We start from the raw sequence: 144,179 nt of genomic DNA, 5'->3' as shown, positions 1-144,179 counted from the left end.
TACAGGCAAACATACCCGAACAAGCAATGAAAACATGACAACTTTGAAAATTAACAGGCATCGTTTGCACCTGGTGCTTTGAGACTTGGGGCACCTTAGAGTCAAATACTCAAGAAACTTGATGTTCTAATTTACATTTAGCTAACCAATATGGTGTAAGCACTGGGTAGGTTAACAGAATGTTGGTTTTCGACCAGTCTAATAGTGCTGCTTCTGGAATATAGACAAAACTCACTGATATTAAACTCCAAGATGTGTTTTCTCTCACTGTTATGTTTTTCTCTGAGCGTAAATGGTCTACAAACGGTATGAATTACTTTGATATTTCTTCGCCAGAGAGCACTCTGCGTTTGATGTGATAAATCTATCAGCAGCATTTGTGCAATGTTCAGTAATGATATTAGTCTGTATTTCACATGCTTTCGAAACTAGTGCATTCAAAACTCGCTCCCTTTGCACGAGTTCTCTAAATAGAATTTGACAAGTTGGTATGTTAGGGCTTTCAGTTATCTTTTGTTAGGGCTTTCATTAAACTTATAGTAAAAAGGGTTATTTACTGTAAACTGGTCATGTAGGCTGACTAACATTTTTTATGCCCCAGCCATATATGGTGGGGGCATAAATATGTATTGAGGGTTACCCTCCGTGTCCGTCCGTCCGTCCGTCCGTACAAAACAGGGAATGTACTCTATCCACTTCTCCGCATAAAACGCTCTGTAGAATTCAATGAACTTATACATAGGCTTTCTTGGGACTCTAATGGTGTGCATCTCATATTTTGTTGTTGTATTTGATTGGGTTTTTTCGTAAGTTTAGAGACATTTGAACTTAGGTACATTTTGCTGAATTTCTCTTTGATGATAGTGTAATAGGGGATGAAGTCTATCCACTTCTAAAAAAATCTGCTCAACAGAATTGAATGAACTTCTACATGTCTTTCGTAGGGACTCTAAATGTGTGCATTTCATAATTTTTTATGCAATTTCTTATTTTGTCACTTTTACAGATAGTGGACTTAGTTGAATTTTGTTCCATTCAGCCTGTTCGTTCCATCCAACAGGGGGTGTACGTTATCCACTTCTCCTAAATAACTACTTTATTGAATTCATTTAGATTACACATGTGCTTTATAGGGACTCTAAAGGCGTGCATCTCATATTTTGATTTTTCCCATTTTTAAGCCGTTTGAACTTACATAAATTTTGTTGAATTTCTCTCTGAATATAGTATTATAGGGGAGGAAGTCTATCCACTTCTCCACAAAAGTTGCTCAACAGAACTGATTGAGCTTCTACGTGTGTTTCATTGGAACTATAAAGGTGTGCATCTCATACCTTGTTCATCCAATTTCTTAATTTTGTCACTTCAACAGATGTTTGAACTTAGTTGAATTTGGGTCTATTCATCCTGTTTGTCCCATACAACAGGGGGTGTACTTTATCCACTTCTCAAAAAACCCTGCACAAAACTCATTTAGCTTACATATGTCTTTTATAGAGACTCTAAAGGTGTGCATCTCATATTTTGTTTTTGTATTTTATATCTTTTTTGTATGTTTAGAGACATTTGAACTTAGATAAATTTTGTTTAATATCTCTCTCTTATTATAGTGAAAAAGGGGATTAGGTCTCCACAAAAACTACTCTACAGAATTGATAAAGCTTATACGTGTGTGCATCTCATCGTTGCATAGATGTTTATTGAACTTGTTCGTGAATTTTGTTCAATTATTGATCTTTATATGATAATAGGTTGTGTTATCTAACCCCTCAACACATTGTTTATTAGTGTTTGTACTTCAGTGGGACCCTGAATGTGTGAACTCTTCCTACAGCAGCGGGGGCATCCGTGTCCCTGGACAAAAACATTTCTGTTTCATTTCTGCAGGTAGTTAAAAATGTATTGTGTATAAGTTCAAATAAGTAAATAGTGTAAAGTATAATGAGGCTTATTGTGCAGAACAGTAAAACGGTTGCTGATAAGCTAATAAGGAGTCTACTAAATAGATGGAAAGGGGTTAAATCAAAGATCAAATGTTTAAAAGAAGGGCTTGGGAAGCAGGGCACGGTGTTTATGTTTTGGTTGTGAAACGTGCGGTGTGTGGCCTTGACATTGTGTGTTAGTCTGGATAATCGAGTTTATACTGTAATGTGTGGCTGGATAGAGATGTTTTAAAGGGTTTATTCTGAATTTAAGGGTGCCTCTTTGGTGTTTTGATATTTTGTTTTCAATCCCAATCTGATAGTTAAGAGTAATTTGGTTTCTTCTAGTAGGTACTTGACTTTGCGCCTATGGTTTGTATCATAAGGAGTTTAGTTTATCATAATTGGTAGGGTATAGAGGATGGGAGCGACTCATTCCAGCGTGAACATGATAAATGTTTTGTAGATGTGTAGGAGGGTTTATTTGTCTGCATCCCAGTGAATGTCGCCTATTGCTCTCATTAGATTTCAATCGTTTTGACATCCGAGTTGACCAAAGTATAAACACGATCATACAGGTAAATAATTCCATATATTGAACGAGTTTCAAGTCCTCCTTTTGAAACGAAAATGTTATAAAAGATTAATTGGATACACGTGTCACCAATCAGCTTATCAAAACCTATGCGATCACGTGCAGCTGTAGCCTTTGAGGTGTATATATGCTGCGACGTTTAGAGATAGGTAAATCACATACAACGCCATTCATGGGCAGGAACATTAATGAAAACCATTTAATACTATTCAGAAACTACGAATGGCGACTGATCTCCCGTTTGTAGTCGATCATGCGCAGACAGGACTGAATTGTGGGTAATATTGCTTTCCCGCTTTATCGCTTTCTTGCTTTATCGCTTTTTCGCTCTATCCCTTTCTCGTGCAATGATGTTGCTTTCTCGTCTCGTGCTATCGCTTTCTCGTCTCGCGTTATCGCTTTCTCGTTTCGCGTTGTCACTTTCTCATCTCGTAATATCGCTTTCTCGTCTCGTATTATCGCTTTCTCATGTCATAATATCGCTTTCTCGTCTCGTGATATGGTTTTCTCGCTTATTCGACTTCGAATTTTAAGGCGACAAAGCGATGGCCCTAATCAGCCACCATAGGTAAGAGGTGTAGTTTGGTTGTCCGTTGGGTGTATAATTTACCTCCTGATGTCAAGAGTACTATCAACGACTGATTTTAAAGACATCAGTATGATTTCGCACATCACTAATTTCTTTGGCAAATGTAGATCGTGATATAACTACAGAACGCGTCCTAAAATCTGAATTTGCTCCGTCTTTATTAAGATTTGAGTTGATTAAATTAATCATTTTGACATCCTTAAGGTCCTCTCTTCACTAACATCCCTAAGCCAAGTAAAGAGATGTTTGGGTAACTCCTTCCAAGCCTCAGGAGCCCCTTGTATAGTAGGGGCCACACATGGGGACGTATGTCAAGGACTCAAAAGTAAAGTCAGCAGAAATCATGTAAATAAAGATGTGTTAGACAAGGATAAGAAAATATATATTGTACAAGTTTTCGCCTCGGGAACTATTTTTCATAGTTAAATGACAAACGAAAATGATGCGTATCAGTTTTACTGGCTAAACATTGTTTCAGTGTATATATGTTTAACATCGATCATTAGTAATCAGTCTGAGATGGATCTAGGGTTTTTCAAGCGAAAAAGCTGTTACAGACATAGGCGTACATTCTTTAGATAAAATCTAATGTGATAGATATGTTTAAGATTAATATTATCAGTTAATTACAATCATTTAAATTATTGTTCTGTTCGTTCTGTATTGTTGTTTCTTTCTTCGTTTATGTTTTGCTTGTGTGTGAAGTCAGTGATATAATGATGGATGTTTGGGCAATCCAATTCTGTTTTTTTCTGGCTACAGTGCATGATATCGCCCTATTTGGAAAGCAAGATATCGTAATCGTGAAGTATACGCTCTCAAATAGCAGCAGGTGGTTTCCAGTTCGGCCTTGCAGGTGGTTTCCAGTTCGGCCTTGAAACAGCTATGGTCATGCTCGTGTTTACTCTTCTTCAAATGAGCTATATTGATTCTACAGTTATGACAAAAATGTTCGATTAACAAACGGGACTGACTTACATTACATTACATTTATCTTAACTTTACGTGACGTTTTACTAAGGTAGTTTTGTGGACTGCTTACGAGTTTTGTCATAAAGTTACTATAAGGTTTACAATGCGAACACTGTGGATCGGGCATCAGATGATATAACTTTAACAAACCCAGTCTTCATCTTTTTGCCGTTGAAATAATGAGCGAGTGAGTGAGTGAGTTGGGTTTTACGCCACTGTTAGCAATATTCCAGCAATATCACCGCGGGGAACACCAGAAATGGGCTTCACACATAGTACCCATGTAGGGAATCGAACCCGGGTCTTCGGTGTGACGAGCAAACGCTTTAACCACTGAGCTACCCCACCGTCCGTTGGCATAATGGAGATACACAGCGCATGTAACTTGATATATAGCGAGAGGTAACTTGATATATAGCGAGAGGTAACTTGATATATAGCGAGAGGTAACTTGATATATAGCGAGAGGTAACTTGATATAGCACGCGATGGGATACTATGTAGGTGATGATTTAAAGTCAATCACGTTCGAATTTATATAGAACAAAATCTCATTTGAATACAATTAACTGATCTCTCCAGAAGAATGTACATCTTCCTTCATATTAAATATACATGCATATTAATGATTACAATGATACCCCGTTGAAGAGAACTGTTTTACTGTAACTCAATAGTTTAAATCGTCTATACACATTTACAGAACGAACATGAGACAGCCAGCAATCTCCTCTTATCGTGCCTTCGTATGAGAATATAAAATGCCCACGCTCAAAAGCTTTTGTAGACAACATGAAGCCACTTTTAATAGGGTAATAATATTATTACCTGATACGATCAAAACAAGAGGCCGATGATTGTTTAATACTCCAAGAGTAACGGGACAGGCAAACTGATATGGCCTCCGTCCATAAACCGAGAAACATTTCAAAAGAAACACAAAGGTCGTACAAACATCAAAGATCTCCTTGTGTTATAGTTTTTCAAAATCATACATAATACACTATAAAGATAATGTGATAAGAAATGTTCATTGTAGACTTTAACATATACAAGCAAGGAGAGTGTAAAAGTAACAAATTAACATAACATGGAATTAGCCAGACTCCTCTGTCGGAATAGGCTGATGAATATACGCTTAGTGAATTTTCTTTTGAATAATTCTCACAATCTACATTCGTTGTTGTTTTAATAGACAAGCTCTAATCTAACGTAACTGTTCCGAGCTTTCTATCAGTTACCAGAGAAAAAAGTACAAATTATATCATGGTTATGATTCAGTTTGTTTAATTGTTTAAACTACGTATAATTTAGTAAACTCACATACATGTTGGATAATGAATAAGACAAAACACTTCAGTTACTAATAGGACCATATGTGCAGTAAAATATCGCTGAGGAAGTTCAGTTTTTGTGTTCAGTCAAATCGCCATCTCTATCACCTGTAACTTCCCAGAAAATTTCTCTTGAAATTACATTCAAATGAAAACGTCGAATTAGTACAATGCGAGAATGTATGCCATTTGTTAAGCGTATATGGCCCATTAGCATATTCCCAAGGTAAAATAAGCTCCCAACCTAACAACTACAATGATCCAAGAGGATGCCCCTTTACAGTGTGGACGCGGTCCTTCAGGTGCGCTCGCTCTGGTCCTGAGGTAGCCGATGTTTATTGGTGATTCAGTTATTACTATTACTAAATGCTAATTATAAAGGCGACCTCTGGACTACTGAAGGTTTAAGTTTTGTATCCTTTTAATTGACTTCATATTTGAGCGACGACAAGGAAAGAATGAAGAGAGGAGTAAGATATATATACATGTATATATCATTGTCAAGGATCAACACCCTTTAATTCATTTATCATGAAGTTGTTACACTTGACCACTTATCCAGACGGCCACTTCTCAGACTTACGTTAGTGTTAAATTGCGTTAGTGGGTAAATTGCTGACGTTCTTATACTTTGCCTCAGTCCATCTCTCTTACTACAACTTCAACACAAGACAGGGTGGAATCTTCAAATGGTGGGAAACTGAGTCCCGTTTCACAAAGTCTATCTTACAGTATAGAAGTTACGACAGTCGCAGCGCTACGATAGCTTTGTGAAACGGGGCCCTGAGTGATTTGTGTTAAACATATCTTTTGAAATGGTTCGAGCCTAACATGATCTTGATCCCATGCTACAACACATCGTTTTGATTCGTTAACAACTGCATCTGATCTTGAACTCATGTGTGTCGGGATTGGAAAATTAATCTGTTCTGTTCTTTCCTTATAACTCAAGTCTATTTCAATGTCAAATGTTCTCGTAACGATATGGCTGAAATATTGCCGATGTGACGTTAAATAATAACTCACTCACTATAACTCAAGTCATTCTGTCACCATTGTTTTCCCAACCCAAGAGACTAAACGCAAATCTAAATATGGAATCTGATGTGATTTTCTAATGGTTTAGGGAGGCATTTTTATCTTATAACAATATGTTATATATTGTGTTTTCATAGATTTGATTAACTATGGTTATGTTTACCGGGAATGAAATAGTCACATTTTACATTAGGTTTCTCCAGGCCTCCACATAGGGAACTATTCCAAGTTAATTCATATTTTGTTTACTTTACAAAATTATGTGTGTTGTTAAATGATATGTATAACTAATTATCAGCTGACAAAGGTCAGTCCCATCCGGGTGCCAAATTGACGTTTTGTCATGTGTTCTGACTCAGGCAGTGGATGTGTTGGATAAGGAGTCTGATCTACGAGCAAGTAATTACACTATCAACATCAGCACCATTAGCTCTGCATCTTGTGTAGGTAGATGATAACTGTTTACAAGGAGTCCTTGACATGCGTCCCCTACTGTACAAGGGGCTCCTGGAGCTTGTAAGGAGTACCAATGATAGCAAGCTCTTCAGTGGGTGAGATAGAACACCCTTCATTAAGTTGGGGATCCCCCTAAATATTACCTATTCGTTGCATGAAAAACACATATATAAGGGCACCTACAATCTCGTTTACAAGATAAATGGAAAGTCTAGAAATCAAAGTAAAGCTTGAAAGTGTTGAAATTCAGCTTTTTTTGGACTTAGTAGATCTGGAAGAAATTATGATTAATTATGGTGATAATTAAATTTCATCTCTTGTATGCAGAAACATAGAGTGAACTCGTACTCGAATAGAAATGATAATATTTAATGAGACTTTTTAATATGTATTTGTTCGATTTACCATACTTACAGAACAAAATATAACTTGGGGATTCCCCTAAATATTACCTATGATTCATTGCATCATCTAGAAGAAATTATATTTAATTTAAGTGATAATTAAATTTCATATCTTGTATCCAGAATAATAGAGTGAACTCGATTTACTATACTTACAGAACAAAATATAACTTGGGGATTCCCCTAAATATTACGTATGATTCATTACATGAAAAACACATAGATAAGGGCAACTACAATCTCGTTTACAAGATAAATGGAAAGAATAGAAATCAAAGTAAAGATCTTGAAAGCGGTGAAATTCAGCTTTTGATGGATCCAGAAGAAATTAATATAATCGATATTTCATCGATCATCACGTTATAATAGTTAATGAAGTTTTTGAAAATTCATTTATTCAACGAGGAGATAAAAATGTTCCTCAGAGTTTGAAAGTCTGCCAAAAAAGCAATAAGACATGTGCTAAAAATACTTTCATATTTGTTTTTTTAATGAAAATCATGACTTGAACTCCCATTAATCGTCATCTCACAAAGTGAAAATTCCCATTTTAAATAAACAGGAGTTTATCAAGTTAGCCTTGACAATGACAGAAAAGAGCAATGTTTTGAATGAAAAGGATAGAATAGGTAAGAATTGAATTCATCTCTTTTGTAGATCTAAAGAATATGTGTATTGCAACAAATATGTCTATTCATTACCGATAAATTGATAATATAAACTAACAAAATTCTTCTTTAAAGTCATCAAACCTGTGTACTCTTGTTTTTTGTACTCTGTTTTCAATTTTGCGGTTCTATATCGTTGATTTAAGACCGTAATTTTTTTTTAGAACCGAACGCGGGACGGAAGCGGACGTGTGTTGTCGACGTAATGCCCTCTAGATCAGGACCCAATCAAGTATGGCGGAATACTGCTGCTTTTGCGCTGCTGAGGACAGACTCTGGCAGAGTTGCTACCGAGGTAGAAATCGCCTATGTCCGACATGTTTGTTTACAAACAAACTTGTCAACGAGTTCATTGTATTCATACACAGTCAATCGGTCACTTTAATCAGGGCTCTGAAACTGCCATGTAAGTAAGGTTTTGATGAGATCTGAGCCAATCAGAATCGATTATCACACAATGTTAAGCTGGAATGCTTGTTCTGGTATGTTTGCCTGTGGTGGCGCGTGGTCCTGTGCTTAAAGCTCAGGTCACAAATCGGTGAAGTTAAGCAGCGTCGAGCTCGGAGAGTCCTTGGATGGGTGACCGTGTTTGGCAGCTTGACTCCTGAGAGTTTCTAGGACTTGAGTCCTGCCCCACAACGAAGCACATGTGACACATGTGGTCTCACCTTAGGCAAGTGAGTTTGTTCAAAATTGTCTCTGTTCACCCAGCAGGAAAATGGACACCCGGTGGAAAAAAGTCATAAAGTCATAACCTTCTAGCGCCTAACAGGCAGCTTGGGTTATCCGGGGTAATAATGGCCTTGATTGTTAGCGCTATGAGCATACCTAGTGTGGAGTTTGGCGCTATATAAATGGACACATTATTATTATTATTATTATTATTATTAGATTTACAGCTTTTTGGGATGCGTATGTAGGTGGAGTAGTCCACAAAATGAACAACACAAAATACAAAACAATCAGCCATAAGACTGGGATGTACAGGGATATTGCAGACATACATTTCAGTATGACTGACTGACTGAGTTTAGTTTTACGCCGCTTTTAGCAATATTCCAGCAACATCACGGCGGGGAAAACCAGAAATTTCAGTTTTTCGAACCCGGGTCTTCGGCGTGACGCCAACGCTTTAACCACTAGCAATATTCTTGATACTGATATAATGACTAACTGGATCACGAACGATTTCAGATACTTTTAAGTGGTGAGTTTGGTTTTACGCCGCTTTTATCAATATTCCAGCAACATCACGGCGGGGAAAACCAGAAATGGGCTTCACACATTGTACCCATGTGGGGATTCGAACCCGGGTCTTCGGCGTGACGAGCCAACGCTTTAACCACTAGGCTACCCCACCGCCCCCATTTCAGTATGTACTTGATACTGATATAATGACTAGTTGTGATCTGGACATATATATATAGCCTACATTGGTGAACGATTTCAGATACTTTTAAGTGAGTGAGTTTGGTTTTACGCCGCTTTTATCAATATTCCAACAATATCACAGCGGGGGACACCAGAAATGGGCTTCACACATTGTACCCATGTGGGGAATCGAACCCGGGTCTTCGGCGTGACGAGCGAACGCCTTAACCACTAGGCTACCCCACCGCCCCCAGATACTTTTAAGATTACTTGAATCCAAATCTGAAAGTCCAAATGGTTAAGTTCATTATGTTCCCCACTTATAAAGTTCGTGATCTGTTCATCACTCTGGTCACAGATGTAACAAAATCATGCACTGATAGCATGGATGCAAGTGCCTCAAAGACGCTTTTTCTGTCTTCATTGAGTGTTGCACAGTTTAAGAGTACATGTTTTGCGCAGTTTTGTACATACTTGTCACATAGGGCACAATGTCTCGCAAAGATTTTCATGCTAGCTGTGTCTCACAACAGATGCTTGCTTTACTTGGAACTGGTAATGAACATAAGCTATTTTCCATAGTATGTGGGTAGTTAATTCTGGATGGATAAGAGAGCAGTCAAACAGTTCAGGTATTGTAGTCAGAGTAGATCGATACATATAGTTTTCGTAGGATGAAAGTGTCTGTGTTACTGTCAATCTCCACCGGATTTTGTCAATGGGTTCTCCATATGACACATAGGTTTTCATCACTTCGTGAATAATGTCAAACAGTTCTGAGACAAAGTTTTTTGGATAGCTTCTTAATCCTGCAAGATATTTACCAAGTTTCCATAAGAATATTTTCTTTGATATGAATTCTACTTTCTGTCTACACAATCGTCCAGCAAACAACAGTTTACATTCATCGATGTAAGTCCTCATTGACAACAGAACAGCTTTTGTTGGTATTATAAACGAGGTGCCATTTTGGGGCATATTCGTAGAGTGATTCAACTAGAGATTGCATACCGTGAGTGGTAAAGCTTACGAGAATCGTGTCATCAGCTTGTAGAAGTCCAGCTATGTTTACATTGGCCATGTTTATACCATTGTAACGGGAACGGCCTTAACGACATATGACCATGATGCTTTGCGTTGTGTTTTGTGTGTTCTGAATCAAAGCCATCCTGTTCCCAGTTCGTGGATGCAGAGGAGCAATTAAAAACCAACAAATATCTCAAATAAAGACATAATTTGTTAATAAATTATAACTCAACAAAAACAACATAAACAATAAGTCAAATCTAACAAATTCCTGAGAACAAAAGATATACAAACACAATTACTTAAAATATTTTATTAATAACCTAACCTACTTTCTCCCAACCCTCTCAAACTACACTTTAACCACCCTCTTAAAATAACACTAAATCCTACCTACAATCTACTGCATCTACACTAATATACGAAATTCCTACTGACTGGCATGTTCCATTATGCTGAAATCCACCCAGCCGTCACCACTAACAAAGTTACCCCAAAATATACAACCTTTCTATTCAATTTCTCTTTATTGGCCGAAAAATAAACTAAAACCTAAAAGGGAGTGGAGTCGGGACTCATTGTTCCGTCACGGAACATCTTGTTGTCCCATCACGGGACATATTGCGGTGGATAACCTCACCTGTGACCGGTCGCCGATCATACAGACACTGAACAATTTGTGTTACGCGCTTAAATACCCTGCAGCTGCCCTACGTCTTACGTAACAACCTCGACACGATTGGCCAGCCAATCTGCCCACCACCAATCAGAATTGCTCATACCAAACAACCTGACTGCAACAGAAAATGGCGGTGAAAACAATTCAACCACCGAAGGAACAGAATCAAAGTATGATACCCAAACCTCGCAGGAAATACATTTCCTGCACCCACGACTAACGAAAGGTACAGTTACTAACGCAAGTTAACGACCAACACCCGGAAGTAAAATGTCTGCACGAAACGAAACACGTGCTCCCCGTTACACTATCAAAACCAATGACGTCACGCTATGCCGTCCTGACCTGGCGATCAGACCTCGACGGCCAGCCTGAAGTATGCCAATTGCACGTTCACGTTCAACTTTTGACAGGCGCGGCATGAGAATTGTTTATCTCTCAATGGTGGTCAACATGTTTGTTTTCTAATCACCAGCAAATTCTGCACACAAGTTGGTGGTTAGGCACACGTGAAGGGTCGCATTTACACGTGCGTGCTGCATGCACCCAACTTGGCTCACCAAAGTTGAAATGGGCAGATGCATCAGATTAAACCTGGCCATTATGATATTTGCCACTGTTAGCTACCTTGTACTACCTTTTCAATGTAAATCATTTCTCTAAATGAGATGTATATTCTTTTCAGTATGGGCATGCCGAGCTGTGCAGATTTGTGTTTTAACCAATCACTTCATCTCCACTTACTGCTTGTTAATTTTTAATTCCGTAATCTGTAAAAGCCTTCATTCAGACAACGATGAAGCTGACAGGTGGCACGTTTCTTCTTTCTCTCGTTGTTGTTGTGTATTCAGTACACAGGGGTCGTATGGTGTGCAGCCTTAAGGGTAAGATGGAACCAAAGGATGTCTCGTATTTGCGTGAGACACACATACCACTGTCATGTATTCTCCAGTGTTCCTTACGTTCGAGCTGTGTCTCAGTTCTTTTTGATGCCAAAGAATACATATGCTCAAATGTAAGCAAGACACCGGGAGCTGCTGCACTACGTTTGGACACAACACTGTCCACTCTTCAATGCAGAGGTAAGCTTCAAATTGCTTTATGTGATACTGTGTTCCACTAATTCGTGCGTGCGTGCGTGCGTGCGTGCGTGCGTGCGTGCGTGTGCGTGTGTGTGTGTGTGTGTGAACCACAAAAGAAATGTCGCACCGATAGGGGTTTATTAAAGCACACACTTTAATTCACCCTAATTAACAATCAAAACGGAGAATTGAGTTCAAACTTGACAATTATGGTTCACACATTTTCGGGAATCACATTTACAATTAGCCGGTTGATGAAGGCCACTTGGGTCCATACTCTAAGAAAGCCTGATCGAGTCTAGCCGTAGTTGTCAGCCTTGGTTGGAGGTCATTCAGTCTTCTTTAAATCTCGTCTGAAAGGTGTGCTATTGGACTTAAATCCGAACTGAGTGCAGGCTATTGTAAGATTTGGATGCCATGTTGTCTTAGAAAGTCCAATGTTGCTCTGGCAGTGTGGGTACGAGCGTTGTCTTGCTGAAAGATGTGATTTCTGTAACGTAAAATATGTGGTACAACGTGGGGTGTTATGACTTGGTCAATATAGCGAGCAGCTGTCACGTCATTTCCTCGCCCTTGCCCAAGATTCTGGAACACCATGGTGTCAACTAACTGGTTCAGACCAATTGCACCCCACACCATGATGCTTGGACCACACCATGAGTCTCTTTCAACAATACACTCATTCGTAAACAGTCCCCAACGCCTTCACCATACTCTCACTCTGCCATCGACTGTCGAAGCACAATATCGGCTTTAATGAGGTAAAAGCACAGTTCTCCATTGTCGATGACGCCAATTTCGATGCTGAGTTGCCCATTGCCATTGTGGCGGTGATGAGCGGTGAGGACAGGACCACGATATGGTCTGTGACAGCAGAGGTTTCTTCCGCGCAAACATCGACGCACTGTAACGGCACTGATGGGTCAGTTGTGAGTCCCAATGGTCTGTCGTGCTGTTTCCGTCGGTCTGGGGAAGCGATCCTGCAGATGGTTGCGCACAATCTGTCGGTCTTGACGTTGTGATGTTACTGAAGGTCGTCCACTGCGTGGACGGTCTTGGATGCTGTTATTGACCTGATACCACTCGTTTCGTTTGCATTAGGACTAGAGGGTTCCGCTTCCTTTGCTTTAGAACTTGGCAGGACCACGCATTTTCTTTTCGATCTCTGATGCAGCCTCCAATAACACTCATTTACTAACTGTGTATGATCAGAAAATGAATGACATTTGTTAAATTCTGTTTTGGCGGCACAGTCAAAAAATACGTTACCAATGATTCCAATATGGCTAAGGAACCAACAAAAGGCGATGTCGTATTCAACAGTGACAATTAACTGTTACTGAATTTCGACATGTGTTTGTTTTTGGGGATTTTTTGTTTGTGTAATGACGCAGTCAGCAATAAGTCGACAACGGCGGTCTGTAAATAGATCGAGTCTGGACAATCCAGTGATTTACGTCATGGGATACGAGAGACGGTGTGTTTATGAATCACTATGAAGTAGTGATGATACCAGCTGCTCTCGGAAAGGTGTATGTATCCTGTTTAACGGTGGAACGCAGTATGCAGTATAATGTCACACTTTTCGTCAATCTTTACGAATAATTTTTTGTTTGTTTGTTGTTTTGACGCCGTACTCAGCAGAAATATTCCACCTATATGGCGGCGGTCTGTAAATATTCTAGTCTGGACCAGAAAATCCAGTGATCAACAGCATGAGCATCGATCTACGCAATTGGGATACGATGACATATGTCACCCAAGTCAGCGAGCCTGACCCCCATATCCCGTCAGTCGCCTTTTACGACGAGCATGGATTGCTGAAGACCAGTTCTAACACGGACTTTAGGAATAGATCTAAACAGGAAACACACGAAGCGGTCTCACTTGTTTCCGACCACCTCCGTGGTGTAGTGGTTAGAGCATCCGCCCGGAGAGCGGAAGGTCGCGGTTTCTATCCCCGGACGCGTCATACCAAAAGACGTTAAAATATGGTACTTGTTGGTCCCTGCCTGGCGCTCGGTATTAATGGGTACAACAAGGGCTGGTCGGCTCGGAGTCAGTATAATGTGTCAGAGTGGGGTATTCATGCTTCACTGCGGCATGGTATCTCAGTGGGCATCCACTATAAAACCAGCTTAAGTCTGAGCTAGTACAAGCAGCCGCACATACACACACACGCATGCACGTCGTCATATGAGCGAAATATTCTCAAGTACGACGTTAAACCCCATTTCACCTCACCTCACTTGTTTCCCATTAATACATGTTCGTGTGTCGAAATCCGTGTAAGGGTGTTGGCTGTTTGACGGTAATTTAACGTTATAAGATTTTCACTATGCCCGATGTTAAAACTTCTTGGCCAAATCACTTTGTTTTAATGTTGTCAGCCCGAGCAGAAATTCTTATTCACGTGCATAAAGAAACTGACCTGCAAGGAGGGGAGCACAGTTGGTGCCCATGGGGATACCTACTTGTTTCCCCTAAGTGGATGTCCTCAACGTGTCCTAAGTCCGGCTAGAATGCACTTTACCGGGCGCAGCCCTCGCTGCTGGCTGCGTGGCAATTATCGCCCCATAGCGCTACTGTGCTGTCTCCAGCATTGTCTCGCTATATCGCGGTAATTGCTCTGTCTCCCTTCACTTACCAGTCAACCATCTTTAGGGTTCCGATCCTCAGGGAGCTGACGCATGTTTAGAGTCAAACAACCCTTTACGATCCTTAGGGTTAGGGTTTAGAGTTAGGGTTACGGTTGGGGAACCTTTACGATCCTTAGGGTTTAGGGTTTGCACCCTTTCCGGTCCTTGGGGTTATGGTTTAGGGTTACGGTATGGTACCCTTTCCGATCCTTAGTGTTAGGGCGTCCGTATTTAATTCCGTGTTTTTCATCTCCCGCCGCCCGTAAAAATCCCACCCGCCAATACAATAAAAAAAACTATTTTTATTTCTAAACTTTGCGCCGACCATTCTCAATTGTACACCGCCCATTGAAAAAAAATGTTTCACCACAAGAAAAAAAAATTGAGAAAAATTGAATTTCATTGGAAAACGAAAAATGAATCTTCAGGAGGTATTTAAAAGGAAGCAACTCTTGCATCTCTACTCCTTGTCACGATTTAGGATTCGCATCCACTAATATTTACGATCCGGCAATGTTAGAAGTTCGCGATTATCATGCGCAAATATGGCGGTCAACTCCACAATATCGTGTATCACTGGTAGGGAACTTGGTTACAGTGAGAGTGGAGTCTTTGTGAGTTTTGCGACAGAAACTTTATGATTTGTGACAGAGTCTTTGTGATCTTAGCATCTGTAAGGCGAGGGAAAGGTACAATAAATGTCCTGTAGGCATAGTTTTCTCTATGCTTAGATTCACTTCAATATTCCGGAAATATATAGTTCAATAAAAAACCACATTCTCTTCCCACAGAGGTTACTCCTGTCATATCTTTCTACGTGACCTCTGTTCTAATACGGCCCTTTCATGGTGTGAGCGTTCAAGACTCGTGATTGGAGGCAATCAGATTTAGTTGTGCAATCAGCGACGTTGTTTCAAAAGTGATCATTCGCAAGGCCTCGGTAATTTCCGTATGCTTCGAGAAAACTAAACTTCTTCCCCTGCGCAAAGCGCAAACTTTTCTTCTAGAGAGAACTCAGTCATGTTATGGCGGATCAGTGGCGTCTCCATCGCCCTCGTTGACAACGGACAAGCTAGCCATTAAACGTCTTGTGTGTAACATCAACACAAGTCCCCGGCAGATGGGGGGATATTTGTGGCCCCACATTTGCTTGTGTTAGTCAGGTTGAATCTAAGTCGATGTCCTGATTGGACAGAAAGATGGGAGATAATTCGTGTTGCGATCTTTTGCCGCTAGGGGATTTTACGAGAACCCGGAAATATGGCCGTATTAGAATAGAGGTTCGTAGGAAATGACAGGAGTAACCTCTGTGGGAAGAGAATGTAAAAACCAATGTAATGAATCCACTTATGGGATTAAAGTAGCCATAAATCGCCACTTGAACAGCGATGTAACACTACAGTCTATTTCTCAAGCCTGTAGTGTTTATTCACACATTGCGTTACATGAGACAACACTTCTATTTATGATTGACAGATAGTCATCATTTATCTACAACAATGTGTAGATCACAATCATCATCAAAATCATCATGAACATTGACTAAATTTTCTTCTTCCTCAAATAATTGTTTCTGTACAGACTATGTGAGTTAAGCATTGTGAATGGGGCTTTGTACTATCTATACTAAACAGCAAAAGAAATGCAAGTTTCGAAAAAAATGAAATCTCATAAAACTAAGCGTTCATGTTTATGGAACATTCATGGTAAAGTGACGTAATGCTCCCAGATGAGATGATGTCATGCAATTTGAAACATTCGCACAAACACACCCACAGTGGAGCAAAACCATAATTTTAGCACGTGCATCGACGGTTCTTGATGGGAAGCATGTATTTCACTCTGGGGTATCCTTAATAAAGGTTTGTGTCAATAAAAAGTTGAGTATTGACGCTAGAAGGTGTACACGCCACACAAACGGTGCCTCTAACTACTGAGCAGAGGGAATGGCCATTGGAAAGTTGCACGGAGATAGCTCTGCAACCGCTGTAGCTAGACAATTGGGCAGTCATCTTACCACCATTACATGGCTTGTCGATGTCATCAGCTGGGGCTGCTGCTAATCGTCTCCGTACCGCACGGCCACTAGTGACAACTCATGCGTAGGATCGGTTCATCCAGGTCACTCATCTAAGGAACCGAACTCAAGCAGCAACAGTAACAGCAGCTTTATTTTATTGGTCAAGTGGAGCAGTGTCCAGCGACACGATTAGGCGTGGTCTTCGGGCTGCTGGAATCCACTGCCAACAGCATAAGCGGGACCAATTTTGACGTTTACAGCCCTTACAAAGCAAGGACGTCGATGGATTATCTGGCTCAGGCATTCTTTCAGACTAGCGAACTCAATGAGGCGGCGTTGCACGGCCTGTGTGCAAGCTCAAGCTGGCTATTTAAGCTCCAATAAAGAGATTGTCATTTTTCGCGTTCAGGGGTATCTCCATTTGACGGCCTGTGATCAATTTGAACTTACTGCAATTCAATGTCAACAGCAACTTTCAGCTGTTACATTGATAGTGCTGTCTATAGAATAAATGATTAGACATAATTTGGGTTGTCTATTTAAAAACTTGAAAACAAGCCAGACTTGCGTTTCTTTTGCTGTTCAGTATATTTGTATGGGTTCCATTTCGAGGGGTAATGATATTGTGATTTGCAATCACTTGCGGGTAATATAGAATGGAGAACTGTACATGATGCACACAACATTTCCCTTGAGATAATAAAGAAATCATCTTATCTAATTATGACTTGTTCAATTGGGCGACTGACATAATTCGTTATGAATATGCAGTTCTTCAAGGGTTGTTAATCTTGATGTTTTACTCATATTTATCATCAAAATGACTTTCATTGCTAGTTATGATAAAACTTATATCTATGCTATTGATATATATTTTTAAGTAAATTATAAAGTTGCAAGATGATATTATGTGTTGTTTAGGAAAATTATAGTCTTTAATACCACAAACTAAAGCTATAATTACCATTTTATCTTATTATAGCACATATCTCTGTGACAAATCACAAAGACTCTGTCAGAAATCATAAAGTTTCTGTCGCAAATAAAGAAACCACTCTTACTGTGGCCAAGATCCCTACCAGTGAACATACACACTGGTAGGTAACTTTGGGGCAAACTGTATTGTCTTTACCATGATTTTCAATGCAAAAGGTGAGTATACATTCATACATGAAAATTGAACAGTATTTTTTGGGGGGGTCTTTTTTTCGCCCGCCCGTCCGCCCCAATCTTGGAACAGTCAGGCGATGAGGAACACAGAATTAAGTACGGACGCCCTTAGGGTTGGGAGTGGGGTAGGGTTTGGGAAACTTTCTGATTCCTTAGGGATAGGGACGCTTTCCAATCCGTATTTTGGGTTAGACCTTACCTTAGGGCAGTGTAATACTATTATATCCAATTGAAACACATTTCGATCCATCCGGTATTCTTCAGCACAGACCAAAAATAATGGCGCAAAAAAAATATGAATGGGAAGGGCGTGGCACAGAAGTGAGGCGGAAGCGCGAGAAATGTAAACAAACCCTTGCGCAAGCGCACCGGTTTGTTTACATTTCTCGCGCTTCCGCCTCACTTCTGTGCACATGACTGTGATGGTGCTCGTGGTCCCGAGGTAGAGCGTCCGCTCATTACATCACTTATTAACGAAGTCAGCGCTCAGCGCTAAATAATCTGAAAAAGTGCGCCCTGTAAAGTGCACTACATCCCCAAAGTACAAAAGTTCACATATTGTTTTCTAATTAAACTTAAAATGTCATGCGCTTTCATTTTGACAAGTCTCCTGAACCTTTGAAAACCGATACCCATGGATCCAGGAAAGACGTTTTACCTTAAATATGTTATGTGGGACTGTGGTGTACAACGTTAAAATCACATGTTTTGACACAACGTAACTAACTCCGTTTCTGAGACTGTAAGAATTCCATCTAAATCCTTTGAGTTTTTGACATCCACATGTTATTATTTCCGCTTGTCTCAAATACGTTCTGAAAATACAGATAAAATACAATGGCAATCAACAATACCATTTGTTCTTATGGTCTTTTTACTTCATAGTTATCATGAAGGACGGGACTAACGTTACCTCGGACAGTGAGTGGTATGAACAGATGAAAAACTCAACCTACATTGAGGCCCCCTTTCAATGTGATCCCACGCTGAGGTATTCGCCATCAAAGGCGATGTGTGTTGAGACATGTGAGTTGATACATCACAATCCTTTAATGTCATAACCTTTTGTCCCTATTGTCACTCTGTGCACTCAATCGTTCTGTCATATACGCTGGTTCCACCTTGCCCGTTGTCACACTGTGCACTCAATCGTTCTGTCATAGACTGAGGTTGCACATTGCCTGTTGTCACACTGTGCACTCAATCGTCCTGTCATATAGTGCGGTTGCACCTTGCCTGTTGTCACACTGTGCACTCAATCGTTCTGTCATAGACTGCTGTTGCACCTTGCCTGTTGTCACACTGTGCACTCAATCGTTCTGTCATAGACTGCGGTTGCACCTTGCCTGTTGTCACACAGTGCACTCAATCGTTCTGTCATAGACTGAGGTTGCACCTTGCCTGTTGTCACACTGTGCACTTAATCGTTCTGTCATAGACTGAGGTTGCACCTTGGCTGTTGTCACACTGAGCTCTCAATCGTTCTGTAATATAGTGAGGTTTCACCTTGCCCGTTGTCACACTGTGCACTCAATTGTTCTGTCATAGACTGCAGTTTCACCTTGCCTGTTGCCACACTGTGCACTCAATCGTTCTGTAATATAGTGAGGTTGCACCTTGCCTGTTGTCACACTGTGCACTCAATCGTTCTGTCATAGACTGCGGTTGCACCTTGCCTGTTTTCACACTGTGCACTCAATCGTTCTGTCATATAGTGAGGTTGCACCTTGCCTGTTGTCACACTGTGCACTCAATCGTTCTGTCATATACTGCGGTTGCACCTTGCCTGTTGTCACACTGAGCACTCAATCGTTCTGTCATAGACTGAGGTTGCACATTGCTTGTTGTCACACTGTGCACTCAATCGTTCTGTAATATAGTGAGGTTTCACCTTGCCCGTTGTCACACTGTGCACTCAATCGTTCTGTCATAGACTGCGGTTGCACCTTGCCTGTTGTCACACTGAGCACTCAATCGTTCTGTCATAGACTGAGGTTGCACATTGCTTGTTGTCACACTGTGCACTCAATCGTTCTGTAATATAGTGAGGTTTCACCTTGCCCGTTGTCACACTGTGCACTCAATCGTTCTGTCATAGACTGCGGTTGCACCTTGCCTGTTTTCACACTGTGCACTCAATCGTTCTGTAATATAGTGAGGTTGCACCTTGCCTGTTGTCACACTGTGAACTCAATCGTTCTGTCATAGACTGAGGTTGCACATTGCCTGTTGTCACACTGTGCACTCAATCGTTCTGTCATAGACTGAGGTTGCACCGTGCATGTCACGCTGAGCACTCAATCGTTCTGTAATATAGTGAGGTTTCACCTTGCCCGTTGTCACACTGTGCACTCAATCGTTCTGTCATAGACTGCAGTTGCACCTTGCCTGTTGTCACACTGTGCACTCAATCGTTCTGTAATATAGTGAGGTTGCACCTTGCCTGTTGTCACACTGTGCACTCAATCGTTCTGTCATAGACTGCGGTTGCACCTTGCCTGTTGTCACACTGAGCACTCAATCGTTCTGTCATAGACTGAGGTTGCACATTGCTTGTTGTCACACTGTGCACTCAATCGTTCTGTAATATAGTGAGGTTTCACCTTGCCCGTTGTCACACTGTGCACTCAATCGTTCTGTCATAGACTGCAGTTGCACCTTGCCTGTTTTCACACTGTGCACTCAATCGTTCTGTAATATAGTGAGGTTTCACCTTGCCCGTTGTCACACTGTGCACTCAATCGTTCTGTCATAGACTGCGGTTGCACCTTGCCTGTTGTCACACTGTGCACTCAATCGTTCTGTCATAGACTGAGGTTGCACATTGCTTGTTGTCACACTGTGCACTCAATCGTTCACTCAATCGTTCTGTAATATAGTGAGGTTTCACCTTGCCCGTTGTCACACTGTGCACTCGATCGTTCTGTCATAGACTGCGGTTGCACCTTGCCTGTTTTCACACTGTGCACTCAATCGTTCTGTCATATAGTGAGGTTTCACCTTGCCTGTTGTCACACTGTGCACTCAATCGTTCTGTAATATAGTGAGGTTGCACCTTGCCTGTTGTCACACTGTGAACTCAATCGTTCTGTCATAGACTGAGGTTGCACCTTGCCTGTTGTCACACTGTGCACTCAATCGTTCTGTCATAGACTGAGGTTGCACCGTGCATGTCACGCTGAGCACTCAATCGTTCTGTAATATAGTGAGGTTTCACCTTGCCCGTTGTCACACTGTGCACTCAATCGTTCTGTCATAGACTGCAGTTGCACCTTGCCTGTTGTCACACTGTGCACTCAATCGTTCTGTAATATAGTGAGGTTGCACCTTGCCTGTTGTCACACTGTGCACTCAATCGTTCTGTCATAGACTGCGGTTGCACCTTGCCTGTTTTCACACTGTGCACTCAATCGTTCTGTCATATAGTGAGGTTGCACCTTGCCTGTTTTCACACTGTGCACTCAATCGTTCTGTCATATAGTGAGGTTTCACCTTGCCCGTTGTCACACTGTGCACTCAATCGTTCTGTCATAGACTGCGGTTGCACCTTGCCTGTTGTCACACTGTGCACTCAATCGTTCTGTAATATAGTGAGGTTGCACCTTGCCTGCTGTTACACTGTGCACTCAATCGTTCTGTCATATAGTGAGGTTGCACCTTGCCTGTTGTCACACTGTGCACTCAATCGTTCTGTCATATACTGCGGTTTCACATTGCCTGTTGTCACACTGTGCACTCAATCGTTCTGTCATGTACTGTGGTTGCACCTTGCCTGTTGTCACACTGTGCACTCAATCGTTCTGTAATATACTGAGGTTGCACATTGCTTGTTGTCACACTGTGCACTCAGTCGTTGTCATATAGTGCGGTTGCAATTTTATCCTCGTTCAAGGCAAACTGACGTGCTGTTCTACTGACGTGTCTTCCCCCGAAACTTTAAGACGCACATTACCAGAAAAGTAAATGATAATCAGTTTGAAGACTGTTTGCGTCTGGGTGAGATATCTTCTGTATATTAGTTTAGTTACATATTCTGACATGCTTAAATAAAACAGCATTAAATAACACTGATATCCAGTTTAAGTCTGAATACTCTATGAACCCACAGTTTCTGGGTGTAAATGATATGAAATTTACTTTTGAAACCTTCAACAAATGTTGTTACCTTCGTTACCATTGATAGCGTATATATCAGTAACTTTAGCATGCCTTGATCGAAGCCTGGACCACCAAATGATGCACCAGCATCGCTTTCCTGTTCGTTTTGATGGTAGTTAAAACACACAATGAAAATTTGAAAGAATTACACTTTGAAACATGTTTAACATGATGTCTTTAATTATGCATGCTATCAACTGAATTTGAAGCAACATTACCTCATAAAACTGACATGGTTTCCCTGCAAAAATGTTTCTGCTGTTCGACGACTGTCGCCTCAAGAAGTAGGTATAGCCAAAAGCTGATCATATAGTTTCGAACTCTTAGTTCTCTTATGTATCGGTTACGTATGTATATTTTCAATTGTTTTCATTTTCATTTTGTAACCTTCAGTGGTTGGCGATCTATAGCCTGTTTTTATTTTGTATTGTCCAAATAGTGCTATTAGTTTTAACTTTCCACATTAGTTTTAGTTGTAATTGTGATATTCTAGTTGTTTTCCTGTCCTTAATCGACAGGTTTTTATAATATACATATATTCAATTTCAATGTTAAATATGTTCTCGTCACGATATGGCTGAAATATTGCCGATGTGACGTTAAATATTAACTCACTCAATCATTCATTTTTGTAAATCTGTACACACTACTGATCGTGATATGAGCTGTTTTACAATACTAGAAATGTGTGTTGTTCGTATAATGTTTTGCATGAAGTGGTATAAAATTATCAAAATTAATGACATGATAACGTAAGTATTTCTTGATTTCTACGCATCTTGTTCATGGTGTTGAATAGTAGTTTTTCCAATATTGAACTAAACGTATAGTAAAAACCTGTCGTAATTAAATTGGTAAAGGTTTTGAGTACAAATAATTGATATTGTACTTACCTCAAGCCAGAAACGTACGCTGCAACACTGTCATCAAGAAAAAAACAACGTTTCAACACTCTATATCTATTCCGATTTGGATAGTTTGCCTTCTTATTCTCATTTGAATAATGCGTAATATTGTTCTTTAAATACTTAATCTGAAACTCAAACTGCAATATCAAAATGACAGTATTAACTTAAGTGAATCGTCTACAACATGGCAACAGTACGTATCGTTTTGCCCACTTTGACTGCCTGCATTGCCAATATAAGGACAGAAGGCCTGAACTCAGTGTTTATTGGGTAGGTCGAGTATGTGACTTTGTGAATAATGCAAATACTGGGCACAATATTTGTTGGATTTTGAACAAATGGCTGGCGACATCATCATTCCTTTAGTATGACTCCTACGTTTCTCAGGTCAAACAGATGGAGACACGTTCAGTTATTATCCTGGACTGGGAATTGAGCATAATAACGAAGTCACTTACATTGTGGACGACAGAAACGCTTGTGAAAGACATTGCCTTCAAGAGGAAGCGTTCACGTGCAGATCAGCAGACTATGAAATTGACGGTTTCATGGGCTTACCACAAAATTGCCATCTCTCCAAGGTCACGTTCGGCGAAGTCTCTCTTCGGGAGAGAACTGAAGGAGACGACAGTTGGGTACTATTGATGCGTAACTGTGTATAATCTGTAGTTCTCATACAGAATCAGTGCTGCTTAACTATATAAATAGAGATTATTAACAGAGTGTGTCTCCGTTAAGGTCATTCTTGACAGTGGCATATGGTTGTGACTAGTGGCTAATATAGTGCAAACATAACTCTTGCTTAAAATAAGATCTTTCTGTCTAACAAGAACACCACCCCCCCTAACCTCACGACGACGTCATCAGTGAAATGTTAATGTTTTCAGGATTCGCATGGCGTGTATGGCGTTTTGTAGAAGTAGTTCGTGCATTGACCTAATTTGCACGTAGGTATGATTTACGAGCTAAAACATAAATAAATAACACATTTTCCAGCTGAGATCTGACCAACGTTTGATTGAGTTGAGTGTGTCTCTGATGATTGAGTGTGTCTCTGACACCGCCCGAGTGATCATTGGACACGACTTTAAGATATGAATCGCATTTGAACATATTCCTTTAAGACTTTTCATAAGGGGCATTAAAGACGGTTTGTCATCAAATGTGATGCCTAAAAACTTTGTTTCCTTAACTACTTTGATAGGTGTATCATGCAAGAACAGATCAGGGTCGTTATGTGTTTTTCTCTTTTTACAAAAATGAGACAACATGTTTTGGACTGTAAAAATTTGAAACCATTTTCCCGACCCCTCTTATGAAATTTATTGAGACACAACTGAAGCTGTCTCAAAATAGTGTGCATGTTAGTTCCACGACGTGGCACATTAAAATCATCGACAATCAAAGAACCGGCAATATTATCATTCAGTACTTTAGCAAGACTATTTATCTTAATGCTAAACAGGGTTGACGACAGAATACTCCCTGAGGTACACCCATTTCTTGATCAAACATATATGATAGTGTAGTTCAAACCCTCTCAAAAGATCGAGAAATGAATTCAGGCCTTCGTCCACGAAATCCCGTAGAATGAAGGTCATTTAATATGCCAGATTCCCATATGGCGTCATGGGCCTTCTCTCAATCAAAGAATATGGAAACTGCATGTTAGTTGTTTATGAAGGCATTACAAACGATAGATTCTAGGCATACAAAGTGATCAACTGTACTTCTTGGCGTCTGTATCCACACTGTATACCTGTAAATAAATGAGTCTATTCGAGATGTAAAACGAGTCTGTTGTTAATCATTCTTTCCACCGTTTTACAAACGCATCTAGTCAACGCAATTGGACGATAATATATAGGGTTTGTATTATCCTTACCTGGTTTAGGAATTGGGATTATAATTGCTGTGTGCCAGGAATCTGAGAATGTACTATGCTCCCATATGTTGTTAAATACATCAAGAAGCACTAGTAGTGAATCATGAGGTAGATGCTTCTGGTAATGGACCTCATCTGGTCCAGTTGCAGTGTCATGAGATTTGTCAAGGGCTGCAAAGAGTTCATCAATAGAGAAGGATTCATTATAATCTTCTGAATTATCGAAGGAGAAATTAACATGCTTTCTCTCCTGCTTAGCTTTATACCTCTGAAATTCTGGAGAGTAATTAGAACTAGAAGAACTTTTTGCTATTGTTTCCCTTAATTGATTTGCAGTATCTAATGTACTTGTAAGAATATCGTCATGAACCTTGAGATGTCGGACATTGTGTCGAGATCCCTTACCCTTAACTTTCTGGATCATGTTCAACACTTTATTTACAGGTGTTCGAGTGTTTATTTTAGAAACAGATACACGCCATGAAAACGTTTGTCCCTGTCCTAGTTCTACGAGCTTTAGCTCTGACTATTTTAAGGTTCTTTAGAAGTGTGGATGAAGGATTAGCATTAAAACGTTTTTCTCCTCTTTATCGCTTGTTTTATGGCTTCTCTGCAAGCCTTGTGCACTCAATCGTTCTGTCATATAGTGCGGTCGCACCTTGCCTGTGGTCACACTGTGCACTCAATCGTTCTGTCATATAGTGCGGTTGCACCTTGCCTGCTGTCCGTGTTCTCACACAGCGCAATTTTACCCTCGTTCAAGGCAAACTGACGCGCTGTCCTATTGAGGTGTCTCCCACCCTACGTTAAGACGCACATCGCCAAATGATGAACAGTTTGGAGACTGTTTGCGTCTTGGTGAGATATCTTCTGTATATTAGTTTAGTTACATCTGTGATTATCGTAAACCACATTGGGCAATATGAAAGTCGCACATCTACTACCAACATAAGTTTAGAACAGTAAATCCAGATGAAACTGACCAATCATACGACATTCCAAGGATGTATTATGGGGCTCTGGACATTAGTTTAGTCAGAGATTATTGCCGTGTCCCTATTTAATTGTGATTCGAGCTGAGACCTTTTTTCCGTCGCGACCGTGTTTACACCAGTGATGTTAGCCAATTGAAGCAACTGCAGACCAAGAAACGGGGTGCTAGAGGGTAGTATGCTGTTGGAGACTGTACGAGGCGATGAAAAACTGACATGCATTGTGACGTCGGTTACCAAGGGTACGTTTCATTACGAGGAAGCAGACGAGAATGGCGTAGTGACATCAAGACAGTGTGACGTAATGCAAAAAAAGTAAACTTAAGCGCCTGATAAAATAACTGTCGGCGCTGAACGACCCGTGAACATCCGGGTTAGAAATGATCTTCAGTAACCCATGCTTGTCGTAAGAGGAGACTAACGGGATTGGATGGTCAGGGTCGCTGACTTGGTTGACACATGTCATCGTATTCAAATTGCGTAGATCGATTCTCACGTTGTTGATCACTGGATTGTCTGTTCCAGACACGATTATTTACATATCGCCGCCATATAGCTGGAATATTGCTGACTGCGGTGTAAAACTAAATTCACTCAACCACTTGTCGCTAAACCCAAGGATTTATAAATTGCAGGGAATTTGAAGCAGATGAATCTATTGCGTCGTGCTGTTAATGTGCGAAGACGTTCATATCTCAACGTTGTTTTAGGACAGCCACGTTTGACTGTTAGAGGCTGATGGCACATCTTCAGCATTTGTGAAGCAATTATCTGAATATAAAACAAACTGTAATCGATTTGTTAATTTTCACATTTTGATTTACACTTGTCATGTGATACCAAAAGTAATCTACCCAACCTCAGCCAGTTTACAGTTTCTTTGGTGGGACAGTAGAGTGGTTAAAGTCTTTGCTCATCACTCTGAAGAGACTCAGGTTCGATTCCCTGTGTTGGTACAGCATTTGTTGAGCATTTTCGGTTGCCTCCACCGTGATATTGTTACAATATTGCTAAACGCGGCGTAACACAACATTCACTCATTCACCCAGTTACAGCTACACATAAGGGGTAGATTATGCATTCTATTCACAGGACTCCTACGTTTTCAGGTCAAACAGATGGAGACACGTTCAGTTATTATCCTGGACTGGGAATTACTTTTAATAACGAAGTCACTTACAATGTGGACGACAGCAACGCTTGTGAAAGACATTGCCTTCAAGAGGAAGCGTTCACGTGCAGATCAGCTGACTATGAAATTGACGGTTTCATGGGCTTACCACAAAATTGCCATCTCTCCAAGGTCACGTTCGGCGAAGTCTCTCTTCGGGAGAGAAGTGAAGGAGACGACAGTTGGGTACTATTGATGCGTAACTGTGTATAATCTGTAGTTCTCATACAGAATCAGTGCTGCTTAACTATATAAGAGAGATTATTAACAGTGTTTCCGTATCATTAATGTCACATATTAGGAATAAAAATTGTTTTTATCGAGGTGAAGGTTGTTCATGACGGTGGCATATGGTTGTGACTAGTCCCTAATACAGTGCAGACATCACTCTTGCTGAAAATAAGATGTCTAAAAGGATTAAGAAAACCCTGTAAACTCGCAACGACGTCATCAATGAAATGTTTACACGTTTTAGGATTCGCGATGACTTGTACGGAGTTTTGTGAAAGTAGTTCGTGTATTGACTTAATTTGCCTATTTATCCGATTGCTTTTATTGCACCAATGACACCCTCTGTAGTCTCATACAGAATCACTGTTGCCTAACTGTGTATAATCTATAGTCTCATACAGAATCACTGTTGCCTAACTGTGTATAATCTGTAGTCTCATACAGAATCACTGTTGCCTATATGTGTATAATCTATAGTCTCATACAGAATCACTGTTGCCTAACTGTGTATAATCTGTAGTCTCATACAGAATCACTGTTGCCTATATGTGTACAATCTGTAGTCGCTTACAGAATCACTGTTGACTGTGTATAATCAGTAGTCTCATACAGAATCACTGTTGCCTATATGTGTACAATCTGTAGCCTCATGCAGAATCACTGTTGCCTATATGTGTACAATCTGTAGACTCATACAGAATCACTGTTGCCTAACTGTGTATAATCTATAGTCTCATACAGAATCACTGTTGCCTATATGTGTACAATCTGTAGTCTCATACAGAATCACTGTTGCCTATATGTGTACAATCTGTAGTCTCATACAGAATCACTGTTGCCTATATGTGTATAATCTGTAGTCTCATACAGAATCACTGTTGCCTAACTGTATAATCTATAGTCTCATACAGAATCACTGTTGCCTAACTGTATAATCTGTAGTCTCATACAGAATCACTGTTGCCTACTCATACAGAATCACTGTCTACAATCTGTAGTAGTCTCATACAGAATCACTGTTGCCTATATGTGTACAATCTGTAGTCTCATACAGAATCACTGTTGCCTAACTGTATAATGTATAGTCTCATACAGAATCACTGTTGCCTAACTGTGTATAATCTGTAGTCTCATACAGAATCACTGTTGCCTATATGTGTACAATCTGTAGACTCATACAGAATCACTGTTGCCTATATGTGTACAATCTGTAGACTCATACAGAATCACTGTTGCCTATATGTGTACAATCTGTAGTCTCATACAGAATCACTGTTGCCTATATGTGTACAATCTGTAGTCTCATACAGAATCACTGTTGCCTATATGTGTACAATCTGTAGTCTCATACAGAATCACTGTTGCCTAACTGTATAATATATAGTCTCATACAGAATCACTGTTGCCTATATGTGTATAATCTGTAGTCTCATACAGAATCACTGTTGCCTATATGTGTACAATCTGTAGACTCATACAGAATCACTGTTGCCTATATGTGTACAATCTGTAGACTCATACAGAATCACTGTTGCCTAACTGTATAATGTATAGTCTCATACAGAATCACTGTTGCCTATATGTGTACAATCTGTAGTCTCATACAGAATCACTGTTGCCTATATGTGTACAATCTGTAGACTCATACAGAATCACTGTTGCCTATATGTGTACAATCTGTAGTCTCATACAGAATCACTGTTGCCTAACTGTATAATGTATAGTCTCATACAGAATCACTGTTGCCTAACTGTGTATAATCTGTAGTCTCATACAGAATCACTGTTGCCTATATGTATATGTGTACAATCTGTAGTCTCATACAGAATCACTGTTGCCTAACTGTGTACAATCTGTAGTCTCATACAGAATCACTGTTGCCTATAATGTGTAGTCTCATACAGAATCACTGTTGCCTAACTGTGTACAATCTGTAGTCTCATACAGAATCACTGTTGCCTATATGTGTACAATCTGTAGACTCATACAGAATCACTGTTGCCTATATGTGTACAATCTGTAGTCTCATACAGAATCACTGTTGCCTATATGTGTACTGTCTGTAGACTCATACAGAATCACTGTTGCCTATATGTGTACTCTGTAGACTCATACAGAATCACTGTTGCCTATATGTGTATAATCTGTAGTCTCATACAGAATCACTGTTGCCTATATGTGTATAATCTGTAGTCTCATACAGAATCACTGTTGCCTATATGTGTACAATCTGTAGACTCATACAGAATCACTGTTGCCTATATGTGTACAATCTGTAGACTCATACAGAATCACTGTTGCCTAACTGTATAATCTGTATAGTCTCATACAGAATCACTGTTGCCTATATGTGTACAATCTGTAGTCTCATACAGAATCACTGTTGCCTATATGTGTACAATCTGTAGACTCATACAGAATCACTGTTGCCTATATGTGTACACTGTAGACCTCATACAGAATCACTGTTGCCTATATGTGTACAATCTGTAGTCTCATACAGAATCACTGTTGCCTATATGTGTACAATCTGTAGACTCATACAGAATCACTGTTGCCTAACTGTGTATAATCTATAGTCTCATACAGAATCACTGTTGCCTATATGTGTACAATCTGTAGCCTCATACAGAATCACTGTTGCCTATATGTGTACAATCTGTAGACTCATACAGAATCACTGTTGCCTAACTGTGTATAATCTATAGTCTCATACATAATCACTGTTGCCTAACTGTATAATGTATAGTCTCATACAGAATCACTGTTGCCTAACTGTGTATAATCTGTAGTCTCATACAGAATCACTGTTGCCTATATGTGTACAATCTGTAGACTCATACAGAATCACTGTTGCCTATATGTGTACATTCTGTAGACTCATACAGAATCACTGTTGCCTATATGTGTATAATCTATAGTCTCATACAGAATCACTGTTGCCTATATGTGTACAATCTGTAGCCTCATACAGAATCACTGTTGCCTATATGTGTACAATCTGTAGACTCATACAGAATCACTGTTGCCTAACTGTGTATAATCTATAGTCTCATACATAATCACTGTTGCCTAACTGTATAATGTATAGTCTCATACAGAATCACTGTTGCCTAACTGTGTATAATCTGTAGTCTCATACAGAATCACTGTTGCCTATATGTGTACAATCTGTAGACTCATACAGAATCACTGTTGCCTATATGTGTACAATCTGTAGACTCATACAGAATCACTGTTGCCTAACTGTATAATATATAGTCTCATACAGAATCACTGTTGCCTATATGTGTATAATCTGTAGTCTCATACAGAATCACTGTTGCCTATATGTGTACAATCTGTAGACTCATACAGAATCACTGTTGCCTAACTGTATAATGTATAGTCTCATACAGAATCACTGTTGCCTATATGTGTACAATCTGAATCAGTCTCATACAGAATCACTGTTGCCTATATGTGTACAATCTGTAGACTCATACAGAATCACTGTTGTTGCCTATATGTGTACAATCTGTACTCTCATACAGAATCACTGTTGCCTATATGTGTACAATCTGTAGACTCATACAGAATCACTGTTGCCTAACTGTGTATAATCTATAGTCTCATACAGAATCACTGTTGCCTATATGTGTATAATCTGTAGTCTCATACAGAATCACTGTTGCCTATATGTGTACAATCTGTAGACTCATACAGAATCACTGTTGCCTATGTGTATAATCTATAGTCTCATACAGAATCACTGTTGCCTAACTGTATAATGTATAGTCTCATACAGAATCACTGTTGCCTAACTGTGTATAATCTATAGTCTCATACAGAATCACTGTTGCCTATATGTATAATCTGTCTCATACAGAATCACTGTTGCCTATATGTGTACAATCTGTAGACTCATACAGAATCACTGTTGCCTATATGTGTGTACAATCTGTAGACTCATACAGAATCACTGTTGCCTCTCATACAGAATCACTGTTGCCTATATGTGTACAATCTGTAGTCTCATACAGAATCACTGATGCCTATATGTGTACAATCTGTAGTCTCATACAGAATCACTGTTGCCTAACTGTATAATGTATAGTCTCATACAGAATCACTGTTGCCTAACTGTGTATAATCTGTAGTCTCATACAGAATCACTGTTGCCTATATGTGTACAATCTGTAGACTCATACAGAATCACTGTTGCCTATATGTGTACAATCTGTAGACTCATACAGAATCACTGTTGCCTATATGTGTACAATCTGTAGTCTCATACAGAATCACTGTTGCCTAACTGTATAATATATAGTCTCATACAGAATCACTGTTGCCTATATGTGTATAATCTGTAGTCTCATACAGAATCACTGTTGCCTATATGTGTACAATCTGTAGACTCATACAGAATCACTGTTGCCTATATGTGTACAATCTGTAGACTCATACAGAATCACTGTTGCCTAACTGTATAATGTATAGTCTCATACAGAATCACTGTTGCCTATATGTGTACAATCTGTAGTCTCATACAGAATCACTGTTGCCTATATGTGTACAATCTGTAGACTCATACAGAATCACTGTTGCCTATATGTGTACAATCTGTAGACTCATACAGAATCACTGTTGCCTATATGTGTACAATCTGTAGACTCATACAGAATCACTGTTGCCTAACTGTGTATAATCTATAGTCTCATACAGAATCACTGTTGCCTATATGTGTACAATCTGTAGACTCATACAGAATCACTGTTGCCTATATGTGTACAATCTGTAGACTCATACAGAATCACTGTTGCCTAACTGTGTATAATCTATAGTCTCATACATAATCACTGTTGCCTAACTGTATAATGTATAGTCTCATACAGAATCACTGTTGCCTAACTGTGTATAATCTGTAGTCTCATACAGAATCACTGTTGCCTATATGTGTACAATCTGTAGACTCATACAGAATCACTGTTGCCTATATGTGTACAATCTGTAGACTCATACAGAATCACTGTTGCCTATATGTGTACAATCTGTAGTCTCATACAGAATCACTGATGCATATATGTGTACAATCTGTAGTCTCATACAGAATCACTGTTGCCTAACTGTATAATGTATAGTCTCATACAGAATCACTGTTGCCTAACTGTATAATATATAGTCTCATACAGAATCACTGTTGCCTATATGTGTACAATCTGTAGTCTCATACAGAATCACTGTTGCCTATATGTGTACAATCTGTAGACTCATACAGAATCACTGTTGCCTATATGTGTACAATCTGTAGTCTCATACAGAATCACTGTTGCCTAACTGTATAATATATAGTCTCATACAGAATCACTGTTGCCTATATGTGTATAATCTGTAGTCTCATACAGAATCACTGTTGCCTATATGTGTACAATCTGTAGACTCATACAGAATCACTGTTGCCTATATGTGTACAATCTGTAGACTCATACAGAATCACTGTTGCCTAACTGTATAATGTATAGTCTCATACAGAATCACTGTTGCCTATATGTGTACAATCTGTAGTCTCATACAGAATCACTGTTGCCTATATGTGTACAATCTGTAGACTCATACAGAATCACTGTTGCCTATATGTGTACAATCTGTAGTCTCATACAGAATCACTGTTGCCTATATGTGTACAATCTGTAGTCTCATACAGAATCACTGTTGCCTATATGTGTACAATCTGTAGACTCATACAGAATCACTGTTGCCTATATGTGTACAATCTGTAGACTCATACAGAATCACTGTTGCCTATATGTGTACAATCTGTAGTCTCATACAGAATCACTGTTGCCTAACTGTATAATATATAGTCTCATACAGAATCACTGTTGCCTATATGTGTACAATCTGTAGTCTCATACAGAATCACTGTTGCCTATATGTGTACAATCTGTAGACTCATACAGAATCACTGTTGCCTATATGTGTACAATCTGTAGTCTCATACAGAATCACTGTTGCCTATATGTGTACAATCTGTAGACTCATACAGAATCACTGTTGCCTGTGTATAATCAGTAGTCTCATACAGAATCACTGTTGCCTATATGTGTACAATCTGTAGTCTCATACAGAATCATTGTTGCTGTGTACAATCAGTAGTCTCTGAAAACGCTCATCTAGTCTACGCCATTCTCTGTTGCGTAAGACAAAAAAGACCCAAGTACACCTTGATTTATCCAAAAGGTTACCGGCCAACCAATACTGCCGGTTTTGAAATCAACGACGTCGTGCAGTAATGTCTTAGGTTGAAAGGAATTGTATGTATTCTCAAAATGGACACATACTTCCGAAAATGCTGTTTTCAATTAATTTGACAAAACACTTTGTGGAACAGAATATGATTTAACCCAGAGAGTTCTTCGTGGTATGATAAATTTAGTTCAAACTGTAAATATGGCATCATTCATTCAAGAGAAATTACTTGAATTATTATCAGTTTATGAAACTGTGCGTTTATTAAGTGGTGGTGACTTTAACGCCAGAACTGGGACTAAATCTGATTTTGTTGAGGATGACATGATTGAGTATATTGAGAATGATAGTCACTTCATGTCTGATTTCATATCCGACTATTTTAATCTTGAAAAGGTTTTCTCTTGGTAAAATTGTCCACAACTTTGGAAGATGTTTATTTGATTTATGTTCAGTTCCGAATGTTCATATATTGAATATTCATATACTGATGATGATACACGTTAGTGATTTCACTTTTATTGATGTAAATGGTACAAGTGTAAATGACTATGTTGTAGCTTCTTACATAATATTTGACAATGTTGTATATTTTGGAGGTGAATTCCACTACTCACCTCCCAGTTACACTAAAATTGCGAGCACCCAAAATATCGCTCCGGGGATATGAATGATCAAGGCAATACACCATTTGAGTTTGTAAGGGATAATGGCAATTTACAAGATTTTAGAGATCAACTTTTTTCTCACCCAGTTCAAGGTTCACTTGATAATTCAGTTGATATCGCATTGTCAAATATAGATGTGAGTATTAATCACTTAGTAGATGCTTTGAATTTAGCTGGTTCAGATATGAAAAGACCTGTTGGAAAACCGAAATCAAAACAATTGTGTCAATGGTATGATGCTGAATGTGATCTTTTAAAGATGTAGGGCACTTAATCATTTTAGAAGACGCAAAGATATGACTCTCTCAGATATTATCACAACATTAGAAACAAATATACTGGTACTTGCAAAGCCAAAAGTACTTTCATTAGAAAAATCAACTATTGCAAAACAGTATTCACATTCCAAAAACATTTGGTCAGAACCTAACAGTGTAGGTAAAGATCAGAAGGTGAATAATATGAACATTAATGACTGGTACCGTTATTTCAAAAATGTATTTTCATTCGCTGATACAGAAATGTCCTGTGATAACCAGACCCAAGAGACACAAGGTGATACTCAACCACATCCAGACACTCAGTTTGTTAATTATGTACTATAGTACTGTCGGATAAGAAAAAAAATGTTTTTAGGCTGTTACTCTGTAACCCTAAAATTGACACAATTGCAAATAGCATGTGTCGAAATAACCCACTTCGGCCTAACTGGGCGTTCAGTGGGATGCGTAATACGATATCCAGAAAAGCATGTTTACTCGTAAAATCGGGCAAAACTTAGAAAAAATACGAATAGCTGCTGAAAACAATAGATCAGACTATAGATGGCAATTAGGTCGCTCAGCGAGACCGTCGACTCACCTGGCATGCACGTGCTGCCTACAGGCACAAGGGGTCATCTCAAAGATAGTTTGTGCTTTTTCATGTGTGTTGACTATGTCTCATCTACTGATTAACATCTTACGTGTCATTCTTTCATAAAGTTTATGTTGAGATATGTAAGAGAGTATGATACCCGAAAACCATAGAAACGCATCGTAGTATATAGGTGGCATGACCACCCGAAGATCGACAGGACTGGATATTATTTGTAAATTTTTATGACGTGCCGTGTACCTCCCCAGTATAATTGCCCTAAAGGATTATCTTATCTTAGCTGATATCTCTATCCCCAAGCCCGACCCCAAGTTTTGCTTTTGAGGCGACCCCTCCTATCTGTTTCTTTTTATAGTGACAGTGAGACTGCATGGTAGCTACATCCTTAATAGTTTCGGCATAAAAGTTATTATTTTTTACGTCAGCCATCGTTTATAATGAATCTACGTCTAATTTCAAATTGGGCATTTAAAAAGTGTCCTTTGTAATACAATATTGTCGCACACTAATTTGCATAAAGCCATGGTCTGTTCATTTCTGCATTAATTTCCCCTCACTAAAGTCCTTTTTCTCCGTTTCCTATCTCTCTACCACTGAGACTGTAGTTAGGCCGAACTTAGTTTAACAGATATTTCACACTTTCACATATAATCTACATACATTGTAGAGATAAATGAGAAAATACAAAGGGGGGCGTTATTTCCGACCAGTGCTATACGGTACTTGATTCCCAAATTAGTAGAGGGAAATTTTACACACACTTCGTTGACTTTGCCAAGGCATTTGACTCAGTTCAGAAGCGTAAGCTATGGAATGTTTTAAAAACTCACGGGCTTATTATCAATATGAAAAAAAAACATTTTATGTAGAATTTATGATAATGTAAATGCGTGTGTTCGTAACAACAATAATATTTCAAAAACATTTATCATTCAGTTAGGAGTGAGACAAGGGTGCATTTTAAGTCCTTTTCTATTTACCTCTTTTATAAATGAATTATCGATTCAAATTAATGAGAACTGCAATCACGGTGTCCAGGTTCATCCCGATATAACTCAACTATTCCTACTGTTGTTTGAAGATGATATTATTCTGTTTTCATCCACGGTCAAAGGTTTACAGAGACAAATGAAACTTACTGTGATGAATGGAACTTAACACTTAACAGAAATAAAACAAAAGTTCTTGTATTTAAGAATAGAGGGCAGCTATTACATAATGAGTACTGGTCCTTTAAAGGTGAAAAGTCAAAATCTACAGGATTTTATAAATATCTAAGTGTTTACTTCAGTAGGAATGTGTTATGGAAGAAATAGTCAAATCAGGCAGCAATATAAGCAAAATGGCTTTTGTAAGTATTTCCAAACACTTGAGTTTGTTGGGATTATTTCATACTAATCATTTTTCAAAATATTTGATTTTGGAATACTCCCAATTTTATTATATGGTTCAGAAGTGTGGGGTTTACAACAGTTTGATGTGATAGGAAAGATTCATTTATATGCTTGTAAAAGTTCTTCGGTGTGAAAATATGTACATCTAGCCTGATGGTACACTGAAATATAAAGGTCATCAAATACTGGTTATGACTTCTTTATATTCCTTCATACCGACTACTCAGTTATAATATGATGTTACATTAGGACAATAATGGAAAGAGAAACTGGGTTACTGGAGTTAGAGAGTTATGTTTCAGTAGTGGTTATGGACAGGTTTGGCAAGATCAGAATGTGTATTCAAAATTAAATTTTGTATTGTCATCAACACAAAGTCCGAAAGATTTTTATATACAGACATGGACTGATTCATTGGCGTTGTCAAATAAGTGTTTGTATTACAAACTGTTTAAACCACAAATAATTCAGGAAGGTTACCACTTTATAAGATTACTGTTAAAAAGTTCCGAACAGCTCTTTCACGTTCAGATGTTCTTCTCGTGATCGTTTTGTTGAAACGGAATGTTATATAAATATTAACCGGGACCAAAGAATTTGCAATGTTTGTAACTTAAATTTAGTTGAAGATGAGTATCATTTTCTACATGTATGCCCTGTTTACTCGCAACTTAGAGAAAGATATCTGCAATCCTTTTTACTTTACATACCTACATTTAACTAAATTCTATTCACTGTTACAAAATACGAAAAGTAAGGTTCTGCAAGATTTAGCATTGTCCATTTATCATGCCTCCATGTACAGAAATAACATAAATACAAAATGAAAGCCTACAATTCACCTATGTGACCTTTAACAATTATATTTATATTTTATATATTATGTCTGATTGTTTGTGTTGTATTGTAATGTACTATAGGCTTGTGGCCTTATTAAGTACTGAAATAAAGAACACAGGCATGTGACGTCCGTCAGTCGTGGGGTAACACGTGGACGTCGGGCATGCAGGTTACATCTGTGTTGCCGATTATGAATCGTCTGTCCAATCACTCTGACACCTGTAGCTCTGTGACACCCTTCTCCAAATTCATAGGTACGGTTTCATAACCCAGTCGTTCTAACGAAACGTTCTTGTGCACCAGTTGTCGCCCTTGGTCGACCAGAGCGACGTCTGTCATCAACCTTATATGTCTGTCGATACAGTACCTGTAATCTGCTAACTGCTGACTGTGAGACGGCTCGTGCCACAGTGCTCTGTCTTCTTCCATCTTCCATCATCCCACATGCCCGGAGCCATTGCTGGCGAGACAGACGCCAAAATATCAACAACAGATGTAACAATATCAGGACAACTTTTAGTTTGTTTTCTATCACTGAAAACTTTGCAAACCGTTGATATGTTTCACCATAAATTTCAATTTCTTTCCCAGCCAGGTTCACGTGCATATCATGTAAATCGCTTGGCCTAAATCGGCGTGTTTGCTCGTAATTCATAACACGTTGAGAATGGAATAATCATTTTCTTTTAGATCCATATACATTCATACAACTTGATTCCAAAAATACTATCACCCCAAAAACTACTACTTAGATATTATTTCCACTGTTTGGCAAGAATAACTAAACTCACGTCTATTTCATAATCATGCTGTATTTCAGGGCTATATATTTCATTATACATCGCAAAATCATTGTTGCCTTACTCTGTTTCCAAGCAAACAAACATTAAATTCATTCTTTGCTGTGTTTCATTGATATTATAGTCATTAAAAAAAAGATCATTTATAGAAATAAATATGACGTAATCTCGACTTACAAAGTTATTGCTTTTGATTTGTTTTTATTCGATTGGAAATAATGCGTTAACTTTTACTGTAATGTATTCTAGACAAAACGCATATTTAGGATGGATGGATGTAATAGGTGATTTTTTCATATATTCTTCCTTAGGATGTCACAATCTGTACTTTTACCTAAGCAAACTCACATTATGGAATCAGCAAAATCTGTCAGAATAAGAACGGTGATATATATTGCCCTTGTCCATCGACGTAGATACGGCGGAAGGGTCTATAGGCTGGAGAACCCGCTCAGTGGATATGCCGTAGCACAGTGTCTCGACGTTGGTATAGGCTGGAGAACACGCTCCGTGGATATGCTGTTGCAGTTTGTCTACGTTGGTAAGGCGGAAGGGTCTATAAGCTGGAGAACCCGCCCCGTGGATGTGCCGTAGCACAGTGTGTCGACGTTGATACGGCTGAAGGGTCTATAGTCTGGAGAACCCGCTCCGTGGATGTGTCGTGTGTTGACGTGGATGTGTCGTGGATGTGCCGCATTCATTGGTACTTTTCCGTTTCCATCTTCAGTCTCGATTATATAGCAGTACATTTGTGGTGTAGTTTCTCTTTTTCAGTATTTTGATTCAGTTTAAATGAAGGTACAACTCACTCAAAATCGAATGTCCAAAACTTCTAACATTGAATGAACTATTTACGTGTTTTGTGCCAGGAAATCTCTATTGCTATTACGTCTACCGAAAAATTTCCATGATAAGTTTCATTATTTCAAATCAAATGAAATACGCATATTTAATTAAACGCGATACAAAAAGTGTACTGAAGTTGTAAGATATACAAAACATGTATACTTTATGTATCATATAAATATTAAACATATCATAATTCATTGTTCTTATCTGACACAAGTCATTGTCAGTGACCGAGGTTCATCATAGCACACACGACACAATCGATCGTCACGGTGAAGGTCCTCTGTTCTCAATGTCTTTTATAGCCCCCTCAAAGACCAGAACTGCCGTCATCGTCGCTCCCTGGAACCAATCAGATTACTAGTTGTTGCCAAGGGAATGATCACACTCTTCCTGCAATGCTTGTGGAATGATCACCAGCTCTTCCTGCAGTGCTTGTGCCAACTGTTGGAGGTTCTGTGGCTGTTGATGACGTGATCATAGACGTTTATCATTGACATCCCATTATGAGATTTAAATCTGGAGACCTTGAGGACCTTGGCAGTAATTGAGTGATAGATAATTGATTGGTTCCCCAGAAAGGCCGCTATAAGTCTTGTCGTGTGAGGTCGTGTTGAATAATGGTGTTTACTTTTGCATGACTGGAAGAATTTCATTTATCATCCAAAGCTGTGTTCCACAGGAGATATTGCTTGTGTGAGATCAAATTATATCTCCACAGAGGACCTTTCTAGGAGATATCGTTTTGACAGTAGATTTTATACAATGCCCTAACAATGCTATGACGTCATGAACTTGATGACGTCACAATGCTATGACATCGCTGCACTGCAAGTCTAATGGCAATACCGTGTTCAGAGATGTACATTTTTCATTGAAAACTAAAGAAGAGTGATTTTTATGATAAAAAAATCTCACCCTCGTGTCTTCTGATATCAAATATATCAACACTCCTTGATAAAATTTTTTTAAAAATATTTGTAACTTTATCAACTCGTGGTGATATATTGATATCAAGAGACACTTGGGTGAGATTCTCTATCTGGTCACGTTGTGTCGTTAAATTGCCCTGAACGTGTAACAAATTCTACCGGTATGGGAGATGACGGATCACATCAATACACTATCGCCACCAAACCTGTCCACTTCCTGTGTTGCAGAGTCAATCATAACGTTCTCCACGACGTCTGTGAACACAGTCATGGCATGTTTTCACCTTTTACTTGCTGTACAATTGGGCTTACACGTGTCCATAGCCCAACAATTCATGTTACACGTCCATTCAATGTTGGAGTGTTTCGCTGCCACGATCCCACGTGATTGCGTTTTGGCGCTTCCCGATCTTTTTCGATATTTTTGGGTCGTTCATTATTCTACCGGTACATATCAGTCCTCATACATGCAGTCAAGGGAATTTCATATTTTAGTGTTCACTTTGTAAGAATATCAGAAAATCTCCGGCAGATAATTCCGGTTTTTCTCTACCTTTGTTATATTTGCAGAGTATATGTGCTTTAACACAAACGGAAGCTGATTAATTGTTTCTTCCAGGATAAAATAATACACAACTAAAAATTTCTAAGTTTCCATTTAATTTCTATATCAGTTCCATATAACTTTTTTATAGTAGTTGGGATGTAAAAATTTGGAAACATAAATAATTGATGAATCTTACCCCAAATTATCACCACAAATGCAGGATGAATCATTGAAGGCCAGTCTATGAAGTCTGTGTAACCTGAGATGACTACATCCCAGGGAGCGAGGGTACCAACAGTCTGTTGCTTTACTAGTGTCAAAGAAATAGGAATATGTTGGGCATAGAAGGCGAGATAGTATAACTCTACGGACATCGTTTTCACTCGCTTTAATATTGAAGCTAGGGAGTTCATAGTGTTCAACAACAGACTATTTAACAAAAGGCCATTTATTACATTTGCAGCAGGTACTGGATTATGAATAAATTAAGTTACTATTAGATATAGTGTGAAGGTTACATTGGTTTTTCTTCAGATAGTCTTACCGGCTCAGCCTTTCATGCTGTTCTCGTGCTAGTTCTAGATCTCGTTTGTACTGTCGATCTTCCCTTCACCATCTTGCTGAACAATATGTCACCTCCTTGTTTTAAGGCAAACGGTCAACGGTTGCTAACAGTTGCTAAACTTGTTCGTAGAAGTTCCCTATGTCCTCGAACATTCATTTTGATCAATACGATTTTAATATAGTTTCAAGAATGTCAAGTAACCAGGGTCAGCTCTGACTTGAACGTCCGGCCTTCCACACTCCGCATCCACCGCATCACGGAGGAAACAGCACATACTCGTGGCACCGGATGTCAACTGGAGATGTGCCAGTAACGACAGTCACTGTTATCAAATACTTTCTTCCTAAATACAGCACACATATAAACATACACACACACTAAAGCCATAATGATGTGTTCAGAACTTCTACTTGTATACATACAAAACTCAATTACATTCTGAACAGAAACTCCATGACTCACTAATTACTATTGATAAATTATTTCATATTGCTGTTTGCAGGTGTGTCGTTTGCCTTAAGTTGATGTTCCTTTATCTTCCACGTCTTTCATCACAGTTAAAATATTGGCTTTAATACGACTGTCGTCGATGAAATGAATATTGCCATGTAAAGTTGGTCCAAACGTTCGTCTGCTCTCACATGCCTTAAAATATTCAAAACCAGGTAAAGTAATAATTCACTGAGCGTCTTCTCGCTCGTAGTCAAGAAACATCGTCCAGGACAACTGACGATATCTCGCACATGTTCAGAATCACTCAGTCGGGCATACGTTTCAAATTCTTAGCTATCAACATGGGAGCATGGATTGGTGTATTTCTCGTAGCTGTTGTTGTTTCCGCATCTTCATCAGTGAGACAGCATAACCTGAAAAGGTCAATAATGCTTCTACCGAGAGAGGGAAATGTCCACTTATGGTCAATAGAAGGCGCGAGGTGTCCACTTCGCTGTATTGTCCAGTGTCTCATACACGAGGCGTGTGAATCGGTGTCCGTGAAGAAGTCGCCTCAGAGATGTTACGCTCTGTCGGCAACACCACAGCGGTTGAAGACGGCGTCATCAGGCAATGAAGCAGTCGTCTACATAGTTCGGCAGAGGGGTAGGTAGCAGGGTTATTCTGACAATCACAATAAATCGGTACACGGGGAATACTGCTTCAGATCAGATGATATTATCTGTTATCGTATTTTTCTTGTTTAATCTTTGATTGAATACTCAAGAAAGATTAAGGGGTGAAATACATCGAAAGTACGTTAAACAGTGAAAAGAAATGTTGACCTTTTAGAAAATCTCACATTACTTCGATTAACATAGGATTAAAGCTATAAGTCCGTATTGATCTTTAATTACATGTCAGATTATGTTATTTGAATCATGAATTCTGGAAAATAATACTGTATGCCTATTATAACTACAAATTAAGTTCAGTTTTACTCTGATGATCTTATTCGTGTTTAAACAACAAGTTTCGTGTAACAGGATCGTGAACATTTCCAGACGCAGTTCTAAATTATATGGAGGCTATAAGCCGCCTTAAAGGCAGGCTATTGCCAGGTACGTTTAAAACTTAATTATTATACAACTATCGATAATGAGATAAATAGTTTGATAGTGTACGATGGTATCTGACTGAGATTTGCATTAACCCTATAACAGCAGATGACTCTAGACTTTGTTAGATCATTGGCAAAAGCGACATGCTGTCCATCACGCCGTTTACAAGGAAAAGTCATAAATTTGCGTGAATCCACCTTTATTCTCAAATCAATCCCGAAATCGACGATGCATCCTGCTAATCAAACGTGTCATCATGGTTCATTCCATTCTTTCTGCTAGACAGTACCAGGTTCGCTAAGGGTAGTCGTTCGTTGTCGTCGGTGATACGTGAAAGTCTGGACTGAGTGCTAGCCATGGTAAGGTTGTTATGTTCTGTTAGAAGTACCACCTAACAATACGAGTCCTGGGTTTTCTTGCGATACTATTGTGAAATTCAGGAATTGTGAAACATGTAAAGGCGTTCTGCCACACAGTGATTTACTGTGCCACCCGCTAAACGGTCGTTCTGTCTGACGTTAACGGCATGAAAACGTCCTTCCGCCGTACTCTGTTGCGCCTGTCAAGGACGTCGAACGTAGACCTTTATTCGTTCGAAAACGTAACATTTTCCCCAAACTGCCGCTGTTGACGCCATGGGATTAATATGTGGACGCCTTACATGCAGGTTCCATCCGATTACAAATCGCTTTCACTCGCAGTCCACTCTGTTGTTCTGGGAACCTCATAATGTCGTAACGCAGTCGTTCTTACGTCTTGTGCGCCAGTTGTCGCCCTTGGCGACCTGATCGACGTCTAGCATCAACTTTAATTGTCTTTCGATATCGTGATTGTAATCTGTTAAATTACTGATAAGACGCAATTCCCTTCTTCAACTTCCAACATGCCAGTTGGGGCGGTGCGGTAGCCTAGTGGTGAAAGCGTTCACTCATCCCGAAGACCCGGGTTCGATTCTGCATATGGCTACAACGCCTGAAGCCCATTTCCTGTGTCCCCCGCAATGATATTGGTTAGTGTCAGATTGTTATTGTTGCGCGTTTGCGCCTCCAACCTTATAGTCAGGCTGAATTTGTCTCTCAGGTGAAATATATATTTATATGTTTGCCTTATAATCCGAGCATAATTAATATATTATTATAGTTGTGTGTACTTTAAGCTTCATAAAGATGTCCACGATCTGTTTTGGTGAATTTATAAAGTGACTGCAATATCTAGATACTTTATAAATTGCCAAAGTGAATCAAATTTCACACACACACACACACACACACACACACACACACACACACACACACACACACACACACACACACACACACACACACACACACACACACACACACACACATGCATTAAGTGTGACTTAGTGCATGTTGTCTGTTTTGCAGCGAAGAAAATGAGGTGGAATGATTTTGCAGAGTGCTAGAACAAATGAATAAAAATAAAAATATCAAAATTAAAACCAACTACACTTACCTATATCAGGCTACTGCCTTGTTTGAGGAATTCATCACCATCCACATAAGGAACAATATGCCATTCATCTGCAACTGACAAAGAAACCTTTTCCACGTCACGTGACTTTGTTTCCGTTTTTTCACATTGGTGTATCTTATTGGTCACCCAAAATAGAACACCTGACTATTCTTTACAATATTTTCACCATTCCTTTAAAAAAGAACAACGAGCAATGAACTTATTATTCCTTTGAAGGAAGGACGTTGTGTTTACACAGGCACTTTACGACGGAATGTGGGTGTATTCGGCGTACTTTAGTAAATCCACAGATATAAACACCCTCTAAGTTATTTCACGAAATGACTGAATCTTTAGTCATTTCACGAAATGACAGATTTCACAATCTGACTGTAACATATATACTGAATACACTCTCTAATGCTTCAGTGGAATATTTTTGAAGTCTTGTAATATGCAATTACTTTCAGCTTCTTGAACCTTACTCTTTCTAGTGGTTTCATTTACTAAATTAGCGTATTCTTTATCATGCAATAAAGAAGAGTCAAATTCCCAGTAACAGACATTCTTAAATGAGGAAAAGATTTTTTGTAACTCATGAAGAATTTATGGAAATGTATGGTGTTCATTCTTCCGTTTTAGAAATTTATGGAAATAGCAACAGTGTTAAACGTATATAAAAACTCTTGAAGTAGATACACTCTCAAATGCTTCAGTGGAAAATTTCCGTTGTGTTGTTAAACAAATATGTAGGGTTCGGAAAGGCTCTAAGCATGTTTATTTTTCCTTTGTGTCTTTAAACTAAAGGTCAGGAAAAGAGGTAAAATTGGCTTGCAGTGAAGTGTGTTTAAAGTTATACGGTACAATTCAGGAAGTAAAACTTCGCTGGTTTCAGTATAGAGTAATTAATCGAATATCAACTACTAACACATTTTTGTTTAAACTTAAATATGCTCAGAGTGATCTTTGTGGGTTTGTTTTTGTTGGTTTTTTGTTGATTGTTTTTGTTTTGGGTGTTTTGTAATAAGCAAAGGGAAACTCTTAGCTACTTATTATGGGTGTGTGATGTTATTAAGAATTTTTGGAATGAGTTTCTCCAATGGTTAGGCAAAAGTCATCATGTCTACAACATGCAACTGTCTTGTTCGGTGTAAAGGATAAGGTGGTTACTAACAAGATATTTGACTTTCTATTGCTCATTGCAAAATTTTGTTCTTTATAGGCGCCAACTCTTAAATGTAAAACCACTTGTTACTTTGTATAAAAAAACAACTTCATATAGATATATACTCGAGAGAGAAATAGCATTTTAAAATCGTATTCAACTCAAGTTTTATATTGGTCATTCAAATTTGATGCTTTATCACAAGCTTGTTGAGAACGGAGCAGTCGAGTGTTAATGAATTCCTTAAATTACTAATGAATACTATTCCAAAAAGAAACGCAGAGCCCAGAAATCTGTTGCGAAAATGAATTTTCAAACATGTACAACTCGTCCACAAAAAAAACTTTAGTACATGAGTTTAGAAGAAAGAAATGTCTATACAACCAAGTGGATAATGTTAGATAACGGAGACGTTGATCGTGATGGTTACGACGTAGCACGGTCCCGACGACGGGTCTCCTGGCTCTCGACTAATCTCTCTCAGTCTGTTCCGTACAGTTTGACCGGATATCCGCCGAAGTCCAGGCACCCTGGCTGTTGTGCTCTCAACCGTGACAGTACGATCACGCAGATGTAGTACCCGGATGTACCGATCTTGAGCTGTAGTAGTGACTGGAGGTCTGCATGTACGGGGAGGATCATTTGTTATACCTGTTTGATTGTAACGAGCTGCAAGCCGTGATATCGTGCTCAGACTAACATTCAGACGCCTGGCAACATAAGATTGGTAATCTCCAGCGTGCATTCTTTCAATGGCGAATTTTCAAGACCTGGCGTAGTGATCTTGACCTTGATACTCCTTCAAAACGAATGCCGATTTCCGATAGTAACCTGGATTTTTATAGCCAGACGGTGCATGCTCTTTGCTGCACAATTTCAACTGAAATGTGATTTCTGTTTCGTTGTGGCGATGCCTTTTAATTTTGTAAGAAATCTCATCAAAATCAACATTTTCAGGTAAAGTCGAGTTTTCACTTGTGCAATTGTTTATAATTATGTTATCAACACTTTTGTTACATATTTAAAATTGACGATTGTTTGAACACAACAGGTAATTCATAAAAATACAAAACGCCTATGCGTTTCTTTTTGGATAGTATCTTTATAATTTATAATTTTCTTGCAAGTGATCAGTCAACAGAATGTTTTTTTCTAAAATGATAGATGATTGAAAACTACAAATAATATTTAGTCATGTAGCAGTGGATGTCTGTATGTGAGTGTGTTTTTGTAATTCTTTAAAAAGCTCCAGATCAGCTTCCGGGACTGGAGACCTCATTCGAGAATAGATACCTATCCCCAGAAACTGGACTTTAAATTGTGATTGCAAACATTATCTAATGTGTTTCAAAATTAGGCATTACAGGCTGAAAGCAATATAGAGATATCAACGCAAAAGAATACCCAGTCTTGACTAGCCTCAGAAACAAAGTTGGTTTGGTGTGAAAGGGAAAACAGCTGTGAAAATTATATGATTGGATCACCTAAAATCAGATGTCATGGATAGGACATACGAGGGTCAAGCGGGCTTAAGGGAGGGATATACAACAACAGATGATATCTTTATACTGTATGGTCTAACACAAAGATATCTCAACTCAAAAGATGGAAAGCTCTACGCATTATTCGTTAATTTTGCAAAGGCGTTTGATTCTATGCAGCGGAATAAACTGTGGAGACTTGTGCAATCGCACAGTCTTAGTTGTAAAATGAATAAAACGTTGAAGAGTATATATGAAAATGTTAAAGTGTGCGTGGGATAAGTATGAATTAGCTGAACCTTTTATTAGAGAACTAGTTGTTAGACAAGGCTGTTTTGTAAGCCCTTTCCTTTTATCGTTTTTCATTAATGAATTGGCAATTCAAATGTGTTACAAATTGGATCCAACTACACTTGGTTTTTACGTTTTTCATTAATGAATTGGCAATTCAAATGTGTGACACTTGTACGAATGGGATCCAACTACACCCAGATACAATACAAGTATTGTGCTACTCTTAGTACTGTTAGCGGTTTACATAAACAAATAGATTAATTAGACAAATTTTCTGACCAATATAAATTGTGTGTAAACAGAGACAAAACCAAAATATGTGAATTTAAATGTACGTCACATGTAGCTGACAAGTCGTGATTCACATTTAACGGTCAGTAAACACAACTCATGTGCCATTTTACGGAAAGAATGACATTTTCATGCTCTTTATTATGGTGCATTGCCTACTGATAGAGGTACCTGGCGAGTTTAGTGCGGATTTTTTCTGCACTGTTGGTAGACACCATTTCCATCTAAATATCAACAGCAACCAAAAAAGACATGTCGACACGAAGCACTCGTGCTCTGTATTTCGGTAGCGTTTATCAATATCCATAACACTGTTCCTCTCACGCTGACACAAGTGAACATGTGGTTTTACAGCAACTAACGTACTCCAGTAGGGGTTTTCTCGGGACGTGGACATCCTAAGTCGTGTAAAAGCAAAGTCTAGAAAAATGTGTCCACTTTGGGTTACTAAGCTAATTAACGCCAGACAATAGACAGAGTTTGTGATTGCAAGACTTCAGGCAATACTAGACTGCGTAATTATAAGGAAACGAAACAAGGGTTTATTTACAGTTTTAATAAAATTATAATACACTGTGTCGGCAATGACGCTAATGTTCCCAAGGTTATTAAACATCGACAAATCTCAGTTTCATTTGGATCAGCGGGGTGAGGATGTCGTTACCTGTAGATACAGTTGATTTACAACACTTGATGCCACGAACACCAGTCATTTCTTCTTCTCTTCAGGATTCTGTATGTGTGTCAATTCACGCAGAAATATCTTCCGCCTCGAAATGTCAGGAAGTATTTGTAATCTAACTGTAGCAACAATTTCCTGACAGTGATTATTACTCACCTAGCGTGTACACTTATCGGAGTGAACACATTTTATGAAATCAGTCAACACTGCAAGCGATTTCTGAGTGAACTCACTCACCTATCATAGTCACATGCTAACCACGCTTACCAGAGTGAACTACCAGAGTCAGACTCACGAAACCTTCACAATTCCGGTAACAGTTAGGATTTTAACACTTCCCAACCAGTTAATCCCTTACTTAAAACAGACGACATCAAAGGAAAACCGTCTGTCCACGTCCTGAGAAGACAGACAAATATTTTACTTAAGTCTCACCTCATGTAAAAGTACAGATATATACAGACATATACATAAAATGAGCCACACTTAAGGGTTATGAGAGACTATTACATAGAAGTGGCATATATGATAAAAGGTACACTAAGTTTTCTTCTTTGAAGAACGCAGGTTTTGGCTGCAAAATAAACATGTTCTTTAAATAGTAAAATCATTTCTTCATTATAACATAAATCTAGGAAGTTGGGATAGCTGAACCACATATGGCCATATAAACTTTCACGTTGATCATCGTACAGCGGACATGCCAACAGTACATGACGTTCGACTTAAATCTTATCACTACATTGAAAACACACTCTTTCATTTACATGCATATTTGAATATCTGCCTGTTTCCAACTTTAGAGGTGCAGAACCGGATCTAAACTTGGAAAGGGCAGATCGATAGGAGCGCGGCATTTGCACACTTACATAGCTTTCGCAACCATACACACTTCTCTCGTCTCCCATATCTGCACGTGAACCACGCTTTGCAGTGGTAGTCTCTTTATAGGACATATCATGAGGGGGAAATTAAGCCGACAAACAGTCGCCAAGGTATCCCATGCACATGTTGATATGTAGATATAGATGTAGATGTTATGACTGCATACTTACCTATTACTTTTCAAGTGCTATCCATGCTGACACGGTGAATAAACGTGCACAACTTGTCTGCGTTTGTGTGGAATCGATTACAAACAGCGCGTTTGAAGGAGCGGCTATAATCGTCCTCGCGCTTTTCTTCAGACTGTCGCATGTTTTGCACGGGTAATGTGCCGTGTGTCGTAAATGTGTGAGAAACTCTTTGAAACATTCGGCAATGTATCCCTGGGCCGTCGGCGATAAAAAGAAGTCCTTATTTTGTTAAATCTGTCCAAACTTTGGGTTTTTGAATGTAAGCATTATTTATGATCACTGGTACGTTGTTGGAAGACTTTTTGCGTGATGTTTCGCGTGTTCTGCCTGGAGTTGTGAGTCAGTTTGTTTGGCACTCTTTTTCTTTCATTTGGGGCACGTCTCAAACAGTTTTTTTTCCCTTTTAGCTCCCATACGTTTTATCCACATGGATAATGTTGAACAGATGTTTTTGATCAGTAAATTTTATGGCGCTCTTCAAAGTTTGAAAGCCGTAGCGCTTGCAGGGTCTTTTGACATAGGACCAAGAACAGAAAATGTTCAACAACCAAAGGCAACTTCAGAACAAGCGTTTAAAGTGTTGTATGTGGTAAGTTTCGTTTGGCACAAAATAGCAAAGTAGCCCGTGAAAGTTTTTTGAAGACAACTTTTGCCCAAAAGTAGCGTCCAATATGGCGGCCATCATATAAAATAGGCACATTTGACGATGCTACTGTGTAGAAACATGCATAGACACAAAGTATGCAACGTTTGAAAGCCGTAGCCCTTGTAGTTTTAGTGCAGCACATTTTGGGAGGTATGCAGTCAGGATTTTGCTGAAAAACATCAACAAAAACTTCAATCCCAAATAGCGTCCAAACGGTGCATTTTAGCGACTTGAGCCGTCCAGGCGAAATTGTAGGCATTTTGATTGCGCATCTGCTCAAGAACTTTGGCACACATTGGAGCATTAGTTTTGGAGATATTTGAATTTGAAATTGAAATTTTTGAATTAATTTTGAATTATCTGCCCTTTGCTATTGGGCCTACAGCCTAGAGATTTTAAAGCGCGATATCTACACCTCGGTGGGCATCTGGGTGATTTTTGTCAAGGCATTCTGTCCAGCGGTGCTCTCTGTAGCTCTGTTACAAAATACGGCGGAAGAATAAATAATAATAATAATAATAATAAAAACACGAACGATTACAATAGGTCTCCTGCCTAAAGGCAAAGGAGCCCTAATTATCGTCTTTAGGAAAAGTTTCTAAACTAGAAAAATGGCATTATAAAGGAAAACTACTCCAAACTACCAGTTTTTATAAGTACCTTGGCGTCTATTTCTCTTATAGCCGTTCCTGGTCCAAACGCACAAAACAAACGTCAGTACAAGCCTTAAACGTTTTCAATCGGTAGTTGTAAAAAATATGAGATCTTTAGGTGAAATAATCTTTAACGCATTCTTTCAAACATTTGATATGAAGATAAGCCCAATACTTCTATATGGCTGTGGAATATGGGGATTACAGCAATATGATAGTATTGAAAGAGTTCATATGCACGCTAAATTTTTCTTGGTGTAAAACCGAACACATGTAATCTGATGGTTTACCAAGAATTAGGTAAATTCCCATTGTTTATATATTCATCCATTAAAACCATAAAGCATTGGGTAAGATTACTTCATATGCCATGCCATAGCTAGGTTTCCGAAAAATGCAATGATATGATCAAATTGTATGATGAAAATAGGAAAAGAAATTGGGTAAGTGATATTAGAGAGTTGTTGTACAAAACAGGTTATGGCTATGTGTGGTGTGATCGCAATGTTCAGTCCCATGCAAATTGCATCATATCATTTGCACAAAGAATGAAAGATATGTTTTTTTCCAATCTTGGTCGGAATCATTACTTCCATGAACAAAATTTTTACATTATAATCAATGGAAATCTGATATACGTTCTGCAGACTATTTAGCAAAAATTGACGTAAAAAGGTTTCTTTTATCTCTCTCTCTCTCTCGTTTTCGTTGCTCATGAACTATTTAATGAAACTGGCAGGTACGCAGGTATACCAAGAGAAAACAGCAATTATGTAGCATTAATACTGTAGAGGATGAATTACATTTCCTTCTAATCTGTCCTGTTTATACAACTCTACTATTATAAGCATCCAAGTGTAAAACCAAAATTCATTCTTAACAGATGCTAACACGCTGTGATTACAGAATCTAACAATGCACATCTATTTCGCTATGAGTTTAATACAAAAGAATGTTAAAGAAAAGAATTTGTAAATGACTACAAACTACTCATGTAAACTTAAAATGTACTACTGGCCTGTGGCTTTTTTAGAACTAAATAAGATTTTGATTGATGAAAATCAGGTGTGCAGCAGCTACACACAAAGCATCGTGAACAAAACATCATTTCAGCATTGGTGCATCTTAAATCTTACCTCTACAAGCTTGGAACAGAAATGCACTGGACCTCTAAGGAGTAATGGGTGTTTTTGCATGTGACATCCACCCATGTCAGATTCCCTATCATACAGATAGGTAACTGGAAGTCGGGTTTTACGTTACAGCCCACAAAACCCGAAGAAGACAAACGCTGTGCAGAAAAGATGGGACACAAGATACTGTCGTGATGGAAAATGTCTGTGTAGACAAAACCTGCTGTACTCACCTTCAGTCAAGGCATGCATAGAATGTAAGTATTCTTGTTTGTTTATTCTTTCTTTCTTTCTTTAACGCCGCACTTAGCAATATTTCAGCTACATGACGAATGTTTGTAAATAATCGAGACTGGACCAGGGGTTGACATCAAGACCCTCGATCCACACACATGGCCCAAATGTAAGAAAGTGTAATGTACTTATAATTCTTCTTACAAGTATTTACACTGACAGTGTGGTATTTATCTCTTTCACCTATACCTGACATAACTCACTTCGCGGAGACAGAAAGAGTATTTCCAGTCGCCTAGAGCATATACATAGCCTTACAGAGCTGAAACCCGTGAAGATGCGTGTTAAAATTGATCTTCAGTAACCCATGCTTTTCGTAAGAGGCGACTAACGGGATCGGGTGGTCAGGCTTGGTTGATACATGTCATCGTATCCCAAATGCGTAGGTCGATGCTCATGTTGTTGATCACAGGATTGTCCGGTCCAGACTCAATGATTTACAGATTGCCGCCATATAGCTGGAATATTGCTCACCCACTCACTCACTCACTCACTCACTCACTCACTGAAATCTTCGTAGCTGTTGCCGACCCTGTAGGGATGCCACGTAAGGATAGGTTTTTGTCGCTTGTGGTACGAGTCAACAAAACGGTTCGGTGAACGTTTGATTATTTAAAGTCAACAAGACCAAGGTAGTACAGTGCTACCCCAACGGGTTTGTTGAACGTACCCTTCAGTGCACGACAGGTATGGTGTTCTAAATAACTCTCGCCGATAATCCTTAATTAATGACAATCATTTGCATCAGCTTTAAGAAATTATATACATCCAGTGGATGACAATATCGCAGTGTAAAGTGTAATCAGCGATACTGTTTTTATATACATACACTTCAAATGAATGTCTTTTAATAACGATTTTTCAAATAATTGAGAAATGTACAAATATATTCAATATCCGTAACTGAAGAGAAAATTAATTGTTCCTATTCGGATGTATGTACATTGAGTTTGCATCAATTGAGACGATGGTATCTGCAGTTTGGTCTCAGTTCAACTGTCAGATGCCGTTCAAGTCAAAACATTGATAACACAACGGTCTCGTTTCCTGCTGACTGGGTTCCGTCCTATTGCGCAACTTAGTACAATAACCAGTCCAGAAGTTTTAGACCAACTCATTCAACTGGGTATAGAAATATTTATCAGTATTATTTGATACATCTAATCACCTGCATGTTGCAAAACTACGCTCCTTCTAATCCTTGCAAACACGTCGTGCAGCGTGCTCTGTCGAACAGCTTGCTCTGACAAACGGAAATCTGGAAATCGCGGAAATCTCAAAACGGGTCTCGGCCGCTAGAAAAGTTTGGCAGTCTGGTACGGACTTGATATTATATCAATCACATTGTACGTTACAAAAATACTCTTAATAAGCGCAAAAAACACATAACAGATATAACCAGCGAGCCAGATGAATAGTGAAGCATTGTGCGACCTTTTCAAACAGGGGCAGTCTGTGACGTCTTAGTTAACGACATGCTACCGAAACATCAACATAAAACATAGAAATACCTTTTTTTTAAACTATAACATTAAAATTAATTTGTAAATAACATTTTCTTATGAAACAAGGAATAGGAATTCAGTGTAATCATAGTTGTTTGTGGTGTCTCTTTTCACTTTTACACGAGAAAATTCGGATGGGCTGAAAAGTAGGTTATTGTCTGAATTCGTTAATGAGACTCATGTTTCGGTTTGCATAGCTTTGCTGACACCCAAGAGTGGATTACAACCATTTATTTTTCCTTCCAGGTTCTAACATCGGGGACACATTCAGTCACTACTCTCAATTTGGAATCGAGAAACATAATGAGAGAGAGCTTGAAACTAAGACGTTGAAGGAATGTGAGGAACAGTGTCTCATCACGAAGAACTTCACGTGTTTTTCAGTAGAGTTTATTAATGGTTTCTTTACCTTAGGTAGTAACTGCTTCTTGTCGAGTTCGAATTTCACGAGCATCCCAGAATCTGAAAAATCAACTCACTACACTGGTTGGATGTTTGCCATACGTGAGTGTATGTAACTTATCTCAGCGTATCTTCAACAAATCTCAAGAATCGTATGTGCGAGTATACTATGTAAAGCGAATTCAAACATTTATATTATTTTTTTGTTAACTTACACCACTAAACATACAGTTAGTAAACAGAAATATTTCGAAAAAAGGCCAATGCCTCAGATGCATGTAACATTAATTCGTGGGGAGTGGAGAAGAGCTTAAAGGTTGTGCTTGCACACACCTTCTAATTGCATTCTAAAACCATTATGGCGGACATGTAGACGACCTTTCCGAATTTGGCGCATCACTGACAAAATGATATTCTATGCAATTCCTTATTTTAAATGTACCATATGATCCCTTAATGTTCAGTTGACCAGCCTATGTATTTGTTTACGAAGGTAGGGCAGGATATTCATAATAAGTGCATTAATATTGCGCTAAACTTCATTCACTAAGTGAGTGCTCATAGCGCTAACAATCAAAGCACGGCACATTTATACCGTGGATAACCCAAGCTGCCTGAGGCCCTAGAAGGTTAATAGTTGTATGACTTATCTCACCGGGTACCCATTTTCCTTCCTCACCGAGCGCTCCCACTACATAAGGCAAATGTGGCTGGATGTAAAAGCCACACCTTTCAATGAACACAATTACATGTTGTTAGGGTTACAGTAAGGATGTTTTCTGACAGATTTGAGTATGTCTTTAAAGCTTTATTTGTTTCTTTGTATTCCTGGAACGGGCAAATGCCTACTACGACACCGAAGACCTAATGTACTGAGAATGGTTTGACAATTACGTCATCCGCAGATATATCTGTACATTTGAAATAAATCAAAAGAGGTCATTGTTTGTCATGAATAAAAAACATCCTTGGAATCTTCAACGTTTGTGTTTATCTGAATTCCTGATAGGAAATTCAGGAGCAGCAATTTTATAAGTTTGTTTCATTGATCTGCTAAAATCTGAGAAATGAATAGTCTCTTTGTGAAATATGCCTCTAATGAATTGTCTTTCCAACACATAGTAGTAAATAAATTTTCTGTGTGTCGACAATACGCCAAGGGTCGATGGACAAGTGATATATTATTGACATCCTCATTCCTGAAGCCGTATTTGTGTTACAGTCAAGTCATGAATATACAACCATTGACGTGACTGCAATTCCTTCAGCTTGTTATACAGTCTGAGGAAAGGGAGTGTATCGATATAACATGGATCATGCAGAAGTCTCCACATTCCACCTCCTTCTGTTTCAGTGGCAGATCGGTTGAAGCGGTCCTCCGCTCGAAGAACTCGGGAAGAAGTTTCAAATATGTAGCATATTTTCTAAACTATGTGCAAACCACACCTAGTTTTCCTTTTCCTAACCCAATAATTACCATCTTCTCGATATCTCTTGAATTTCTGCAATCATATTTTATTGTTGAACGTTCAACGTTTTTGGGGACGGTTGGGTAGCCTTGTGGTTCATGTCGAAGGCCCGGTTCGATTCCACACATGGGTACAATGTGTGAAGCCCATTTCTGCTGTCCCCGCCGTTATATTGCTGAAATATTGCTAAAAGCCACGTGAAACCATACGTTCTTGAGAGAGTAAATGAAGACTTTTCTAAAATTACAGACACTAATGACCTCAGAATCATGTCAATTCGCATAGTCATTCTCGACGTCAACCATATGTTTAAACAAAACATTTTTTGAATCCACAGTGTAATTTTGAAAGTGGTCAGATGTAACCTATGTTATATTTGGGATTACACTCTCTTTAGAGTGCTGGCGATTAGGTGCCCGACTCTGAGGGTGTGTGTTCGAATCCAGTACCTTATTCCTTATTATGTCAGAATAAGGTAGCTTACAACTGACACGATTTCTTTACAAATTTGTGGGGGGAACAGAGGGTCATCCATTCCAATAATGTTCACTGCTATTTTGCTGAGCTGCAAAATCGGAAATGGTCTCTTCTTCACAAGCGTTGATGATACGATGACTTTGACTCCCATCCACAAACTGTTTATATCTTCCACATTTGAAAATATTTGGCTTCATTTATCCTCGCAGTAGACGACCCATATAAATATCTTTTTGATATAAGTAATGTAATTCAGGACAGATACTACTGAATGAGTGCTTCGGATTCATTCACAAAAGGCGGCGGTGGAGTAAACTAATGGTAGAGCGTTCACTCGTCAGACCCGGGGTCGATTCCCCACATGGGTACAATGTGTGAAGCCCATTTCTGGTGTCCCTCGCCACTTCTTGTGGTATGCACTATCAGGACACAAATGCCTTGATTGAGTTCGAAAACGGAAACCGTGTTACGATTCTTTACAGAGGACAATGTCTCCTTGTTATCCATGAACATCCTTGTAACATTTAACCCTAATGTTACACTGCAAACTTACCCATGAACACGTACAGTTAACCCTCGTTACACTGCATTATAACCCACAGACAGGTAACTTAACACTATCCCTATATTCCACATGCAGTATGCTTGAGAATATATTGCAAACAAGCTTCTTTAATTTTCATCTTTGTGACGTCTTACAAATGCAATTTGAAACCTGGATTTAAAGTTCTCGTCCCCGTCCACATACGGGTACCAAAAGATGTAGTTGGTATTCCAGGCGTTGTTGTAGACGTTGAAGGCCGCCCCAGTGATGCGTTCACTGATGGGCTTCAGGGGCACAGGGAGGACTGAAGGAGGGTGGGACGCTGTGCTAAACATCACGAGGGGGATGTCAAGGCTCTGGAGACGGAGTCCGTCCCCGCTGTCGTTCAGGAAGTGGACACCAACGTCAGTCGCTGCAATAACACGTGCATGATGTATTTTACGTGTAGGCTCAAAGACAAAACGGCTGCGAAGTCCGTACGTCTCAACTGTAGTTTGATATCGTATGATATGTGTCAATAGTGCATGTCATTCTACTGGACATACAAGGTGAGAGGTCATACAATAGTGTATATTTGTCCCCATAACATTCCAGCTCAGCTTCATGCATTTGAGAATAGTGTATATTTGTCTGCTCAGCTTCAGATTCCTGTAAACATTATCATATCTGAACAATATATGTGACAGAGGCCCATATTGCCCAGATTAGCATACGTGACATCAGACCCGTGCCCTAAATATCAGAGTTTGAATTGATCTTTAGCAGCTTATGCTTGTAAGAGGCGACTCACGGCATCGAGTGGTCAGGCTCTCTGACAAATGTCATCGAATCCCAATTGCGTAGTTCGATGCTCAATCAATGGATTATCAAGACCCGATTATTTACAAACAAACCTACCATGAAGATACTGACTTCCATTAAAGACCACATTCAGAGGATCCACCAGCCTTCCAATTTTGGAGATCATCCACGTCTGGTTACCTATTGGTCGTGGCGCGAAGTTGTAAGCTATGGCCTCGCTCAGCCGAGTCGTTGTTTTATTGAATAACTGGAGTGTCACTTCGAGTCCTGAAAATGCATGCTTCAAATAGGCAACTCATTCAGTTTTTGTGCAGTCCGGTAACAGGGAGACAGGGAGGGTAAATCCGAAATATTCTAAATAAAACGAAATCTCGGCATTGATATATCAACAAAGCAGCACCGATATCAGAAAAACGCAGATGATTCTCACCTGTAAAGTTTTTCTTCCCCGTAGTCTCGGCCGGGGTGCGGGAGACATACTGTATCCACACTTCCGGTGGCGCTCCATAGTAGGACACGGGGGTGGCGTTGTCGGGGGTCAACAGGGCGAGGACGTCACAGTTGTTGACGACATCTTCAATCACAAACAGCCAGCTCAAAACAAAACACCATACATTTGATTCATACAAGTCAAAACTCCACAACTCTCCTAAGTACGAGATGGTTCTTGGAATCATTGACTTTTGTTTTGTTGTTTGTTTATTGTTTAACGCCAGACTCATCAATATTACGTCTATATCACGCCGGTCTGTAAATAATCAGGTCTGGGCCAGACAATCCTGTGATTGGCTCTTACTTTTGTTTCTGTAAAGCGACGACAATGAATACGGCCACAGTCTAGACTCCGGGTGCGCATTTATTGTGGCGTTTGTTTTGGTAAACGGAGTGCTGGAATTGCTCTTGTAGCAGTAGTAGCGAGCTACGTCGACATCGTCGCTGTCGTTGTAGGTGCGGTACATAAACTGCCCCATGGGGTTTTCAGTGCCGGCCCAGTTCACCTGTAGTGACCGAATGAAAGACTATGGAGTACCCGCGTGTTTGATTGATGTCTCATGAACCAATTCATAATTGTACTACTGATACATAAAATATCGTGATCTCTTGATCTCTATTACGATACTCGTGAGAAAGTAACATACTCTTTGTACTAATTTATTTTCATTCACACAGCAGTTGAACTGTTTATATACTTTACTGATTTCATAGATGCCTTGGGGAGGTGGGGTAGCCTAATGGTTAAAGTGTCCGCTCCTCATGCTGAAGACCCGGGTTCGATTCCCCACATGGGTACAATGTGTGAGGCCTATTTCTGGTGTTCTCCGTCGTGATATTGATGGAATAGTGTTAAAAGCGGCGTAAAAACAAACTCACTCACTCATGGACTGTTTGAAAATGACGTTTAACAACAATAATATTGTTTATCAGTTATGTACTTTCGATACTATTGTTAAATATTTACTGTTTTTGACAGGATGAAGGCAACCCCATTGCTCGGGGTCAATCCATGAGTCTCAGAGTCACAAATCAGGACCTCCTAGTATGTCACTCCAGGAATTAAGACGTCTGTCTTACGCATGTGAAACAGCGTCGTGTTTTGTTTTTGTTTCCCTTAAATATTCATTATGTCCATACGTAGATGATATTGGATGCACCTCTACCTTATTTAATGGATCATAAAGGTTGACGATGGATCCATCGTGACCAAACTGGATCTTCACGCCATCTCCACAAGACAACAGCATCGTTGGATCTTCTACCAGCTGGTAATCTGTAACAACATAGAATCTACGGTATCCATTATATCATAGAAACAAAAACAGAGAATCAATTTGATACACATTAACAAGCACCAACTATTTAACTCGAGTTTACAAAGTCAGTCTTCATCGAGGAACTTTCTAGTCAGTATTTAGAGCAAGATGTAAATAGGCCTACAACGCCACGACCAAAGAAATGGTAGTGTGTCTTAAAATAGCTTAACATAACAGTAGCTCTGAAATAATTACTGTTAATACATGTATAAAATTCTTAATCTAAAATACATACACCTAAAATCTGTATTTTCTCATATGTTGTTGTTTTTAAAATAAGTCCAGTTATTGAGCGCCAATTTCAACTCAAGATGATGTTGATGACGTGGGTGCTCATTGTGTTAAATAAGGAGGACCCGGTCAGTGGGACAATGTGCACTTGATTTTCATTCCCAGCTCCATGGGGAGAATGCAACCCTGGCTATTTATGATGTTCTTGAAGGAAAACACCCATCCAACCATCTCTGTACGTGTCATGGTTGGAGTATGCTACAAAGAATAATCCATTGCTAACCTGTCAAGTCGGGTTTCACGGGTGTTAGCTGTTCATATTTCTTCTGTATGTCCTTGACCACGGGGTGGTCAGACAGGGCACTTAACGCCAAGTCCAAGAACTGGCGCTGCTCAATCCAGGAAGCCACATGGATGGTGAAGTCAGTTGCTGAAAACAGATACGACAAAACTATTAACCCTGTAAACGCTAAGATATTGTGATAGTGTACGCTGCCAGTACATAATTAGGCACCATTCATAATTTATGGGTGGGTGGGGGTGATGATGATTTTAAGGGGGGTCATCCATTTAGTTCTAGGGAGGTAGAGGGGTCAGCAATTATGTACACATCAACGTGGGGGGCAGCAATTTTGTACGTAACATGTTTTAAAATTATGCTTAAAAATATGGGAATTGGGGGAAGGGGGTCACACACACACACACACGCACGCACGCACGCACGCACGCACACACACGCACACACACACGTCATAAATTATGGACGGTCCCTTACTAGGGCGGCAGAGTAGCGATCGAAGATCCGGGTTCAGCTCGCAATGCGGGTACTTCCGCCATGATATTGTTTGGCTAGTGCTAGTAGCGGCGTAAAACCATATTCAAACACACTCCGTAATTAGAAACTATAGCGAAGGTTTACGTACTATTCCTTGCCCTAGTGATAGCTTCATTCGTCCAGTTGGTGTTGTCCTTCAGTCTCTTCAAACCCCACGTGTGTTCTCCGGCTTTTACGAGCCACTTGGTGGACGTCTTCAGACGGGGATCTTCTCCCGAACAGTCACCTGGTGGTTACACAACACCAAGTGGTTTCCCATACACTTCCATAGTAACGTTATATGTTCTTCAAACAATAACCAGAGTGCCGATGTGCAAAACAACCTAAGCGCTAAGACTACCTGAAGTCTATATTAAGATATGGGAATTACGGTCACCTTAGCGCTAAGACTACCTGAAGTCTATATTAAGATATGGGAATTACGGTCACCTTAGCGCTAAGACTACCTGAAGTCTATATTAAGATATGGGAATTACGGTCACCTTAGCGCTAAGACTACCTGAAGTCTATATTAAGATATGGAATTACGGTCACCTTAGCGCTAAGAATACCTGAAGTCTATATTAAGATATGGGAATTACGGTCACCTTAGCGCTAAGAATACCTGAAGTCTATATTAAGATATGGGAATTACGGTCACCTTAGCGCTAAGACTACCTGAAGTCTATATTAAGACATGGGAATTACGGTCACCTTAGCACTAAGACTACCTGAAGTCTATATTAAGATATGGGAAATACGGTCACCTTTTAGGCGTATGAAGTACGCAATTGGTAAAACTGAAACAGAGATTTTGACAAAGAAGTTTAATGTTTTGGGTGTCAGTGACCTGACACCGGTCAGTGCCTATTAATAGGCCAGTTCCCTTCCAATGAATAGCGACACTGCCTAATGGTTTTCATACAAAGATCAATGCGTGAAGATTCATAGTGACAATATGTTTAGGACGAGCAACATTCCAGCAGCTCCAACCTTTGTTGTCAACATTTCACAACGTTTTGGGCAACATCCGAGCATATAATTGCCACGAAGAATTTAAGGAGCTTCTTAAGACTTCAAACGTTATTTCATCAGGAAAACAGCCTTCAAAACCTTAGTAAGACTTTAAAAATTATGGCAGACATGATTTGACATTTTGAATGTACCGTAGTAGTGAACAAGTGGATGCCTCTTTGTGAGGGATGCTACCTTATTGTGAACATTTGGTATCATCTATATTTCATACATATTCATACACAAGTGCTCATGAAGCAGACTCCGGAAACGTAGTACAGATTTTGCTTTTTGCATATTTTATGCTTTTAAAGCATAGCTTCTTTGTTTGTGTCCGTGCTTTAACTAACCAAAATGTTAATGGTAGACCGTTCACTCGTAAGACCCGGGGTCGATTCCCCACATGGGTACAAAGTGGGAAACCCATTTCTGGAGTCCCTCGCCACTTCTTGTGGTATACACTATCAGGACACAAATGCCTTGATTGAGTTCGAACCTTATTGTGAACATTTGGTATCATCTATATTTCATAGATATTCATACACAAGTGCTCATGAAGCAGAATGGGAAACGTAGTACAGATTTTGCTTTTTGCATATTTTATGCTTATAGAAAGCGCTTGGTCGCAGTTCCAAAACACGTTCTACCTTTATGGTAACATTTCCGTAAAGCATCTGAGAAGGCCCTGAATCTGGCATTTTTGGCGGGATCGGACGCCACTCCCTGAATCCATGTGTCTCCGATCTCAAACGTTTTCTTCGGTAATATATGCTTCACTGTTGACAGAGCCTCAACGTACAGGTCAAAGGTCGAGGCCGTGACATTGGCACCAGGAAATACCCCGTGGACTACAGCATAATTATTTAAAACTTCCTGAAATATAACACGAGACCACAATAAGCAACTTTAAAACAACCAAAACCTGCAATGTTTGGGCATGCCATCTTTGTCAGAGTTTCATTATTCCAAGCCAAACTATAGTAATGATTCTGGAAAGAAATGGACGACTGCCCTATACACCAGTCTTGTTGTTTAACGCCGCACTCAGCAATATTCCAGCTATATGGCGTCGGTTTGTAAATAATTGAGTCTGGACCAGACAATCCAGTGATCAACAGCATGAACATCGATCTATGCAACTGGGATACGATAACATGTACCAACCAAGTCAGCTAGCCTGGCCACCGAACCCATTAGTGGGTCGCCTCATTCGAGAGGGATGGGTTGCTGAAGACCAATTCTAACCCGGATCTTCACGGCAAACCGAAACATGAGTCTCATTAACCAATTCAGACAATGACTTCCTATTCTGCCGATCCGAAATTTCTCGTGTGAAAGTGAAAATAGACATCACAAACAACTATGATTACACTGAATTCCAATTCCTTGTTTCATAAGAAAATGGTATTTATAACTGAATTTTATTTTTTAACTTTAATAACATTGCATTTCTATATTTTATGGCGAGGTGTAGGCAGCATGACCTTAACTAAGACGTCACAGACTGCCCCAGTATGATGAGGTCGTTACATGATTCACAATGCATCTGGCTCACTGGTTACACCTGTTATGTGTTTTTTGCGTTTATTCAGTGTTGTTCTGTAACGCACAATGTGATTGATATAATATCAAGTATCAGACCGCCAAACTTTTCTAGCGGCCGAGCCTCGTTTTGAGATTTCTACGATTTCCAGGTTTCTGTTTGTCAGAGCACGCTGTATGACATGTTTGCAAGGATTAGGAGCGTAGTGTTGCAATATGTAAGTGCTTAGATGAATCAAATAATACTGATTAATATTTATGTATCCAGTTAAATGAATTGGTCTCAAAATTCTGGACTGGTTATTGTACTGAGTTGCGCAATAGGACGGAATCCAGTCAGCAGTCAGCATGACTGTTGAGTAATCAATGTTTTCTCTTGGTCCGTTCATTAGGGATATGCATGCAATGTTATATCTAGTAAACTAGATGAGACATCCAGTCAGTATACAGGAGGCCACCACTCTAAACCCACAGCTACATCACTTACCGTATAGTTTAATGGCGGGCCGCTATTGTCCGTCCTGAAGGCAAAGCACAGGGCTTCACGGAAACCCTTCACTATAACACAATCATCTCGACTAAGACCCCCAGGATCAGTAGCGTTAGGCCCGGGGTTGCCTGGGTAACCACCTGAAATACAGTACAACCAGAAATTATTGAGAATTTAGAGATTGTAATGCTTTTTTACTTCTTTCACTCATTACTCACGTATTAATGTGAATATTGGCAGAACATAACTCCAGATTCAAAGACAGGTGAACAGTTAGTATTTTGTCAAGTCACCATGGGCAGCAATGCTTCAATGCGTCGGGGCATACTACTGATCAAAGAAGTTAGAAAGTCGTGGTCCATGCTGTCCCAATATCGGACCACCTCTTCTTTCATTTCAGCAATATTTGTCAGATTTTTTTTGATTGACACTTTCCTTCATAAGTCCCCAAACATTTTCTATTGGATTTAGGTCAGGGCTATAGCTTGGCCAATCGAATAATGAAACATTTTGGGTCCGAAACCAGGCCTGTGAATGCTTTGAACGATGTTTTGGGTCGTTGTCCTGCTGGAAAATCCAAAACTTTCCATAGAACACGTGAGCAGATGGAAGTAAATGTCCCTCGAGAATATCTGTGTACCGCTCACTGTTCATATTCCCTTCAAATACACAGAGGGGCGTTGCCCCTAACACAGATATGCCACCCCACACGTTAAATTTCGGACAGTACTTTGGGCGCTGATACAAAGGTTTTTCAGTTTGTTTGGTCCAGAATTTCAGTTTATTAGGAAAATGCCACACAGAACTTTCATCTTAGAAAGTCACATTGTCCAAGTTAAAATTTCTATGCTGTAAGCACCAGTTCAACCTTCGCTCCTTTTGTTCAGGTTTCATGATTGGTGATGGAATTCCTCGACTTTTCTGCCAATCCATTCCATGCAGCTCAGTTCTAATTGTCTCCTTACAGACAGCCACAGTTCCTCTATCAACCATATCCAGCCTTAAGTTTTCTAAACTCCTTCGTTTGTTTTTAGAAAGAAGAATACCAAGCCGCCTCCTGTCACCAACAGTTAATTTTCTGGGCTTACCTGCGCCTCCCTGGTGCTCAATGATATATCCATTTGCAATATTTTTCAAAACACGATAACAGTGGACAAAGTTCTACTTGAAATCATTTTAGCTGATCTGATGTCCTTGTTATAATACTCTAAAATCAACTTCCTCTTCTCTAAATCATCCATACTGAGGATCACTGAAAATGTCGTCTGCTAGCAAGTAAACAAAGGGGGATAACTCTTCACAAACTAATGAAAAAGGATCAGTGGAGTTGCCTCTCTTGAATGAAACCAAGCACTTGATAGCTGGTCAAGGTTGTTTATACTAGAAATCCAATTAAACATATTCCTAAAATTCTGGTCATACTATACAAGCACGTCATACTCATAGATCGGTAATGTTGAACTTTGCTCATATCACTTACGCCATCAATCGTCTTCCTTTCGTCGTATGAGCGAAATATTCTCAAGCACGACATAAAACCCAATTTCACCTCATCACCTCCTTTGAAGTTGAGATTGTAGTCCGACCTAACCCAATAACCCTCAGAAGATATGTTTACCATACACGGATCTTTTCACGAGGATGAGATAATTAGCTGACCTTTGTGCCACATGGCGATGACCTCGCTGTCCTTGAACTTCCAGATGAAAGGGTTCGGGACATCTGGCGGCGCAGAGCCGTCGTTGACGCCGACGCTGACAGCAACAATCCCGTTCTCAGCCAACACAGGAATCACAGCCTTGGTCATTCCTATGTATGGACATATAGGCTGAAGAATCGCATCGATTAGTGAAACTAATATATATATATTTGGGGGGATTGTTTATAATTGCAACGCCTTGAATCACAGGGCTAGCCGTCTGCCTTTTACTTACTTTAATATAACATTGATTCTATAATGATCTACCGAAGAATGTACACACTTGAAAATTGGATTTGATCAAACAATTACAAACATTATCTGAACAGCACCGGGCCGCAAACCGTCGTCGAAGCACTTGAAACTTATGGTCAGAACACATCATCAAATGAATCCCATCATGTCTTGTTTGTCCTGTTTGTCCTGTTTGTCCTACCAGCCATCAAACGTTGTTGTTTACTATATTTTGTCCAGCTGTGTACATCGGTTAACAGTTGAAACGTCACAATGTAATGTCATGGGATTATCATGTCTAATTTGGCGTCAAATTACTTATGTGAAACAATCACATTTTCCTTTCAGTAAAACACACAAGAAAGATTGGTTGGTTGGTTGGTTTCTTTAATTATAGCTATATTTCAGCTTTATGATGATTGTTTGTAAATAATCGAGTGTTCTTTTAACTGTAATGGATGCAGATATGATGGGTCAAGGATTGTCAAGGATGTCCCATTGCTACATTTGGCAGGCAACGTGGGTCGCATTTGATTGTTTGTCTGTTTGTTTGACTGATTCGCACTCAGCAACATTCCAACTAAATGCCTGCGTCTGTGAATATGCATTCTAGTCCATCCAGACAATTAAGTGATCAACATTATTGCAGTTAGAATACAATGAAATGCATCGACCAAGCCAGCGAAACGGCCTCCCGATCCAGTATGCCCATGTTATGAAAGCATAGGTTGCTGAAGACTCATTCTAACCCGGTTGTTCAATGTTCTGCCAGTAATACCTGGAACATCTCTCTGGCTCATGGTAGCGTAAGTTCTCTTGATGCCAAACTGTTGGTCCAGATCCTTGCTGACGTTGAGACTGAGCTGGAACAGAAGCTGTGAGAAGTATTCTGGCTGCATGTTCATAGCTCCGGCATGCCAGGCGATGTCCCCCTGTTTCACTGCGGTCTCGAACGCTGATAACTGCTGGCTGGACGGGCACTGAAAGGAAGAAACCTCGATCCAATCTAACACAACAACAGTTTTATCCTTCGGGTAGTTTTGATAGACTCTGTTTTAACATTGATTTATCTCATTCAGCACTGAACCAGGATTGTGAAGCCCGACTTCACCAGAAATGAATGAATTGGTTCATTGTGTGTTATCTTTCATCAAACAAGGTGGATGAAGTGAGTAGGCAACATGAGTTAGCTCAGTTTAAGTATCCAGGTCTTGTTTACTACTTTGTTGAAACCACAGATTACGATTATAGTACTGAATTATGAAAAAATGTTTCGTACATAGGACATGATATTCATTTGCCTGACTACACAGGTATTTGAATGTAGGCTGAATATCCAGCTAGTTCCTTGAAATCCTTGTTTATATGACATGGCTTGAAGAACACACGGTACAAAATCATATCTCGTCAAAGACGTGCTTAGTGTTGGAAATATCCTTCTGGTTTAATAGAATCATGTTTTCGGCTCCTTTGGTTGTTTTGTATGCATGTTGATACAGCCCAACATGTTAGCATGATAGTCAAAAAGGGCTTATCCAACCAGTCAGTGTTTCCACGATGCTGATTCGTATATCCTTGTAAGCAAAAGTTTCCAAAAGTCAAAAACGTTCATCACCAAGCAGTTTTACACGACTGAATGATTGTCTGGAAGTAAGAGCTTCGTGTCAGAGTAATCCTTTTTCAGTCACCAGTTTGCAGTTGCTCGAACCAAGGATAATTCGACGTATTTTCCTAGCCCCCCTCTGACTACGACACAACTGACCATTCCCTGGCACATGACCGGTGCTGTGATGGACTATATCATTATGTATGTCACTCCAGTGTCGAGGAATAGGGCCTGTAAATCTTGCGAGGTAGTACTTCCGGTACTAAGCTGGTTCCCGGCTCCCTTTATGCGCCTCAAATTTCGATATGCGAGACGGGACCCAGCTTAATTCCGGTACCAGATTTCCGGTGACAAGCGTATAATCATGAACCAGTTTTGGTTCCAAATTGCACCACCGCCAAATAATACTTTACTAGACTGGACTAAGTGTACGTTGTTTGTCAGCGGTCTCGCGAAGTGCAGTGACCTACTTACGGGCCCTATAGAAACTGAAGACAGCTTACGTGGATGGGGATTCCGTTGAGGACGGGTGTGAGGAGGTGGCAGTTGGTGTACAGATACACCAACCAGGGGTGGGTCGTGTAGATGAAGGTTTCCGTGTGCCCACCCCTCCTCAGGTCCTCGGCCACCTGTATAGCCCGAGGATAGTACACGTCGAAGTATCTGTTGATGACGTTACTGGCGTACCCGACTGTAGGGTCAATACCATTGTAGCCCACATCTAGAAACAAGCACACAAACACAAACTGCCATTAACGATGATCTACGGGGTTAGGGGTGGCCCTGCTGTCTAAGCCGTTATCGTTGTGCAGACTTGCGTCCTTTGGGCACGCCGACAGCTTTTATTCTTGGTTCAAATCCCGTGGGTTTCACATCTGGTACTAAAACCTTTTGCTTTTGAAAAGTAAGTGGAAAATATACTTTTCTTCGCACATGGGTCCTTTACGTTTTTAAATCACAGTTTCTGGTAAACATTACGCGGTTGCAAACCCGGCAGTTGCATGCATTACCAAGGTGCAACCTAGTCACCGTGGCCGGTAGTTGAACGCAGTACCTTGGTGCAACCTAGTCACCGTGAGCGGCAGTTGAACGCAGTACCTTGGTGCAACCTAGTCACCGTGACTGACAGTTGAGCGCAGAACCTAGATGCAACCTAGTTACGGTGGCCGGCAGTTGAACGGAGTACCTAGGTGCAACCTAGTCACTGTGACCGGCAGTTGAACGCAGTACCTAGATGCAACCTAGTTATGGTGGCCGACAGTTGAACGCAGTACCTTGGTCACCGTGACTGACAGTTGAACGCAGTACCTAGATGCAACCTAGTTACGGTGGCCGACAGTTGAACGGAGTACCTTGGTGCAGCCTAGTCACCGTGGCGCAGGAGAACGTGAGCTGGCGTCACCCACACAATAACTGGCTGCACTAAATGACAAAACAATAACCACTCGACATTTTCTAACAATATTTCTTCATCTGGAACACACAGATTGCCCTTCTTAAAACATACCACGTTGATTTAAATACACCCGTCCACAATGATTAATATTGCTTAGTTTGTCATCACCTAACCCATCTGTTCAGCAAAACGTTAAACGCCTAACCCGTGTCACTGATATACCTTGCAATTAATGTCTGTTCTAAGTCAGCCTAGAGAATGGAATTCCGATATGAATCTCACCTAAATGGTTCATGAATATGACATGAACCTTGTCGATGTCATGCTTGGGCCTGTCCAGGCCGGGATCCTGAAACAGAGGACAAGGACAATAACGAACTATGTGTTTACAACTGCGGGTATAATTAAATTCATTCCAAAACAATTAAAGATATTGACAACGTCAGTTTCATAAAACAACAATAGGTACAAAGGTGCATTTTTAAGTCTAATTAACGAAACATACGCTATCGATGTCGAGACAGTGTCCAAATACAATGTGCGCACGTTTACTTTGAATGACATGATAAGTTGTTGGTGATCTACAGCCCATGTTTATGTTGTATTGTTGCATGGATAATTATTGTTTTATGATAAATTGCTAGTTTTACGTCTTCATCTGTGATAGTATAGTTATCTTACTATCCTTTGTCGACAGATATTTATATTGTCTAATTATATTTTTATAAATTCCACTCTCATAGTCACCGTGTGGCTGAAAAAGTGCCGATGTGACTTTAAATTTTAACTCACTTACTCATTGAATGACATGAAAGACTAGACAGATCATAGGTTTAACCTGAACGATGCTACTTACTGACGCTGATGTCGCCAGACACGCCAGGCCAAGGACAACTACTGGTGTCAGCGCCATCGCTTCACTGCCCAGTCACACTCGTGTACAAGTTATTGATAACAGTCAGACCTGTGTACAACTTGTTCATATCAGTGAGTGTATCGCAGCACATCAGTGACCTGACACACATCTCATCTATCTTGTCATGTAAGCATTCAGCATCCCGCAGCATGACCGCAATAACCCAGTGAAGAACATCTGTACTCAGTGTACTCCCACAGACCTAAATCCTGGGTCCTGAAGTATGGCGACGGTTATTTCCCTTTCCCAGAACGTTTGGGTGAAATAAGGCAACACGAACAGTGATGGTAGAACTAGCGTCGCCATAAAACACTGGAATAGAATGGGTAAATCTCACCTTTTTAACTACGCCGTCAGCATTATTCCACCTGTGTTCTCAAAAAGTGTTCTTGGCGATGAGTGATTATCAATGTTTCACTTAGAACATAAGACGACGAAGGGACATCATCAAAATTACTGGGAACATGAAACCTGACAATGGCGGGACATCATTGAATTACTGGGTACATGTGACGAAACGATGGGGGGACATCATTGAATTACTGGGTACATGTCACGGGGCGATGGGGAGACATCACTGAATTAATGGTACATGTGACGGGGCGATGGGGGGACATCATAGAATTACTGGGTACATGTAACGGGGCGATGGAGGGGCATCATTGAATTACTGGATACATGTAACGGGGCGATGGAGGGGCATCATTGAATTACAGGGTACATGTAACGGGGCGATGGAGGGGCATCATTGAATTACTGGGTACATGTAACGGGGCGATGGAGGGACATCATTGAATTACTGGGTACATGTGACGGGGCGATGGGGGACATCATGGAATTACTGGGTACATGTGACGGGGCGATGGGGAGACATCATTGAATTAATGGTACATGTGACGGGGCGATGGGGAGACATCATAGAATTACTGGGTACATGTAACGGGGCGATGGAGGGACATCATTGAATTACTGGATACATGTGACGGGGCGATGGAGGGACATCATGGAATTACTGGGTACATGTGACGGGGCGATGGAGGGACATCATTGAATTACAGGGTACATGTAACAGGGCGATGGAGACATCATTGAATTACTGGGTACATGTGACGGGGCGATGGGGAGACATCATTGAATTACTGGGTACATGTGACGGGGCGATGGGGAGACATCATTGAATTATGGAATTACTGGATACATGTGACGGGGCGATGGGAGACATCATGGAATTACTGGGTACATGTGACGGGCATCATGGGGACATGTGACATCGATGGAACATACATGGTATTACTGGGACATGTGACGGGGCGATGGAGACATCATGGAATTACTGGGTACATGTAACGGGGCGATGGAGAGAACATCATGGAATTATCATGTGACGGGGCGATCAGGGAGACATCATGGAATTACTGGGTACATGTGACGGAGGCGATCAGGAGACATCATTGAATTACTGGGTACATGTGACGGGGCGATGCAGAGAGACATCATTGAATTACAGGGTACATGTGACGGGGCGATGGGGAGACATCATTGAATTACTGGGTACATGTGACGGGGCGATGGGGAGACATCATTGAATTACAGGGTACATGTGACGGGGCGATGGAGGGACATCATTGAATTACTGGGTACATGTGACGGGGCGATGGAGGGACATCATTGAATTACTGGGTACATGTGACGAAACGATGGGGAGACATCATTGAATTACTGGGTACATGTCACGGGGCGATGGGGAGACATCATGGAATTACTGGGTACATGTGACGGGGCGATGGGGAGACATCATTGAATTACTGGGTACATGTGACGGGGCGATAGGGAGACATCATTGAATTACTGGGTACATGTGACGGGCGATGCAGAGACATCATGGAATTACTGGGTACATGTGACCGGGCAATGGGAAAACATCATGGAATTACTGGGTACATGTGACGGGGCGATGGAGACATCATGGAATCACTGGGTACATGTGACGGGGCGATCGGGAGACATCATTGAATTACTGGGTACATGTGCGTGGGCGATGCAGAGACATCATTGAATTACTGGGTACATGTGACGGGGCGATGGGGAGACATCATTGAATTACTGGGTACATGTGACAGGGCGATGGGGAGACATCATTGAATTACTGGGTACATGTGACGGGGCGATGGGGAGACATCATGGAATTACTGGGTACATGTAACGGGGCGATGGAGAGACATCATTGAATTACTTGGTACATGTGTCACATGTGTACATGGGCGATGCGATGCGGACATCATTGAATTACTGGGTACATGTGACGGGGCGATGGGGAGACATCATTGAATTACTGGGTACATGTGACGGGGCGATGGGGAGACATCATGGAATTACTGGGTACATGTGACGGGGCGATGGGGAGACATCATTGAATTACTGGGTACATGTGACGGGGCGATGGGGAGACATCATGGAATTACTGGGTACATGTGACGGGCAATGGGGAGACATCATTGAATTACTGGGTACATGTGACCGGGCGATGGGGAACATCATTGAATTACTGGGTACATGTGACGGGGCGATGGGGAGACATCATTGAATTACTGGGTACATGTGACGGGGCGATGGGGAGACATCATGGAATTACTGGGTACATGTGACGAAACGATGGGGGGACATCATTGAATTACTGGGTACATGTGACCGGGCGATGGGGAGACATCATTGAATTACTGGGTACATGTGACTGGGCGATGGGGAGACATCATTGAATTACTGGGTACATGTAACGGGGCGATGCAGAGACATCATTGAATTACTGGGTACATGTGACCGGGCGATGGGGGAACATCACTGAATTACTATGTACATGTGGCGAAACGATGGGGGACATCATTGAATTACTGGGTACATGTGACGGGGCGATGGGGAGACATCATTGAATTACCGGGAACATGTTACGGGGCGATGGAGGGACATCATTGAATTATTTGGTACATGTGACTGGGCGATGGGGAGACATCATTGAATTACTTGGTACATGTGACGGGGCGATGGGGAAACATCATGGAATTACTGGGTACATGTGACGGGCGATGGGGAAACATCATTGAATTACTGGGTACATGTGACGGGGCAATGGGGAGACATCATTGAATTACTGGGTACATGTGACGGGCGATGGGGAGACATCATTGAATGGACGGGGCGATGGGGAGGATCATGGAATTACTGGGTACATGTGACGGGCGATGGGAGACTTCATTGAATTACTGGGTACATGTGACGGGGGCGATGGGGAGACATCATGGAATTACTGGGTACATGTGACGAAGCGATGGGGAGACATCATTGAATTACTTGGGTTACACATGTGACCGGGCGATGGGGAGACATCATGGAATTATAATATTACTGGGTACATGTGACGGGGCGATGGGGAGACATCATGGAATTACTGGGTACATGTGACAGGGCGATGGGGAACATCATGAATGAATTACTGGGTACATGTGACGGGGCGATGGAGGGACATCATTGAATTACTGGGTACATGTGACTGGGCGATGGGGACACATCATTGAATTACTTGGTACATGTGACGGGGCGATGGGGAAACATCATGGAACTACTGGGTACATGTGACGGGCGATGGGGACACATCATTGAATTACTGGGTACATGTGACGGGGCGATGGGGAAACATCATTGAATTACTGGGTACATGTGACGGGGCGATGGGGAGACATCATTGAATTACTTGGTACATGTGACGGGGCGATGGGGAAACATCATGGAATTACTGGGTACATGTGACGGGCGATGGGGAAACATCATTGAATTACTGGGTACATGTGACGGGGCGATGGGGAAACATCATTGAATTACTGGGTACATGTGACGGGGCGATGGGGAGACATCATTGAATTACTTGGTACATGTGACCGGGCGATGGGGAAACATCATGGAATTACTTGGTACATGTGACCGGGCGATGGGGAAACATCATGGAATTACTGGGTACATGTGACCGGGCGATGGGGGAACATCACTGAATTACTGGGTACATGTGACGGGGCGATGGAGGGACATCATTGAATTACTGGGAACATGTGACCGAGCGATGGAGGTACATCATTGAGTTACTGGGTACATGTGACCGGGCGATGGGGAGATATCAACCAACACTATGTGGTTGCTGTTGTTTCCAGGTCTTTGTCATGATCAAGCACTGCCACCATTGTTTCACTGGGTTCCATTGATGTTCGATGAGGACAAATAAAATATGGAAATATTAGCGGCTTTGTGCGCCCCTGGCTGAATAAATGTATTCATATCTAGTTTTGCGTTTGTTGGGTTTTTCAACCCATCGTGATGCTTTACGTCAATATTGAATCCGTGTCCATGCGACTATTGCTCGTCTTTGAATAGCCACGGCTTGACCCATCCGCCAAGACCAGTGAGGCTTATTGATTATTGCTAGGACATGGGAACAGATACATTCAACGCTTAACTTGTTTATACTCCAGACTTGATTCGTTCTCTACTGGTAATGTTATCTGGTGAACACACTGACGGAGGATATGTTCAGATTCTAAATGAGTGGCAAAGTGTAGGATTACCATAGATAATCAAACCATCTTAATTAAATGTATCCCAAAAGCACTGGCTTGGTTCATTTTGTTCACTAAAAGATTTTCAACACGAATATGAAATACACATTCTAATGGTTACAATTTGACATGCATAAGTATATATAGGGCATTTTGGTTTGCTGTTTTACCACCAGAGTCTCAGAAGTCAGATTTATATTGAATACGTAGTCACGAGAGAAAGCAGTTTAATCTACAATTCCATTTTCTTGTCATATAGCAGTGTTATGAGTGAGTCAGTTTAGTTTTACGCCGCAATATTCCAGTTATATGGCGGCGATCTGTAAATAATCGAGTCTGGACCAGACAATCCAGTGATCAACAGCATGAGCATCGATCTGAAGCAATTGGGAACCGATGACATGTGTCAACCAAGCCAGCGAGCCTGACCACCCGATCCCGTTAGTCGCCTCTCACGACAAGCATGGGTTACTGAAGGTTCATTCTAACCCGGACCTTCACGGTCGCAATGGTATGGGTTCCTCGTGTCCAACCCATCTCAAGTATACCATTTTATCATCTTATTATAACAAATATACCGTTTGTTACATCTGATCTGGGGGGTTTATAAACCTTTCCTCAACAAAGTACAAATTCCCTAAAGGTTGAATCTCGTGTACGTTTTTAAGAAAATGTTATCCCAAATATATTTCTAAAAATGCGTTGTGAATTATAACTAACACGGTTTAGCGTCTATTATTGTAGGGACGAAATGTGCATCAACAAGTATCTCAAAAGCGGTAATCTGTCACTTTGTTCGCATGTCCAGGAAGTAATATGGAATCTGTTCGTACTCTGATCGACCACGTCGTCGGCTGTCACTGTCATCACTGTGGACCCGTTGATATTGTGAGTGACTTTAGTTTTACGCCGCACTTGGCAATATTCCACCGATATGGCGGCGGTTTGTAAATAATCTGGACCGGGCAATCCAGTGATCAACAGCATGAGCATCGATCTACGCAACTGGGATACAATGACATGTACCAACCAAGTCAACGAGCCTGGCCACCGATCCTGTTGGTCGAATCTTTCGACAGGGATGGGTTGCTGAAGATCAATTCTAACCCGGATCTTCCCGGGGTCCGTTCATTAGGGATAGGCATGCATGCAAAGTTATATCCGGACCAAGACCCCAATGATTATGTCAACCAAGTCAGCGAGCCTGACCACCCGATCCTGTTATTCGCCTCTTACGACAAGCATGGGTTACTGAAGATCATTCTAACCCGGATCTTCACGGGTCCGACCCTTTGATATAAGCCCCACATGCTGTAGATTTATTAGTTTAGTGTGAAGAAATTTAAACAGATTCAGAAAAGTTCATATCAACAGGGAAAGTATCACCAACTTCCAAACCCCTGAAATATACCAAGTATGATGCAGGAAATGTTGTGATGTGTCGTGTTTGCGGATGCCCCACACTCCAAACATCACAATATGTGTTCTCCTGTTAGTGGAGGATAAAGCTACAACCCTGTGTTGTATCACAAATCCACGACAAGGAATATCAACCAGCTGAGCAGAGCTACCACTGTACACCACCACACAATGACTTTGATAAGTTGAGGCGTCATATATCAGACATTTTAGACTGCACTTGAGGGGATCACCTTGACGATGCAGCTCACTTTTTCTTTACTTGTCAAAAATACAGTATCAGAAAGACTGTTTTTAAAATGGGAACGTCCAAAAACAGGACAATAATCCGTCAAACGATGCAACTAAAGCGTGTGCCGGTGTTTGGGGCAGTTGTGACTCACGATATACATAGTCCGTTGGCTCAAAAGCGGACCGATGAATTGCAATCTAACTCGAAAACTAATAAGCATAACATACTCAATGAAACGCTGATCATAATCAAAACATCATACCAACTCTGTGGGTTTTTTGCAGAATTTTTGTCCTAAAAATAATAAAGTTGTTTAACAAACTATCATTAAAATATTGACACAGTTCACTGTTTGTTACGAGGGAGGAGTGCAGAGAAAGGGACAGCCAGGTGTTCGAGAAGCACGTTCACAGACAAAGTTATTTATTCATTAACCTGTGCTGTACCGTCTCCATCCGTTCTCCAACACCTGGCTGTCCCTTTCTCTGCACTCCTCCCTCGTAACAAATAGTGAACTGTGTCAATATTTTAATGATAGTTTGTTAAACAACTATTTTATTTTTAGGACAAAAATTCTGCAAAAAAAACCACAGAGTGGGTATGATGTTTTGATTATGATCAGCGTTTCATTGAGTATTTTATGTTTACTAATTTTCGAGTTAGATTGCAATTCATCGGTCCGCTTTTGAGCCAAAAGGACTATAGCTAGGATTAGATGCAGCGCTTTGCCCATACCCATAAGGCCAAGAGAAATGTGATCACGGCGTACGATGTAACACCCTGGTAACACACAATCAGTACTGGACTTTGGTTAAGTCCAGCATATGTCACAAACTATAATCTTGAGGGAACGAACTTTTAACGTATATGTATACTACACCCGCTCTCTCAGAAATGGTGACGATACAATTTGCATCGAACATATAATTCATTTGTAACTGACACACCGTATACAGTTTTATAGCTGAGAAATAATATACTGGACCGTGGTCCGTTAGTTTGCATTTCAATATTTATATATACTCGGCGTCGTTAATGAAGGGTCAAGCTTTGGATAACTCTGTTTTTTTAAAGTTTTTTGAAAACACATCAGGCCGTTGAAATGTCATTATTACGCTCTTTAACGTCCGATACACTCTGTTACAAATGGCACTGTCGTTCACTGTTCAGGTACCTGTTTGAAGAATTCCGTCCGTATCCCCCTTTAAATTTCGTTCTAGTCAAATCATATCAACTGAAGATAAATTCCTCATCTGATAAGGATGGAGTTTTAACATGGTTCTTTAATTGTATCTGAATATACTGAAAGACACATCAAACTTCTAAAATGCCACTCAAAGATATTTTTCCTCATCGTCAAAATTTATGGGGGATACGGGCGGAAGTCTTACCCATATGATTAACACTGCGTTACGTAACAGATTCCTTAACGCAGCAGATCTTCAGACTGAACACTTCAGTGTTAACAATGTAAGGATATCCAGGGGCACCGTTCGTTTAAGGGCAGCCGGACTCCGCTGTCCACCACTAACGCCACGTCACAGACAGGCGCGTTTGAGAAAAGTAGACATCATGGCCGCTGGAATCAACGTCAATGGTCTCGTGTGCTCTTCACAGATGAAAGCAGATTCAATTTGTCCGTCCATGATGGTCGGCAGAGGATTTATCGTCGCAATGGAGAGCGAATCACAGATGCAACTGTGGTGTAAATTTGGAGTAGTTTTATGAAGTCCAGTCGCCATTGTAAGACATTTTAAATGTAGGTTTTCAATCAGGTTTAAATTTTCTTATCCCTATATTTCTGAACCGTACGTTAAAATTGGTAAAATCATCGCATCAAAAGCAGATAAGAGACAGTCAAGTGGTAAATTTATATTGCGTGAACTCTTACTTAAGCTGTACATAGCCTTTGTTGCGTTTTCAACAATGGATTTAATGCATGTAGCCATCCTTTTATTTCGATGAAGTTTTATGCCTAGATCAATATATGTGTAATAGGCGTATCCAGGTCACGGAACCAAATCTGTAATAGGCGCCAAGCGCGTCAGGTGTGCTAGACAGACGCCCAGTGACAGCAGAACAAGGTAGATGTATATGGCAAGGGTCAGATCGCTACTGAGTGTGCCTGGCGTTGTGTCTTCTCTCTTATTTTATGTGGTCTGGGCCCTTATTCTCGAAACATTCGTAGCCCTGAGAATTCTTAACTTTGATCGTAGCCAGTTTGTTAAAAATGGGCTTTAGAAGTTCTTAGGGTTGCGAACGTTTCAAGAATAGCTAGCCAGTACTCCTTGCCTACGTGTTCTGTAAAAGGTTCCTGGCCGGGTGTTCCAATTTCCTTTAATTATAGACACAACACTAAAAAATTACGTTTCCATTCATTTTATTTTTACAAAATAGTGCAAAAAAATAAAGGGGCAAGCCTGTATAGAAAAGAACAAAAAACAACAGCCCTACATATTTCTCCCCCTCCCGTTCCTACAGAATCCTACTTCAACTCCATAACAACTTCCTGTTAAATCCATCATGCTAACCTAACACCCGATATGAAAGATCAACAAAATAAACCTACTCGTTCCTAATCTATGTCTCCCCCTCCCACAACTATCACTAAATGAATATATCTCCCCGTAAAACAAACATGAATTGGAAACCTATGTGGACTTGGTGCAAGACGCGGAAGTCGGTGGATAACTTACCTGATGCGGGTACAGGACAACTGGCGATTCCCTACCTAGGGTAGGTTTATAAAGCCAGCATGAGGGCCATGTAGCCGGAGAAACCCAAAAAGGGCCAGAGCGCATACTCCTTACATCCTTACACTGCCCCACCCACTACGTAACCTATCGCAATAATTTAAACCCAAACCCCGATGCGGCCATATCCCTTCCCCCACGCCAAATCAAAAGTTCCCCTTTTGCTCTGCCCAATCCCCTAAAACAAACAAAAATAACACAACAAAAGCAAAACAGCTAAAACATAGAGCAGTAACGTTGATGCACACAAAAAACACTCAGGATACAATAAGTAAAGTCAGCAACAAAATACAAGGACAAAGTACATAAGCCGAATGCGATTAGGTCAGTCTCCTCCAACGTTATCTGGTCCTCCACCTCCTGGTCTTCACGGCTCAAGCGCCTCTTGGACTTTTACATAGATCTGTAGTTGCATTTTCTGTAAGCAACATTATTATCTGCATAGTTAAAGAACAATTTAGTTTTATTGCTGGACCTCCGCAAAATATCACAACTTTAGTCCCAGTAATGCTGACTTGTAATTTCCATAGTCCACAGCACATGTAGTTTTCAAACGTATCAAGTGATTTCTGTAAATCACGTGGGGTCTCCGCGAACAAAACAGTATCATCAGCATAAAGGAGTATAAGATGCATCCATTGAATAAAGGTGCTTGTCATCACGTTCCTTTAGACTTCATCCGCTATGAGATGTGGTTGTATATCACTACCAAGTATGAAAGAATCCGGCTTGGCGCCCTGAGTTCTCTCTGTGAAGTTGTAAATAGTCGTTCCATCAACCATTATCTGAAATGAACACACAGATTTATCGACCAGTAACGTCATTCCATAAATAGTCTGGGTGAGTGGGCAAGTGAGTGAGGTTACATGGTGATTACTCTTACCTGATAGACACCAGCGTCCAGGAAGATGGAGATTTTGGCCTCTTGCCCAGCAACGAGTAGAGTCATATCGGCGCGTTCTTCCGTGCCCCATGCCCCGTTTGTTTTGGTGTTGAATATTGTTGTTTTCACATCGCCCAGACTGTCGAGACGAAATGATATGTGGCAAAGGACGTCCATTCCACTGCGGATGTCCACTGTGCATCTACAACAGGCGTGAATGACCTCACTGACGTGTTCCTTGTTACCCATGACACTACGGTGACAATTGACAAATGGCAATGACCTGCACAACGCATGCCTCAGGATGTCATGTCATACGGATACCCCCTATACCGCCCACCTTTGTTGTCTCTCCCTCAGGATGTCATGTCATACGGATACCCCCCTATACCGCCCACCTTTGTTGTCTCTCCCTCAGGATGTCATGTCATACGGATACCCCCACCTCCTGTTGTCTCTCCTCATACCGCCCACCTTTGTTGTCTCTCCCTCAGGATATCATGTCATACGGATACCCCCTATACCGCCCACCTTTGTTGTCTCTCCCTCAGGATATCATGTCATACGGATACCCCCCTATACCGCCCACCTTTGCTGTCTCTCAGGATGTCAGCGTCATACGGATACCCCCCTTGTTGTTCTCCCTCATACCGCCCACCTTTGTTGTCTCTCCCTCAGGATGTCATGTCATACGGATACCCCCTATACCGCCCACCTTTGTTGTCTCTCCCTCAGGATGTCATGTCATACGGATACCCCCTATACCGCCCACCTTTGTTGTCTCTCCCTCAGGATATCATGTCATACGGATACCCCCTATACCGCCCACCTTTGTTGTCTCTCCTCAGGATATCATGTCATACGAATACCCCCTATACCGCCCACCTTTGTTGTCTCCTCCTCAGGATATCATGTCATACGGATACCCCTATACCGCCCACCCTTTGTTGTCTCTCCTCAGGATGTCATGTCATACGGATACCCCCTATACCGCCCACCTTTGTTGTCTCTCCCTCAGGATATCATGTCATACGGATACCCCCTATACCGCCCACCTTTGTTGTCTCTCCCTCAGGATATCATGTCATACGGATACCCCCCTATACCGCCCACCTTTGTTGTCTCTCCCTCAGGATATCATGTCATACGGATACCCCCCTATACCGCCCACCTTTGTTGTCTCTCCCCTCAGGATATCATGTCATACGGATACCCCCTATACCGCCCACCTTTGTTGTCTCTCCTCAGGATATCATGTCATACGGATACCCCCCTATACCGCCCACCTTTGTTGTCTCTCCTCAGGATATCATGTCATACGGATACCCCCTATACCGCCCACCTTTGTTGTCTCCCCTCAGGATATCATGTCATACGGATACCCCCCTATACCGCCCACCTTTGCTCTCTCCCTCAGGATATCATGTCATACGGATACCCCCTATACCGCCCACCTTTGTTGTCTCTCCTCAGGATATCATGTCATACGGATACCCCCCTATACCGCCCACCTTTGTTGTCTCTCCCTCAGGATGTCATGTCATACGGATACCCCCTATACCGCCCACCTCTGTTGTCTCTCCCTCAGGATGTCATCATGTCATACGGATACCCCCTATACCGCCCACCTTTGTTGTCTCTCCTCAGGATGTCATGTCATACGGATACCCCCTATACCGCCCACCTCTGTTGTCTCTCCCTCAGGATGTCATGTCATACGGATACCCCCTATACCGCCCACCTTTGTTGTTGTCCCCTCAGGATGTCATGTCATACGGATACCCCCCTATACCGCCCACCTCTGTTGTCTCTCCCTCAGGATGTCATGTCATACGGATACCCCCTATACCGCCCACCTTTGTTGTCTCTCCCTCAGGATGTCATGTCATACGGATACCCCCTATACCGCCCACCTTTGTTGTCTCTCCCTCAGGATGTCATGTCATACGGATACCCCCTATACCGCCCACCTTTGTTGTCTCTCCCTCAGGATGTCATGTCATACGGATACCCCCTATACCGCCCACCTTTGTTGTCTCTCCTCAGGATGTCATGTCATACGGATACCCCCTATACCGCCCACCTTTGTTGTCTCTCCCTCAGGATATCATGTCATACGGATACCCCCCTATACCGCCCACCTTTGTTGTCTCCCCTCAGGATATCATGTCATACGGATACCCCCCTATACCGCCCACCTTTGTTGTCTCCCCTCAGGATGTCATGTCATACGGATACACACACCCCACCCCTATACCGCCCACCTCTGTTGTCTCTCCCTCAGGATGTCATGTCATACGGATACCCCCCTATACCGCCCACCTTTGTTGTCTCTCCCTCAGGATGTCATGTCATACTGATACACACACACACACACACACCCTATACCGCCCACCTCTGTTGTCTCTCCCTCAGGATGTCATGTCATACGGATACCCCCCTATACCGCCCACCTCTGTTGTCTCTCCTCAGGATGTCATGTCATACGGATACCCCCTATACCGCCCACCTTTGTTGTCTCTCCCTCAGGATATCATGTCATACGGATACCCCCTATACCGCCCACCTTTGTTGTCTCTCCCTCAGGATATCATGTCATACGGATACCCCCTATACCGCCCACCTTTGTTGTCTCTCCCTCAGGATGTCATGTCATACGGATACCCCCTATATACCGCCCACCTTTGTTGTCTCTCCCTCAGGATGTCATGTCATACGGATACCCCCTATACCGCCCACCTTTGTTGTCTCTCCTCAGGATATCATGTCATACGGATACCCCCCTATACCGCCCACCTTTGTTGTCTCTCCTCAGGATATCATGTCATACGGATACCCCCCTATACCGCCCACCTTTGTTGTCTCTCCCTCAGGATATCATGTCATACGGATACCCCCCTATACCGCCCACCTTTGTTGTCTCTCCTCAGGATATCATGTCATACTGATACACACCCACACACACACTCACCCCACCCCCTATACCGCCCAGTTTTGTTTCTCTCCCTCAGGATGTCATATTTACTGCACACACTACCAACAACACAGAATGGTGCTCCGGAGCTCATTGGACACACACACACAAACAAACAAACAAACAAACAAACAAACAAACAAACAAACAAACAAACAAACAAAACCACCTAACTCTAGAAACACTCCCACTAAATAACACCCAAACCTTCAAAGACTTAGGTATATTTCTAATCACAACTGGCCTTCTATGTCGCATATATTCCCACATAACCAACTAGTGCAAACATACAACTGACAAAAACAAATAACAACTACATAAGCGGGATAAAAGTGAAAAAAGAAATACCTACTATAATACTACGAGCAAATTTACGTTCACTGTTTCCATATGGAATCCATAGTCAATAGAACGATTAAGAAAACATAATACTATATGAGTTTTGTTACAGCCGAAAAGGTTCAATAATAGCTCCAAAGCAAATAGTTACCTTGACAGGAGTCGAACAATTCCTTTATACAACGTTTCCAGACAGGCAGTATTTTGGGGAGTAAATCCCGAAGGAAAATTAATTTCTTGGAGAAGACTGCGGAATAATGTCACTGCGGTGTTGCAGTACATGGCGTGCGAATGAACAAATAATCTTGTGGGCGTGATTGACTAGATATCTGAGTGGCATGCTATCCGTGTCTGACATGCACACGTGCACTTCCAACTATACTGTACCGTGTTGTCTTTGTCGGGGTTGCCGTAATACGCAGGTGCATATCACTTGAAGCACCGCATGGCAGTCTATACAAGACACCTACTTCCTGGAAAACATCATTCATATGTGAACATCATATATATAACATAACGAACGCATTGCGCAAGAAGTATGACAACAGACATATACATATAGCGGCACCTTGTCGTAGCCTAGTCGTCTCAGTCGTGAGTGAGTGAGGGAGTGGTCGGGTGAGTGAGTGGGTATTTTGGTGGGTGGATGGGTGTGCTTGGGTGAGTGAGTGGGTGGACGGGGACGGGGTGGGGATGGGGATGGGGTGGGGGTAGGAGTGAGTGAGTTTTGAGAACACGTTGCCTTTAGCAATATACCATTGATATCACGGCCTGACGAGCGAGGGCTTTAACCACTAGACCACCTACCGCTTCCCGCCACATCAAGAAGTAACGCCGTGAAATAAGTGATAAACTGTTCCCATGCCACTGACTGTTCCACGTCTCTCGGACATCGCGTACCCTAACGTGATATTGTATGTTGCTAGCAATGGCTGTTCATATCTACTATACCTCTGGTTTCAGAAGCACGTGTCACATGATGCCATCACTCGTGGTCAAGGGGACCATTTCTCTCCCGACAACATATGCGCGAAAGTGCATGTGATATATCTGTAAAGAGATCTATATTTTTATATAGATCGGCCGCCCCCGTGGTGTAGTGGTTAGAGCGCCCGCCCAGAGAGCGGAAGGTAGCGGGTTCGATCCCCGGCCGCGTCATACCAAAACACGTTAAAATATGTTACGTATTGGTCCCTCCTTGGCGCTCGGCATTAATGGGTACAACAAGGACTGGTCGGCTTGGAGTCAGTATAATGTGTCTGAGTTGGGTATTCATGCTTCACTGCAGCATGGTATCTCAATGGGCTAGCACTATAAAACCAGCTTAAGTCTCGGTTAGTACAAGCAGCCGCACATACACACGCATGCATGTCGTCATATGAGCGATATTCCTAAGTACGACGTTAAACCCAATTTCACCTCAACTCACCTCACCTCACCTCAATTTTAATATAGATCGGGGCGTTAAAGCGTTCGCTCGTCACGCCGAAGACCCGGGTTTGATTCCCTACATGGGCACAATGTTTGAAGCTCATTTCTGGTGTCCCCGCCATGATATTGCTGGAATATTGCTATGAGTGGCGTAAAACCATACACACTCACTCACTTTAATATATCACTGTTTCTGCTTACAGGGAACGGCAAATGTCTTTATAAATACTGAGCCAAACTTCCTAATCATACAGTCCTTCAGGACACGAGGGCGACACTTTTCTGCTTCTATGGATAATGTTGAAAATAACAAAGAATTAAGTTATCTCTGCTGTTGTAAACTTGTTCAAAATGATATTCATTTCATTAGATATTGTCTTATTCCAAAAAGTTACAATTGTCACAAAGCAATAATTCAGGTTTTAGAAACTGTTTGTTCGAACGTGGTAGCTTTAAACCACGTGCTGAACATTATATTTCGCCAATACTCTTACAAGATCTCTCTATACAAGACTACATCTAGGTACAACGTCTACTCACGGGATTGCGCCATCTGTATAGGCCGCAGAGACCCGACAGGGCATCCCATTCACCCGTGGACTGACAGACACTTGTGGTTTGGGCGTCACATTGTTTATAATCCTCTATACATGTGTATTTACTAGTTGCTCCATGGAACTGCCCCTCGGTTTCTCTAGTAGCACCGTCAACAACTGGCGGTGACCCACACGGAATGTCTGGTGTCAGAACATTATAGCTGTTTTCAGAACAGAATGATACATATCCTTCATTTCAACGTCCGAATTTGAATATATCGGTCTAACGCGATAATTTAGAATGAAAATTACAGTTTTATAGTGATGTTGTTATATTGTTCAAAAGACAAATTATCAAGAATAATGTAATAAATATTAAGGGACATGGTAACAAATTCAGATATATTGACCATCGTTTTGAAACATTCCTCAACATGGAGACATAGTTCGGATTAAGGATTAGCTGTTGTTGTTGTTCCTGTGTGGGATTAGCAGATAGACCCATGGAACCAAGCTTATGGTGCAAACCACAGGGGTTCGAATCCCTGTTTGGACAATAATTTTTACAAATAAAAATATACTCATTACATAAAATATGTATTTTATGTAATGAGTGTAGCGGGAGAATTTTTTTAAAAATCCATTTCTTCACCGAATTGGTTCAAATTTGAAATATAAGTTACTCATAACATATAAAAAGAATACTAGTATACGGTTGCAAAAATCTAGAGTTTTATTTTTTTTAAATATTGTCCAAACAGTGATTCGAACCCCTGTGGTGCAAACAAACCAAGGACAATACACAGCGTAAATCGAGAACTCAGGCCCACAATTATAGCTCCATGAATAATGATGAATTATATCATCATTTGAATATTGTTTTCTGTGGAATCCCTGAAAGGACATTGTCACGTTGTAGCATTTAGCGTTGTCGCCTTTACAAAAAATATGTAGCTGTTAGAAATATACAAAAACATTGCCACGACGTAACAGTTTTCAAGGTCAAAATCATCTAAAATGTATTAAAATACGAGACAACGCAACAATATGCCTTCCAGGATTCCATAGTTTTTCCACCCATTAGTATAGTTCCAGAGTTTGTTCTGATACCTGGTGCACATGATGTCTGGCCCAGCCGGTCAACCAGGCACCTGGACATGGCCGGACACACCTGGGCAGTAGCACACGGACCAGCCAGGCGCTGAGGACAGATGGACAGACACTTATATTCTGACGTCATTGAGTGGCAGTTTAGAAGCTGGGAAGGACAATACATATTTATGAATAACAGCTTCCTTTATTTTGTGAGTGCGTCGTTTCGATAGAGCGTCTTGTACCGTTAAGTAGCAGGAATGTAACAAGAGATGAAGATGATGATTTTGGAAACCGAGGCCATATAGCTGGAACATTGCTCTGTGCGGCGTAAAACTAAACTCACTCACTAATTTGGAAACTGACACGTAATATACGACCCCTTCCAGTGCCGAATACACGATATCAATACATCATAGCAATATCAATGGGCTTCATTTAGAACCTTTACCTGCGGCCAGTGGTGAATGTCACTGAAGACAGATCCTGCTCCAGTGATGACATCGACGTGGTCGCTGGTGTTGCTGTTGAGGTGGCAGGTGTGATGCTTATAACTGAATGACAAGCATGTTGATGACATGAGACACTCTGATGCACACTGGTACAGAGATGCAGCGATGACCTTCCTGTAGACGCTGCTGTCCATGTAAGTGTCCTTCTGAACCACCGACCATACGTCGAAACACTTTCCACGTGCGGCTAACACTGTGAGTGGGTGGGTGAAAATGACCGTTAGAATAAACGAAGCACACGACATCGCCGTAAACATCGCCTCTACCACGACTGTCATGTAGTCATACAGTCATCCTCCGTATAGATATCAACATCCAGCCACCTAGAGTTCTGCAACTAATGTCACCGAAGGGAAGAGGAGTTGTCTGGTTCTCTTCGTCTCATGAGAGACGAATCAGCACACATGGTCTCGCAACATAATTATAAGGACAATCTGAAATCAATGGTGCGTGGTTATAAACTGTCAAAGTGACAAAGCATCCCATAATGACATGCTATTGTTATTTATTACTGCATTATTCTAATCTCATTAATGATATTTAGAGAACTCGGGAATAAGGAAGTAATATTTTCATAATCGATTTGATAATTAAGAAATGAATTTACTTTAGTAGCAAAACAGTTCAACAGTTCAGTATCAGAAATGAGAAACAGCTAACGTCCAAGGGAAATGGAATCTAATGACAATGTTTGATGCCTCAAGCATTGTCCGTTATAACACGTTATATTTGGGATTACTGGCTGAGCGGTCTAGGCGTCTGACTTTGTGTGCTGGCGATTAGGTGCCTGACTCTGAGGGTGTGGGTTCGAATCCCGGATGGGACTCAACCCAAAAAAGTACTAGAATCTGTACTTTACTAAGAAATTGTAATCCCAAATATAACATGCGTTATAATGGCATTGTGTATTTCATTGTCCGTCATATTAATGGCCTGCTTTATATTCATCGTATTTACAATGTTTTACCAACGGCTATACTAATAATCATTTATCGGCTGAATGTACTACGATCTGAATTCCCAGAAAAAAAACATGATCAACATGAAACATGTATTGGAAAACAGAATGGAAGGTTTCTGCTGCACCTACGGGACAATGCCAAGTGTTTCAAAGTCCAAGTCACCCTAGACCTACGCTGGTGCAGACCGTTGAGTGTAGGTATGTATGGTCAACTTAGGTGAACGGGCAGGTTCAAGCAGGCGTCTTGCAACTCTCCTAGTCTGAGAATTCTTTACCATTTTAACCGACTCATTTGGGATTATTGATGACGTTCGAGGTAATCTATGTTAAGCACCAGTTCGATATCATGCGCATAATACCAGGAAGAGAAAGGGGAAGGACCTGCCCTTCAAATGGTTCAGGCAGATGAAGTACTTGCTGTTTGCAATGATGCCTTGGGGAAAGAGGTGTCTGGATGATATCTACACTTGGGCCGACTGAAGATCTTTCATATTCAAACTGTAACCCACTGTGGGCGAATCCAGTCGGATCCAGCTGCCTGTCTAAACCACGTAGTCCAAGAGCCAGGGGGTGATTGTTGTACCGAGAGGGGCCAAAGGGTATGAACATGTATCCTGATGTAAAATTGCCTCACGAATCCAAAAAATTCAGTCTTACAAATCAAAGCTGTGGCTTTTAGCCCACTAGGGGGCGCTGAAGCCATGACTCAGCATTTTTTTCCTGGTAAACTGCTGCATCATTTCAAATGACACTTCCCAACTACAAATACTCAGTATTTGACCCAAAGTGGTTGCAATGTGAAGAAGAAAGATCAATGTGTAATTTCACAATGTAAAATGTTCAGCTAAGTAGTATGTTGAGCAATTACATATTGTTTTTCTTCTTAAATTTATGATTTTTTGTCATTCTACAACCTAGTCCTGCATATAACTAGACGACTTTGCACTATAACAAGGTGTGCTCGATGTAGGCCTTGGATGGAATGCGAGTTTATTCATATGAACTATCTGCAACCTGAAGTTCAGTGTAATGAAACGAAAATGTAATATAATATGGTACTTAAGGCTTACAAATATGTACAAATGTCTAAGGAATACAAATATATCAAGATAAGTGTTATATCTAAGAAAGAAAAAGTAAGGGTAATTCTACAAAATCACTTAAGGGGAGATAATTCTGTAAATAAGGTTTTATCACTTAAGGGGAGATAATTCTGTAAATAAGGTTTTCAGAAAGAGGTATAAATTGCTTTTCAGCCTGCACGCACGTAGTTAGACACTTTTTAAAGTATAATAAATCACCAGCACCTGTAAAACACCTGCAAGACCACATACCTAGAAGAAAACCTGGACTCCTCTATGAACAGTTTACGGTCCCAGTGTTGTCTCCTGATCCTCAGATGCTGTCACACAAAGCCTGGCGTGCCTGACGGCAATGTGGAAACATAATAGGGTCTGTCGTCAGACATCCGACTGATATGCTCCCTCAACCTATTGCTACGATTCTGCCATTAACTGGTAAGCTTCGTATCATGAGTATGATTTTACACTGATTTCAGCTGTATTCCAAATGTTCAAGTATATGCTGGCATACATAAGAATGCATGGAATACACTGCAAGCTATTGCATGAACTACAAACTGACTCATAAATGTAAGTATGCTTTATATGAACGTGTATGACATAATGCATATGAACATCTGGGAAATAAATTTTTAAGATAAAACAATAATAAATTAAAAAAACACAACTTGAACATGTCAATATTTTATTAACATATACAAGTTAAGTACACTTGTTTAACACTACTCAGTTACAATGATCAAACATGGCAACTGTGAACACTCATTATCAGGATGATAAAACATCTTCCCCTGAAAAATCAAAACCATTATTCTGTGATGAAACGTATTTAAGTAAATGAAATTTACAATCAAACTTACAAACATAGGAAAACACTAATGTGTTAAAAACTACCAGCTGTAAAACTAACTGTAACAATAACAAGATTATCTTAACTCCAGCATCTCCGCTATATTTATTCCAAGAAATGGGAATGAAGTTTGTTTAAATGTACATAATACCTTGATTATAGTGACAGCTATTCATAATGAAAGCAGCACTGTTAAATTTTCTTTAACAATAGAAATGTGTACAAAATATTTTACAAAAACAAGTGGAATCATTAAAAACTTTGATGCTTAGGGACTAACGGGAAGAAGATGAATTCGAAACAAAACCTTCCTCAATGTTAGTCTTCTTTCCAACTAGCGAAGATGAAACACGTTACCATGGTTACTAATTGTGAAAATTGCAAATTACAGTTGGTGTTATATTGTTACTGATGTACTGAACCAATCATGATGACAAGGGAGGCAATTCATTGGGTTTTGTTCAAAATATTAGTTGGCGATATCATTTCACAACAAATCATAATAAAACTATACATCTGAAAATGGAATGTATAACATCGGAATAAAAACGATAATGGACAAATGACCACTGCCATATTTTACATATACTGGAATATTTTTTAAGAAACGTATATTGCAAATGAAGGCAACTACAGCAATATATTTTCAAGACCAAGGAATGCAATTAACAAAATAATACTTTCTCAAAGTATGTGAAAATTTAGATATGAAATAGACAGTGCTTTATACGTTTACCTTCTTGATCAAGGCTTCTGGGTTAAATTCATCACAAGCTTTTTATTCTCTCACAAACCAAGATAACCTTAGTTCCTAATGATATAAGAATTAACAGAATAGGTAACATAAAAATAATCACATCATGTCTTTGCAAGAAATAATTATCAAATTTGGCATGAAGACGGACGGAATACTGAATAAATGGAAACATTAGAAAAATTGTGTATAACATATTTAAATATATGATTATTAGTAAACAAAATGTCCAATAAATAAACATGAATACATTCTCCTACAAAATTGCCACGACATACATATGTACAGATATTTCTTTATGCACAAGAAGCATAGTCTTTGTGTGGAAACTCCAGTCACTTTGTCATTTATTTTGTCTTCTTCTTTTTCTTAGAAATGCGTCTTTTTGTTTTTGAATCAATGATGGACTGCGACTGTTTCTTGATTGCGGATCGAGATGGAACATCTCCGTCATCTTCACCACTGTCTTCATCATCTGGATCAAGATGAAAATAAACATGTACAATAACAATTGAATATGTATGTGTCGTGACAAGATGTAACAATCTCCTGAAGGTTCCACTCTCTTCAGTTGTGTGTCCATATTTAAGATGTCAGCATTTACACTGTTTATGTTACAGAACTCAAACAGCAGTTATTTATCAGGTAAGCCAAGAGGAAATCACAGAGGTCAAACATATCACAAGGAAAATCACTAAAGATCAATCCCAGGAGACAGACAATTTAAGCTTCACGGCTGTAATATATTCTGTGTGCAGCAGGGTAGTTAGTTACCAGATGAAGGGCAAAAACACATCATGTAAATTGCAGGCTAAATACAGAATCTTCCATTCCCTAGGTGAAATCTTTCTTAAGCTACATGAGCAAAATTCAGTTCATACTAACAGTGAAATTAAACATTTTGACAGAAACTATTATGGACTGCTTTCCACATTTTATAAGCAAGTATGAGGTCAATTTCACAAATTGTATTCATACTTATATAGTGTATTGTGTGTAATGTATTGGTGGATAGATGTATGACTCAAGACTATCGTGCAGGAGAGCTAGTTTATCCTTTGGTCTGAGTTTGACACTCTCAGGGAATAAACCATGTGAAGAGGTGAGGTACTACATTATGAGACTGATTTCTCTATGACAGATCAACTGATTACTATCCAAGTCCACACATTTTTAGATATATATCTGATCTTAGAACATGTGTTAAATATGAGATTATAATATGTTCTCATTTCTACAGCCCAAGCAGAATTTGGCCCACACAAGTTTGGCAGATAATTTTAAGTCAAGATCTGTAGCCAGTGGTCTAAAATAACATCACGAAAATATCATCAATGAATAATCAATTTTGACAACAACAAAAAAATCAGTCAGCTTTGGCCCAAGCTAAAAGATGTATAACTCCAGTTGTTCAGGATTCTTCATGAGGAAATATCAGATAATTGATAATGTAAAATTAAACACTTTTTCGTATCACATCAGCCTCTTCTCACACTGATCTAATCAACAACTTTCAGAACTACCTTCTGATGTACACAAATAGCGGTCAAACTGTGAATGACCAAGTGTAGCACATGCAAACAGAGCCTGGCTAGCTATTCTCGAAACGTTCGTAGCCCTAGAAGCCCTTACATTGATCGTAGTCAATGTGTTAAAAATGGGCTTAAGAAGTTCCTAGGGCTATGAACTTTTCGAGAATAGCTAGCCTGGTGTCCCTAAAGTATAAACAAACTTTCCCAAGGAATTGTGTTGTGCTGTTCATGCTGTTTTCCCTACTGGTGCCACATGACAAGTCACAGATCATGCATACTTTGCCATGCAAGACTAGATGTGTTTTCTGTTAGAGTTGGTACAGAACTTTACAAAGAGCAAGCAGACCCTTTCAACAACTACCAACAAGAACATTCAAACTGTCTTCAAATCCCACTTACTTATTACTTCTTCTAAAGCAATAACCATAGAAATTCAACATATTGATGGATGATAAGTCAAGGCTCGTTAGTAGAAGGTTCTTTTACTATTCACTAAATTCATATGAGATTCAATCATTTTCCAAATCAATGCACACCCTGACTACTGTTTCTTCAAGAGCAACATCCAGACTTATGAAACATGTAAAGGATTTCCAATATGAAACAATATACAATATTCTTATTTCATACTTCAATACTCAGTGTAATGTGACTGAAATAAGATTATTCTGTACTTCAGAAAACTTGATAAACAAATCCACATGTTCATGTAATTCAAAATGTATGTGAATAAAGAAGCTGAAACTTATAAGAAAGATGTAAATACCTTCATAAACAAGATCTCTTTGTGTTTGGGGCAGTCTGATCCTCGTGTTGTATGTGGGTAGCGTCCCTTCTATGCTTGCATGGAACTGAAAACACAAAGAATGGAAGAAAGTCGTAACAAATTTTGCATAATTTCAGTCTGGTTCACATCACACAGCATAACAAAATGTACAGCATATCTACAAATTGTTACAGTATGCCAACAAAAGAAGTATTCTACAATAAAACTGTAACTTAATGACACAGCTAAAACTTTAATTGCAAAAAACAAACGTCAGGAATTATTACAGGTTAATTGCCATTTTCAAGGATAGATATTTATGCAATTAAAGTATTCACATTTAGATTTCTTTGTGAAATCTTATGATGAATATATAAGAGGTTTCTGGAGGAAAGAGGGTAAAATCAGATTCAAGCATTTTTCAGTGTCACAGTAGACAGTATTACAAGAAGTACTCATTTCTAGGAACCATCCCTACCCCGGAATGCCCACAGGTGGATCTAACTCTAGGAACTGAGCTCAAAACCAACAATTAGTTCCCATTCAACCATTATCAATGATATCCTTTCGTCTCAGTACGTCACTGTGATTAGCAACTCACCTCCTCCTCCTCCATCTGTTTCAGGGTTTCATTCAAATCTTTACCATCCAGCTCCTCTAGGAGTTTGAGCAGCTTCTCTTCTGAAGTCGACAACTGATCCAACACATACTCATCTGACGAGGCATTGATCTGGGCTGTTGGCACGTGACCTTTACTCTGTGTGAGAGAAATACATTCGTAAGTGATGAGTTTTGTTTAACAGCACTTAGAATAACGTTCCATGTATACCATGATACCTTGATGTATGGGGAAAGATATCAAGTGCAGTCATATCTATATTTACATCACCCTTTGTTCTATGCTGGCAAGCACTAGCATGTTTACCTACGTAAACAAGAAACAAGGTGAAACAAGACAAAACAACCTTTTCCAATCCATGACACAACAAACAGATTTATAATGTAAGAAAGTAACTTTTCATCAGGATGAACAGAATGCATAATGACTGTTTATATGCATAAGTCCTGTTCTGTCCAAGTCATGTATGATGACTACATGGTTGTCTCTACTCACAGCCTTCAGGTGGTGTAGTTTGTCAGCCAGATGCTCCACGCCAGCCTTGACCTGCACCAGGATCTTGCTAGCCCTCTGCAAGTTCTCATCGCCATCATCACGACGGTTCTCCTCTTTGGAAAGGTGAGCTTCGAACTCCTCCAGAACAGCCTGCCCACTGGAATGAAACATTTTTTATTGTCAAAACCGCTAGCACCATACAATCACCACTATACAACACTAAGTTGTAGACACACTGAGATAACAGTAGGACAATGTAGTGCTTTACAAGTGTTTGGGCATGGTGCAACAATAATTGGCAAGATATGGATATTCAGAAGCTTATCTTCAAATTCTGACATGTTACTAATAACATAAGAGCATTAACAGACATCAGGAAAGACGTTTCTCTTCATTCAGGTTCTGAAAATAACTAAAGCATAAAGTCTAACAAAACATTTTGTGTTCCTCCAACATTTCTGCCATGATCACTGCAGTCCTGTCATTAAAACCATTTTGTGTTCCTCCAACATTTCTGCCATGATCACTGCATTATCCTGACTGCCAACAGTGATGAGTCCTAAGTCATTAAAACCACTGAATTACAGCACATCTGATAACAAGGATCTTATCTGATCAAGAATTCACTTGCCTTGAGAGTTTGGCCTCTCCTGAATACTTCATCTCCTCAAATTCCTGCTTGAGTTTTTCCTTGTCATCACGGTGATATAGATGATGGTCTTCTCATTGTCCTTCTTGAGATCCTCCAAATGCTGAGTGGTGTGGCCTTGACTCTGGAAGCGCTCAACCACCTCCTGCAATCACCAGTGATCACATAACTGATATGCATACAGACACACAGCAGACACGAAGCTGGTTTACCACAAGTTGGAACCAAACTCAAATTTACAGCATTACTGAATAAACAAGGAATAATCATAAAGAATAACTACTCTGTTCAAAAAAAAAAGAGAAAAGCATTACATCCAGACATTTTGTTTACCTCAAAAGTTTAGCAAAGGAATCGGAACATAAGGAATCCTGTTAATACATACACACTGTAAGCCTTGCAGTCTACTCACCATAGTATCAGATACCCCAGTGGCCTCCTTGATGCGTCTGAAGGCCTCCTCGTATGTGGTGATCTTCTGCTGATGCTCCTCCCCAGTCAAAGCAGTCTTCTCTGTGCCTGTCAGCTCATCTCCCTGTACTGACCCACGCTGTGCCTGCATAGACAGAAAGCAATGCTGCATGTGTCACACAAACAAGGGAACGTGCACAGAAAGGGATGACATTAGTCCTTACAGAAGCTTCTGCATCACATATGACTATTCCAAAATTATCAAGCACAATTTCTAAAGTGTATTCATATTTAATCCTGAACTGAAAATCACTATACATTTCTCAATAGGTGTTGATTTAACAAAGAGCTGTAACATCATAAACAATCACATTCTTGAACAGTGTTTCCATATTTCTCCTCACCAGTCTTTTCTCTATTCTCTCGTGTTGCATCTTCTTCTCCTCAGCCTCCTTCTTCATCTTTTGAAGTTCAATCTCCCTCTTCTTCCTCTCACCATACACAATATTCTCCTGTTTCTTCAGCTCAGCCTGAGCTGACTGTTTAGCTCTCTCAGCATCATTTTCCATGGCCTTGAGGTCCTTCAGCTCTGCCTTTGTCTTGGCAATCTCTTGCTCCATCAGGTCCAGTCGTGTTGGGTATGTCTGGGCCTCCTGTAGGTACAGACATTATTAGAAAAGATGAGTGAGTGAGTGAGTTGGTTTTTATGCCACTTTTAGCAATATTCCAGCAATATCACGGCGGGGTACACCAGAAATGGGCTTCACACACACATTGTACCATGTAGGGAATTGAACCCAGGGGCTCCTTTCACGAAGCAACCTTTACTAAGGTTAACCTTAACTCCCATTCTTTAACATTGTACTAAGCAGAGGCCCAGATAAGCTGCGTATCTGGGTAAAATACAGACACAAAAAAATTATATTATGCATTGAAAAATATTTGTTGCGTACCAATTACCATTTAAAATGTTAGATACGCAAAAAGTTTATAACAAATGCGTACGGAATATATTTATAAAAATCGCTTGCGTAATGAAAAAGACATCGATTGCTATCAAGTTGTACTGTTAGTACAGGACAAGTGTTGTACTGTCAGTACAGGATGAGTGATTTTTTATTAAATCATTTCCATTATATTTCAGTTGGTTTTGATTAGGTATGACATAAGGCAGTACATACCTGCTTAGTAAACTTACTCAATGACATAATACTTAGTTGAGTAAAATCAATGAATACCCACATATTTGAAAGCAGTGGGTAACGGAAAATGAAATACCCACTCAACATTCATAATACCCACTCCAAAAAAATACAATGGGTACAGTACCCACATGAGCTAAATCTTATCTGGAGCTCTGACTAAGGTTACCTTAGTGACTAACGATCACCTTAGTGCTTTGTTAAAGGAGGCTGCCCCACCACCTTAGAAAAGATGAATCTTAGTTGAAGATTGGTCATTCGCATTCATTGTGAAAGCCTTCAATACTGAATATTGAACAGGACACCTGTAATCCTTTTCAACTAAAGTTCACCCTCCAGTAGGTTTAACCAATGTCAAACAGACTCTATGATATACTAAAACAATAGAGGATGAAATAAATTCAAACACCTATGATGGAATAGGTTACTCTAATTCTTTACCTCAGCAAACTTGGATTTGATCTCAAAGTAGACTCTCCTGACTTGTTTTGCCTCTTCACACTTCATGATTATTTTGTCATAGGCGTTTTCCAGGTAGCGCATTGTCTGCAAGCAGAGAAAAGGAGGAGAAACACTTCACAGTTAGTTCTATAAATAGACAGTATATATGAAAATACAGTTCTGTTGATGATACTGTTTTAAAGCCTTTATGAAGAAACAATTTACTAAATGCATTGTTGCGTTGTATGGTCGGACAGCATCCTGAGAGTGATGGTTGAGTAAGGAATAAGGTATCACACTGTTGTAAGGGACCATTCATAATTTATGGCTAGAGAGGGTGATGATGATTTTAAGGGGAGGGGGTACCCATTTTGTTCTGGTGACCTACCTAGGGGGTCAGCAATTTTGTACACACATGGGGGAAGAGCAATTTTGTACATAAAAATATGTTTATAAAATTATACTTAGAAATTATGGGAAGGGGAAGAGGGGTTATTGACTTTGTACATGACATGCAGGGGGGTCACTTATTTTGTACATAAATTTTAGGGGGGTTCATCCACATTGTACATGCTTCTCCATAAAAATCATCATCACACACACACACACCCCAAGCCATAAATTATGAACGGTCCCTAAGAAACATGTGAAAAGACAACTGACCAACTGTTGATGAGAGGGAATTACTCCACACCAAGTTGGCAGGCTGAATCACCTTCCATGCAGTTAAAAGACCAACAAATGATAACAATTACAGTAAAGGTGCCATTATGACAGCTTAGACACTCAGGGATTGAAAGAAGAAGGAAAAATGAAAAGAGTGAAAAAGGAAGACATGGTCATCAATATCCCCCTCCACAGTGTTCTGTTCCTATTTGGTTCCTGTCTTTTAACTCCACCACGACATTCATGTCCTGAAAACATATACCACATTTGGTTTCCCTATCTTTAACGGTTACTGACAAGATCTGTTCCCATTGGGGATAACGTGCACTAGTAAGTCAAGAAATGCATGACAAGGGCCATAACTCTATAAAGAATCATAACCATTTTTTAACTCCATCAAGGCATTTGTGTCCTGAAAATACATACCACGTTTGATTTCCCTATTACAGATTTTGAGAAAATCTGCTCGCATTGGGGATACCATGCACTAAGTCAAGAAACGCATGACAAGGGCCATAACTCTGTAACAAATTGTAACACGGTTTCCGTTTTCGAACTCCACCAAGGCATTCATGTCCTGAAAACACATACCAAATTTGGTTTCCGTATCTATTATCAGTGTCTGTCCCCTTCATATCAGATGGATGGACAGACAGATGGATGGAGCTCAAACCTATATCCCCCTCCCACTTCGTTGAGGGGGATAATACATTATAATAACGTAGCCCTAACAGAAACAATCATCAAATATTAACAGTACAATTGAGATTCACTTATTATTCACTGCACAGTGAAGGAACCAAGAATTGTCTTCACAAATATTCCATGGGTAAAACGTAATCCAGGTGACTGGCAAATACCATCAGCCCAATCTACCGTGCTGCCTACCTGGGCTTCATGGGAATCTCCCTTGTCTGTGGCAACAGCATCAGAGGAGTCTTTCACAAGGATGTTGTACTGGGTCTGTGCTTCCTCCAGTCTCTTCTGCTTCTGAGCTGTTTGGTGCCGCAGAGCATTGAGCTGCTTCATCGAATCGGATACTTTGTGGTCATAAATTATGATGGCCTCCTGTAGAGAAGCAGTAAAAATGTACGACTGGAAACATTCATAACAGTAAAACCTTTAGATATATTTAGAACTTATTCTATCTCACATATGGCATCTCCGCTAACTGTTTTTGACACTGAGTGGAAACAACATTAAGAATATGTATTCTTTACGTTCATGGACTAAAAAACACATCACCCAAACACAAACCATTCACAATGGACCCTTCCATAAGGCTATGCTCTATGTAGTTAGCAGATAGACAATATGTATGATGAAATATGTTTAAATATTTATTATTAATATAGTCTACATTAGTTATAAACAAAACAGTAACAGAATAAATTGTCCAAATTTCAGTCCAAAACATTACCTGTCTGAACAACTTCATGAAAACAAACACACATTAAATCATTCAACAGCATTTTGACAAGACACAACATGCTCAAGCCAGCTAAAAGGGATTCTACTGGGACAGTAGCAAAAGGTTACAGGGAGTGAGTGAGTGTTGGCCTAGTTAGCACTGCCTTTAGGAATATTCAAGCAAAGCAAGGGAATGCTAGAAATTTGCTCCAACTGTCTTCGGCATTAACAGCAAGTGCTATGCCACCAAATCCGTGAAATCGGAGACTAACACACCATAAGTACATAAAATGTTCTTCTCCAAAATCCCAGTGGGTAGATAGAGGTATGTGATACTTTGCATTGAAGAATATATGAACATATAGTCTAGAAGACAAACATGCTAGGAAAGCATATCACTTACCCTGCCTGTCCTGCCAGACAGGGCGGCTCTCATGACGGGTTTGTCATTGAGGGCTCTGTCGATAACATGTTCATCTTGCTGCAATACAAAACCAAAATCTGTCACACCAGTAAATATATCACATTTGGCACATACAAAAGAGTATCAGAAAAAAACACTTCCAAGAATTTACTTCCAAGTCATCTGGTCATTCTTTAAATATATATGATTTACTGAAATATGAATGCCAAGAAGATATTATTTTCCTTAAGTGGCATTTAGAAGCTTGTATGATGAAGTGGAACACTTTTTATGGCTAGACAACTTCTTTGTTGCAGTAGTAGTTGCGACGTTTCGGTGTAGATCATAACACCATTTTGCTTGATAACGGTGTTAGGATCTACACCGAAACGTTGCAACTACTACTGCAACAAAGAAGTTGTCTATCCATAAAAAGTGTTCCACTTCAAGATATTATTTCAATTACTACTGAAGAATTTGTTGCCCAGAATTTAGAAAGATGCAGTACCTTGAGTTTGTCGCTTCGTCTCTTTCTCAGCTCTGTTGTTTCTTTTCGGAGATTTGTAATATTATCTCGATTCTGTTTCATACAATACTGTGAGGATTCATAGTAAGCCTTTCGGTCACCCTCTGAAGCAAGTAATTGCATAATATTAATAAAATATTGTTGGGTAGAAATAGTGAGGGGAATGGATTCACGATCTTATGTTAGCTTTAGCATTTTAATGTAAGTATGTATGTCTTTCATTCCTAACAATAGAAATAAGGTGTGAATACCTCTACTTTCTGCCCCATTTTAAAAACACTGGTAAAGGTTGCCATATTAACTAACATTACTGTATTTAGCAATAATGTTTTGGGAAAACATTAATGGTAGCCTCATCAGTAACACACCAAAATGGAAGCAGGCTCCAATCCACATTGTCTTATGTGCAAAGGATGTAAAAGTAAAAGTTGAAAAAATTAAAATCCAGTAATCCTCATAAGGAAGGAACTCACACAAGATGGAAAGTTCCTGAGAAAAACACTTTCTTTACAGGAATTTCATTGAAATCTTGAATAAGTATATATTTGGGTGTTGGCCTAGTTAATGAAGTATGTCAATAAGAGACACCACTGTAGTGTTGTGTTGATACCAGACAATCCGTACCCATGGAGATTCGTACCTAACAAAAATGTTTAAGTCATACGAAAAATCCTCCTATGATTCATGCCTGTTTTGGAGCATTCGACATGTACCCACATTGAGATAACTCATACCCAAATTTGGATGATTCGTACCCATATTTGGATTGACAAAAAATAAGGGATTTTTCTTATAATATATCCATCACATATTCCAGCACATTGACAGTAATATATACCTGAAACAATTACTTTTCCAACATTCAATAATTATTCAATGCAATCTTACAATTTAGAGATGTTTTTGATGGTGTCGCGATGTGACAATGAAAGATGTCTGAACAGTCATTCCATCCACATTCTTGTAACATTAGCATTAATAATACCGAGTCAACTGAAATGGCTGAGGTGGCATATTGCTGTTTTAGTATTTAAATTATGTAGGATTGGAAGTTGGCGGGAGGAATACGTTTACGCAGTTGCATGATAGATACAATGGAAATAGTGGGCGGGTTTTCTGTCCAACTTATCAGATTTGTCTTGTTCTCAATATATTCTCTGAACTTTAGCCCATTCATATTGAATACATAGCTCACACACGCTAAAGACTATATTTCTATATCACACTCACTGTACACATTACTAATATAGTCAAAGTATGCGTTGGAAAAGCAACTAGCCTTCATATTAGTTCTCAGCACATATGCTGGACGCAAATGTCATGATCTTTCACATTATTCATTTACTTGTCATTTAACATGTACAAAATTACTAAAGATTACATTTACTGCATCGGATAGACATGGAAAGACACATATCGAATTAATGTTAAGACATGTCAAAGCACCAAATATATTTGTTTACAAATCACTAAGTCCTAAATAACGCTCACCCAACAAGGCGAGTTTAGCCTTTAGTTCTTCAATCTGTTCAGTTATAGGACGCTGTGCTAATGCGGCACCCCCAGGCATCTTGACAGCTGTTAGTTACGAGGTATTTCCTCAAATGATTCCTGTTCTGAACACCCTCTGTTTATCAGACTTGAGCAACTATTAACAACATGGACGATGCTGTAACCAAACGTTGCCAAGGTGCCCGATATCACGCATGCGTAATGCAGGAAGATATTAAAGGGAGGTAATTCTAATTTCATTGCAGGTGCGACAACTGTAAATTAATTAAAGGGGACGTAAAATACCTTCCACGCGACCTTTTTCATAACATACATTCGAAAAATATTTGAAAAACATTTTCGTTCGCACAGCTCCGAGGAAGAAGGACTGGTGAACAAGAAAAGGGTTAGGATGTTCACAATTGCTGATGAGTATTTTACTTGTGTTCAATGTTTTTATTTCAACAGGTGTAGGCCTCAGTTGTATGGATACACCAATAACGGGCAATATATAGATCACTTTTACCTTAAATGTGGTAAATATACCATAACATCAAAGTTTTTAAGAATGCTTTATTGATCAGAGATCTTTCTTCAAGGGGAGATAAGTAGGAAGCTTTTGGTCATAATCTTTACATGACAAATAATACATTACATTTCTAGTGGAGCTGTCTTAAATCATGGACATGTTGACAACTATGAAACACTTTTCATGGCACAATAACAACAAACACATAGATTTCCCTCTGTTTGTAACTCCTCGAGACGTTTCTTTTTCTACATTACAAGAGTGAGTGAGTGAGTATGGTTTTACGCCGCTTTTAGCAATATTCCAGCAATATCACGGCGGAGGACACCAGAAATGGGCTTCACACTTTATCCCATGTGGGGAATCGAACCCGGGGCTTCAGCTTGACGAGTAAACGCTTTAACCACTATGCTACCCCACCCCAACATCGTCATGGGCGGATCCAAGGGGGTAGTTCAGGGGGTTCGACCCATGAGATACTCTATCTAAGTAGTACAAGACATCAATGTCTCCACGCGCAAGTCTATGTTTCAGGGTGGACAGTTTTCTCTGGAGGTCTTGATACTTCTTTTTCTTTGTGGGCAGTCTCTGGCCGGCACTGTATTGCAACATTTTCAGTTCGTTAATGTTTTGCTCGTGCAACAGGAATTTCATCATCTCGAAAACGAGACACATCGACTGCCTGTTTGTTTACTGTTAACTGTTGGCGAGAGACAAACACTGACGGACGGCTTCTGTTAATTAATGGGTAAAAACCCAAAAAAAAACAAGAACCAACATGGACTAAACATACACCTTTGAAGCACATCCTTGGGACAGTGAGGGTAACTGGTTCGTGTCAGACTGACCAGACAAACGTTACCATACACAGGCCGACCCAAACCAAAACAAATCATAAAATATGGGTCTCAGTTGTCTATTTTGGGCATTAAAGTATATCGATTATTGGAATTATGAATAGATTTTGCACAAGGAAATTATTGCCTGGGGTCAGTACGAGTCGTCAAAGGATTCCGAAACGACGAGTAAGCAGACGAAGGATTGTAAATGGTCTTTTCATGACATATTTTTAGCGTGCATAATAGACAAAACGCATACACGTTTCTATGTTTCTGAATACAGTTATTTTTTCTTTGGTAGAACTGATACATGTCTATAAAAAACAGTTGTAGTATTTAAATAAGTTGATAAATAAATTCACTTTTTCGTTAGACTTGACCGAAGTAGACGAAAACTCTGTGAGTCACATATATTTTACGCCCTTAATGGTAAAGTATTTCAGAATAATAATCGATCGTTCTATAAGACGACTGAAATGCCATAAAACTATTCAGCTCCCAAAACGGATCCTTTGTTTCTGCTTTTTAAGAAACTAATGGTTTACCCGGTATAGGCGCCAGTCTCACTCTCCACCTACAATAACCCCTTCCTCGTGGACGGAGTGTGCCCGCCATTGCTTATATCCAGCTTGCCGGAAGTAGGCGTTGATACCATAGTGCTTATGATGTACATGGTAGTAGGCCTATACATTATATTTTATTCATATAGTCAACGGGTGTTGATATCAGCCGATACCCAACATCGACATGGGACCTATCACCATGACAAGGGCAGATAACTGAGCGCATATAATAAACACACGTGAAGAATAAATAAATAATAAAATAAAGTTAATATTTGTATAGCGCCTGTTCCAACATACTGCACAAAGGCGCTTAGGCGAAGGCTATGTTGAACAAGTGGGTTTTCAGTTGTCAAATTTAAACTGGTAGAGATAGACAATGTTCTGAATGTGTCGAGGAAGACGGTTCCAGAGCCAGTGACTGGCTTTGGAGAGCGATCTATCCCCATAGTGTGTTTTCCTGGTCATAGGAACATCAAGTGCTCTTGATGATCTTGACCTGAGATCTCTCCTTGGAGTGTAGATGGATATGAGTTCACTGATGTACTCAGGAGATAGACCATGCAGCGATTTGAAGACAAACACCAGGATCTTGAACTGTATACGCTGTCTCACTGGTAGCCAGTGGAGATCTTGTAAGACCGGGGGGATGTGATTTCGACGTCTGGTGTTGGTGATTATTCTGGCAGCAGTGTTGTGTACTCTCTGGAGCCTGTCGATCAGTAGTCTATGCGAGACGTGACAAACGCATTAACTAGAGTCGTGACTGCAGCCGTACCAATATGCTTCTTGATCAAGCTGATGTTTCTTAGATGGTAGTTGCATGACCTGCATACAGCATCGATGTGTCGCTCAGATGACAAGGATGACTCAACAACCATTCCTTGCTAACATCACAGTCACCAAGTTTCAGTGGTTGGAACTGAAAGTTTGAAAGCAAAGATTTGGATCAGAAGCAAAAAAAATCAGAATAGAAAATCACGACAGTTGTATGAAAGTGTCCCTCTGCGGATATAGTAGATGAGTTGGTGAATCGGGTGTAATCACTGACGCTCTGAACAGTATTTTAGACCGCCCAAGATGTATCAGCTTGCCGTGGGAGTAACGCTGCAAGGTAAAAAAGTCGTACCACTCTGGTGAACCAACAGAACACTTTTGTGGTGTATTGGTAGGGTGCAGACGACCAACAGAACACTTTTGTGATGTATTGTAAGGGTGCAGACGACCAACAGAACACTTTTGTGGTGTATGGGAAGGGTGCAGACTACCAACAGAACACATTTGTGGTGTATTGCAAGGGTGCAGACGACCAACACAACACTTTTGTGGTGTATTGCAAGGGTGCAGACGACCAACACAACACTTTTGTGGTGTATTGCAAGGGTGCAGACGACCAACAGAACACATTTGTCTTGTATTGTAAGGGTGCAGACGACCAACAGAACAATTTTGTGGTGTATTGCAAGGGTGCAGACGACCAACACAACACTTTTGTGGTGTATTGTAAGGGTGCAGACGACTAACACAACACTTTTGTGGTGTATTGGTAGGGTGCAGACGACCAACAGAACACTTTGTGGTGTATTGTTGTAAAGGGTGCAGACGACCAACACAACACTTTTGTGGTGTATTGGAAGGGTGCAGACGACCAACACAACACTTTTGTGGTGTATTGTAAGGGTGCAGACGACCAACAGAACACTTTTGTGGTGTATTGGAAGGGTGCAGACGACCAACAGAACACATTTGTGGTGTATTGGAAGGGTGCAGACGACCAACACAACACTTTTGTGGTGTATTGACGACCAGACAGGACACATTTGTGGTGTATTGGAAGGGTGCAGACGACCAACACAACACTTTTGTGGTGTATTGTATGGTGGTGTATTGTAACACTTTTTGTGGTGTATTGGTAGGGTGCAGACGACCAACACAACACTTTTGTGGTGTATTGGTAGGGTGCAGACGACCAACAGAACACTTTTGTGGTGTATTGGTAGGGTGCAGACGACCAACACAACACTTTTGTGGTGTAAGGGTGGTGTATTGTACCCACAGAACACTTTTGTGGTGTATTGTAAGGGTGCAGACGACCAACACAACACTTTTGTGGTGTATTGGTAGGGTGCAGACGACCAACAGAACACTTTTGTGGTGTATTGGAAGGGTGCAGACGACCAACAGAACACTTTTGTGGTGTACTGTAAGGGTGTAGACGACCAACACAACACTTTTGTGGTGTATTGGAATGGTGCAGACGACCAACAGAACACTTTTGTGATGTACTGTAAGGGTGCAAACGACCAACAGATTTCGAAGATTCCACACACTAAACACCATAGCTTCTGGTTGGAATGAGTCATTGTGTTCACGGCGGTACATCCGGTCACCTATTATGCAGACAGTTTCATACGTCAGCCAAGCAATGTGAACACCTGTGGCCGAGTGTTTCATACGTCATTGGCTGTTTTAGGCCCAGATGTTCTGAAGCCTTTTTGTGATTTATCCATCACTTGTGCTGTCTTGCTCTAAAGTCTTCAAAATTTGGACTCAGAAACTTAGTCTCTGAATATATATGATTTTAAGAGAAACAAGCAATTCCTTTTAACCCACTTGCAATGTTTTGGGTGTGTTGGCATGTTCACTTATTGTTCAGAAAGGGTTCTATCTCTAGCAGTCATTTTTCCCAGCTCATGTTTCTTCTGGTGCTCCATAATAACACTGACATTTCATTTTATCAACACTGAATGACACTTGCTTTATTTAGATTGATAAGATTTTATGAGAGTGGTTCCTCAATGAATTTCCACTTGGGCAGATGACATAGCTGCCCTGGTTTGATTGCATGATAGTGGGAAGTTTGCCATTGACATCATCCATGTAATAACTCAGTGAGCAGTGGTGTAGGCGTCACATGACCTCAGTGAGAATTGGGTGTAGGCGTCACATGACCTCTATGAGAAGTGGGTGTAGGTGTCACATGACCTCGGTGAGAATTGGGTGTAGGTGTCACATGACCTCGGTGAGAATTGGGTGTAGGTGTCACATGACCTCAGTGAGAATTGGGTGTAGGTGTCACATGACCTCAGTGAGAAGTGGGTATAGGTGTCGCATGACCTTGGTGAAGTCTCTAGGTGTTGCATGACCTTGGTAAAAAGTGGGAGTGTGTGTCGCATGACCTCAGATAACAGAATATATTGCAAGATATAACACAAAACACTCAATGTATACTTATTTCATTTTAATATCTTGATATTATACAAAGAATTATCATAAAACACCTGATCAACAAACAAAAGCCCATTACAAAAACGGTGTCCTCGGCCTCAAGTAAATAGAATCAACTGTAACTGACAGCTATTTACAAACTGCCTCCATAAATAACCTCCATATCCTGTAAATATCTTAAACTGCTAGAAATAGGTGAGCAGGATTTTACATTACTGTTAGCAATATCCCAGCAATATTTAGCCCACTTCAAACACTTTTCTTGTGAAGTGACAATACAAATATGCCATGACCTTCTAAAACATTTCTGTATTACTATAGTATTTATTTAACAACACTGACACCAGTATGAACAGGCTGTAGCATGACACAAACACTTTAACAATAAATACAGCTTACTACATATTGCACTTTCCTACCAAGCAGCTACCAAACACAGAACAAAGACCATTTACCACTTTAACCCACTACCTCTGATAGCAAGCATGACCGACAAAACGCTGGTAAAAAATTGTTCATGCTAATTTATAGGGCTGCAACAATTCAGTTTGATTCATCGAAAATCGGATCTGACACCTTAGTTTCGATTTTCGATAACCATTATCACTATTTCGATTCGATATTTGAATACCTACAGGTACTTAAATTTTTCCACACAGCTAGAACATAATTTTGACTCCAACTCGAGCGCTGAAATAAGGCGAAACGTGACTGGTTGACACCGGGTTAATTATCCAAAGAATTGTTGCTAGCAGACATCGCCAAGTTGACGATGGATTTCACGCTAAAAAAGCTGACTCTGAGAGTTAACTGAAATCTGATGTTTTTACTTGTATGAAGTATCTAATCGAAAATGATCGAATCAAATTCCAATATCGAAAATCAAATCGAATCGAGGTCTGGGTTAATCATTGCAGTACTAATTTAATGTATAAGTGGTCACTGCTGGTCACTGATGGCCGGTTGACCTCACAGGGCCCTGCTCCGTCAGGCTATACTCATGTTCTCCCAATATACCTTATTCATATAGATTATCACAACCTCATATATCATGAACCTGGTGTACATTACACTAAAACATGCTTATAAGCAGTGTAGGCAGCCAGGTATGTTGTAGGTAGTATGTTCAATATGGGCACTCATAGAATATTCTCACCAAAGATTTAAATTTACAAGGATGCCAATTTCAACAAGACAACTGTTAAAAATACTACGTCTTTCAAAATACATGTCATGAAATATGCCCAAGAATGTTTCAGTTGTCGTCATTGGTAACTATATACATGTAAAATATTTCCCTACATGATTTGATCATGTTAATAGTTAGTCATGGAGGTTCATATATCTATATTATAAAAATCATCAGTTGTTTTGAATCTAAAAGAGATTATTTCATGACATTAACCATCATCATCTGTGGAATAGTTGCATTTAGGAACCATTTAGATAAAACACCATACTGGTTTTCATTTTGTTTGTATTTTCATTTCTCCACAAATCTCATGACTTAGCACTATTGACAAGAATGATGTTTTTCTTCACTGAGACACATCTAGCTGGCACAGACCCACTTGGAGACTTCTCCGGAGATATTGGTAGCAACCTCTTCCCGCGACCTGGTGATATTGTCCACTTATCGGCACTGATGAACTTTGACACATTCTCCATGAGAGAGGTCGTTGCAGAGCTCACTTCCTGTCCAGCATATTCTAACTGTTCGGCTTGAGAGTCCGAGAGAACAGACATCTCTTCAAGGTCAGACTCTGAATCCTTCAGAGGTTGTCTTCCTGCAGAGCTCAGCAGCCTTGTAGAAGCCTTCTGTATGAGCTCTGCACATCGGTACACCCTCCGGACATCACCGCCACTGCTCTCTGTAATGTCAATCAGAAATAGAACTTCCACCTGTCAAGACAGATCTATACAAAAGGACAGGTTGTGTCTACCAAACACCAGGTGTCTAACACAAGTACAGGTCACAAAGTCAAGGTGCATCCATCAGAAACAAAGTGTCTTACCTCTAACAATGGATCAGAGGTCCAGACAAAGATGCATATGACACCCGGTGTCTTACTATCTGACACAGAGTCAGCCTTCTGAATGTGTCGACCAAACACAAGGTGTCATACCTTTTAAAACTGAAACAGCTGACAAACCAAGACTAGTTATGTATACAGACACCAGGTGTTCTACACTACACTGTAATACTGAAACAGCTGAGAAACCAAGACTAGTCGTGTCAATCAGACACCAGGTGTCCTACACTACACTGTAATACTGAAACAGCTGAGAAACCAAGACTAGTCGTGTCAATCAGACACCAGGTGTCCTACACTACACTGTAATACTGAAACAGCTGACAAACCAAGACTAGTCGTGTCAATCAGACACCAGGTGTCCTACACTACACTGTAATACTGAAACAGCTGAGAAACCAAGACTAGTTGTGTCAATCAGACACCAGGTGTCCTACACTACAAGGTAATACTGAAACAGCTGAGAAACCAAGACAAGTTGTGCCAATCAGACACCAAGTGTCCTACACTACAAGGTAATACTGAAACAGCTGAGAAACCAAGACTAGTTGTGCCAATCAGACACCAAGTGTCCTACACTACAAGGTAATACTGAAACAGCTGAGAAACCAAGACTAGTCGTGTCAATCAGACACCCGGTGTCCTACACTACACTGTAATACTGAAACAGCTGAGAAACCAAGACTAGTCGTGTCAATCAGACACCAAGTGTCCTACACTACACTGTAATACTGAAACAGCTGAGAAACCAAGACTAGTCGTGTCAATCAGACACCAGGTGTCCTACACTACACTGTAACAGACACGACTAGTCTTGGTTTCTCAGCTGTTTAATAGTCTAGTGTAGGACACCTGGTGTCTGATTGACACGACTAGTCTTGGTTTATCAGCTGTTTCAGTATTACAGTGTAGTGTAGGACACTTGGTGTCTGATTGACACTAGTCTTGGTTTCTCAGACTAGTCTTGGTTTCTCAGCTATCAGACACCGGGTGTCTTAGATTGTAACACTGAAACAGCTGACTGGACAAGGAAAGTTGTATATCAAACAACAAGGTGTCTTACCTTCCCATTCAGCTGACAGAATGAGAAAAGCTGTCCACTGAACACCAGGTTACATTATAACAGATATTGTAGACCGAACAAGATAAGTTGTTTACAAGACACCAGGTGTCACTTTTTTTACAACTGGAACATCAGTGTAAGGAGGAAAACTGGTTATATATCAGACATCACGTGGCTGTTTCACGAAGTCATCGCCGCGCTACGATTGTCGTAGTTCCCACACCTTAACATGGACTTACGCCTGCCGTAGTGCAACGATCGCTTTGTGAAATGGATCCAAGGTGATTTTACTTTCTGACACTGGTTCATCTAGCTTAAATTGTATACCAGACACCAGGTGTTTTACCTTCTAATACGGACACAGCCGACTGAACAAGGAGACTGGTTGTGTCCACCAAACTGTTGATATGGGACAGGAGGGCCTGGGATCGTCTAAAGCTTGTGTGGTAGAAGTGTGGTGAGTGAGCATCAGAACTGTCACGCATGCTTGTGTCCAGCTCAATCTGAAAATGAAAATAGTATTAATACTTATCTAACTGCATTACAAGTATCAGTACTGACATTTATAATCTGATAAAATTCATCATAACACAAAACAACTTATTTTGCATAAAACAAAAGAATTGTCAATTTAGATCCCATCCATTCTGCAAAACAAAGCTTATTCCCTTTTTATTATTCTGTCACCGAATGTCTTTAGCTTATGCTCTGTATCCATTTTTCCCCTTTAATTCTCCCATAACCACTGTTCAGTCTAAATTCATGTAAAGAACAATAGATACCTGAATTTCTTGGCACTTCTGAAGCAAAACTTTGTTGATGGAAACAACGATTTCTACATGCTGGGGTAGATCACCATATTTCTGAAACAACAAGTCAACTTGGACAGTGAGTATGCTCCACACTGCAAGAAGGTATCACAACACTTCTTCATGGAACATCATTTCCTTATACAAAGCTAAGTATCTTTTGAAGCATGTGTCACCTTATTTGAACCAAGGGAGTGAGTGTGTGTTGCGACATTTTAACAATATTCGTCTGTAAACATGGCATGAATGAGGAACACAAAGACAAGATGGCGGACGTACCAGACTTTTGACTGCCTTATCTGCCAGTGTCTGGGCTTGACACTCGGTCTCCTCGAGGGACTGAACGCCATCCTGGAGAGACCTGTCTACATACGAGTCTCCCCCAGACAGGAACGCCTGGCAGATGTCATGAGCCAGCTGAGAACAATCATCATCATCATCGTCATCATTTCATCATCATCATCATCATCATCATCATCATTTCAGTAAAATCATCATCATCAGTATCATTTCAGTAAACAATCATCATCATCATCATCATCATCATCATCATCATCATCACCATCATCATAAACATCATCATCATCATCATCACCATCAGTAAACAATCAGTCATCATTTCATCAAACAATCATCATCATTTCAGTAAACAATCATCATCATCATCATCATCATCATCATCATCATCATTTCAGTAAACAATCATCATCATCATCATCTGTAAATAATTATCATCATCATCGTAATAATTATCATCATCATCATTTCATAATTATCATCATCATCATCATAATCATCATCATCATCATCATCATCTTCATTCACATCATCATCATCATCTCCACAGCAGCAGGAGGCTTTGTCTGGAATCGAGTCAGTATAACTTTACCTCTGTGGAACAGAAATATATGACAATTTCTATTGAAAATTCCTGAGACTTTTTATATGAACACAGATACTGTCCTGACAATACCTACAAGGAGCATTACCTGCTGTTGTCTATGATCCCCTTGGACATCAAGTGATGTCATGTGAGTGTCCGTGACCAGTGCAAGCTCCCCACACTGCCGACACATCTTGATGACACTGTCGATGATCTTCGTCCCCGACTCTTGAATCATACTACGTAGTTCATTTTCACAACCCTGCAGGGAAACAAACATATTTCCATGTGTTTAGCTATCCTTCTTTAGTTAGTAGCAGAATATTTGCTATGATTAGATTAATTTGATATTCAAGTAAAGGGAGATAATCTGTGTGAAATTAGGGACAAATTGTGTGGAGGTTTTAACTGCTACTGCCATGAAACCTACATCATCATCAGAATACCTCTCCATCATCAGATTCTCAATCCATCATCAGATTCCCACTCCACTACTCCATCATCAGATTCCCACTCCATCATAAGATTCCCACTCCATTACTCCATCAGATTCCCACTCCACTCCATCATCAGATTCCCGCTCCATCATCCCATCAGATTCCCACTCCACTACTCCATCATAAGATTCCCACTCCACTACTCCATCATCAGATTCCCACTCCATCATCAGATTCCCACTCCACTACTCCATCATCAGATTCCCACTCCACTACTCCATCATCAGATTCCCACTCCACTCCATCCATCATCAGATTCCCACTCCACTACTCCATCATCAGATTCCTGCTCCATCATCAGATTCCCGCTCCATCATCCCATCATCAGATTCCCACTCCACTCCACTCCATCATCAGATTCCCACTCCAATCAGATTCCCACTCCATTCCCCATTCCCACTCCACTCACAGATTCCATCATCAGATTCACACTCCATCATCAGATTCCCACTCCAACAACTCCATCATCAGATTCCAACAACCCACTCCATCATCAGATTCCCACTCCATCCACTCCCCTCCATCATCAGATTCCAGCTCCATCATCAGATTCCAGCTCCATCATCAGATTCCCGCTCCATCATCAGATTCCCACTCAACCACTTCATCATCAGATTCCGCTCCATCATCAGATTCTGGCTCCATCATCAGATTCCGGCTCCATCATCAGATTCCGGCTCCATCATCAGATTCCAGCTCCATCATCAGATTCCCACTCCATCAGATTCCGGCTCCATCATCAGATTCTGGCTCCATCATCAGATTCAGGCTCCATCATCAGATTCCGACTCTATCATCAGATTCCCACTCAACCACTCCATCATCAGATTCCCGCTCCACTACTCCATCATCAGATTTCCATTCCACTACTCCACCATCAGATTCCCACTCCATCATCAGATTCCCACTCCATCATCAGATTCCCACTCCACTACTCCATCATCAGATTCCCACTCCATCATCAGATTCCCATTCCACTACTCCACCATCAGATTCCCGCTCCATCATCAGATTCCCACTCCATCATCAGATTCCCACTCCATCATCAGATTCCCACTCAGATTCCCACTCATCATCAGATTCCCACTCCATCATCAGATTCTCCAGATTCTTCCATCATCAGATTCCCACTCACCCATCATCAGATTCCCACTCCACTACATCAGATCCAGATTCCCAATCATCAGATTCCCTCCCATCATCAGATTCCGCTCCATCATCAGATTCCCACCCATCATCAGATTCCGGCTCCATCATCAGATTCCCATTCCATTCCACTCACGATTCCCACCATCAGATTCCCACTCAACCACTCCATCATCAGATTCCCACTCAACCACTCCATCATCAGATTCCCATTCCACTACTCCACCATCAGATTCCCACTCCATCATCAGATTCCCACTCAACCACTCCATCATCAGATTCCCACTCTCAGATTCATCATCAGATTCCCTCAACTCCATCATCAGATTCCTGCTCCATCATCAGATTCCCGCTCCATCATCAGATTCCCACTCCATCATCAGATTCCCATTCCACTACGGTCCATCATCAGATTCCCACTCCATCATCAGATTCCCACTCAACCACTCCATCATCAGATTCCCATTCCACTCAGATCCACCATCAGATTCGGCTCCATCATCAGATTCCCACCCCCATCATCAGATTTCCCACTTCCATCATCAGATTCCCACCCATCATCAGATTCCCACTACATCAAAGCATGACATATACATTCAGGTTAGAAATGTTGCCACTTCCATTTAAACCTCACAAAATGTCTCACCATCATGATAACAACATAATAATTTTATTAAAGTTTGCTTTGGTACAGATGAAAATGTTTGGAAGTTGTTTATTTGAGTGGAACATCCATATGTTAAGTAGTTATCAAATCACAGAGCATAAAACACTACACAATTTTACTACTTTACAGAATCCTCATATTTTCAAGTTCGTAGTAATTGGGGTTCTTCTGGTCCCTCGCTTTTGTTGGTTAAGGTAAAACCCTGCTTTCACCTGTATAAACATTGCAACATGGCAGCTGACTGTCCGAGCTGAGACACTAGGCGCTGTAGCAGCTCTGTGAGGTTGGACAACCCCACCCTCAGACGGCTGCCCCACAGACTGCAAGCTGTCGACAGCTGCTGCAGACACCCGACCAGCTGCAGCAGGTGTCTCTCCTGGCTGTACAACTCATCTGTAACACAGAGTTAGTCAGGGGAGGCGTTTGTTGTATACATGTATACATGTTGTATCTCAGTTCAATACAAGTTGTATCCCAGAAATATACATGTCTTATCTGAGTTGGATGGTTTGTGGCAGTATTCTAGCTATATGGTGGCAGTCTGTAAATAATCGATTCTGGACCAGACAAGTCAGTGATCAACAGCATGAGCATCGATCTATGCAATTGGGATATGATGACATGTGTCAACCAAGTAAGCGAGTCTGAACACCCGATCCTGTTAGTCGCCTTTTATGACAAGCATGGTTTGCTGAAGACCAATTCTAACCCAGATTTCCACGGGTACTTGTCTGAGTTGTATACATGCTACAGTTATGTTGTATACTTGTATTTTAGTTCTACAGGTGTTGTATTTTAGTTGTACCATGAAACCGTTGTAAACATGTTGTATCTCAGTTGTACATATGCATGTTATATATACATGTTGTATCTCAGTGAATGCGTATAATACCTCTGATGTATAATGTCAGATCTCAATTGTATATTATGTCTCAGTTGTATATTATGTCTCAGTTGTATATTATGTCTCATTTGCATATTATGTCTCAATTGTATATTATGTCTCAGTTGTATATTATGTCTCAGTTGTATATTATGTCTCAATTGTATATTATGTCTCAGTTGTATATTATGTCTCAGTTGTATATTATGTCTCAATTGTATATTATGTCTCAGTTGTATATTATGTCTCAATTATATATTATGTCTCAATTGTATATTATGTCTCAGTTGTATATTATGTCTCAATTGTATATTATGTCTCAGTTGTATATTATGTCTCAGTTGTATATTATGTCTCAATTGTATATTATGTCTCAGTTGTATATTATGTCTCAATTGTATATTATGTCTCAGTTGTATATTATGTCTCAGTTGTATATTATGTCTCAATTGTATATTATGTCTCAGTTGTATATTATGTCTCAGTTGTATATCATGTCCTCAGTTGTATATTATGTCTCAGTTGTATATTATGTCTCAGTTGTATATTATGTCTCAAATCATCAGATTCCCACTCCATCAGATTCCCACTCCATCATCAGATTCCCACTCAACCACTTCATCATCAGATTCCCACTCCATCATCAGATTCCCACTCCACTACTCCATCATCAGATTCCTACTCCATCATCAGATTCCCACTCCATCATCAGATTCCCGCTCCATCATCAGATTCCCCCTCAGCCACTTCATCATCAGATTCCCACTCCATCATCAGATTCCCACTTCATCATCGGATTCTCACTCCATCATCAGATTCGCACTACATCAAAGCATGACATATACGTTCAGGTTAGAAATGTTGCCACTTCCATTTAAACCTCACAAATGTCTCACCATCTAGATAACAACTCCATACTTTTATTAAAGTTTGCTTTGGTACAGATGAAAATGTTTGGAAGTTGTTTATTTGAGTGGAACATGCATATGTTAAGTAGTTATCAAATCACAGAGCATAAAACACTACACAATTTTACTACTTTACAGAATCCTCATATTTTCAAGTTCGGTAGTAATTGGGGTTCTTCTGGGTCCCTCGTTTTGTTGGTTAAGGTAAAACCCTGCTTTCACCTGTATAAACATTGCAACATGGCCGCTGACTGTCCGGAGCTGAGACACTAGACGCTGTAGCAGCTCTGTGAGGTTGGACGACCCACACCCCTCGTACGGCTGCGCCCACAGACTGCAAGCTGTCGACAGCTGCTGCAGACACACGACCAGCTGCAGCAGGTGTCTCTCCTGGCTGTACAACTCATCTGTAACACAGACAGTTAGTCAGGGGAGGCTTTGTTGTATACATGTATACATGTTGTATCTCAGTTCAATACAAGTTGTATCCCAGAAATATACATGTCTTATCTGAGTTGGATGGTTTGTGGTTGTTAAACGCTACACTCAGCAGTATTCTAGCTATATGGTGGCAGTCTGTAAATAATCGATTCTGGACCAGACAAGTCAGTGATCAACAGCATGAGCATCGATCTATGCAATTGGGATATGATGACATGTGTCAACCAAGTAAGCGAGTCTGAACACCCGATCCTGTTAGTCGTCTTTTATGACAAGCATGGTTTGCTGAAGACCAATTCTAACCCAGATTTCCACGGGTACTTGTCTGAGTTGTATACATGCTACAGTTATGTTGTATACTTGTATTTTAGTTCTACAGGTGTTGTATTTTAGTTGTACCATGAAACCGTTGTAAACATGTTGTATCTCAGTTGTACATATGCATGTTATATATACATGTTGTATCTCAGTGAATGCGTATAATACCTCTGATGTATAATGTCAGATCTCAATTGTATATTATGTCTCAGTTGTATATTATGTCTCAGTTGTATATTATGTCTCATTTGCATATTATGTCTCAGTTGTATATTATGTCTCAATTATATATTATGTCTCAATTGTATTGTCTCTCAGTTGTATATTATGTCTCAATCACCATCAGGTCCTCCTGTGGATATCCATGATATTATGCTAAGATAGACAGTTGTAAGGTCAATGACAACTGCACAGAATCTTATGTCTCAGTTGTATATTATGTCAAAACTCTCTTGTAGTGCACTTCCTGTATTGGACAAATTGAACATGTGTCATGAGCCTTGATATCACATCTGCCGTGGAATCAGAACTCAACAAAGGTTGTTCTCCACATCTTGTCAGACCTTGTAGTGCCTTCCTGTATTGGACAAAGAACACACCTCACAGTCCTCAACAATTGACATTAGATTTGGACCTTCCTTCTCACAGTCCACACTTAACCAACAATCTGAGGACATCCCATGTGTCAAGTCGACTAACAGAAAGTCAATATTAGCCAGTCAGAAAGCAGCAATGTCAAGTTCTTCTGTACTTGTTTCAAAATGGTGACTTCCATACCAGATTTTTGAAAATATTTGGAAAATGTCTTTGAATCAAATGTTGAAATGTCTAATGGCTGAGATTGTATGACTGTCCCTCCCTCGGTGTTGGTTACTGTCATACAGAATCTCTCATGTCAACTGTATTAAGGTTTCATGATCATAAAACACATTCCGACTTGATAATGGAATTATTGATTTGTCAGATGAAAGGTCATTCTAACATAACCTACAATGGTCACTTTTTCTAGTGGCAGTAAGTTGTAAGATCTAGGTTGAGTGATTTAAAACCCTACCTCACGCTGACACTATTTCAGCATATAGTGAGTAGAAAGGTCAGATTTTACGTTGATAGGTCCCTGACCCAGTGTACACTGTACCAGCAATGAACAAAGTATCACCATGACTACCAGTGAGTGAGTGAGTGAGTTTAGTTTTAACCCGGACCTTCACGGGTCGCCATGACTACCAAGTGATATAGTGGTTGACAGAATGTTACCTGAATGTTTGTCTGTGATCCGTGCTACAAGGTCCTTGCACTGCCGGGAAACATCAGCCAGGCTGAAATGGTTGCCCACAGATCCAAGAGACACTGGAGATGAATATCAGAATGAATGTCTTTGTGTAGAAATGAAACGAAATGTTTCAATAGTATTATATGTATCTGTCTGAGCATGGTTGATAATAAGACGTTATTACATCTTTCAAGACGACCATATCACCCCAAGGGCCCGAGGGCCGATATGGTAGTCGAGGGCTGATATGACTGGCAAAAGGGAAACTGTCATATCATAACCTCTTTATCACATATCTGTAAATATTGAAACTGTCAAAAAATGTAAAGTCCATGATTCTGCTGGCAAGAGCAGTCAAAACATCATCGCCAAAATTAGAACTCATACTTCCACCATTTCTTGATGAACAGCAACTAAAGCAAACGACACAAGGGACCTTACTCTAAAATAAACGAGACTCCATCTATTGAAGTTTCGAGTGTTTGCGTGCATTCATTCTGTACTAGTCTTATAGCCAGGCAATACGGCTGAAATGGATTTTCTGCCGTAGGGCTGTTATGGCTTATGTGCATTTTTTGGCCCGGGTGGTCAATATGAACATATACCGTCAGCCAGTATTGCATGTGCAAAATGGTCCATATTATTCACAGGTATATACTAATATTCATGAGGACATCCTGACACATGATAACATGCTACATTAAGGGCATTTACCAGGTATATTTGTTAGGGTTATCACATTGATGACACCATCGATTATATGGTAAATGTCTTCCTTATACTTACATCTTTTGTATGTATAGCTGCTGCTACTGCTGAGCTGGGAGGACCGGCAGGAGGACAGAGGACTCCGGTGGTAGCCAGCCATGCTGCACAGGAGGACACAAATCAGTGAAAGTGGATCAGGTGGTCACAGGAATGTGGATATGGGTCATAGAGGTGGTGAATGTAGGTCACAGAGGTGAAGGTCAGCTGCAGTAAGGTGACAGGAATGTGCAGGTGGGTCACAGTGGTGAAGGTCAGCTGCAGGTGGGTGACAGGTAAGGTGAAGGTCGGTCACAGAGGTGAAGGTCAGCTGCAGGTGGGTGACAGGTAAAGTAAATGTGGGACACAGAGGTGAAGGTCAGCTACAGGTGGGTGACAGGTAAAGTAAATGTGGGACACAGAGGTGAAGGTCATGTGCAGGTGGGTGACAGGTTAAGTAAATGTGGGACACAGAGGTGAAGGTCAGCTGCAGGTGGGTGACAGGTAAAGTAAATGTGGGACACAGAGATGAAGGTCAGCTGCAGGTGGGTGACAGGTAAAGTAAATTTAGGACGCAGAGATGAAGGTCAGCTGCAGTTGAGTGACAGGTAAAGTAAATGTGGGACACAGAGATGAAGTTCAGGTGCAGGTGGGTGACAGGTAAAGTAAATGTGTGACACAGAGATGAAGGTCAGCTGCAGGTGGGTGACAGGTAAAGTAAATGTGGGACACAGAGATGAAGGTCAGCTGCAGGTGGGTGACAGGTAAAGTAAATGTGGGACACAGAGATGAAGGTCAGGTGCAGGTGGGTGACAGGTAAAGTAAATGTGGGACACAGAGGTGAAGGTCAGCTGCAGGTGGGTGACAGGTAAAGTAAATGTGGGACACAGAGGTGAAGGTCAGGTGCAGGTGGGTGACAGGTAAAGTAAATGTGGGACACAGATGAAGGTCTGCTGCAGTTGAGTGACAGGTAAAGTAAATGTGGGACACAGAGGTGAAGTTATGGTGCAGGTGGGTGACAGGTAAAGTGTAGGTGGGTCACAGAGATGAAGGTCAGCTGCAGGTGGGTGACAGGTAAAGTAAATGTGGGACACAGAGATGAAGTTCAGGTGCAGGTGGGTGACAGGTAAAGTGTAGGTGGGTCACAGAGATGAAGGTCAGGTGCAGGTGGGTGACAGGTAAAGTAAATGTGGGACACAGAGGTGAAGGTCAGCTGCAGGTGGGTGACAGGTAAAGTAAATGTGGGGCCTTGAGAGATGAAGGTCAGCTGCAGGTGGGTGACAGGTAAAGTAAATGTGGGACACAGAGAGTGAAGGTCAGCTGCAGGTGGGTGACAGGTAAAGTAAATGTGGGACACAGAGATGAAGGTCAGCTGCAGGTGGGTGACAGGTAAAGTAAATGTGGGACACAGAGATGAAGGTCAGCTGCAGGTGGGTGACAGGTAAAGTAAATGTGGGACACAGAGGTAAAGTTATGGTGCAGGTGGGTGACAGGTAGAGTAGGGTGGGTCACAGAGATGAAGGTCTGCTGCAGGTGGGTGACAGGTAAAGTAAATGTGGGACACAGAGGTGAAGTTCAGGTGCAGGTGGGTGACAGGTAAAAGTAAATGTGGGTCACAGAGATGAAGGTCAGGTGCAGGTGGGTGACAGGTAAAAGTAAATGTGGGACACAGAGGTGAAGAAGGTCAGCTGCAGGTGGGTGACACAGGTAAAAGTAAATGTGGGACACAGAGATGAAGGTCTGCTGCAGTTGGTGACAGGTAAAAGTAAAGTGGGACACAGAGGTGAGATTATGGTGCAGGTGGGTGACAGGTAGAGTGTAGGTGGGTCACAGAGATGAAGGTCTGCTGCAGGTGGGTGACAGGTAAAGTAAATGTGGGACACAGAGGTGAAGTTCAGGTGCAGGTGGGTGACAGGTAAAGTAAATGTGGGTCACAGAGATGAAGGTCAGCTGCAGGTGGGTGACAGGTAAAGTAAATGTGGGACACAGAGGTGAAGGTCAGCTGCAGGTAGGTGACAGGTAAAGTGTAGGTGGGTCACAGAGATGAAGGTCAGGTGCAGGTGGGTGACAGGTAAAGTAAATGTGGGACACAGAGATGAAGGTCAGCTGCAGGTGGGTGACAGGTAAAGTGTAGGTGGGTCACAGAGATGAAGGTCAGGTGCAGGTGGGTGACAGGTAAGGTGAATGTGGGACACAGAGGTCAAGGTCATGTGCAGGTGGGTGACAGGTAAAGTGTAGGTGGGTCACAGAGGTGAAGGTCTAGTGGATGTGGATGGATGTGTGTCACAGGGGTAGGTTAAAAAAGGGTATAGTATTGAATTAGGGCATTAGGCTAATGCCGTCAGTTCGAAATGAATTCCCGTGCTTCAAATACTCAATAAAACCCGGACATTGGCCAACACATGATGTTTATCAACATTGTAAACATGAAAGTAAACCAAAAGGTCCACACTTTTTTGTGTCTGAACTTGACATCGAGTACGGGTACAGCAGTGAAATATCATCAGCCAGCCGTTTCGGCTGTCTCCCATTGTAGCATCTCGAACTGCTCGTTTATGACGTAATTCGTAATAATTTGATTTGAATGACGTCACCACTGCTGACGACGTAACAATACAATGGTGTGTGCGATGGGTGTATGTATTAATAAGCAGCAAATGGTCTTGCAATTTCCTGGAATCAAATACCATTCGATCATGTTTTTCAACCAATCAGATTAAAGAACACAGTGACTTTTGGTTTACAATAAATGCTCAGAAACAAATTGCACCATTAATCCTTTTCAATCTGAAATTCAATATGAATGTGATGCACATTTATTACATGCAGACATCCAAATGTTACATATATCCCTGACTGCATTTCTCCATACAAATGTTACATATATCCCTGACTGCATTTTTATCCATACAAATGTTACATATATCCCTGATTGCATTTCTCCATACAAAGCCACACTAAATCTAACACCATTCTTGACACATTATCCCGTGTAATAAACAAACTTTTGGTGGCAAATGATTCCAGCATGTTTTTAGAAATGAATGGAGATAAAATACAAATCGATGATGATTAACAAACAAACAGTCCATTGAGCAGACTGAGATCAATATTCTTGGGAAAATAACAAATTCTCAGATGTATGTGACATAGAATTGTATCAGGAATCTGTCGTTTGTCGAAGTTCATACACATTATTTATATTTGAGCTGGTTTTAACTTGTTGCTATTTCTCTCACCATGTACCTATTCATGTGACAGAGTATGTCACCTTGTAATCAGTGAATGTCTGGCAACCTATCCAAACTATGTGAGTGTGTGGGAGAGAGCAACTTACAACTGCGGGGAGTTCAGGGGGGGGAGCAGGCCAGGTGGGGGTCCCTCTCCCAGCTGTCCCCAGGGTCATGGAACACCTCATCATCATCTGAACAACTCTCACCGTCGTTCTGAAACACAAGGTTGCCATCAAAGGTACCAGATCATAGAAACTGCATATCAAGCTACTCCCATAACTTACATGAAGCATTTAGACAAGGGTCAGATAGATTTGGTGCCACAATAATATCAAGATCTACAGTACGACTGTAAGCCAAGCATTTTCTAATTGCCCATTCAGAGACGCAACAGTGGGTTCGGTATTGATGCATCCATCAATGGCTTTTCAAGTCAAGATTTAATAATTGACATGATCCAGCCACATTATGGTAATACAAGTTATCAACCACTCATTTGTCATGCTCAGTACAACTTGCCTGGAAGAGGTCCCTCATCTGAAGAAGCTTCTCCTCAAACTTGACCAGTGTCCAGTACGTGCAGATGTTATGTTTGGTGTTGGTCACTTTGATGAGGGGTTTCACTTGGTCATCTTCCAGTATGTCCTCCCGGCTGAATGTCTACAGCAGGACATGGACAACTGCTCTCATGATTTTCTTCAGTTTCATAAATGTAAAACTTTCCATGATATAAACATGTGTGTCAAGTTCGTCCCACCTCATGAAAACATGCATAGTTTGGCTTTATCAACAATCACGGTCCTCACGTACCCAGTAACCACAGACATATAGCAGTGGAAGTTCACAACTAAACTAGAATATGTAAAGGTGTCTATCATAGCACCAAGATTTGATATTTGTCAGTAAAACATCATGATGAAGCCATGCAATTACTTCATTGGATTGTGTGCTGAAATTCCCTGGGTTATTCAAACATTCACAGGTAAAACTCACACAACTCCAGGACACAACAGAACTCACACATCAACCATTTCAAATCTGAGTTATAACATGAAGCCATTATTGTGACTGTTATTATTCGGACTATTATTAAGGACAGGATTGTTTGATGTTCAGCAATTTCTAATCTTTGAAATAATTCTGAAGTGATGAAAGTGTTTCTGCATGTTCTATCTGCCACTCACCGTATTCTTCTTCAGATACTGACTGATCTTGTTGGCTTCTCTGAGGAGCAGCGCCACCTTGTAGAGGTCAGTGCGACCTGTCATGGTATCAGGCACACGCTGGCGTTTCGATGGTGTCATCATTTCTGTTCGCTTCTGTTTCAGTTTCTCCAGGTCCTCCGCTGCCTTCTGTTTCTCTGAGTGCAGCAGTTCCAGAAGTCGAGACCTGCCCAGTGACAGCTCACCCAGGGTCTGCAATATCGACATGACATTGTCTTGCATTGCCCTCCTAATGATATATTACTGAATACTAGAAGCATGATGGTTGCCTGAAGACTCATATTTCATTTGTACAAAGAAGAAGGTAAATGTATTGTTAACCACAAACTTAGACTTCCAGGATGCCGTTGTACAAAGCGATCTTAGTGATGAGGTGACTGTAACTCCCATACTTTAACATAGACTTAAGGTTGTTAACGCTAAGTTTGTTTGTACACCCTGGAAGTCTAATGTATTGTTGACCCTGTGCCCTGTGATGCAGTCTGTGATGCAGTCTGTGATGCAGTCTGTGATGAAGATGCTGTTACATACCTTCTCTGCTGCCTGGGCGTCCTCCACCTGCCTTCTCCTCCCCGCCATCACCTCCTGCTCCAGCATCTGCAACATCATCACATCACTGCAGGCAACTTCACACATAACACAAGTACAAGGGTCAGAGGAAATAAAATAACCAGGCATTAATTCATAACTGACATCCAGATTTATCCTCAGTACTTCATGTGCTGACAAATCGGCTCACCATCTTCTGTTTCTTCAGCTTGCTGATAATATCCTCCGCCTCTTGTCTCCACTCCTCTGCCTTGCGAGCCTCGTGACTCTGGCTGCTCTGAAGCACAGAAGATGAGACAAATACTACAGCAGATGTCATACTGGATATCTGGCATCACTTCACCAACCAGTGCATGTTCAGCCAAAGCCTACTCTTGTCCACCTACCAGTACTTGCTAGGTCTATGCTTGCACCAGTCTACGCACCAGTGCTTGCTCTTGCAATGCCTACTCGAGTGTAAATGCCACTGCCCAGTCTCGCTGTGGGTACTCCAGTTTACCTGCCACAGCCTGACACAGCTGTGCCTACACCAGTCCACCTACCAGTACTTATCTAACTGTGCCTACTCCAGTCCACCTACCAGTGCCTTCTCTAGCTCAGCCAGCCTGTCCTCGTAGCCAGTCTTCTGCTTGTCCAGGACCTGGGCAGCCTCCTTCCTAGCCTTCTCCACCTCCTCCACCAGCTCCTGCTGAGCCTGCCGCCGAGCCTCATCAAGCTCACACTGCAGCCTGCAGCACACACACACACACACACATACAGTGTTAGTCTGACAGTAAACATTACAATACAACTGACATTCAGTCAATACCCCAAATCAAGCCATGGCAAATTAATGGTTGATGTCAAGACAACAACTTATGCCACATTAGTAGAATGACATGCCATCATTTTAACCAACCGATCATAATCATAGCTGAAGCTTGTGACCATCACTGTGACCATCAATGCATATATGAGTTGCATACAATACTGATGCCTGGGAATGCCTGTGGTGACTAGAATCATCAACAGACAGATCAAAATTGACCCACCTTGCTTCCTGGACTCGCAGTAACTCCTGCTTAGCAAACTCAAAGTCCTTCACCTCGCTGGACGTGAGACTCGTCTTCTTGCCCTTCTGGACTTCCATTGGATGGTTGAACCTGGACACAACACAGGTCACTATGACAAACAGGATGCAAACAACAATGACCCAAAGTCTCTTGATCATTACCATCAAGTACTTGATTCAAAGTCTTCATGTTACATTAGGTCACACAAATCCAAGTCTACTATGCACCATTGAATATAATGATTAAGTTAAAACTAACGGCTGATGATCAGTTAGGACAGAGACATGAAGATGACATTCTACCCACCGGAAGTAGTGGTCACCACCCAGGATCACACGGTCAGCCTGAAGATGAACAAGATGAACAAGATGAACAAGATGAGCAAGATGAACAAGATGAGCAAGATGAACAAGATGAGCAAGATGAACAAGATGAGCAAGATGAGCAAGATGAACAGATGAACAAGATGAGCAAGATGAACAAGATGAGCAAGATGAACAAGATGAGCAAGATGAGCAAGATGAGCAAGATGAACAAGATGAGCAAGATGAGCAAGATGAACAAGATGAGCAAGATGAACAAGATGAACAAGATGAACAAGATGAGCAAGATGAACAAGATGAACAAGATGAGCAAGATGAGCAAGATGACAAGATGAACAAGATGAGCAAGAGATGAGCAAGATGAGCAAGATGAGCAAGATGAACAAGATGAGCAAGATGAACAAGATGAGCAAGATGAACAAGATGAGCAAGATGAACAAGATGAGCAAGATGAACAAGATGAGCAAGAAGAATATATGGATGACATAGTCATAACACATCACACACTGACAGTCATCTGCCTACTATACACATGCCATTTAGAAAGCGGTGAAATGTAACATGTATATCTGGGATTACATATATGGAAACCACGGTGGCTGAGTGGGTTAGATGGTTGAATTTGTGTGCTGGTGATTAGGTGTCTGACTCAGAGAGTTTGGGTTCGAATGGCGGATGGGACTCAACCAACAAAAGTACTAGAATCTGTACTTTACTGAGAAAGTGTAATCCCAGATATAACATCAATACACATATTATGTCAACTTGTCTCCGACACAGTAAACAACCTACAAGATCACAGCTATCATTCATTCAGTGAGTGAGTTTAGTTTTACGCCGCACTCAGCAATATTCCAGCTATATGTCGGTGGACTGTAATTAATCAAATCTAGACCAGACAATCCAGTGATCAACAGCATGAGCATTGATCTACGCAATTGGGATATGATGACATGTGTCAATCAAGTCAGCGAGCCTGACCACCCAATCTGTCTCTTATGACAAGCATGGGTTACTGAAGATCAATTCTAGCCCAGATCTTCACGGCTCTCATTCACTCAGCTGTATGACTGTGTCAGACTTACATGATGGAGTATCGTGGGCTCTGAGATGAGGTTCCCATTGACATAGGTAGGTGCATCTCCGATTGGTGTAATGCTTATCACAGCCTCCACGTTGTTGATGATGCTGAAACAGACATCCACATCATTCTAAATAATGTTTCAATGAAATAACCAACACATAAACACATTTCCAATGATAGTTTTTCACAAAACTCCTAATTGATGCAAAATAATGATGAAAATATCAAGTATATCCCAGTATGAAGTTGAGTGATTAACAACACACCAATGATTGCCAGCAATAAGTGCCCCGTTGAGTTGTATATCATGTTTTGACGTCTCACTCATCCGTCCGACCCGCGTCTGCCCCTCCTTGATGACGTAGAGCAGCATCTCCGATAACTGCGGGTCCTCGTTCAGGTTCACCAAGTTCGGGAGCTTGTTGTCAACTTTCAGAGCAATGCCTGATTTCTAAAGGAAAGAAAGTTCATTTCGTCATACTCATAGTATATTTCATCAATTTAAAATCATATACTGGGGGAAACAAATAAGGCAACACCACTTCATAGCAGTGTTCCTTTATCTATTCTCAGATTTCCTCCCACAGCACTATTCAAAGCTAGTGATGAAAACTGGAAATTATCAAAGAACGCTTGAATTTTCCTGTGTTCCTTTATTTGTTTCTCTCAGTATATATACAAGCAGATTCCTTTTAACCTTGTCTGATAACAGGATGAAACATTCATGTCTCTTGTGTATATTATGAAAAAGTACATTCCCAACCATCATGATCAGGGCTCGATTTAAGAGATGTTAACCTACTTGCACCAGGTGCAACCTAAGATAAAAACGTAGTTGCACCAGACAAATTCCAGTTGCACTGCTTTTATAGCAATATGTAATGAAAGAAATATGCTATTGAATTACTTCAATGTTTTATTTAGAAGTTTACCCACTCAAAAATTGACTTGCACCTGATGCAAGTTAGACTAATAGCTAGGTTGCACTTTGTAATATTGGGTTGCACCAGTGCCAGTAACAAAGCACTAAAGCGAGCCCTGATGATGGCAACGTGTCCTTGATACTGCCCCATCAAACCATGCTCACCCCATACTATCTTGCTTTTATTCTAACCCCAATATCTGTATGAAGCTGTCTAGTAAGCATCACAGAAGCAGTTTCAATGCCTTCCATGTCAGCTCAAGTGTAGGAAGTTCACCTCATTAACAATTCCATGGTTGTTGAGGAAATGTTTCCTAGTCTACATAATGTCTTTGTAGGGAGAAAAAATATTGAATTTGCCATTAATTGTTCAATCAATACACTACTGAATTTGAAAACCAACTCAACATGTGATCGCAGTATGTGACAAAACCTTTGAGTGCACTTACATGGCTCTTGGCATCTTTTCAGATTTTAGTGTCAATATAATGAGCCAAGCTAACCAGAGTGAGTGACCTTTAGTTTTATGCCACTTTTAGCAATATTCCAGCAATATCACAGAGGGGACACCAGAAATGCACTTCACACATTTTACCCATGTGAGGAATCGAACCCGGGTCTTCGGCATGACAAGCAAACACTTTAACCACTAGGCTACCCCTCCTCACCAAGGGCCAGACCACAGTTTACTAGGCTTGTGCATCAGAATAGTGGTAAAGGTATAGACTGCCATGATGAAATGAGACAATTAACCTTTTGAAACTTAAATGCTGTTTAGGAATAAATACAATTCAGTGTTCTCAAGGATCAAGCCTTTGTTATCCGGAGTTGTCATCTGCTCCAACTCACCTCCAGCATCCGACCTTCAGCAACCTTTTTTTCCTCCGACCTTCTGAGTCTCTCCTGCCAGGACCTGGGAGAAGAAAGAGTGAAGTGGATGAATGAGTTGACACATACACATTCAAACACTCACACACTCGTTCTAATATTCACACCCTCTCACATTCACCTTACTACACTTTGCCAGGCATGGCAGTTTTCAGCCACATGCCATTCTCAGTTCTCACACTCGCTCACACTCATTCTGACTTTAAACCTCAAAGTCAACTCACATTTACCGTCACACTGACCTACTCATTCTCACCCTCCTTCCACTGTTTCAATTTCAAAGCCTTATAGGTTATTAAGAACATGTTCATATAATCTTTTCATCTTGAGAAAGTGCACAAAACACGGGACAGAGTGAAGAAAGGAGTGGGCTGGTTGTGGTCTGACCTTGACATTTCATCCATCTCTCTCTCCTTCTCCATCAGCCTGTCTCGGAGGGTGGCTATCTCGACCAGACTGGAGGCGTGGCTCTCATCACAGACACTCCCAGCTGTCTTACCCCGCAACTTCTCAATCTCAGACCGCAGCTCTGCAAACAACCATGGTACTTGACTATCGTAATACCGTCAGAAAGCACACATGATGACACTTATGAAATATTATGAAAGCAATACGGATATATTTAGATCTGTTTACATACAAAAAGTGCCAGAGTAAACTGAAATTCATTGAATCTATAAGTTCATTTCATTCCTAACTTAAAAAATTTGCAAGCAAATTAACAGTTATAGTACTTGGGACAGTCTAAATCATGTTTACTGCAATACAAATAATTGCTAATATTTGTTACTTTATTTATGAGTTACCATGCTGACGTGTTGCATTAACATGAACAGAATATGTGACTATGTGCTAAGGGAAGGGAAGTAACTCTTAGTTAATAACATGGGTTTTTTCGTACTATCATTTGAGGTGAGCCATGTTTTCCTGAATGATTTTAAATATGTGAAACTTCTTGCAATTATATTTTTAAAAAAACGCTTTCTGCTTTCTCAACTCACCTCGAATAATTTTGGCCTTGGGGTCTTCATTGACACGCACAACATTCACGATGGATCGGGCCTGTTTGGCATATCTGGGGAGATAAGTTGACATGGAATCTGTTACTCAAACCCAGATACAGTACAGTGATATAACAGTCACTTCTCAGTGATAGGTCATAGGCTTGATGGTAGAGTCTGAAATGTGATGAAATCACTGGGTTTTTTTTCTTTCATTGTCGTCACGCCGAAGACCCGGGTTCGATTCCCCACATGGGCACAATGTGTTAAGCCCATTTCTGGTCTCCCCCGCCGTGATATTGCTGGAATATTGCTAAAAGCGGCGTAAAAACTAAACTCAGTCAGTCAGTCAGTTTTTCTTTCATTGGAAAGTCTAATAACATTTCTTTCGCATTATTCCAATTCTTGTACCAGACATACAATGTACCAGAAATATGGTAATGACAGAGTAGCGTCATGACATTCCAGAGTGCTGTTATGCCATTCCAGAGTGCTGTTATGCCATTCCAGAGTGACGTCATGACATTCCTGAGTGCTGTTATGCCATTCCAGAGTGACGTCATGACATTCCAGAGTGCTGTTATGCCATTCCAGAGTGACGTCATGACATTCCAGAGTATGGTCATTCCCACGTGATGTCATTCCAGCGTTCCATGAGTGCTGTTATGCCATTCCAGAGTGACATCATGCTGTTATGCATTCCTGAGTGGTGTTATGCCATTCCAGAGTGATGGACTATTCCATTCTATGGTCATTCCCAAGTTGCTTCATGCTATTCCAGAGTGACGTCATGACATTCCAGAATGCTGTCATTCCAGAGTGACGTCATGACATTCCAAAATGCTGTCATTCCAGAGTGACGTCATGACATTCCAGAACGGCCTCATGCAATCCCCAACTGCTGTCATACCATTCCAGAGAGAATGATATTTCATTCATTTCAGAGAGAATGATATTCTCTCATGCCTTTCCAGAGAGGTGTCATGAGAGTGCTGTCATTCCAGAGTGATGTCATGACATTCCAGAAAGCTGTCATTCCAGAGCAGCATCATGCCATTCCCAAATGTTGTCATGCCTTTCCAGAGTGCTGTCATGCCATTCCAGCTTACTGTCATGCCATTGAAGAATGCTGTCATTTCAGAGTGGCAACATGCCATTCCAGAGTGCTGTCATGACATTCCAGCATACTGTCATGACATACCAGAGTGCTGTCATGCCAATGAAGAATGCTGTCATTTCAGGTTAGCAACCTGCCATTCCAGAGTGATCTTATGACATTCTAGAGTGACGTCATGACATTGAAGAATGCTGTCATTCCAGAGCGGCATCAGGCCATTCCCAAATGCTGTCATGCCATTCCAGAGTGCTGTCATGACATTTAAGAAAGCTGTCATTTCAGAGTGGCAACATGCTATTCCAGAGTGATGTCATGCTATTCCAGAGTGACGTCATGACATTCCAGTGTCATGTCATGCTATTCCAGAGTGGCATTCCATTCCGAAATGCTGTCATGCCATTCGAAATGCTGTCATGCCATTCCAGTGTGACGTCATGACATTCCAGAGCGGCATCATGCCATTCGCAAATGCTGTCATTACATTCCAGAGTGCTGTCATGACATTGAAGAATGCTGTCATTTCAGAGAGGCAAAATGCTTTGCCAGAGTGATGTCATGACATTCCAGAAAGCTGTCATTCCAGAGCAGCATCAAGCCCTTCCCAAATAATGTCCTTTAATTCCAGAGTGGTTTCATTCCAGAGCGGCATCAGGCCCTTCCCAAATGCTGTCATGCCTTTCCAGAGTGCTGTCATGCCATTGAAGAATGCTGTCATTTCAGAGTAGCAAAATGCTATTCCAGAGTGATGTCATGCCATTCGAGTGCTGTCATTCCAAAGTGGGGTCATGACATTCCAGATTCCAGAATGATGTCATCCCAGAGTGATATGACATTTGTATTTTTTTCATTGTGAAGTCTAAAAACATTTCTTTTACATTATTCAAATTCTTGTACCAGAGATACCAGAAATATGGCACTGACAGAATGGCGCCATGCCATTCCAGTGTGGCATCATGCTATTCCGGATGTTATGTTATTCCAGAGTGAGTGAGTATGGTTTTATGTCACTTTTAGCAATATTCCAGCAATATCACGGCAGGGGACACCAGAAATGGGCTTCACACATTGTACCCATGTGGGGAATCAAACCTGGGTCTTCGGCGTGACGATTGAACGCTTTAACCACTAGGCTACCCCACCGGCCCTATTCCAGAATATCATGACATTCAGAGTGACATCATTCCATTCCAGATGATGACATGACATTCCAGAGTTACATGATGACATTCCAGAGTTACATGATGACATCGCACAGTTACATGATGACTTACATGACATCCCAGAGTTACATGATGACATCCCAGAGTAACATGACATCCCAGAGTTACATAATGACATCCGAGAGTTACATGATGACATCCCAGAGTTACATGACTAACATCCCAGAGTTACTTGATGACATCCCAGAGTTACATGACATGCCAGATGACATCCCACAGTTACATGATGACATCCCAGAGTTACATGACATGCCACAGCTACATGATGACATCCCAGAGTTACATGATGACATGCCAGAGTTACATGACATCCCAGAGTTACATGATGACATCCCACAGTTACATAATGACTTACATGACATCCCAGAGTGACATGATGACATCCCAGAGTTACATGATGACTTACATGATGACATCCCAGAGTTACATGATGACTTACATGACATCCCAGAGTGACATGACAACCCACAGTGACATGACATCCCACAGTGACATGATGACATCCCACAGTTACATAATGACTTACATGACATCCCAGAGTTACATGACTTACATGATGACATCCCAGAGTTACATGATGACATCCCAGAGTTACATGATGACTTACTTAATGACTTACATGATGACATCCCAGAGTTACATGATAACATTCCAGAGTTACATGATGGCATTACAGAGTTACATGATGACTTACATGACATCAAAGAGTTACATGATGACATGCCAGAGTTACATGATGACATCCCAGAGTTACATGATGACTTACATGATGACATCCCAGAGTTACATAATGACATCCCAGAGTTACATGATGACATCCCAGAGTTACATGATGACATGCCAGAGTTACATGAAATGCCAGTTATATGATGACATCCCAGTTACATGATGACATCCCAGAGTTACATGATGACATCCCAGAGTTACATGATGACATCCCAGTTACATGATGACATCCCAGAGTTACATGATGACATCCCAGAGTTACATGATGACATCCCAGTTACATGATGACATCCCAGAGTTACATGATGATATCCCAGAGTTACATGATGATATCCCAGAGTTTCATGACATGCCAGAGTTACATGATGACATCCCAGTTACATGATGACATCCCCAGAGTTACATGATGACTTACATGATGACATCCCAGAGTTACATGATGACATCCCAGTTACATCATGACATCCACGAGTTACATGACATGCCAGAGTTACAGGATGACATCCCAGAGTTACATGATGACATCCACGAGTTACATGACATGCCAGAGTTACATGATGACATCCCAGAGTTACATGATGACATGCCAGAGCAACACCATATCTGAATCCACTACATTCTGGCAGGGTGACACACATTTAGCCAGGTCACACATTGTAGCCACATTGATGCTCATCACTGGGCCCCTATAACAAGAAAACCCATTCCTCAACGTCTACGACTAGATCTCACCTGAGTGTGCTGAGTGTTTCTTCTGTATGGTGGTTTGCTGGGCTGATGGTGGCAATCATGGCCGTCTTCGAGTTGCCACCCAGGCTCTCCTTCAGCAGCCTGCCGCAATAAGAAAATGAGTAACAGAGTGAGTTTGAGTGAATAAAAGTAAGTCACAGAGTGTTGGTTGTCTAATGTCTGTACTCACCATGTAAGCACAGAGTCTCAGTATGGAATGTAACTGTACTCACCATGTAAGCACAGAGTCTCAGTATGGAATGTAACTGTACTCACCATGTAAGCACAGAGTCTCAGTATGGAATGTAACTGTACTCACCATGTAAGCACAGAGTCTCAGTATGGAATGTAACTGTACTCACCATGTAAGCACAGAGTCTCAGTATGGAATGTAACTGTACTCACCATGTAAGCACAGAGTCTCAGTATGGAATGTAACTGTACTCACCATGTAAGCACAGAGTCTCAGTATGGAATGTAACTGTACTCACCATGTAAGCACAGAGTCTCAGTATGGAATGTAACTGTACTCACCATGTAAGCACAGAGTCTCACCATGTAAGTATGGAATGTAACTGTACTCACCATGTAAGCACAGAGTCTCGGTATGTAACTGTAATGTAACACAGAGTCTCGTGGAATGTAACTGTACCATGTAAGCACAGAGTCTCGGTATGGAATGTAACTGTACTGTACACCATGTAAGCACAGAGTCTCGTATATGGAATGTAACTGTACTCACCATGTAAGCACAGAGTCTCGGTATGGAATGTAACTGTACTCACCATGTAAGCACAGAGTCTCGGTATGGAATGTAACTGTACTCACCATGTAAGCACAGAGTCTCGGTATGGAATGTAACTACTCACCATGTAAGCACAGAGTCTCGGTATGGAATGTAACTGTACTCACCATGTAAGCACAGAGTCTCAGTATGGAATGTAACTGTACTCACCATGTAAGCACAGAGTCTCGGTATGGAATGTAACTACTCACCATGTAAGCACAGAGTCTCAGTATGGAATGTAACTGTACTCACCATGTAAGCACAGAGTCTCAGTATGGAATGTAACTGTACTCACCATGTAAGCACAGAGTCTCGGTATGGAATGTAACTACTCACCATGTAAGCACAGAGTCTCAGTATGGAATGTAACTGTACTCACCATGTAAGCACAGAGTCTCAGTATGGAATGTAATGTAACTGTACTCACCATGTAAGCACAGAGTCTCAGTATGGAATGTAACTGTACTCACCATGTAAGCACAGAGTCTCAGTATGGAATGTAACTGTAAGCACAGAGTCTCAGTATGGAATGTAACTGTACTCACCATGTAAGCACAGAGTCTCGGTATGGAATGTAACTGTACTCACCATGTAAGCACAGAGTCTCAGTATGGAATGTAACTGTAAGCACAGAGTCTCACCATGTAAGCACAGAGTCTCAGTATGGAATGTAACTGTACTCACCATGTAAGCACAGAGTCTCGGTATGGAATGTAACTGTACTCACCATGTAAGCACAGAGTCTCGGTATGGAATGTAACTACTCACCATGTAAGCACAGAGTCTCAGTATGGAATGTAACTGTACTCACCATGTAAGCACAGAGTCTCGGTATGGAATGAAACGCTTCTTCTTGGAAGTGGACTGGTCTGAGAGAAGGGAGATCACCTTCCCCAAGGTCATCAGGGACTTGTTGATGTTGGCGCCTTCCTATCATGCAACATATAAACAGTGAGCTCAAAATACTTGTTAGTTTACTCACACAAACTGATATTTTAGCAATATTTTCAATATGAACTAGAACAAGCTGATCTTACTGGACAAGAACTTTCACTTGACACATCATTCAGACTATTGACTAGTGACATTTAATTTCAGTTACTAAACTGCTATATTTCTATCAGATGTACAGCAGCATTATATATTCCAGCTGTATGACAGCGACCTTTAAAGAGTCCAGTGATTGATATTGTCAGGACAGATCTACACCGTAACCAGGCCTGACCAATCTCAAATGACAAACCCACATTCATATTTTGGGCCAAGATTCAGAATATTTCTCTTCAGTGTATTAGCGTAATGATTCATCAAAATAATATCGAAATGTTTGTGCACCTACCCTGAGTCTCTCGCCGGAGGTCTGTGCCGCTGACTGTCTCTCACTCCCGGCTAGATCCACCAGGTTTATCTTGCTGTTGACAGAGCTGTCATGGTCCTGCCCCTCCAGATGCTCCGTCTGACAGGAGATAACATCGTATATACACCATGCAGTTCCTGGGCTAACAGACTGTGTCTACTTATGTACTTACCACCTCATCACAGTCACTACTGGAGTATAAATCATAATACAATACCATTAAACATATCTATGGCTCAAACTGACAACAAAACCATTTGCATCATGTTGTATGTCTTCAACCTTTCATTACTGATCATGTTGACAGCATTTATATTTTTCTCAAAAATTCATGATGCGTCAAGGTTTGAACAAATAAAACAACCATTCAGAGGCCGGAATTTTATCACATCATCAATGATGAAGTTCCCCCTTGTCTACTGACTAATGAGATGCTGCAACTGACCCTGGTCTGCGTCATGACGATGGTGAAGACGGAGTGGGATCTGCTGCTCTTGTCATTCATCCCCGTGGCTGCTGTGGCTCTGTTTTTGTTTCCCAGCGTGATCCAGCCCTGGAAACAGTGAGAGAGTTTAGCAATATTCAAGCTATATGGTGGTGGTCTGTAAATAATCAAGTCTGGACCAGACAATCCAGTGATCAACAGCATGAGCATCATCTACGCTATTGGGAAACGATGACAAGTGTCAACCAAGTCAGCGGGCCTGACCACCCGATCCCGTTAGTCGCCTCCTACGACAAGCATGGGTTACTGAAGATCAACTCTAACCTGGATCTTTACAGGTTTGAAATAAACAGAGTACGCGGGATGAGGATATGGGCACTACTATGTGGGTGGTTGTACCACAGCTGTATAGAACAGGTCTGAGCTATAATCCTTATCACTGACGTGGATCAGTGATAGCCATCATCCATTGTGTCCATCCAATCACCGTAGTGAGGAGTGAATGTTGCTTTCAGGGATTTACGAGGCGCGAATTCCTGCATCCTATATGCATAAAAATTGACAATGGACGCAACAAAATGTATTAGCACATCGACAGGGACACAGAAAAAGTCCTAATACTTTTTGTAAATATTTAGATCAAGTAACAATACGTTATCACTGAGTCTGCTACTAGCCGGGTTATGATATCATTTGCAATTTAATTACTGTTACAATGTGATGATCATGATACACAATATGTTGATAAGTGTTTGCAGCCCCTAAATGCTCCCTATTGTTTTAACATTTAATGTGGATCCGATTCCGCAGTCCCACTTTTATACCCTTTAATTAGCCTAATTTCGCTTTCCAATCCTGTTTTTGTAGTTCTGTGTGTCTCTGATTAAATGGCTGCCCACATGGCAGGTCAAATGACCATGTGCTCTGAAGTTTTCTCTCTGACTGATTCCATAGCCTAACCGCTATCCGGTCCATGCTGATATAGCCACCAGTACCCACTCCTACTACCCACCTATACTTCATTTACACAATACAACAGTAAGTGAATTACAATAATATTACAACACAGTATTTTGTAGTCCAGGACCTCTTAAAATTAAGAGTATGAGTCCCAGGGACCCTCAAATACAGGACTCAAGGTAAATCCCCAGTTGCTTTCCTTTCATTTTCTATTTATTTGAAGACATGATCGCGGCACCTACTAACTAACCTTCACATCTTCAAAAGAGTTGACAACAAAGGTGGACAGTCCTTCAACATATGGCCCAAGCACTGGATGTTCCCGAACCTTTAGCTGAAATACACGAACATGTCATTTAATATCAAACAACATTATAAACAACATTATTCTCTACAAACGATTATTAACATTGGATTGTCAACACCATGATAACATGGTAACAGTTGAGATATCCCATCAACTCTAAGCACACAAAACAGCTCTGAGACAGTTTAATATCCATCACTGGCGGATCCAGAGGGGGTTCGACACACACACACACCCCACCACCCCCCACTTCGAAAATGACTTAAGACCACATTAAAGACTTTTTTTGCGTTGGCAGAGCCAATGGCGGGTTCAGGGGGTTCGAAACCCCTGAAACACCACCCCCCCTTCAAAATTCCTGGATCCACCCATGTCCATTGTTGTTAACTCACTGTTGGTTTCTTGCCCCCTTTGTCCTTAGATGACATCAGCAGGTCATGAATCTTTTCATTGTAAATCTCAAAGAAGCTGATTTCAACGCTGATTTTCACCTGAAATAGAAACATTTGCTTGTTTTAGTGTTTCAGCAGAATCGGATGGTTAACATGTCATAGCAGCCCATGTTATCCAAAATCAAATCAGTCTCATGTTCAAGACATACACTACAGTCCATAGACCGTTGTGATACAAGACTTACAGTCCATAGACCGTTATAATACAAGACATACAGTCCATAGTCCATTGTGATAAAAGATTTACAGTCCATAGTCCATTGTGATAAAAGATTTACAGTACATAGTCCATTGTGATAAAAGACTTACACTCTACAGTCCATAGACTGTTGTAATACAAGACATACAGTCCATTGTGATACAAGACATACAGTCCATTGTGATACAAGACATACAGTCCATTGTGATACAAGACACACAGTCCATAATCTATTGACACAAGACATACAGTGCATATACCGTTGTAGTACAAGACATACAGTCTATAGACCATTGTGACACAAGACAGGTATCTTCATTGAGTGAATCATCTTTTACAAGGTTTTACATCATGTACAAACTGAATGGTAATAGAGTCTACAAATCTTACCTTGTCTTTATCTCGAAAGTTTTCTGCTCGAGAAAAAAGCTCCTCACAGAAGCGTGGAATAATTCCGGTTTCAGAGCCGTGGCCCATTATGCTGTGAAACAAAACACAAGGATGAACAGTGGTGTTTCTGTACTATTCAGCATGCTCAAAAGAAGTTAAGGACCCTAAATTCATCATCAGTGATCATGTTGATGCCATGACAGGACATTCTTAATTAATAATGCAATAACAATTGGTGGCATGACTGAGTGAGAGGCGACTAACAGGATCGGGTGGTCAGGCTCGCTGGCTTGGTTGACACATGTCATCGCATTCCATTTGCATAGATCGATGCTCATGCTGTTGATCACTGGATTTTCTGCTCCAGACTGGATTATTTACAGACCGCCACCATATAGCTGTAATATTGCTGAGTGCGGCGTAAAACTAAACTCACTCACTCACTCTTTACAGCTATCAACTCCCAACAGAAGCTACACTGTCCGAGACATTTTAAGGCAGCTTCTTCTAGAAGGCTGGCTGGTACTTTATAAGAATGATAAGTGAGAGGCAGTTTGAAGCCTTCCTTCTATAATTATACAACGGCACCCTGCGCCTCACTGCTCAAAGAGGTCTAGTGCTACAACAACGTAAGGCCCCAAAAAATTATATATCTGTTTCTTATTACATGCTTTTTAAAAATAGGGTAGGTGGGTTGGTTTTATCTTCTTTTTTTTTTACTTCTTTTTTTCTATTAGCACCAGGTGGGCACCTGAAAATGTCTTCAAGGATACCATATCATGTTGTCACAATGTCTTGTGATGAAATATGGATAGATTTCTATATCAAATCATTATTTATGTTATTTATGTGCAGGTTTTGTCAGTGAGAGCCCATTATGCCAATTCAATGCAATCCATTTTAGCCCTCCGTACACCAAAAACATGAAAATATCATACTCGATTTGGATGAAAATGATGAGTTGAAATGCACTACAGTCATGATTTTGACTTGGTTAAAAAAAGATTTAGGGTCAGGTGGGTTAGGATAGGGTCGGTCGGGTTACCGGAAACGGACATTTGTTGTTGGTGGTGGGGTGGGGTGGGGTGGTTTTGGGTTTGTTTTTTTTGTTCCCTAGGCCAAATTAAAAAAATGTTGTGGTTCCGATTACACCTCTTTAAAATTTAGGGTAGCTAGGTCGGAATTTATTTTTTTTTACATTTTTTTTTAGAAGTAAAGAACAAAGTAATAACACATTTGTTTCTTTAATGAAGCTTGCGGCCATCATATTGACTTTCTCTATCAGAATGACCGATATCTGTTGGTGCCTGGAAGAAACAATGGTCTCTGACAGCTTATTTTATTCATTCCGCTGAAAAAAATTAGGGTCGGCACCAGAATTCAAGGGTCGGTCGGGTAATCGGAACCACATTATTTTTTTTAGGCCCTATGTAAGTATGGGACTTACAATCACCGTTACGATAGCTTTGTGCAACAGTGTTACACACTTGAACATGTTTTAAAAGAAATGTTTCAAAACATCACATATCTTAACAATTTCTGTTTACAAGTAAGTGCAAACCTATAGCTTTTCCCGCTGCCCGTCTGTCCGTAGGCAAAGAGACAGGTGTTGTAGCCCTCGAAGGCCTTGCCGAGGAGGGGTTGGGCCAGGCTGTCATAGACGGTCTGCTGACTCGAGAACTCGCTGTGACTTCGCTCACATGACCAGAAGGAAAAGTCATAGGCGAATCGGTAGGTCAAACCATTCTCTGCTGTCACTGTGGTTTCGTTGCCATTCATTGACACGACCGTCTTGACATTTGGGTCTAATAATTCTCTGGAACAGGATGGAATATTTATGTGTATGATGTGTACATTGTCATGATCGTGCACAGGATCAACATGGGTTCAGGTTTACAACATAATCTTGGTTATTGAACATGTTGAAAACTCATTATTACACTTTCAACTTTTATCACGATCATGTTCATTATCATGAATAAGACTGACTGACTGACTGACTGAATTTTGGTTTTACGCGCTTTTAGCAATATTCCAGCAACATCACGGCGGGGGACACCAGAAATGGGCTTCACAAATTGTACCCATGTGGGGATTCGAACCCGGGTCTTCGGCGTGACTAGCCAACGCTTTAACCACTGGGCTACCCCACTGCCCCTCATGAATAAGAAGATTTCCTGACATACAACATAAACATTTAGTTACATTATGTAGAACACAGCATTATTTCTGGTGGTTTAACATGTTTAAAGGAAAGCTTGGATTACCATAATTTTCATGCAAAAGATGAAATTAGCAGGTTAAGATAGACAGTCAAACTATCCTAATCGCAAACCTAATGCATATGATGAAAAAACTAATGCTAAACATAATAAAGACGTCTCTGAAAGACTGAAACATACCAGAAGCCATCTTACATGTGTTCATTTCAAACACTGCTGTGAGTTTATTTTACTTTTAGCATGTTTAGACTTTTGCCAATTATCATGATTATCATTATTACCAATACCATGATCATGCTAACTGGACATACACCATGTGTACATGTGGAATATCATGCATCATTGCATCAGAGGCCCAGATAAGCTGCGTATCCGGGTAAAATACGCATAGAAAATTTCCAATTACGCATTGAAAACATAATTGTTGCGTACCAATTACGCATTTAAAATGTTAGATACGCAAAAAGTTTAAAACATATGCGTACGGAATATATTTATAAAAATCGCTTGCGTAATGAAAAAGACATCGATTGCTTTCAAGCTGTACTGTCAGTATAGGATGAGTGATTTTTTATGAAATCATTTCCATTATATTAAAGTTGGTTTTGATTAGGTATGACATAAGGCAGAACATACCTGCTTAGTAACTTACTCAATGACATATACTTAGGTGAGTAAAATGACTGAAATATGCACATATTTGAAAGCAGTGGGTAACGGAAAATGAAATACCCACTCAACATTCATAATACCCACTCCAAAAAATACAGTGGGTACAGTACCCACATGAGCTAAATCTTATCTGGAGCTCTGATTGCAGGATCACATATTCAATAATGGTAAGGTTTCCGATCATTGCACCCACCTAAATTGATTAAACTGTTACTCAAAGAAAATTAATTAAATAAACTCATTAATTAAAAACATATATTACATCTAAAAGCTATAATAGTATAAGAATGTGAATAAGCTATGAACCATATCAGGGTTAGGGTCAGGTAACTCTAAGTTAGTCTAACCTTAACCCTAACTCTGAGTCTTAATCAGTTGTTACCCCCTCGCCCCACAAAAAAGGCTGGGAATGGTTTTTAACAGGATATTTATCTATAATCAGTTTTCCTCATCACACACGATACAATGCTGAACCTCAATCAATGCCATCATGAATATCTCTTGAAATTGAAAAGTAGTCATGTCATAGATTATGAAGTGATCTAAGACCCTAAATGTGACTTATTGAACATGTTGAAGCTAGAAAATCTAATAGTCACAATTTGATGACCCTCTCTAAGGCCTGTCAAACAATTATTTGGAGACACTCAACCTACCTTTGACTAAGTGGTCTGACGCGGACGGCCACAGTGACACTTGTACAGCTGTCTTCATCACTGTCAATATCACCAAGGTCGTCATAACTCACATCATATTTCCGAGGAGTTTCCATCTGTACAACTTTGTAACAGTCGGGTGTCCGAAATATGCGGCTTTCAAGCGTATGACGTCTTGCAACTTTCGTTGGTGTTCGAAACGGATCTGTACATGGAGGCGCTAATTCAACATCAAAGATGGGCTTTTTAGGAGCCTCGTCAACTTTCTTTACCTTTGGGGGCAGTGTTTCAAGTTTTTTCTCTTTTGGAAGACATTCATCTGTTTTCTTCATGATTTGATCCTTTGTTTCATCAAGACTTGAGTCAGGAGTAGATGTGTCGATTGGCTGAGGTGGGTTATCCATGCCTTTGTTTTCTTTACCAATATTTAATCCAAGCTTCTCTGTAAACTTGGACACAAATCTTGACATAAGATTATTTTCCATTGGGGACAAGGGTTGTATAGCTGCCTCAGGTTTAATTACTCCAGTGGACTGTGTCCCTCCAATAGAAGTTTCAACCGTTTCTTCGTTGAACGTTACACCTCTTGTTTGTGGATTGGATGGAACATAAGGTAGAAGCCTTTTACTCTTCCCCCTAGGCGTGGTCTTTTTCGGTGAATTTATCCTTCCCGACATGTTTACTCTCAGTGTCGTATCAACTTATCAAACCACAATGTATAAAATATCACACTCAGTAAATCACCTCGCCCGGCAACATGACACAATCTAAAGGTCTCAAGCGTACTTTTCGTTGTTAATCCAGTGACACTGGTTGCACTGTAAGGAATGAATTCGGTCGGAATCAGTCGCACGCACCAGGATTACCTGTTAATCTCTCTCGATACTCAACAGTCACGGGCCACCAAATGTCAATGTCAACCGGTGCCGAGACCAAATGAAATCTACAATGTAAGGTACAGTTTTCGCGCACACGCCATTACTCACAAACATAGTCAATCACTGGTGCTTTTTAGTTAGATCACATGATTACACACTGTACATAATCCTTCATCTTTTTGTAATCCATTTGAACAATCCATCACATGCAAACATTATCCACTTGGGAACTTGTTTTGAAATTACCTCGCCTTTGCGCCAGCTTTCGGCTAATTCGAACAAGCGCGGTTCTGATTGGCTACTATTTTTAGAAATAGACATTTTCTTCAGGGGCATTTCTGAGTCACAGGAGGCCTCAGTCGAACAAGCTACCTAAAACGCTTTTAACCGGCTGGTGTCACGATAAACACAAAACACTTCTTGACACGTGCACACATATACTCCCAGACACATACCATTACCTTGGTATAAAAGATAGGATGTCAGCAACAATTAATGTGCACTGATGCTCCTGAGGAATGCAGGCGTTTGAAGTTCTTGAAAGGCATTTAGGAGTTAGACGAACATGGATACATGACACGTTTTATGGATGACAAATACAATGTACTATATAGTCAGCGTTCGAAATTAACGTCGGTCCTTAGGCCCGAAGCCGACTGAAAACCACTCGGCCCCACAGCTTTTGGTTTATGCAGGTCCGTATGGCCGACAGTTTTTCATCCCCAATAACTAAGAGTATCATTTCCATATTAAAATATCGGGCCTACACATTCTGATCAGGACCCACAACTTTTATGGTTCTGGGTCCTTAGGGCCAGCAGCTTTTCAGGGTTAAGGGCAAAAACACTGTTTATAGTAGTACGTGTATAAAGAATAAAAAGAAGTTGTTTTCCATAAAACGTTTCATGTATTCACGCAGGAATTCGGGTTCGAAATTCGTATTTTTTATGCAAAGAGCTCAGTTATTCTTCCCACAGTTAAGTTTTTGTAAACACAAAATAGCAGACATATATCTGCAATAAATAGAATAGAAAAGAATAACACTTTAATGCCTTTTCAGGAATTTGTGTTACATCAGCAGAGCTACTGACACATAAGAGACATACAAAACATATTTACATAAATTCATTGATTTAGGTATCTTCACATTTGTTTAAGAGAGATATTGTACTTGGAATAAAGGATGTACGGGCTCTCTTGGTTTTCACAATTGGAACTTTGTAGCGGCGGCCTGAAGGGAGGAGGTTGTATTCCGAATTTAAGTAGTGATCAGTACGGTCAGATATAATTTTAACAGCTTGATTCACACTTTGCCGCTCATATCTTGATGATAAACATTCAAATCTGACTCCAGCGATTTTACTTGCAGTGTTAACAATTTTGTCTATTTTAGATTTGAGATGAACTGAGACAGACCCGTACCAACAATGGAAGGAAAATGTTAAAATACTCTGAATAAATGCTGCATAAAATGATGACATCACAGATGGGTTAACATTAAAAGGTCTCAGTTTACGCATGAGATGAAGACGTTGTTGACACTTTTTGTATAGGGCTTCAGTGTTAAGAGTTCCAGTTCAGCTTAGAGTCAATGAAGGTTCCCAGATACTTATACTCCGACACTGTCTTAACACATTCACCGTTGATTATCACTGGAAGCATTTCTTTGGGCTAACTCCGAAAGCCAATTATCAGTTCCTTTGTTTCTGTGCCATTTAAGAGTAAGTGGTTTTCTGCACACCAAGTCGTGAAATGATTAATGTCCTCTTTATACAGTTCTTCAGAATCAGTGTCGTTCAGTTTGCCGACAATTGCTGCATCATCTGCGAACTTTACAGTTGAACAGGTTGAATTCGAGCTTGCACAATCATTAGTGTAGAGGGTGAAAAGAACAGGAGATATTACACAGCCTTGTGGTGCACCAGTGTTGGTGGTCCGTTTACTCGACACAGCCCCGTTAACTTTCACGTACTGCTGTCTGTCCACAAGAAAGGTTTCGATCCACTTGATGAGGTATGAGTTAACGCCCATGTCTAACAGTTTCTGTATCATGATATCTGGCTGGATGGTGTTGAACGCAGATGAAAAGTCAACGAAGAGGATTCTGATGTATGACTTATTGGGCACGTTTTAATGATTACCCATAGTAGATTGTGCCCCAGTGCGCGACTTATGTGTTTTGTATCAGTAAAATAAGGTCCTGGTTTAAGAAAATAAAGTTAAATCAATTTTGAGTTTCATTGGCATGATAAATCTCAATATTAGCGATTTTCGAGGGTGTAAATCTAAAACGACATAAAACATCTGAACTGCATGTATTGGGTTCGTGTGCTGTGTAATGTTAATCGTGAAGAGTGGGCACCTATCTGAACACCTCGTACAAACAACTTCCGAGATTACACGAGAATCGAAAGTGAGTCATATTTCCATGAAACGCTATAGGTGCTTTTTTAAACATTAGAGTATAACGGAAACACGTGGCATTGCCAATGTTAATATTAGCATATATGTAGATTTATGTTATTTACTGTGTATATTGACGCATACAGTGCTCGAACAAGGTAAGTGCCTAATATAGGGGCGGGTACAGCTTTATAAGAAGAGGGAGGGGAGTGCACACTCTTGAGGAAGGGGGGATGCACACTCCATTTTCACCCGTTTTCACTAATATTATAAATGTGGCATTCATAAATATCATTTGCTTCGGTAACAGAAATAAGTTATGGATAAGAAAAATGACATTGCTGTCAGGGACACGAGGCAAGCTTCGATAAGATCAAACGACGTTGTCCATGACACGTGGGGCGGTGGGGTAGCTTAGTGGTCAAGGCGATCACTCGTCACGCCAAAGACCCGGGTTCGATTCCCCACATGGGCACAATGTCTGAAGCCCGTTTCTGGTGTTCCCCGCCGTGATATTGCTGGAATATTGCTCAAAGCGGCGTAAACCTAAACTCACTCACTCATGACACGTGGCAAGCTACAAAAGGATAACGCATAATTGTGAGGGACACTTCACTATCTTCACTATCTTCACTACGATAACTCGACTGTCTAGAGTACGTGACTGCCTGCAAAATGGTCTCATGGCAGTGCAGGACACCTGAATATCTGCAGCGTGGTTGAAGAGGGCCCGTCTCATTCAGCACGATAACATAAAAGTGTAGGACAGGTGACAGTCTTTCAAAACATTGTTATCGAGGACAAGTAACAGTCTACAATAACATAAATGCAGACAATCAGATGTTCATTTCTAATATATATGCATCCCTGGATCAAAGCATTTGCATCTTTGAATCCATTATTGCAGCAGACGTAATAGACTAAGGCTTAGTCTCTGAATATAGGGGAAATTAATGTGGTTCAGGGACTGTGAGACAGACGACATACGTAACCAGCACTTAACGTTCTTTCAAAGTTTGCCCCAAGCTGATTATTTCTAACGAAAAGTACTCTGCATTTGAAAGGGGTGTATAACTCTACGATGTTGGTCACGCGTAACGCGTAAGTGTGTACGGAAGTAATACGGACCTTAGACTGTTACTGAATATTTTGCTGATCACAGGTTTGTTCCCAAGCTATGATTAAGACTGAGATATAATGCATTTGTTATCATTATGTTTCAAGTATTGTCAACGTGTGACAACTCTGTGGAAGTTGTGAAATTACATTGCATGTCATCATGTCGATCAATTTCTAGTTTCCTTTTGATTACAAGTGCACTGTTGCACATATTGTCACATGTCTTGTGGTCATGCAATACTTATTTAATTAATTGATATTTATGATGATATTTAAAATCTAATTTTTACTGTCTGTTAATGTGATATATGTGTGCGCAAATAACTGAACGATATATTAGCATGGTCATATAAGATGGCAGCTGTATGTGTGCACATTATAACAAAACCAGTCCAAGCACCAAAAAAAAATGCTTGAACATTGTTAATGGTCTATGTGCAGTTTCTGCAGCAACTACCAGCAGTCAGTGTGTTGGCATTTCAAAGGAGCAGTGAGCCATTTCAAGAAAAATGTAACTAAAGTAACTCTAAGACCGAGTTGACAGCTGCTTCATGTGCAGAGCTTGCTCCCCCAACCTTGCTATTCATCCGTCCGTGCCATCCTGAAATAATATGGGATACTGTATAAATAAAACTATACAATTCATGTTTTTATTACAAAAATCTTATTTTAATATATAATACTATACTATATAATACTATAATACTACT

At 40.6% G+C, this 144,179-nt stretch overlaps 5 protein-coding genes across 5 annotated transcripts; all 5 read right to left on the bottom strand.

Moving 5' to 3' along the window:
• Window positions 1–56,262: 56,262 nt before the first annotated feature.
• On the bottom strand, window positions 56,263–68,727 carry LOC124258103. Its single transcript, XM_046692174.1, has 14 exons — window positions 68,645–68,727; window positions 68,071–68,137; window positions 66,896–67,113; window positions 65,565–65,766; window positions 64,513–64,662; window positions 62,851–62,993; window positions 61,469–61,694; window positions 59,917–60,054; window positions 59,277–59,423; window positions 58,610–58,719; window positions 57,748–57,949; window positions 57,382–57,525; window positions 57,048–57,218; window positions 56,263–56,562 (listed from the first exon to the last, which is right to left on the bottom strand). Exons 1-14 carry the CDS (start codon window positions 68,699–68,701, stop codon window positions 56,279–56,281), a joined length of 2,259 nt encoding a protein of 752 aa, XP_046548130.1. The 5' UTR covers window positions 68,702–68,727; the 3' UTR covers window positions 56,263–56,278.
• A 9,508-nt stretch (window positions 68,728–78,235) lies between these two features.
• On the bottom strand, window positions 78,236–85,829 carry LOC124258095. The gene is made up of 6 exons (XM_046692165.1): window positions 85,413–85,829; window positions 84,980–85,070; window positions 83,874–84,070; window positions 82,290–82,375; window positions 78,590–78,791; window positions 78,236–78,491 (listed from the first exon to the last, which is right to left on the bottom strand). The coding sequence occupies exons 1-6, from the start codon at window positions 85,749–85,751 to the stop codon at window positions 78,375–78,377; spliced, it is 1,032 nt and encodes a 343-aa protein (XP_046548121.1). The 5' UTR covers window positions 85,752–85,829; the 3' UTR covers window positions 78,236–78,374.
• A 2,358-nt stretch (window positions 85,830–88,187) lies between these two features.
• LOC124257683 (outer dynein arm-docking complex subunit 3-like) lies at window positions 88,188–99,931 on the bottom strand. Its single transcript, XM_046691814.1, is given in 13 exon segments — window positions 88,188–89,595; window positions 91,419–91,503; window positions 92,020–92,175; window positions 92,533–92,689; window positions 93,164–93,234; window positions 93,237–93,326; window positions 93,594–93,737; window positions 93,997–94,245; window positions 95,236–95,340; window positions 96,790–96,969; window positions 97,715–97,792; window positions 98,223–98,344; window positions 99,732–99,931. Coding segments are annotated over 13 exon segments (1,644 nt in total). The 5' UTR covers window positions 99,811–99,931; the 3' UTR covers window positions 88,188–89,467.
• Window positions 99,932–105,276: 5,345 nt separating this feature from the next.
• LOC124257977 lies at window positions 105,277–116,679 on the bottom strand. Its single transcript, XM_046692056.1, has 9 exons — window positions 116,598–116,679; window positions 115,796–115,888; window positions 114,002–114,186; window positions 112,201–112,368; window positions 109,785–109,940; window positions 109,075–109,212; window positions 108,769–108,849; window positions 108,333–108,489; window positions 105,277–106,761 (listed from the first exon to the last, which is right to left on the bottom strand). The coding sequence occupies exons 1-9, from the start codon at window positions 116,677–116,679 to the stop codon at window positions 106,391–106,393; spliced, it is 1,431 nt and encodes a 476-aa protein (XP_046548012.1). The 3' UTR covers window positions 105,277–106,390.
• On the bottom strand, window positions 114,047–140,408 carry LOC124257676 (kinesin-like protein KIF14). The gene is made up of 26 exons (XM_046691804.1): window positions 139,070–140,408; window positions 137,081–137,335; window positions 135,520–135,610; window positions 134,871–134,969; window positions 134,422–134,505; window positions 133,212–133,319; window positions 132,749–132,865; window positions 132,221–132,339; window positions 130,626–130,724; window positions 126,831–126,904; window positions 126,217–126,358; window positions 125,791–125,854; window positions 124,286–124,470; window positions 124,021–124,123; window positions 122,919–122,956; window positions 122,592–122,702; window positions 122,141–122,288; window positions 121,751–121,837; window positions 121,543–121,608; window positions 120,973–121,203; window positions 120,308–120,448; window positions 119,893–120,001; window positions 116,598–116,680; window positions 115,796–115,888; window positions 114,879–115,004; window positions 114,047–114,186 (listed from the first exon to the last, which is right to left on the bottom strand). Exons 1-22 carry the CDS (start codon window positions 139,744–139,746, stop codon window positions 119,906–119,908), a joined length of 3,135 nt encoding a protein of 1,044 aa, XP_046547760.1. The 5' UTR covers window positions 139,747–140,408; the 3' UTR covers window positions 114,047–114,186; window positions 114,879–115,004; window positions 115,796–115,888; window positions 116,598–116,680; window positions 119,893–119,905.
• Between the last annotated feature and the right edge of the window lie 3,771 nt (window positions 140,409–144,179).

This window comes from Haliotis rubra, unplaced genomic scaffold (genome assembly GCF_003918875.1).
Source record: "Haliotis rubra isolate DU_JTF1 unplaced genomic scaffold, ASM391887v1 Scf117, whole genome shotgun sequence".
NCBI lineage: Eukaryota > Metazoa > Mollusca > Gastropoda > Lepetellida > Haliotidae > Haliotis > Haliotis rubra.
This window is presented reverse-complemented; position numbering and strand designations above follow the sequence as displayed.

Excerpts from the sequence above, each read along its gene's own strand:
- LOC124258103 (XM_046692174.1), bottom strand. The coding sequence starts at position 68,701 with ATGGCGCTGACACCAGTAGTTGTCCTTGGCCTGGCGTGTCTGGCGACA. Across the intron at positions 67,114-68,070 it reads CATATTCATGAACCATTTAG|ATGTGGGCTACAATGGTATT; the intron begins GTGAGATTCATA and ends GCTTGTTTCTAG. Across the intron at positions 57,219-57,381 it reads GGGGAAGAAAAACTTTACAG|GACTCGAAGTGACACTCCAG; the intron begins GTGAGAATCATC and ends ATGCATTTTCAG.
- LOC124258095 (XM_046692165.1), bottom strand. The coding sequence starts at position 85,751 with ATGACAGTCGTGGTAGAGGCGATGTTTACGGCGATGTCGTGTGCTTCG. Across the intron at positions 84,071-84,979 it reads CCAGACATCATGTGCACCAG|ACATTCCGTGTGGGTCACCG; the intron begins GTATCAGAACAA and ends TTCTGACACCAG. Across the intron at positions 82,376-83,873 it reads TATACAGATGGCGCAATCCC|GAAGTAGGTGTCTTGTATAG; the intron begins GTGAGTAGACGT and ends GATGTTTTCCAG.
- LOC124257977 (XM_046692056.1), bottom strand. The coding sequence starts at position 116,679 with ATGGCTGGCTACCACCGGAGTCCTCTGTCCTCCTGCCGGTCCTCCCAG. Across the intron at positions 109,213-109,784 it reads GGGATCATAGACAACAGCAG|CTGGCTCATGACATCTGCCA; the intron begins GTAATGCTCCTT and ends GATTGTTCTCAG. Across the intron at positions 108,490-108,768 it reads AGAAGTGCCAAGAAATTCAG|ATTGAGCTGGACACAAGCAT; the intron begins GTATCTATTGTT and ends TTTCATTTTCAG.
- LOC124257676 (XM_046691804.1), bottom strand. The coding sequence starts at position 139,746 with ATGTCGGGAAGGATAAATTCACCGAAAAAGACCACGCCTAGGGGGAAG. Across the intron at positions 135,611-137,080 it reads GGCAGCGGGAAAAGCTATAG|CATAATGGGCCACGGCTCTG; the intron begins GTTTGCACTTAC and ends TTTGTTTCACAG. Across the intron at positions 120,449-120,972 it reads AGTATCTGAAGAAGAATACG|ACATTCAGCCGGGAGGACAT; the intron begins GTGAGTGGCAGA and ends GTCCTGCTGTAG.